At 41.4% G+C, this 143,362-nt stretch overlaps 9 protein-coding genes across 9 annotated transcripts in view; 3 read left to right on the forward strand and 6 right to left on the reverse strand.

The window, feature by feature from the left end:
• Positions 1–21,570: 21,570 nt before the first annotated feature.
• On the reverse strand, positions 21,571–41,083 carry LOC139334119 (interferon-induced transmembrane protein 3). Its single transcript, XM_070966875.1, has 3 exons — positions 40,811–41,083; positions 32,390–32,605; positions 21,571–22,558 (listed from the first exon to the last, which is right to left on the reverse strand). Exons 1-3 carry the CDS (start codon positions 40,913–40,915, stop codon positions 22,403–22,405), a joined length of 477 nt encoding a protein of 158 aa, XP_070822976.1. The 5' UTR covers positions 40,916–41,083; the 3' UTR covers positions 21,571–22,402.
• A 3,533-nt stretch (positions 41,084–44,616) lies between these two features.
• LOC139333915 (FXYD domain-containing ion transport regulator 3-like) lies at positions 44,617–60,038 on the reverse strand. The gene is made up of 8 exons (XM_070966616.1): positions 59,773–60,038; positions 50,206–50,261; positions 49,577–49,609; positions 49,205–49,228; positions 48,867–48,941; positions 48,711–48,747; positions 48,483–48,526; positions 44,617–45,373 (listed from the first exon to the last, which is right to left on the reverse strand). Exons 2-8 carry the CDS (start codon positions 50,237–50,239, stop codon positions 45,354–45,356), a joined length of 267 nt encoding a protein of 88 aa, XP_070822717.1. The 5' UTR covers positions 50,240–50,261; positions 59,773–60,038; the 3' UTR covers positions 44,617–45,353.
• Positions 60,039–70,248: 10,210 nt separating this feature from the next.
• LOC139334228 (uncharacterized) lies at positions 70,249–73,037 on the reverse strand. Its single transcript, XM_070966996.1, has 6 exons — positions 72,914–73,037; positions 72,274–72,420; positions 71,332–71,546; positions 70,728–70,875; positions 70,453–70,575; positions 70,249–70,339 (listed from the first exon to the last, which is right to left on the reverse strand). Exons 2-6 carry the CDS (start codon positions 72,371–72,373, stop codon positions 70,290–70,292), a joined length of 636 nt encoding a protein of 211 aa, XP_070823097.1. The 5' UTR covers positions 72,374–72,420; positions 72,914–73,037; the 3' UTR covers positions 70,249–70,289.
• Positions 73,038–74,469: 1,432 nt separating this feature from the next.
• Positions 74,470–79,467, forward strand: LOC139333810 (cell adhesion molecule CEACAM6-like). The gene is made up of 7 exons (XM_070966466.1): positions 74,470–75,782; positions 76,205–76,549; positions 76,643–76,864; positions 77,540–77,830; positions 78,183–78,264; positions 78,340–78,379; positions 78,460–79,467. Exons 1-7 carry the CDS (start codon positions 75,743–75,745, stop codon positions 78,523–78,525), a joined length of 1,086 nt encoding a protein of 361 aa, XP_070822567.1. The 5' UTR covers positions 74,470–75,742; the 3' UTR covers positions 78,526–79,467.
• Positions 79,468–79,967: 500 nt separating this feature from the next.
• LOC139333809 (cell adhesion molecule CEACAM6-like) lies at positions 79,968–85,626 on the reverse strand. Its single transcript, XM_070966465.1, has 8 exons — positions 85,432–85,626; positions 84,948–85,081; positions 84,670–84,746; positions 84,377–84,582; positions 82,326–82,589; positions 81,756–82,067; positions 81,206–81,308; positions 79,968–80,983 (listed from the first exon to the last, which is right to left on the reverse strand). The coding sequence occupies exons 1-8, from the start codon at positions 85,490–85,492 to the stop codon at positions 80,920–80,922; spliced, it is 1,221 nt and encodes a 406-aa protein (XP_070822566.1). The 5' UTR covers positions 85,493–85,626; the 3' UTR covers positions 79,968–80,919.
• A 1,532-nt stretch (positions 85,627–87,158) lies between these two features.
• Positions 87,159–98,127, forward strand: hpn (hepsin). The gene is made up of 12 exons (XM_070967068.1): positions 87,159–87,232; positions 93,312–93,419; positions 93,610–93,651; positions 94,294–94,423; positions 94,506–94,625; positions 94,791–94,831; positions 95,142–95,307; positions 95,450–95,640; positions 96,674–96,769; positions 96,954–97,096; positions 97,372–97,536; positions 98,077–98,127. Exons 1-12 carry the CDS (start codon positions 87,196–87,198, stop codon positions 98,119–98,121), a joined length of 1,284 nt encoding a protein of 427 aa, XP_070823169.1. The 5' UTR covers positions 87,159–87,195; the 3' UTR covers positions 98,122–98,127.
• Positions 98,128–102,043: 3,916 nt separating this feature from the next.
• On the reverse strand, positions 102,044–103,992 carry LOC139334381 (B-cell receptor CD22-like). The gene is made up of 4 exons (XM_070967218.1): positions 103,829–103,992; positions 103,189–103,467; positions 102,472–102,756; positions 102,044–102,241 (listed from the first exon to the last, which is right to left on the reverse strand). The coding sequence occupies exons 1-4, from the start codon at positions 103,863–103,865 to the stop codon at positions 102,159–102,161; spliced, it is 684 nt and encodes a 227-aa protein (XP_070823319.1). The 5' UTR covers positions 103,866–103,992; the 3' UTR covers positions 102,044–102,158.
• Positions 103,993–106,834: 2,842 nt separating this feature from the next.
• Positions 106,835–116,487, reverse strand: LOC139334078 (sialic acid-binding Ig-like lectin 10). Its single transcript, XM_070966823.1, has 19 exons — positions 116,467–116,487; positions 116,301–116,366; positions 115,447–115,545; positions 115,163–115,274; positions 114,926–115,071; positions 114,629–114,749; positions 114,370–114,506; positions 113,523–113,645; positions 113,137–113,283; positions 112,370–112,475; positions 111,870–112,033; positions 111,370–111,519; positions 111,061–111,192; positions 109,478–109,559; positions 109,156–109,204; positions 108,793–108,879; positions 108,461–108,594; positions 107,907–108,032; positions 106,835–107,523 (listed from the first exon to the last, which is right to left on the reverse strand). Exons 2-18 carry the CDS (start codon positions 116,347–116,349, stop codon positions 107,930–107,932), a joined length of 1,941 nt encoding a protein of 646 aa, XP_070822924.1. The 5' UTR covers positions 116,350–116,366; positions 116,467–116,487; the 3' UTR covers positions 106,835–107,523; positions 107,907–107,929.
• An 18,242-nt stretch (positions 116,488–134,729) lies between these two features.
• Positions 134,730–143,362, forward strand: part of LOC139334276 (basic helix-loop-helix transcription factor scleraxis-like) — a 10,926-nt gene continuing 2,293 nt past the window's right edge. The window contains exons 1-2 of the mRNA XM_070967071.1: positions 134,730–135,130; positions 135,504–135,720. Of these exons, the coding sequence (XP_070823172.1) occupies positions 134,730–135,130; positions 135,504–135,720 (618 nt within the window). The remainder of the gene's footprint in view (positions 135,131–135,503; positions 135,721–143,362) is intronic.

The raw sequence follows: 143,362 nt of genomic DNA on the forward strand, positions 1-143,362 counted from the left end.
TTCATTACACTATATTTCAAATATAGTGGTTCATATTACATTAAGTAAATAAGTGAAAAGACAATTGTCCCTTCCTAATTTTGCAAGGAAAATAATAACAAAGAATATAAACAATTTTACAGGCTGCAATTTCATAATTTAAACTGTTCCCTTATTTTTCATATTTCATATAAATTTCCAACTTAACAACAGTATAAACAATTCGATTGTAAAAATACAGAAACTCATTGAACCAAAAATTATGCTGACTGTAGGTTTCAAATATTACCAAACTCTGTACAGACACACATTCAAATGTACCCGCATGTAGGGCACAGAAACATAGAGCAGTTGAACATCTCTGATGGACAACAAGGCACAGTCGGCATCACGTTAGTGTTATCTTGCTAACTGAAGCCATTTTTCTGACAAGTAAAATACATAAAAATTTAATGCTTAACTAAACAAAAACTGTGAAATTTGTGTAATGCAATCAAAATTCAACCAGACACAACAAGCTTAACATTTATGTACATTCCACGTTTGTAACTTTTGTTTTGTCCACAGAGACTCATAGACAAGTTACCTCATCAGCCGGGCAGTTCTTGCGGCCTTGGACAGGTCTTGTTTCAAAGGAGAGACAATCTTACGGTGGCCAACAACAGCATCACTGGGGAGGGCATGCTTGAATACCACATCAACAGGCAAACCTGGAATCCTCCCAAACATGAGAAAAAAAGGTACAAAGCCTGTTGTCTTGTGTTCAGTGTAATTGTAACAAAATGTCAGCATCTGACGCATTTGTGGCGACCTGGCCTTGGATTGTGAAGGTAAGGCTCGGATCACGTTCCCAAGAGTCTTGTTGTATTGCTCGACTATTCCATTCCCATAGGATGGTATGGAGTGGTATGCAATGTCTCCATTCCAACCATCTCTAAGAGCTCTTTAATGACATGACTCAAAATTGGCTCCTTGATCTGAATGGATACGTTTGGGGAACCCATATACGCAAAAAGAAAGTCATTCCAAAGGTGGCGGGCAACTTGCTTAGCTGACTGATTTTAGCACAGAGAAGCATGTGACAGTTTGGAAAAACATCAAAACACACCAGTTCCATTGGTTCAGAAGTGTGATGCTAGCTTTATGCTAGACTTTCCAGCCATTTGTCTCATGTGTGCCAAGTATTCCTCGTCTTGTTCCTCGAAGCCTGTGTGCGTTTACTCCATTAGAAGTTGGTTTGTTTTGTTTGTATTGTTGTTTGTATAACTTGTTTTTTTAGTATTTGCTTGTTACTAGTTTTGTGTTTTCCTACCCACTTGCCACGGAGTAGTTGAGTGTTTTGTTGAAGGGCTGTTTTTTGTGTTTGAGATTGTGTTTTCATTTGTCGTTATTTAAACTATTGTGTAGATTTTTTTTTCTTGTTAAAGTCACAGTGAGTTACACTACATATTTTTCCCAAAATGGGAAAATGGGATCATAGCTACATAAATTCACGTGGTGATCATGATTGCGAAAGTGTTCCATACAGATACAGGTGATAGGAAACAGCTGATTTGGCACAGGGAGTGTCACAAGTGTTGTTTTATCTTTCTATTCCCAGAACTGTCCTTTGACTTGTGCTAATGGGGAGGGTGCCAACTATCTCCATCCTTTTTTAGCCTTGCCTTTCTGGGTTTGACTTTTACAGGTGGTCAGGATATGACAGGGGCTCAAGTTTCTTCAGTGTTTGTAAAGTGATTACTCACTTTATCAAAATTTCCAGTAAAGTTGGAGATTGCAGGGCTCTTATAGAAGAACTACACCCCTCACAACATTACAGTAACAGGGAGCAGCCACAGAGAGCAGAGACAATAACATACTGATAACATACTCATAAACAACATTGTAAACCTGATGCAGAACCTCTGGTTCAACAATATGTTTCTTCTGCCTAGTGGTCATATACGGCACATGACACAATAAACGCTGCAAGTCATTCCAACTAAAAATGCACCAGAGAAACCTCTGAAATAGCCTGAACAAAACTTAACATTTTACATACATATGCATGATTTAGTATAGGGCTCTTTGACTGCATAGCATCCATTTCCTGCCCATTAGAGGAAGACAAAGAGCTGTTTCTATGTGCACAGTCTACACTTTATTTAACATATGAAAACAAGTACAAATGGCAAAACCAGAAGAAAATTGATTAAAACTTTCTTTAAAACAGGCAAATAACTTAAGTCACCCTTTCAACATTTACATGTGACTAATGGCTTTCGCCATTGCTCCTCTGTCCTACTTGCTGACTTTTATTCCATACTGCCAAAAGAACAGGAGGATCCGTATGTGTTAGGTTTAGAGTTTTCTTTTTGAATAGGACCCAAGTGGCAGCAACAAGGCACAGAATAAAGTGAGCCGTTTAAACAAAAAGAGTTTATTAAAAACTGTAAGTCTTTTCTTTAAAAGGGTGTATTTTGCAACAATAATTTTCTTATTGAATTTACTTTCATTCCCGATCTTTCCACTTGAACTATAAAAGCAGCACTGTATTGTGTGGAGATTCTCTTCATTTAACCAAATTTCTCTTTCAAAACACGTAGTAAAGCACCCACTGAAAAGAGCAGTAAGAGGCTATAAGAAGGCTACAAGTTTCATATGGACTGTGGTAAATTTCAACTGCTCCAGGATATATGTGTCAAACTAATGCAGACATAATGCGCTGCTATGGTCAAGGTGGTGGACAGTGGTAAGTAGGAGACAAAAGTAAGGAAAAAAGTGATTATGCCAGTGTTTTTCTCCCAGTTGTTCCCAAGGAAACAAAGAAGGCCAGAGGACTTCACCAGTATGAGTGACAGTGATCATGTTTCATGTCAGGCTTTGCAAAGGGAAATTGACAGACAGAAGGGGGCATGGAGTTGTGAGTTCTCTCGAAGGCATTGCAGGACAGTTTGGACGTGATGGACGTGTTTTCAGGACCAGGAGAAGATGAGGATGTCATCCAAATAAACAAACACAAAGGAGGGCATTAATTAAAGGTTTTTTGTTTGTTTGTTTTTTATGTGGAAGCTGGTTCAAGGTTGGGGCTACACGGTGGCGCAGCAGGTAGTGCTTGTGCCTCACAGCAAGAAGGTTGCCGGTTCGATCCCCGGGTCAGGCGGGACCTTTCTGTGTGAAGTTTGCATGTTCTTCCCGTGCATGCGTGGGTTCTCTCCGGGTACTCCGGCTTCCTCCCACAGACCAAAAACATGCTCATTAGGATAATTGATGACTCTAAATTGTCCGTAGGTGTGAGTGTGAATGTTTGTTTGTCCTTACATGTGGCCCTGCAATCGGCTGGCGACCGGTTCAGGGTGTACCCCGCCTCTCGCCCATTGTCGCTGGGATAGGCTCCAGCCCCCCACAACCCCGAAAGGGATAGGCGGTATAGATAATGGATGGATGGATGGTTCAAGGTTGGCATATTGACTTCAAAGAAAGAATGACTAATTTTATTGAACAAAAACTAAGACAGAGAAAGAAAAATTTAAACTTCTTTTACTTGTACTTTTTGTATGTTGTCAATATGTATGTGGATCATAAGTTGTAAGGAATTAATTTCTGTTCCAGTTTATTGATTGGAACGAATTACAGGTGTGTGATCAGGTGAGTGGGCAGATAGGCGTGGCTGGCAGGCAGACTAGGACGCCGTTTACACTTAGTGAAAACGCATATGTTTTCATGCGGTTTGCACGTTTCGTTTACACGGAAAATGTTTTAATGGAAAACAATCATTTTTAAAAACTCCGGCCAAAGTGGAGATTTCTGAAAACGCCGGCTATTTGTCGGTGTGTAAATCGGGTTAACCGACGTTTTAGGTTCCGAAACGTCACAACATGCAACTGAATACTTAACGTCATGTGAGCAACCTATGTTTATGCTCGCGCCCATAGGTTTGGCATAGTTATGATGCACTTGACGGCATATTTATCCGGGTCCATGTAAACCACAACATTTTTGAAAACAATGTTGTGTGTACGATATTATTTTTGAAGAAGGAGGGGCCAAAATGCCCATTTTCCAACATACCCTGCTACGTGTAAACGTAGGCTGAGAGTGGAAAAGTACTGTCTGAGCAGGTGAGCAGATGGCAAGGAAATGGCAGCAGATAAGAGGCTGAATGAACTGTGACAACAGGAGTGGGATCAATAGATGTGTGGGGGAGCAGTGGGTGTAGTGACGGGGACGGAAGAGGAGAAAAGTGTGATGAAAGTGGGAGAGCAAATGAAAAGGAGTGAGGCTGGGGTTGAGAGCAGGAAAGCAAGACAAAACATTTATCATAACAGCCTTGGGATGCTTACAGTAACTCCTAATGGCTCCCAAATGCTTGATATTGCTGATGTTTCTCCACACGCGTTCTCTTTTTCAAATGTGCCACTGGCTTACATAAGACATGTCAGTTCTGTCTCGGACAAATCTGACACAATGTGGGAAAACAATTCCGTATTTGCACTAAGATCACTGAAGCAGTTAAAATGTCTGCACTTTAAATGGGCTTTAACATGAAACAAATGGGTACTAGAAATAGACAGCACAAGTGTATTTTTCTCTCAATATACTTTGACTTTATTGATAAAGAAATTTGGTATACAGTACAATCTTACTTTTTCAGCTTTGGTTTTGAAAAGAACACACAAACATTGCATGACAAACAACACACAGGCCAGTGACACACAAAACACTACAGCTTTCAAAATAAGTGTCAGATTGAGCTGCGTTTGTGTGAAGCTACAGATTCCCGTTCAGCTGGAATAAAAAAGATGACTTTGGTGTGATTCAAAAATCACAGGAAAACGAGGACTGGGTCCCCTTGAAATGTGCACTCTCATGAGATACACCTTGATGAGAAACAGGCTCACCCTTTGTTTTTTGTTCTTTTTTACCTGTTCAGCATGAGCTAAACTAATCCAAATCTCTTTCTCCTCTGAGTATTTGTGAAACATCCTTGGTTAGTAATACCATGTTAGCATACTTTGAAGTGAACACTTGAAGTCGGTGTTGTGTTGGAACAACACTGTAGTGAGCAGAACATTGACTAAAGGCCATTTTCATTCAAAAACAAAAAAATGTTTATTTTTAATGTGTGATAACATAGAAAGTACTAAAAAATTGTTCTTCAGAAAGCTGTGGTGGTTGCTCTCTACTGAGTTGGAGAGTACTGGATTACATTAATAAACTACTGTAGTTTGTTTACAATTAATGGTTGTCTACTATTTATAATAATGTCAATAATGTTTCAAAGATCTTTTAGCCAATTATGTGACTCCAGGGTTACAGATTTTCACTCAAAAACTCTTCCCAATCAGCAGTAATGATCCTGCTCTGGTCTGATTACCTGATACTGAACAAGAATGGGGACTAGATTTAGTATCAAACCGTAGTAAACACAACTACCACAGAGATAATTGCTATGACAATGATCCCGATGCCCAATCCCAGGGCCACGTGGTTCAATATCCTGGCTGATTTGCTGTTGCGCTCCGCCGCTTCCTGGTCACCATTGTTGTTGGCTTGACGGGTCTGAGGGTGAGAAAAAATATATAAAAATTAGAAATGAGTGATGTTAAAAAAATTAAAAATGCCAAAGATGTGACTCAACTAATGCTCCCTGTGAAGTAGAAAGCATTCAGTGCATTTCACAGTACTATACTGAGGTTAAAGTAAGCCCATGTAAAAAGTGAATCAAAGTGGATCGATGATATGCAATGTCCCCTATTATCCTTTCACCTGCATTTTATTTTTACATTGTTTCAATATCACAACAGTCAGTGATGATGAATTACAGTAATGGTATTACAACTATAAACAATGGCATTACTGCTACTTGAAATGTGAAACTGAAACATACTAAATGTGTTAGTTTGACTGGATTATTGGCAGTGTTCGAGTATGGATCATGACATCTAATACTGTACCGACTGTACAGAGGTCTCAGAGATCAGCCGCTGGGCAGCAGTACAGCTGGTATTCAGAGTATTGTTAAAGGTCTTTTCAACCGGGCTTCTTATAAACAGGGGCCATCAGACCATCATGTGTGTGTGTTTCACTGCAATGTGCAGTATGTGAGGTTGTAGAAATTCCCCAAATTGCCCTGACACAAGTCCATTAGCTTCACATTCCTTCACAATGGTAGGAAAGGATGTGACTTTCATTTACATCCACATCTGTCCAGACTCATATATGTAGTGAAAACTTTTAAGGAATTTCTACGATGATGATATTTTTTGTGATGTTGAAAATTTTCAAAAAAACTCGCCAAAGATGTGGTGATGCTATGCTGAGCAAATGTAGTTTGTCTGATAACAGCTGTTTAGCTCCCCCGGCAGGATTTTTTGGCTCCCTTCGTACTCAGCGAATAATTAAGATTACTGTATTGCCCTCTGTTGTTATTCCAGGCTTCTTGCACTTACACTACAAATTACTGTGGTTTGTTGTATTAATCTTATGTAACTCAACCACTTCCACAACAAAATTCAGATTCCGACATATTGCATGTTTAAGCAGGGTTGCTTTTTCATTAGTTTTGATGTATTTTGAAATATGCATCAGTCCACTATGGGACAGACTCAATTCTGTGTTCAGACTGAAATGATGTGCAGAATAAAATGACTTGGATGGGTTGGGGCAAATGTTGTTTGATGACTGTGCATCAGTCCACAAAGAATATAAATACTTGCGAGTCAAACTCACTGAGATGGAGGAGACGAGGGCAGCAATTCCAATTGGCAGGCAGCAGCACAGCAAGGTGAAGATGGAGTAGCACAAGTAGTCATTGACAGGCTTGGCCAGTGTGGCTCCAGTCATGTGCACTGTGGGTTGTACACCGACGACAGTGGCCGGCTGCTGACCCCTGGGGTACAGCTGTTGTCCTGCACCTCCATACTGTGGCAGGGTTCCATTGCCCTGCAGGCCACACATGCAATACATTTGAAATTCATTTTCAGCTCAAAAGAAACAGGTATGAAACAAAACCAAGTGGATGCCACAAGACGGAGAGGTAGTGAAGCATGTGGGGAGGCTTCAGACCAAAGCTATAGTTTGGCCTCAGGCTCAGTGACGACATGGCTGCCTCAGATTTGGCATGGACAGACCTTTGATGATGATTTGTGGTTGCGCAAATAAGAAGTCAAACTGAACTGAATGAGTCAGTGTGGGGTTTGAAAACTAAAAATTAAAACTAAACGGAAAAACTAAATTCTTTGTCTTACCAGCAAAGGGACAATCATCAGACCATTAAATCACACCCACATGAACTACTGCAGGGCTTATCCACCATGCAGGAACAATAGCCTAGAAATAAATTTTATATGTCCTTCCAAGTATTACATCAATAAATAATAATTTAACATCCAACAGAAAAGAAAAATAGTTCTTAAAAAGACCCTGTAATGACGAACTGTTATGGCAATAATTCCACAGATTAAAGAATGTAATGGGGTTTATTTATTTATTTTATTTTATTTTATTTTTGATGTTACACTGTTAAAAGCTTACCTGCTGCTGTTGTGTGTACCCCGTGTGCAGGTTGTTCCAGTAGGGCGAATAGGCTGACTGGACCGCAGAGGTCTTCTGATCTGTCCATCCAGCTGAAGGAGCTGGGTCTCTTGCAGCAGCGGCTGGCCCATAGGAAACGCTGGGGCTCCACCTCACCAGCTGTGAAGGGAAAAGATATTTTTTGCGTTTTATTTTAATCAATGTCAGTTTTACTTAGTAGTGTGTGTGTGTGTGTGTGTGTGTGTGTGTGTGTGTGTGTGTGTGTGTGTGTGTGTGTGTGTCCCTACATGCAATTTAAACCATTTAAACAACATTTCCACCAACTGACACTCATTAAACAGTGAATTTGCACTGACAGACAGTGTATCATTGTCTTATGGGGCGCCCGGCAAAGCGCCCCTGACTTGCAACTAAATAGCCAATCCGGTTATGGTTGCTAGGGAAAAATTATGAATAATTGGCCTATCAACGTCGTGAAATTTAACGCCTGTGGGTCGCTGGAAATGTCGCCCCAAGTGCAACGTAAAATACGTGAACGTTTAGGATTGCTAGAGCTACGTGAGGAGCCAGTATAGGTTTTTTTTCATAGTGCGACTCCCAGACTCTGTCCTACAGGGGAAAAAAAATTTCAATTCAATTCAATTCGATTTTATTTGTATAGCACCAAATCACAACAAAAGTTGTCTCAGGATACTTTCCATATAGAGCTGGTACAGGCCAAGCTCTTTTATCTACAGTACAGAGACCCAACAATTCCCTCATGAGCAAGCACTTGGCGACAGCAGCAAGGAAAAACTTCCTTTTAACAGGTAGAAACCTCAGGCAGAACCAGGCTCTGGGTGGGCGGCCATCTGCCTCAACCGGTTGGGTTAGAGAGGGAGAGCAAGAGAGAGAGAGTGAGACAGACAGAAATGCAGTCAGTCAGACAGACAGACAGACAGACAGACAGACAGACAGACAGACAGACAGACAGACAGACATGCAGTCACAGTAACAGTAACAGTGACAGTGACAATATGGCAACGAGGAAGAGAGATGATGGCAATGGCAATGGCGGTAAGAACTGGAGGTCAAGAGCAGCTTCCACCAAATTCGGTGAAATCATTATTAATGTACCCTTTTGTGAGACGGACGACAGAGGAAAAACTTCTCATTAAGGAGCTGGGACCCAACAAGCCTGAGACCAACATTTACCAGCAAACCAAGGAGAAAGATAAATTGTACAAACGGAGTTTTTGTCGGAGCTGGTTCAACCGTAAGTCGTGGCTGGCAGGTTGTGGTGCAGCCTGTGCACTTTTCTGTTTCCCCTGTATCCTCTTCAGAAGTGACAACTGTGATTGAACTTGGACCAAGACTGGACTATCTGACTTAAAGCACCTCTCCGAACGGATCAAGAAGCATGAGAGATCCAAAGTTCACATGGAAAACTGCGTAAAGCTAGCTGTGTTCAGAGAGATTAGCATAGCAATGCAGCTAGATGATGGGCACCGCATTGCTGTAAGAAGGCACAATGAAGAGGTAGATAAAAACCGTGTGTAATAATAATATAATTGTGGAGACTGCTTTGTTGTTTCTCTCAGGCTGTGACATGCAATGACAAATTTTGCTGCTTCTATGGCACTGATGCTGTTTTCTCCAAGTAAATGTTGCATTTTTTTTTTCTTGAATAGAGAGAGTATTAAAATCATCTGTTTATGTTTCATTTTTGAACTTGGTTCTCAATTCTTTCAATTTTTCGTTCTCAATTCTTTCTCTCAATTCATTTTGATCGGAAATGTTCTGTTTCATTCTCTCTTCATATAATAATTCAACCCACACTCACCTTAGACACTTCCCCACTCACTCACTCACTCACTCACTCACTCACTCACTCACTCACTCACTCACTCACTCACTCACTCACTCACTCACTCACACTGTTGATTTGTATAAATTCAGCTGAAATCATACCCTTGTTGTGAATTCATCCCTTAATTGTATTGTATAGTATTTGATAGCATAAAGTGTAATATAGCTGTAAATTGTTACTTTTTCTTTGAAACTGTGAAATGACATTATTATTGTGGAACTGTCGTCATTTTCCGACTATTCATTTGAATACTTCTGCTAGATTAGGCAGGGAAATCTGTTGGCACACCAGCCCCACCAAGAATTTTTTTCACCGGCCACCAGAGATCAGTGGCGGCCAGTGAAAAATTAAACCAACACACGTCACATTGTTCCTTCTGAAATGACTAATGACAAGTTATCACGTTGCTGGCATTTCTTTGTTCCTCCCTCGCAGCTATAAAATAATTGCTCAAGTGAGATTTGATCAACTTTATTACGTATTAGCAAAGTCGCAGATAGTGCTGACTGATATGAGATAAGCAAAGATGAGATAACCCTTCTGTGAACACTGGTTCACTGATTCAGCATGGCAAAAGAAATAGAATACAAATAACGTAGTTAATAGATTCATAAATCATATTATTGAAGGAAATAATAACAGCATGGATTTTGCCTCAATACAATTGCACAATTACAACAGTTATATCTCTTATTCAATGTATATTAATAAATACTCAAAATAATTTGGAAAATATATTTATTATTTACTCTTAGGTACAAAGTCAATAGATTTTCCCGTGGGATGGGAAATTGTTTTTGTGTCTTAGCTGCTTTTACAGGACTCTGGACAATGTTAGAACTCAGCTTGCATTGCTGCCTATATCCGGTGGTGGAAAAGTACTCCAATTAGTACTGCAGTGTAGAAATATTGTGCTACTGTAACCTCTGGCTGTCAAATATGTGTTCTTGCTATACTAATTCCTCAATGAGCAGAAACATAGAGCAGTTGAACATCTCTGATGGACAACAGCACACACTCGGTCTCATAGCAAATCATCCGATGCTTTTAGAATTTAGTTTCTTACATGTTTGAAAATCTACACAATACTATTTATTAAGTGACCATATAGTGGTTCATATTTCATTAAGTAAATAAGTGAAAAGACAATTGTCCCTTCCTAATTTTGCAAGGAAAATAATAACAAAGAATATAAACAATTTTACAGGCTGCAATTTCATAATTTAAACTGTTACCTTATTTTTCAGATTTTATATAAATTTCCAACTTAACGACATTATAAACAATTCAATTATAAAAATACAGAAACTCATTGAACCAAAAATTATGCTGACACTAGGTTTCAAATATTACCAAACTCTGTACAGACACACATTCAAATGTATCTGCATGGAGGACACAGAAACATAGAACATCTCTGATGGACAACAATGCACAGTCGGCATCAAAACACACCAGTTCCATTGGTTCAGAAGTGTGATTGCTTTCAAGTGGAGCTCTGGGGTCTTCCCAACCACACAGCGAAAGCAGTTCCTCACATGATCAATGATGTCACGTTCCATGCCTATCCAGAAGAACATCTGCCTGGCAAGGGAAAGCGAACATGCCTGCCCCTGATGACCAGCAGACTTTTTTGACTTTGTACAACACACCGTCTTTACACTCACACTCACACTGAGGCTTAGGCCAGACTCCAGTTCAGCTGAGAGTCTGAGAGTGTCTTGAAGAAGCTCATGCTTCAAAGCTCTGAATGCTTCTCTGCACTCATCAGTCCAGTCAGTTGGAGGGCTGTGGAGTCTCACACAGCCCTTCTTGAGTTTTGGTTTGTTGTGGAGGGGGGCTATGGCTCAGGAGGTAGAGTGGTCGACCACCAATCAGGAGGTTGGTGGTTTGACCCGTGTCCTGGGCAGTCCACATGCAGAAGTATCCTTGGGCAAGATACTGAGCCCCCAGACTACCGCGATGTTGTGCCATCAGCGTGTGAATTCATAAATAAGTCGCTTTGGATAATAGTGTCTGCCAAATGCCTAACTGTAATTGTAGCGTCTCCCCTTTTTGTGTGGTGCAATGGGCTCAGCAACCAGGCTGAACAGTGGCTTAGCTTTAGCAGAGCAGCTCTCTTTAAAATGATGGTATTAGAGAGCCATTCCTAAGAAGGTTCTGATTTTCTTAGCGCACCATGTCACTCCATCAGCCTCCATCAGGTCAGCTTCCTACACATCTGTTAAAGCCTGCACCTTGCTTGGATCTGTCCCCACACCATCTTCACAAAGAATGTGTCACAGAAACTTAACAGATGGATGAAGAAAGTGGTGAGATTTCTTTAGCGAGAGCTTCAGGTTGTTTGCCAGCAAGGTGTGAAAACACCATTTGCACCATGCATAACCTGTTCAGATGAAGCATCCAGGTATCATAGCAGGCTTGTGAAGTTCTCATCACCAAAGATCGACATCATCATTCTCGTAAAGGTGGCAGGACTGTTTGTGAGACCCTGGGGTGTCCTATTATTTTCATGGAGTCCAAATAGGGGGGAGAAAGCTGTGTGTTTTTTGTCATTCATGCAGCCTGACATTGTAATATCCTGATATGAGGTCTATTGTTGGAAAAAAACAAAACAAAACAAAACAAAACACATTGCCACTAAGTGCAGCTGAGGCATCTGTCTGATGAGGCAATGGATGTGCATCTTTAATTGTTCTTGCATTTTACTATCTGAGGTCATTACAGATGAGAAGATCACCATTTGGCTTGACAACCAGGACAAGGAGAGATGAATACCCAATGTGAGACAAATTAATCCTAATTCCTCCATCTCATTCAGAGAAGTCCGCAGTTTGTCATAGTGGCACGGTGGTACATGCTGACATGGCAATCTGAAAAGCTTTTCATCCACTAAATGGATCCTGTGGACAAAATCTGTTGCTTCACCACAGTCCATTTTGTGCAGTGAAAAGATGGACTCTTACTGCTTAATGATCTGCAGCACTTTATCTTTCCACTCACAAGAGACTTTACAGGATGCTACGTCCAGATCACACAGGCCCAGGTCACTCAAGATGTGTGATATCTCCTTATCTGATCTGGGTGCAGGTGGTGAGCTCTGTGTGTACTGCGCAGTAGACTGGATGCGATCAGGTTCAGGTAAGTTTTGCACAGAAGAACACAGAGGCAGACTGGAACCCAGGCATCGCCCCATAAGGAAGCAACAACTCTCCCAACCCTGCACGCAGATCATTCTGTTTCCCTGCTTGCCATAGAGAGGAGGATGTTTCCCCTTTGGGCAGTTGTGTTTTGAATGGCCAGGCAGGTGACACCATGAACACAGTTTATTCTCACGACAGTGTGTGAGGGTGAGAGCCGTCCCTGCGTATGGAACATGGTGTGTCAGTGAATCCCTCAGTTCTTGGAAATCTGTTGTTGTTCTGTGTCTTTTTATTGGCTTGAGCAAAACCTGGACTCTGGAGCAACACTTTCTCCAATATACCAGTCAACATTTCCAGAGCAGAGTTGTCTTGACCCACACTCACTATCTGTAGTACATGGCTGCCTCAGATTTGGCATGGACAGACCTTTGATGATGATTTGTGGATGCGCAAAGAAGAAGTTGAACTGAACTGAATGAGTCAGTGTGGGGTTTGAAAACTAAAAATGAAAACTAAACGGAAAAACTAAATTCTGTTTTGTCTTACCAGTGAAGGGACAATCATCAGGCCATTAAATCACACCCACATGAACTACTGCAGGGCTTATCCACCCGAAACAATAGCCTAGAAATAAATTTCATACGTCCTTCCAAGTCTTACATCAATAAATAATAACAATTTAACATCCGACAGAAAAGAAAAATAGTTCTTAAAAAGACCCCGTAATGACGGACTGTTATGGCAATAATTCCACAGATTAAATGAATGTGATGTGGCTTAATTTTTTTTTTTTTTTTTTTTTGACTGTTAAAAGCTTACCCGCTTCTGTTGTGTGTACCCTGGCTGCAGGTTGTTATAGGGCGAATAGGCCGACTGGACCGTAGAGATCTTCTGATCTGTCCATCCCGTTGAAGTGTTGTGGTCCATAACAGCTGGGTCTCTGGGCTTTCAGAATGCAATTAAATCAACACACAAAAAAACAAACAAACAAAGAAAACCCTTCACGTCGCATTGTTCCTTCTGAACTGACTAACGACAAGCTGTCACTGTTGCTGGCATTTTTGTTCCTCCCCTGCAGCTATAAAATAATTGCTCAAGTGAGATTTGATCAACTTTATTACGTAGTGTCAAAGTCGCAGATAGTGTTGACTGATTTAAGATGACAAAAGATGAGATAACCCTTTTGTGAACACTGGTTCACTGATTCAGCATGGCAAAAGAAACAGAATACAAACAACATAGTTAATAGATTCATAAATCATATTATTGAAGGAAATAATAACAGCATGGATTTTGCCTCAATACAATTGCACAATTACTACAGTTATATTTCTTATTCAATGTATATTACTAAATCCTCAAAATAATTTGGAAAATATATTTATTATTTACTCTTAGGTACAAAGTCAATAGATTTTCCCGTGTTTTTGTGTCTTAGCTGCTTTTACAGGACTCTGGACAATGTTAGAACTAAGCTTGCATTGCTGCCTATATCCGGTGGTGGAAAAGTACTCCAATTAGTACTGCAGTGTAGAAATATTGTGCTACTGTAACCTCTGGCTGTCAAATATGTGTTCTTGCTATACTAATTCCTCAATGAGCAGAAACATAGAGCAGTTGAACATCTCTGATGGACAACAGCACACACTCGGTCTCATAGCAAATCATCCGATGCTTTTAGAATTTAGTTTCTTACATGTTTGAAAATCTACACAATACTATTTATTAAGTGACTATATATTCAATTAAATTTTATTTGTATAGCGCCAAATCACAACAAAAGTTGTCTCAGGACACTTTCCATACAGAGCTGGTACAGGCCAAGCTCTTTTATCTACAGAGACCCAACAATTCCCTCATGAGCAAGCACTTGGCGACAGCGGTGAGGAAAAACTTCCTTTTAACAGGCAGAAACCTCAGGCAGAACCAGGCTCTGGGTGGGCGACCATCTGCCTCGACCAGTTGGGTTAGAGTGGGAGAGCAAGAGAGAGAGAGTGAGACAGGCAGAGTGAGATAGACAGAAATGCAGTCAGAGAGAGAGAGACAGAGAGACAGACAGACAGACAGACAGACAGACAGACAGACAGACAGACAGACAGACAGACAGACAGACAGACAGACAGACAGACAGACAGACACAGTAACAGTGACAGTGGATGTTATAACAGTAGTAGCAGTTGCAGTGGATGTCAGGCAGGGCCAAGGCAGGAGACGCAGCTGCAATCCACAATCCAGATTCAGCCACTGTCCATGGGAACCTGCAAGACGACAAAGCACAGAGACTCCGGGGAAGGAGCTAAGTTAGTAACACGCCGTGGTAGGACATGAGAGCGTGCAGATGGAGAGGGAGAGAAAGACAGAGGAGCTCGGTGTATCTTTGGAGGTCCCCCAACAGTCTAATCCTATAGCAGCATAACTAGGGGCTGGTCCAGGACAAGCCTGAGCCAGCCCTAACTATAAGCTTTATCAAAAAGGAAAGTTTTAAGCCTACTCTTAAATGTAGAGACAGTGTCTGCCTCCCGGACAAAGACTGGAAGATGGTTCCACAGGAGAGGAGCTTGATAGCTAAATGCTCTGACTCCTGTTCTGCTTTTTGAGACTTTAGGAACCATAAGTAGACCTGCATTCTGGGAACGCAGTGTTCGAGTAGGGCAATAAGGTACTATGAGCTCTTTAAGATAAGAAGGTGCCTGGCCATTTATGGCTTTGTAAGTAAGGAGGAGAATTTTAAACTCTATTCTAAACTTTACAGGGAGCCAGTGCAAAGTGGCGAGTATTAGAGAAATATGATCTCTCTTCCTGGTTTTTATCAGACCACGTGCTGCAGCGTTCTGGAGCAACTGGAGAATATTCAACAACGAATTTGGGCAGCCTGATAGTAAGGAATTGCAATAATCCAGCCTGGAAGTTACAAATGCATGGACTAGTTTTTCTGCATCATTTTGAGACAAAATATGCCTGATTCTTGCAATATTACGTAGGTGAAAAAAGGCAGTCCTTGAAAATATAGTAGTTCAATATAGTGGTTCATATTTCATTACACTATATTTCAAATATAGTGGTTCATATTACATTAAGTAAATAAGTGAAAAGACAATTGTCCCTTCCTAATTTTGCAAGGAAAATAATAACAAAGAATATAAACAATTTTACAGGCTGCAATTTCATAATTTAAACTGTTCCCTTATTTTTCATATTTCATATAAATTTCCAACTTAACAACAGTATAAACAATTCGATTGTAAAAATACAGAAACTCATTGAACCAAAAATTATGCTGACTGTAGGTTTCAAATATTACCAAACTCTGTACAGACACACATTCAAATGTACCTGCATGTAGGGCACAGAAACATAGAGCAGTTGAACATCTCTGATGGACAACAACGCACAGTCGGCATCACGTTAGTGTTATCTTGCTAACTGAAGCAATTTTTCTGACAAGTAAAATACATAAAAATTTAATGCTTAACTAAACAAAAACTGTGAAATTTGTGTAATGCAATCAAAATTCAACCAGACACAACAAGCTTAACATTTATGTACCTTCCACGTTTGTAACTTTTGTTTTGTCCACAGAGACTCATAGACAAGTTACCGCATCAGCCAGGCAATTTGTGCGGCCTTGGACAGGTCTTGTTTCAAAGGAGAGACAAACTCATGGTGGCCAACAACAGCATCACTGGGGAGGGCATGCTTGAATACCACATCAACAGGCAAACCTGGAATCCTCCCAAACATGAGAAAAAAAGGTACAAAGCCTGTTGTCTTGTGTTCAGTGTAATTGTAACAAAATGTCAGCATCTGACGCATTTGTGGCGACCTGGCCTTGGATTGTGAAGGTAAGGCTCGGATCACGTTCCCAAGAGTCTTTTTGTATTGCTCGACTATTCCATTCCCATAGGATGGTATGGAGTGGTATGCAATGTCTCCATTCCAACCATCTCTAAGAGCTCTTTAATGACACGACTCAAAATTGGCTCCTTGATCTGAATGGATACGTTTGGGGAACCCATATACGCAAAAAGAAAGTCATTCCAAAGGTGGCGGGCAACTTGCTTAGCTGACTGATTTTAGCACAGAGAAGCATGTGACAGTTTGGAAAAACATCAAAACACACCAGTTCCATTGGTTCAGAAGTGTGATGCTAGCTTTATGCTAGACTTTCCTGCCATTTGTCTCATGTGTGCCAAGTATTCCTCGTCTTGTTCCTCGAAGCCTGTGTGCGTTTACTCCATTAGAAGTTGGTTTGTTTTGTTTGTATTGTTGTTTGTATAACTTGTTTTTTTAGTATTTGCTTGTTACTAGTTTTGTGTTTTCCTACCCACTTGCCACGGAGTAGTTGAGTGTTTTGTTGAAGGGCTGTTTTTTGTGTTTGAGATTGTGTTTTCATTTGTCGTTATTTAAACTATTGTGTAGATTTTTTTTTCTTGTTAAAGTCACAGTGGGTTACACTACATATTTTTCCCAAAATGGGAAAATGGGATCATCGCTACATAAAATCACGTGGTGATCATGATTGCGAAAGTGTTCCATACAGATACAGGTGATAGGAAACAGCTGATTTGGCACAGGGAGTGTCACAAGTGTTGTTTTATCTTTCTTTTCCCAGAACTGTCCTTTAACTTGTGCTAATGGGGAGGGTGCCATCCTTCTCCATCCTTTTTTAGCCTTGCCTTTCTGGTTTGACTTTTACAGGTGGTCAGGATATGACAGGGGCTCAAGTTTCTTCAGTGTTTGTAAAGTGATTATTCACTTACTTTAAATTTCCAGTAAAGTTGGAGATTGCAGGGCTCTTAGAGAAGAACTACACCCCTCACAACATTACAGTAACAGGGAGCAGCCACAGAGAGCAGAGACAATAACATACTGATAATATACTCATAAACAACATTGTAAACCTGATGCAGAACCTCTGGTTCAACAATATGTTTCTTCTGCCTAGTGGTCATACACGGCACATGACACAATAAACGTTGCAAGTCATTCCAACTAAAAATGCACCAGAGAAACCTCTGAAATAGCCTGAACAAAACTTAACATTTTACATACATATGCATGATTTAGTATAGGGCTCTTTGACTGCATAGCATCCATTTCCTGCCCATTAGAGGAAGACAAAGAGCTGTTTCTATGTGCACAGTCTACACTTTATTTAACATATGAAAACAAGTACAAATGGCAAAACCAGAAGAAAATTGATTAAAACTTTCTTTAAAACAGGCAAATAACTTAAGTCACCCTTTCAACATTTACATGTGACTAATGGCTTTAGCCATTGCTCCTCTGTCCTACTTGCTGACTTTTATTCCATACTGCCAAAAGAACAGGAGGATCCGTATGTGTTAGGTTTAGAGTTTTCTTTTTGAATAGGACCCAAGTGGCAGCAACAAGGCACAGAATAAAGTGAGCCGTTTAAACAAAAAGAGTTTATTAAAAACTGTAAGTCTTTTCTTTAAAAGGGTGTATTTTGCAACAATAATTCTCTTATTGAATTTACTTTCATTCCCGATCTTTCCACTTGAACTATAAAAGCAACACTGTATTGTGTGGAGATTCTCTTCATTTAACCAAATTTCTCTTTCAAAACACGTAGTAAAGCACCCACTGAAAAGAGCAGTAAGAGGCTATAAGAAGGCTACAAGTTTCATATGGACTGTGGTAAATTTCAACTGCTCCAGGATATATGTGTCAAACTAATGCAGACACAATGCCTTGCTATGGTCAAGGTGGTGGACAGTGGTAAGTAGGAGACAAAAGTAAGGAAAAAAGTGATTATGCCAGTGTTTTTCTCCCAGTTGTTCCCAAGGAAACAAAGAAGGCCAGAGGACTTCACCAGTATGAGTGACAGTGATCATGTTTCATGTCAGGCTTTGCAAAGGGAAATCCTAAAATAGAGGCTATTATACAGAAAGTACAATACAAACACTTGTAAAGTGTTTTTTTTTTAAAAAAAAGCACGTGTAAGAGATGTTTATAACCTGGCTTCTCCTCAGTGCTCAGTGAAGCATGTCTTTAGCTATATGATATGCCGCTGCCTCCGTTATGTCTTCGTGCCTTTTAGATGATTTGTCATCAGGCACTGAAGCAGATACCTCTGCATGGTGGTCAGCTGCTTGTGCGGTGGTGCTGCGGTTGGCGGACGTTGGCGAATACGGCTGCGCTCCAAAGAGTGAGCACGGCTAAGGTGGTTAAATAAGTTTGTGGTATTACCGGTCTTGGTGGGGACGACAGTCTTGCATAAGTTTCAGACCACATTGGTCTGACTACGGTCCGACTTATAAAATCCAAAAAACTCCATACTGGCGAGCTGACTTTCCCTGTTTTATCGACAATTTCTTCGCTCGCTGCAGCGCTCACTTTCTATTTCTCATCTCACTCCTCGCGGAGCATCAAACACGAGACAACGAGATGGCGCAACCGAACTTGATAATGTTACATGATTGGCATGTTAGTGTGTCTGATTAGCGATTACTCCCTACGTTGCTCGGTTACCTGAGAGCGAGTGCCTTTGTTCATGCAACCAACCTCGCTTTGCAATTTCAGGTTTCTTCTGCCGAAGAAAAAAATTATCGAATGTTTTATCGAACGCATTTTTTATTGCTATTGATGACGTGTCTATCGCGAGACATATCGCTATCGTTTTATCGGCCAGCCCTATGTGGCAAGCAGGGACCAAGGACCTCTCCTCTGGTCCACAACCCTCCCAGCCAACCACATACTGAAGGTACAGTGTAGGCCAAGCCTCTTTCAATGAATCAAGGTGGCAGAGAGGGTGGATCTGCAAGCATGAGTGGAGTCTCCCAGACTGATTTCACCTGGGAGACGTGGAATGTGGGATGGACTCGGAGAAGCCTCAACCTCACAGCTGTGGGACTGATGACCCTCTGGATGATGATGGGGCCACTGAACCTGGGCACCACCTTTCTGGATTGGTGGTTCTGTAATTGTGGATGAAGCGTCTGTAGAAGTTTGTGAACCCAGGAACCACTGTAGCTGCTTGCGGGTGTTAGGAATGGGCCAGGGAGTGACGGCAGAAACCATGGCGGGGTCCATTGACAGACAGAAGGGGGCATGGAGTTGTGAGTTCTCTTGAAGGCATTGCAGGACAGTTTGGACGTGATGGACGTGTTTTCAGGACCAGGAGAAGATGAGGATGTCATCCAAATAAACAAACACAAAGGAGGGCATTAATTAAAGGTTTTTTGTTTGTTTGTTTTTTATGTGGAAGCTGGTTCAAGGTTGGCATGTCGACTTCAAAGAAAGAATGACTAATTTTACTGAACAAAAATTAAGACAGAGAAAGAAAAATTTAAACTTCTTTTACTTGTACTTTTTGTATGTTGTCAATATGTATGTGGATCATAAGTTGTAAGGAATTCATTTCTGTTCCAGTTTATTGATTGGAACGAATTACAGGTGTGTGATCAGGTGAGTGGGCAGATAGGCGTGGCTGGCAGGCAGACTGGGACCCCGTTTACACTTAGTGAAAACGCATATGTTTTCATGCGGTTTGGCCTCTCGTTTACACGGAAAACGTTTTAATGGAAAACGATCATTTTTAAAAACTCCGGCCAAAGTGGAGATTTCTGAAAACGCCGGCTATTTGTCGGTGTGTAAATCGGGTTAAACGACGTTTTAGGTTCCGAAACGTCACAACATGCAACTGAATACTTAACGTCATGTGAGCGACCTATGTTTATGCTCGCGCCCATAGGTTTGGCATAGTTATGATGCACTTGACGGCGTATTTATCCGGGTCCATGTAAACGACAACATTTTTGAAAATGATGTTGTGTGTACGATATTATTTTTGAAGACGGAGGGGCCAAAATGCCCGTGTTCCAACATACCCTGCTACGTGTAAACGTAGGCTGAGAGTGGAAAAGTACTGTCTGAGCAGGTGAGCAGATGGCAAGGAAATGGCAGCAGATAAGAGGCTGAATGAACTGTGACAACAGGAGTGGGATCAATAGATGTGTGGGGGAGCAGTGGGTGTAGTGACGGGGACGGAAGAGGAGAAAAGTGTGATGAAAGTGGGAGAGCAAGTGAAAAGGAGTGAGGCTGGGGTTGAGAGCAGGAAAGCAAGACAAAACATTTATCATAACAGCCCTGGGATGCTTACAGTAACTCCTAATGGCTCCCAAATGCTTGATATTGCTGATGTTTCTCCACACGCGTTCTCTTTTTCAAATGTGCCACTGGCTTACATAAGACATGTCAGTTCTGTCTCGGACAAATCTGACACAATGTGGGAAAACAATTCCGTGTTTGCACTAAGATCACTGAAGCAGTTAAAATGTCTGCACTTTAAATGGGCTTTAACATGAAACAAATGGGTACTTGCAGCTTCTGTCTGTCATGTTGACTCCCTCCACAGCAGCATTTCTGCACGGCGAGACATTTTAATGCCTCATTGGATGCAATTCAATACCTTCTCTAACAGTCACTCCAGCCAAAGTATCAAGGTATGATGGAAAACCAGTAAGGACAGTAAGCCCAGGGTTATTCATTCCTGCAACAAATTTTTTTCAATACCCAACAGCACATGGCAATAAGTCCGAATGATACTATTAATTAATTGATCACAGCCTGGGCCCAGATAAGCATCAGAAAATGCTAAATGCAGAAAACTCAACAGTAACAAACAGGTGGTCTTCCTTAGAAGTCTGTACATTATTCAATTTTAATTTCAAATGTAGCTTTCTGTGAAACCATCTTAGGATGATGGACAAATGACAGTTGAAGTAAAGGCAGGGGAAGTGGTGGGACTGCAGATCTACTTTCAACATTTAGTATATATACAGAAGCATTTTAACATGTTAATGTGCACTTGGGGCACCAATATATGAAAGCACATGAGGAAATATTTGTTTGAATAGACATTTATTGTCTGGTGCACTGCTTGAGACCAACCTTTGGTGGCCATCGCATATTTGACAGATGCAATGAAGTTGGAGTCTGTTCCACACTGCAGTTCCACTCAGCCTTTTAGCAGCAAGATAAATGTTCTGATGTACTGTGACAAACCCTGTCAGGCTCTGGCACTGGTCAGATAGAAATAGACAGCACAAGTGTATTTTTCTCTCGATATACTTTGACTTTATTGATAAAGAAATTTGGTATACAGTACAATCTTACTTTTTCAGCTTTGGTTTTGAAAAGAACACACAAACATTGCATGACAAACAACACACAGGCCAGTGACACACAAAACACTACAGCTTTCAAAATAAGTGTCAGATTGAGCTGCGTTTGTGTGAAGCTACAGATTCTCGTTCAACTGGAATAAAAAAGATGACTTTGGTGTGATTCAAAAATCACTGGAAAACGAGGACTGGGTCCCCTTGAAATGTGCACTCTCATGAGATACACCTTGATGAGAAACAGGCTCACCCTTTGTTTTTGTTTTTTTTTTCCTGTTCAGCATGAGCTAAACAAATCCAAATCTCTTTCTCCTCTGAGTATTTGTGAAACATCCTTGGTTAGTAATACCATGTTAGCATACTTTGAAGTGAACACTTGAAGTCTGTGTCACTACAACACTGCAGAGCAGAACATTGACTAAAGCATCACATTGACTAAAGACCATTTTCATTCAAAACAACAACAAAAAAAATGCTAATCTTTAATGTGTGATAACATAGAAAGTGCTAAAAAATTATTCTTCAGCAAGCTTTGGTGGTTGCTCTCTACTGAGTTGGAGAGTACTGGATTACATTAATAAACTACTGTAGTTTGTTTACAATTAATGGTTGTCTACTATTTATAATAATGTCAATAATGTTTCAAAGGTCTTTTAGCCAATTATGTGACTCCAGGGTTACAGATTTTCATTCAAAAACTCTTCCCAATCAGCAGTAATGATCCTGCTCTGGTCTGATTACCTGATATTGAACGAGAATGGGGACTAGATTTAGTTTTGAAGTCTGGAAGCCAAAACCACTATGTAGACAATTGACATGACAGTGACCCCGATGCCAACTCCCAGGGCCACGTGGTTCAATATCCTGGCTGTCTTGCTGTTGCGCTCCGCCGCTTCCTGGTCACCAATGTTGTTGGCTTCACGGGTCTGAGGGTGAGAAGAAATATTTCAAATCATAAATGAGTGATGTTAAAAAAAAATGCCAAAAATGTGACTGAACTAATGCCATCTGTGAAGTAGCAAGCATTCAGTGCATTTCACAGTACAGTCAAAGTCAGCCCATGTAACTTTTGCTGAACGGCAACCGTCATACACCAGATCAAAGCCAGTTTCCTTAAAGAATCTCATCAAAAGTTACTCCCTTTAAATCTGCAATAACTGTTTCTTTCACTGCCTGTGTGAAGTGAACCCAAGTTGTGAACCCAGTGTTGATGCATCGTCAAGTTGACATGGAAAACCTGCTTGCAAACAGTTGCTTATTACACATCGTGTAATAACGTGTTTCTGGCTCGCTGATGAATGTAAGTCATTCTCTTTTTAGTTTAGTTTTTGTCTCTACAAACTCCAGAGGGAAATATCTGGCTCTTGAGCTGCTAAAAGCTCTACCATATTCACCACCTAGTTGCTCACTCCGTCTGTCTGCTGTTTGGTGCTGGGAAGGTGGTGAGAAAACCAAAACAATGAGCTGAAAGATGCCAAAATGTTCCATAGAACTGCAAAGTCAGATGATGATTCTCTGTTGATTTGTCAATTCCAGTGACATATTTCACAAGAGCAGTCATGTGATCCGGTATTAATATAAAATTATTAATTACAGCTGCTTTACAGCCACTTTAGAATCAGACTGATGTTTCATCATCCAAACAGTAGAAAAGGGGAAACCTGCAGTATTTGCAGAAAAAACAACCAGGTTGCTGAATTTTTACAGTAAATCTTTATCCAGCAGTGATAGGATGCAGTGTGTGTTGGCACATGAAAAAGAAGTACTTTAACTGATATGATATGAAGAATCGTAGAAAATAGTAATCTAACTCCTTCAGGCACCTGGTGAGAGGATTCAGGACATTAAAGTCCAAGTGGTAAGGGAGATTATTAGTTTATTATGTTTATATATACTGAAGTCAGTCATACCTTCAAAACCTTGATTCAGCCCAAATACACACTTCTGTCTAACAACCCCTCAAAGCAGATTGATTGTATGCAATGTCCCCTATTATCCTCCACCCACAGTAGTAATGGGAATACAGCTGTAAACGATGCCATCACTGCTACTTGCAATATAAAACTGAAGCACACTAAACGTGTTACTTGTGTTACTTATTGGATTACTGGCAGTATTCGAGTATGGATCATGACATCTAATACAATTTCATGCATGAGAACATCTATGTAGAAAGTCCCAGAGAGAAATGCATCACTATGTCCCTCCCTCCACCAACTGTACAGAGGTCTCAGAGGTCAGCTGCTGCCCAGCAGTAGAGCTGGTATTCAGAGTCTTGTTAAAGGTCTTTTCAGCTGGGCTTCTTATAAACAGGGGCAATGAGACCATCATGTGTTGTGTTTCACTGCAATGTGCAGTATGTGTATATACAGTGAGGTTGTGTAAATTCCCCAAATTGCCCTGACAAAAGTCCATTAGCTTCACGTTCCTTCACAATGGCAGGGAAGGATGTGAATTTCATCGGGTAATATGTAACATGTAATATCTAACAGGAACCAGGTGCAAACATTTCAGTGAGCAAGGTTTTACTCGCACTTAACTATCGTGCAACTTGAAATAAAAAAAGTCTTACACAACAGCCTGTAGTGAGTGACCTTTGGACACTTCCCACACCTGTAATTGTTTCGCAGTTGAAGTGCAGAAACAAAGTGCAAGTGCAGACATCAGACAGATGTGATGTTCAACTTAAAAAACCCTAGTGTATTTCTACAGCAGATAGAGAGGACTATCAATTAATAGTGCTTTGCATGCAGGGCCCTTTGAGCCAAAAGAAACCACTGAAAACTTACAGAATCTGTTTTTGTAAGTTATTCATGAAAAATCTGAATTCATGCTGCAACTGTGAAAGGCATTTCTTGTGATTTATTACATCAAAAATCACAATATTTTTTTCAAATTACAACTATGCTGGAGAATAAAACTAAACATTAAAGGAACCAATGGAACAGATCCTGTCTGGGAATCGGGCAGATGATCACACCTTTTGTTTCCTAAGCTCAGCCTTACTCAAAGTCTGATTTTGGAAAGCTATAGTGAATTTTTCACTGTCAGTTAACCCAGCTGTGCAGCTCCACTGAGTGAAATCTCCATCCTGCATCCATTACCTCCACTGAGTGAGTATGAGAGGAAGTGGAGTCAAAGTATCTGATATCTGATATTACTCAGAAACGCTCTGCTCAAAGATGAAACTGAAATTACCTCCTCAAGTTTCATTTACATCTACGTCTGTCCAGACTCATATATGTAGTGAAAACTTCAAAGGAATTTATTTAAAGGTAGTGTATTTTTTGGTGCAATGGAAGTCATCATTATACACAGAGGACTGATAGAGAGCTTCATCACATGGAGCAACGATGATCACCTGGAGCTCAATATCAGCAGAACCAATGAGCTTGTGGTGGACTACCACTGGACTGATGCAAGTTACTTGGGTTCCAAATCAATAAAAACTGGACTGAACTCACAACATTGATTCTTCTGAGGAAACTCTGGATTTGAAATTCTTATTCTGCTGTATGTGTCTTAGTGTCTAAGTTCTGTGGACCAATAAGAATGTATGCCACGTTTTAGCAAGTAAATTGTGGTGTTTTGAAGAACTTCGGTTGTAATGGGCTGTGGAGAGGTCTGGAGCTTCGGTTCCTGGGCTTCCTTTTCTTGGCAGAGGCGGGGCCTGGTTCTCCAGGGGGCTGGGAGCTGACTTCAACACAGCTGGGACTCGTCACAATCAGCACAGTATGAAGACTGTGGACTGCTGAAGACTCATCGCCAGATTGTTTCTGATGCTCAGTGGTATTGTTGGCCGTTCATCAGTGTTATGAGTGTTGGTTATCATCAAGTGGTTGTTCTCCTGTGACCATCCCCTGTGTCTCATCACCTGTGTCTTTTTCCCTTTGTTTTTTGGATCAGTGAGTTCTCCTGTACAAAACGGTTAGAAAGAGTAACTTCATAATGCGTTATACTATGGGTCCACTATGGGTATTTTCTTATCATTTCCTGAGAGGAAGCATACAACTGGATTATGAAACAGACTAGCTAACTAACTTGACTAACTACAACCATGTGATATGATCATTTCCAAGAAACTTCTGGGACATTATTAGGAAGAGAAGTTCTTTGACAAAAAAAAAAAAAAAAAGGAGAGAAAGCTCAGGAGGAAATGAAAAAACAAAAAAAAGTACAGCATGCATATTATAGTACTTGTTAATGAGGCTGTTTTATATAAATAATGTAAAAGCTCTTGCTCTTGCCTCAGAAGAATGTAAAGGGCTTCTTCAGAACTACTCCTGGAATGCATCATGTCCTGCAATCCAACACTCTTATATCATATTATACAGACTGAAGTACTGCTGCTTAAATTGTATTAGCTCCCTCTCTGGAGCCTGGCTCTACTTTCCTGCTGCCGCTCGACTAGCTGTCTGTCTGTCTTCAGGTCTGCCTGTCTTATTTCCATCGCAGCACAGTCTGTGAGCTCAATCTCTGTGAGTGGGCCTCTCTGGTCGTCAGTGTGCCTGTCTGTGGTTTTCTGCCTCTGCAGGAGTCATTGTGGGCGACAATGGGGGTGAGAAAGCAGGGGGCTGACATTTGTGAGAAAGTCACAGCGAGTGGAAGTGAACAGAGCTGATGAAAGAGAGGATGTAACAGATATCCCACACGATGAGACAAAACGAAGAAGAGTCAAACCAATGTGGTGAAACATTTCGAGACACCACGACCACCTTCGCTTCTGCAGTTTGATTCAGTCCTGAGCCTTCCATCTGATTGGCTGACAATGAGGTCAACGGGGGAAATGCATTTCGCTCTGTGGCTCTGCTCTCTGTACCTCTGCTTGACACATGGCCATGACACATTTTCAGGTGTTGAACACAGAATCTCTGAGAACTTAAAGAAACAAACTACTGGTTTTGGTAACTGTCATATCACGTTTACAGAACTTAAACACCATCAGCAGCTCAGAGTTCAAGGCTTTTACTAGGAATGTCTTACAGTGAGTGTGGAGTGTGAGTTGAGCTTGTATGACTTAGATTAGAAGTCACTTTAAAGCTGCATTTGGAAATGAACCTTATCAGTTTTACCCTTGTGAAACGCTCGCTTTAAAAGCCGTGGATTGTTATTTCTACACATAATCAAGGTCAGCAATGTCAGCCTGCTAGGTCAGATGTTAGTCATCGAGGGAACAAATATTTAGATAAACTTTGGTCACAGCTGTGTTTATTCAGTATTTCACTTTGCCTTGAACTGCAACACAGAATAAATACATTTCTATTTGACATGAATATTTCAGAAATGGGTATAAGACTTGTCTTAATTGGACTGTCTTCAAGGTTAGGGGACTTTTCTTTAGCCTGCTGTGTGGTTGTTGTTGTGGTTGTTGTTGTTGTTGTTGTTGTGGTGGTGTATTTATTTCCGTTCACATCACTTACAGCACACCATGCTGCAGTTTATTCTTTGAACTCACAGCCATTTTAAGTGGCAGGCAACAGGTGTTTGCCTTTACATTGTTCTGTGCAGCTCTGCAGCGGTTTACAGTAACACACAACTGCCTCCAGAGGGGCATGAATCCCTAAAACTCTCACATGTTCATCCACTGTTTACATGCACTGCATTTGTTATGATTAGTGTTAATGTATTAAGAGGAGAAAGAGGAAATGATCTCATGTTGTAAATATGGTGAGATGAAGCAGTGAAATACAACTGCAGTGCAACAATCACGTCTTCTATCATTCATCGCTGCGTGCAGCAGTGTGGTTCTGCAGCACAGGAAGTGCAAATCATGGCTTCACCCTGCATGTTACCATCTGGATGTTCATCCACTGTCAATAAGAGATAAGCTTTGAGGACAAGCTCAAGCTTCAGTAAACAAAGGACCATTTAATCAAGCTGTCACAGGAGTGAGGAGTGGCCTGCCGACAGAGGCCGAGAGCGCTGATGTTTGATCCTGACAGAAGAATCGTTTGTCTGGACACTCCAGCGTTAAGCACTGCAACTCGTCTCATCCTGGGCTCAATAGAAAATAACTCTAGTTTTCTAGATATTATCAAAGTGCAGTTTCTCTCAGCAGCAAAGCCTTCAAAGAGAAAAACACAAGCTTGATTTTCACATGGTCAAACAGGTTAGCCTGAGCACTCTCTTTGCTCTCTTGTCCATCATGCTTGAAAATGCCACAGAAAGAATGCTAAGTGAGACGGATTCCAGCAGCCGGCTCTCGATCTCTCCACCACTCCTTCTCTCCTGGTTTGTTATTTCCATTCAATCTTGTTTCCGTCTCTTCCTTCTCGCCATAAACTGTCAAAGTGACGCAAGAACACACATAGTTTGAGACACACCCCAACCAAAACCTGTTTGTCCCTCTTTGTCTCTTTCTTCTCTCCCAATCCCAAGTCTTGGCCACTTTGTGGCACTTCATTCATTTTCCTGAATCTTTCTTCTGCATCCCTCTTGACTCCATCTCCTCCCAGTTCATCCTGCTCCCTCATTATGACACAAAAGACGATAATGGAAACTCAACGAGCCATCCATCCATCCATCCATTCTCCTCCGCTTATCCGGGGCCGGGTTGCGGGGGGAGCAGTCTGAGCAGGGACGCCCAGACTTCCCTCTCCCTGGACACTTCCCCCAGCTCTTCCAGGGGGATCCTGAGGCGTTCCCAGGCCAGCCGAGTGACATAGTCACCCCAGCGTGTCCTGGGTCTTCCCCGGGGCCTCCTCCCGGTGGGACTTGCCTGGAACACCTCCCTAGGGAGGCGTCCAGGGGGCATCCGATAGAGATGCCCGAGCCACCTCAGCTGACTCCTCTCGATGTGGAGGAGCAGCGACTCTACTCTGAGCTCCTCCCGGGTGGCAGAGCTCCTCACCCTATCTCTAAGGGAGCGCCCTGCCACCTTGCGGAGGAAACTCATTTCAGCCGCTTGTATCCGGGACCTCGTCATGAGAGCCATCCTCACCTATAAATCTAGACTACTTAACTGGACAGGAGCACACAAGCACTGTTTCCATACTCTTACATACTCCATACTCTTCATACTTCTTTTGTTGTTTTTTTACTGGGAAAATCTGTTGAAATATTTAAATCTCTGTGGTCATCATGTCAGGCAAAAATAATTCCTGAGTTAGATATGTAAAGGTTTATGTCAGGCCAAAACACAGCAGAGAAGGTGACTGTGGGACATTCATGCATGTTCTGTTTCAGGAAAGGTCTTTGTCATTTCAGAAATGTTTTGTTTCTCCATAAGATCTGAAGTAGGGATGACATATGAATGTGAATCTGTTCATGGAGAGCAAAAAAGCCAAATTCTTAGACGTATTAAAGGAGCTGTGGAAGAAATAGGTCTGTCTGTGTCGTACTGTAGTAAAAAAAAAAAAAGGCAGATTGTAAGTAAATACAGCAATAAAGGAAGTCATACTGGGATTTTCCACCAGGCTTAACTCAAACGAACTAAAGCTGAACGTTCATTTACACTTACATCATGTCGCAAGGGGTTTAACATCAGATTGTTTGATGAGAGCCGTGTACGAACACGTTTGACTACACCTGCACAGGATATAGTGGTCATGGGCCAGTGCTTTCTTTGGAGGCGTGAGATTGTTTTTCAGACAGGTAACCGTCACACTCTCAGGTTTGAACAATTCCATTTAAAACATTTTCCACATTACTTTGGCAGAATATGCTGTTTGCATAGGGGTTGTTTCTGAAAGACCATGAATCTTCAAGAGAAACAGTTTACAATGAGGTCTACATTTTTTTATTTTTGTTTTCATTTTTGTAAACCATCCCGTTAAGCACCTCATTACAATGAATTTCTTTTTTTTTTTTTGCAATCTCATCAACTAAAAACAGTTTGTTTGCAAATGACTACATTCCGTTATCATTTAAGTTTTACACAGTGTACCAAACTTTTTTGGGATCAGGTTTGTACTTTAGAAACCTTGTCACAAGATCACTGATCATAGCACAATTTTCTGACAAAGCACTTGAACTCTTATGACCCAGTTGAGGAACATTACGCACCGTTGACGTCGGCTAAATCTTCCCAGTGAGAGTGCTCTCTCCTCTCCATTGAGGATGAATGATCATAAATCTGTTTCGACATCACATAACTTAAGTCAGTGTTTCTCAACTCCGGTCCTCGGGCCCCACTTCCCTGCATGTTTTAGATGTTTCCAGATCCAACACACCTGATTCAAATGAGTGGCTCGTTATCAGGCCACTGCAGAGCTTGATGACGAGCCGATCATTTGAATCAGGTGTGGCGGAAGAGGGAAACGTCTAACACATGCAGTTTTGCAGAGTTGAGAAACACTGACTTAAGTGCTCCTGAAAAACTCCAGATCTTGCCTCATAACGACCAAATTCAGACTTTTTATCCAGTATCAACAGTACTCCCTTTATTGTTGTCTGCATATCCACAAAAAAGAGCTGCGGGCAGCTAGCCTATCTGCAAGAATGTAACCAACTTTTTCCTAACAGCATGCAGGCTGAGCTCATTTTGGCTTATCACAGATATAGCAGTTTTGCTATGTCTTCCCTCTGAAGGAAGCTGGACTGAGCAACATTAAACCGTTTCATCTGAACCGTAAAGGCTGGACCAGCTGTTCAATATGAATATACTGAGTTTGTTGACATGATCTTACACAACTTTCTATATGCTGAAGTTCATGTTTTCTGAACAGTTACTCATTGCTCCCATTTTGAGCCACAACACGTCCTCACCCAGACGCAGTTCCCAGAAAAGTGTGCTATTTTATATGACCTACATCAACTGGAGATGATGATGAGTAAATGTACCAGTAACAATAAAGATGGCTCTTTTACAGCTTTGTGCTAAAAATATACATTCAAAGGTTTAGACCCACAAGTTACACTGTTTTTCTTTTCTTCCAGAATGGCTTTTTTAAGACAAATAAAAACAGTATAATAGGTTGTTGGCAGTCATGTGACATTAAATTCAGACGGAGGGAAGTGAAAACGGAAAGTTCTCACTGGGCTAGTTTAGATGAAACTGTGAGAGAAAGGTATAAACATAAAATCAGACCATATGTTAGATGTGACTCTTACATTATGGAGAGAAGTGATTTTACAGCTGAATGAAAATTTTGCTGCTCTATCTTAAAACAATAGCTAATGTGACACCATTTCCACCATTAGCCAACCCAGCTCCTCCCAACCGCAGACAATTAACAAGCCTTTTTTTTTTTCTGCCATTTTCGATCCATTTTTTGCATTTTTCACCCTAATGAACAACAACTTTTGGTAATCAATAAAAGCCTCTCGTGGTTTGTCATTTTGGACATGTGTTATAGTGCAGAAAATCCCTTCTGGCCCTTCATCTGCAGTTCACACCACAACGAAGCAATATGACATCATCTGCAAACATCCTAATCAGACACCAAATGTACTATTTTCTTCCACTTAATGTTTCATGTTTCATGTCCTCGGGCGCCCCTGCCCTGCATGTTTTAAATGTTTCCCTCCTCCACCACACCTGATTCAAATGATCAGCTCGTCATCAAGCTCTGCAGTGGCCTGATAACGAGCCACTCATTTGAATCAGGTGTGTTGGAGCAGGAAACCTCTAAAACATGCAGGGCAGGGGGGCCCGAGGACCAGAATTGAGAAACACTGGTTCAAAGACAATAAGCAACATTAAATGACTCGGTAGGATATTTAAAAAACATGCCACACATGGTGTGGAAACAAGTCAAACCACACAGGAAACTTAACATATCAAAGACTTTTCATAGCACCATCATAAATGTTGACTATGGCTCTTATGCCACACCACTCTAATGGCACTGTAAAAATGAACTCATTAACTTTTCCAGTCACGCAACTAAAACGCATGACCACCTCCAATCAACCCTGAAATAAAGTGATACTACACTTTTTATAACTACCAATATAACTTTATGTATAGCTTTACAACAGGCCTTATCATATATAAAAGCTGGATTTGAGGTTATATGAGTGCACGGCTCATAGTTTGCTTGAACCTGGATAGGCGTTTCACAATGCAAGCAAGCAGCATTTTATTGTATTACATAATGCATTTTTCCCACTGTAAGCGCTGTAGGTGTGAAGTGAACCTAGATATAGAAATTATACCTTTTAAAGCAGATATATTAATACTACTTTTCAAAAAGACTGATTAAAACAACACAAGAAGCACAGATAAAACTATAACATCACATTAACTGATTTAAAAGAGCAAAAATGTTGCTTCCTTTATCTTGTCAGGTAAGTCAAAGTGTCCCTCACCATCAGGTCTGAGTCTCGTTCTTTGGACAACAAGGAGACAAATGTCTGAGGAGGTCCAGGAGCAAAAGGGAACATAAGGCAATGCAAGTATCTCAGGCCAGAGTACCTCTCAGCTCATACAACATTCAGCGCTAAAAAATGTTTGGCTCCCCTCGTACTCAGCGAGTGACATAAGATTACTGATTGCCCTCTATTGTTGCTTCAGTCTCATTGCACATCTTACAAATTCCTTTGGTTTGTTGTACTGATCTATACAACTGATGTAACTCAACCACCTCCACACCAAAATTCCAATTCCTACATATTGCATGTTTAAGTGGGATTGCTTTTTCATTAGTTTTGATGTATTTCCAAATACGCATCAGTCTGCTATGGGACAGACTCGATACTGTGTTCAGAATGAAATGATGTGCAGAATAAAATGACTTGGATGGGTTGGGGCAAATGTTTCTCAATGGCTGTGCATCAGTCCATAAAGAACATAAATACTTGCGAGTCAAACTCACTGAGATGGAGTAGACGAGGGCAGCAATTCCAATAGGCAGGCAGCAGCACAGCAAGGTGAAGATGGAGTAGCACAAGTAGTCATTGACAGGGTTGGCCAGCGGGACTCGAGTCACGTACACTGTTGTGGGCTGGACAGCGACGACGGCGGCCGGCTGGTGACCCGCGGGGTACAGCTGTTGTGGTACACCTCCATACTGTAGCGGGACTCCATCGTCCTGCAGGCCACACAAGCAATACATTTGAAATTCATTTTCAGTCCCAAGGAAACAGGTATGAAACAAAACCACGAGGGCGCCACAAGACGGAGAGGTGGTGAAGAACACGGTGAGGTTTCACACCAAAGCTACAATTTGGCCTCAGGCTCGGGGATGAAATGGTTGCATCATGGACAGACCTTATGATGATTTGCAGTTGCAGTTGCAGTTTGCAGTTGCGCAAAGAGGAAGCTGAACTGAATTGAAGAAGTCAGTGTGGGGTTAACAAAATTTCAAACTGTGGTTTGTCTTGTCAGAGTGATATTAATCATTAAAAAAACAACTTTATGGTAATTCAACTTCGAAAGATTTAGATCTTCAGCCAAGTATGTGGGTGATTCTCTGAATTCGGTGCACATTGGTATCTCTGGTTACTGAAAAATATACCACAAAAAACTGTGTTTCTGAGCATTGCATCTGATGAAGGACTCTTTGAACCTCTGAGAAAATATGTTTTCCCACCTTAGGCATGAAATCTAAAACATTATTAGGAATTTCTTTGTCACTTAATTTGATTCCTGTATAAGTATAATTCCAAAACATATTCAAACTTATTCTTCCAGTGTCTTGGTAATCGCCTGTCCCTTTTGTAAAATAACTTATTGTAAGTATATTTTATTTGATTCTAAATAAAAATAATTTGATTGTCAAGGAAGATATTGCAACTTAATGTACAAGCGGTCTTCATAAATCATGAAAATATACTTAAAAATGAACATTAGATTAGGCTTTCGTATAATTTCTACTTGTCCTCTAAACTTTGCATACAGTTCAATAAACATTTATCTAATATTTGTTATTATTATCAAAAAATGTATGACATTGTATCAAGTAACAGGGTTGAACACACTATAACAGGGTTGAACACACTGAAACAGGGCTGAATGAATGAGAACATTTAATCAAATTGAAATTGATTTTAATTCATTTAAACAAACAAGAAGAAAGAAACATATCATTAGGTAAGTAATATTTAACATTGTTTAAAAATAACATCATATTTAGAATGGGTCTGTCCTATGAGAAGAAAAAATGAAGAACGACAGCATAGGCTGAATAGGCTGGAATCTGTTTAACAATACAACAATTAACATGACAACACAGCTCTAAAATCTGGAAATTGAGCATTCACTAAACTCTGAACTAATAAGTTTGATGAATGAATATGAATGTTGATGGTCTCGTTTTATCTGATCTGTTGTTCCTGCTATTTATGGTTCTTTCATCCTTTAGTCAAACAGTCTTGCCCAGATCTCTTTCTGAATTTGCATGTGACGTGAATCACGTCCTGTCACAGGCTGAGGAGGCGGAATGAGCTCAAGCACATCATCAAATGGATACCACAGTACATCCTCTTGTAGGGGCCAAAAGAACCTGTTTTTGGTTATTCCGGCATGGTGCATGCATTTCACTTGAACGTCAGTTTCATCTGTGGCAAGGATTATTCCTGGATACAATGCTTTATCATAGGTGAGCACACACCACTCCCCTATTACCTCTGGGTCATCCCAGTTGATTTGTTTCTGCCCTTGTGACACAGTAGCTGGCGACACAGTGGCCGGGACTTTCCTGACAAAGCTGAAATGCTTTGTATTCCAGCATTCACATTCAAGCTTTCCATAGGTGGAGCACATGCAGCTGACATCTCGCAATGTTATCTCCCCTCGAGCAAGAGTGATGACCTGATGGATGCGCATGGTTCCTGGGACTGGTGGAATGGTGAATGGCATCCTTTTCAGTGCCTGCTCAACAGCTTCATCTTCGATGAAATACAATTTGATCGAAGTGTCTGTCTCGGAAAGGGCCTTGTAGAGCTCATAAGCATTGTTGATGTCCCGGCCATGGCTGATGAGGTAACTAACGTATTTTATCCTAAGGACAAAAATGTGCCACCTTCCCAAAAACTGCTGTAAAAACATTATATATTCATATTTTTTTCAACTTTAAACGATTCAGTCTTTTAGAACTACTTCAGCCTGAAATATACATATCAAACATTAATTATATTTTGGGGATTTTAACCCTTTAAATGCCAGTATGTTTACATATTTCCACTAGGTTTTTTTTCGAAAAAAACAACAAAACTAAAATAATTTCCATAAAATACATTTCAACGAGTATTTGATTATTGTTATTACTAGGCCCTGAGATGGGTCAATGATTGGCAGCAACATTGATTTTGATGCATTGTTATTTTTTTTGCAGTGTCAGATTTAGAGAAAAACTAACGCATTTTATCCTAAGGACAAAAACGTGCCACCTTCCCAAAAACTGCTGTAAAAATATTATATATTCATATTTTTTTCTACTTTAAATGATTCAATCTTTTAAACTACTTCAGCCTGAAATATACATATCAAATATTAATTATATTTTGGGGATTTTAACCCTTTAAATGCCAGTATGTTTACATATTTCCATTGTTTTTTAATAAAAAAAAACAACAAAACTAAAATAATTTCCATAAAATACATTTCAAGGAGTATTTGATTATCATTATTATTAGGCCCTGAGATGGGTCAATGATTGGCAGCAACATTGATTTTGATGCATTGTTATTTTTTTTGCAGTGTCAGATTTAGAGAAAAACTAACGCATTTTATCCTAGGGACAAAAACGTGCCACCTTCCCAAAAACTGCTGTAAAAATATATATTCATATTTTTTTCTAATTTAAATGATTCAGTCTTTTAAAACTACTTCAGCCTGAAATATACATTTCAAATATTAATTATATTTTGGGGATTTTAACCCTTTAAATGCCAATATGTTTACATATTTCCAGTTTCTTTATCGAAAAAAAAACAACAATACTGAGTGTGTACAAGATCAGTTTGAACCAGAAAAAAAATTATTTGAGAAAGATGATCGTTGAATGGGGCTGCACGGTGGCGCAGCAGGTAGTGCGCGTGGGTTCTCTCCGCATGCACGGGTACTCCGGCTTCCTCCCACAGACCAAAAAACATGCTCATTTAGGTTGATTGGTGACTCTAAATTGCCCCTAGGTGTGAGTGTGAGTGTGAATGGTGTGTGTATGTGCCCTGCGATCGGCTGGCGACCGGTCCAGGGTGTACCCCGCCTCTCGCCCGTTGACAGCCGAGATAGGCTCCGGCCCCCCCACTTAAGGGATAAGTGGCATAGAAAATGGATGGATGGAGGGATGGATGGATGGATCATTGAATGATGAACACTGAAAGACGAACATTGAATGATAAATACTGAAAGACAAACATTGACTGATAAACACTGTAAGATGAACATTGAAAGATGAACACCGAATGATAAACACAGAAAGATGAACATTGAATGATGAACATTGAAAGAGAAATGTGGAACATTTATGTATGTGGTTGGGGATGGGGAGAGGCTGAGATGGGGAGATGGCAAAAGAGAGAGAGGGCAAGTGAGAGAGAGGGTGAGAGAGAGACAGAGAAAGAGAGAGCATATTTGTCAGGGTATGAGAGTCCAGCTCAGGTGGAGCAGAGGCTGCAGATGGACAGACTGTGGTCCTTGCACATGAACTTGCCACATTTGCAGCAGGTGCTGCAAACTCTCCTCCTCCTTTTTCTGTCTGTGCAAAAGCCACACTGCCTCCTGCTCTTAGACTTGCTCATGGGAGAGGGGCCTGCAGCAGCACTCTGCAGATCTGCAACGATTCCTGCAGCGGCTGATGAGCAGGGATAAACGCATGTTTCGGCGTTTGTGGGAGACCAAATAATTTTGCCGTTCTTTGAAGTCCATCCCGCTGCTGCTTCATCCATCTCTCCTCCGCTCTCATCTTCAGCTGAGTCTTCAGATGAGTTGGACTCCAGCTGATCAGTTTCAACCTCTGAGGCCTCCTCCATGTCAGCCTTGGAATCCTCAGAGGTGGATGAGGAGCCATCCTCGCACTCAGAGTGCATGATTACAAGTCTTTCCATCGCCAAAATGACCACACCCGTACTACTACTCATATTTATAGCCATGGCTGCATTGCACCTGCATAAACAGCCCGAGCGAAAACCAAAACAAGCTACTCATCATTTTTATTGTAGAATAAGTTTCTAACGCCAGGTGTGGCCTTCTAAGAGAAAAGACTTGTTGCACACACAGACACACACGCACAGACACGCACACAGACACACACACACACACAGACACACACACACACACACACACAACCTTGAATGTCCATGCACCTATAATGCACATGCCAGTATGTCTGTTGTACAAATACAACGAAGAACTAACAGATGCATTCAAACACGAATACACACACACACACACACACACACACACACACACACACACACACACACACACACACACACACACACTTTTTTTACACACACACACACCATTATCCAACATCAAAGCAACACACACTTATCATTTCAGTGGCAAAGCACCCTCACAGAAAACAGTAAAAAGTGTGAAATTTTGCTGCATGCTTTGAAGGGGTTAAAAGTAGTGCCACCTAGTGGACAAATGTAAAAATTTTAAATTTAAAGATAGTAGACCAAAATGAAATCCTAACATATAGGAATGCATTAGTTTATGTTAAGATAAATGTGGGATCAAAAAAAGGCATTTTCAATGGTTTTCAATGGGGCATTTTTTTTGTCCCTAGGATAAAATGTGTCGGTTTTTGTGTAGCTTAGCCATTTTAGGCTAATTTAAGAAACTGAGATGAAAATCCTAAAATGTTTTAAAAATGAATATCCTTTGGCATATTCATGGCTATATTCATTCAACACAGCCAAAATGGCTTTAAAGTAAAAAACCAAATGGCCACAAAATGGCCCCAGTATCTCTTAAGGGTTAAGGCAGCACCAACACCTTCTGGTGCTCCTTTGCCATGACTGGACTCGAAAAAATTCCAGGTCCCTCTCAGTCCTCTCTTGTCAAGCTCTGTGCTGAAGAGAAAAAAGTTTCCTTTCTGCCTGTACTGTGTACAAGGCCCATCACTAAAAAAGTGCACAACACACACCTCTGGGTGTGTGGTCTGCACATAGTCCAGTGCAGGTTTCAAATGCTCCCATATAGCAGCTGGACTCTTGTGCTTGGATGGTGAGATGGAGGTAAAGCAGGTTGGCTCTTGGTTTCCACCAACATAGATGACCCCTGTATGAAGTGTGGCCTGTTGGTGGGATGATCCAAAGTGTACTGACTGAATTTCAGTGCTGTACTTACAAGAAAAGTTTTCAGAGAAGTCAATGTGGATCAGGCATTCATCATTGGCCATGCAGCTACGCAGTCCACGGTAGTAGGCATACTGTTGTCTGATGTTGAAGAGATGCCTCTTAAACTTAGTGATGTGTGTGTGGAACCTCTCTGCAAGCTCCTCTTGACTGCTCTCAATGGTTTGTTTTACTGTTATTTTTGTGACTGAGCTCTCTTCATTATTTGATTTTGCTTTGTCTTCTGTGGCCCACTGCATATAGGTCACCTTCTGTGCACCATTATATGAGCTTGAGAGGGGAACGATTCTGTTCATACAATCCTCACATTCTCCATACATGCAGGCCTTGCTGCCAGTGTCACAGCAGACAAGTTCTGTGAGGCTCTCTAAATTTGAAGTGCCAATAAGCTTAAGCTGACAAAGCTTGTCAGCCAGAAAGCCCAGGTTTTCATGTAACCTGCATTGGCATGTGTCGTGGTCTGAAAGGGAGGGGTGCACAACCCAGAAGGGTCGCAGCCGGCAAAATGAGGCATAGGAAATGTGACTGGTGTTGTTTTCTGCCAGAAACTTCCTGTGAAGGCTTTTCATCGTGTCTACGAGGAATCGTTTTTGCATTTAAATTTTCTTCTTTGTTATTATTTGCTTTTTCCCCGTCGTCATCCGACTCACATCATCTCTTGTTAATAATGTCTTCACCTTGCTCACAAGGGATCTATCAGTGTACCTGTTGTAAGCTTGTCTGGTGGAGTTGTTACTCAGGGTTTCATTCTTACACAAGGTCCTGCGTTTCTTTGAAAAGCCTAGTGCTTTCTCAGACCACCTCTGCAGCCTGTATTTCTTGACTATCTTCCCGACAACAACCTCAGCAACATTTTTTTTTCCTTTTTCATTTCTGGCATTCTTGTACTTCCTCCTAATGTCATGAATTAGGGCTTCATGGTGCAGTAACGTTTTCCTCACCTTGCTGTTCACAGTACAATTCTTCAGCAACTGACGAACTTTGGACCTGGGAAAGTCTTTGTTCTTGGTTGCTCTTTTTTTGTCTTTTCTTGTATTTTTCTTTCAGATTCTTCTGATGTTTGAGTTTCCTTTTTAGTTCTTCTATTTCTTTGCGCAATTTGTCTCTTGCTTTTCTGGATGCTTTCTTGCCCGCTGAATGACTAAGATGAAACCATACAATACATGGAAAGGGGATTGTTAGTTTTACAGATTAGTTGTTACATTAGTAGTGACATAGAATTTACATATACACTAGGACACTAGGGTGCAATAACTGACCACCATGGCTTTGTATGTGCATGGGTGTGTGGGTGTGTGGGTGTGCATGTGTGCGTGTCTGTGTGTGTGTGGATGGGTGGTCTGAATTCACTATTAAAAAGAGTAACCATGGCTCCCTTCCTACAAATGTGCATTTCTTAGGAGCTACTAGAAAAATCAGATTGATCATGTATAAAGCTGTGTATATAGCAGTGTTTTTTAAACAAGCTAGCATAATTAAAACCAAGCACTATTTCTAACCACATATTTCCCTCACCGTGAGGACCCTGATCTGGCTTGTTCTGCATCTTGAATATCACTGTCAGGAGTATGTGGGGGGGTTAGAGAGGTAGGCCGGCTGTTTCCAATCTCAGCTTTCCTTTTCTGTCTTTCTTTAGCCTTCCGCCACTCCTTCCACTTACGTCTTTGAGCTCTCTTACTTAGGTCATTGATTGATTTCTTTTTCCCTGCTTCTGAATCTCTTTTCCATCGCTCACGCTCTTTCCTGAGGTATTCTTCCCTTTTCTGTGAATCTGCATTTCTTCTCGCTCTATACTCTCTTTGCCTCTCTGCATTTGATTTAGCCATCTGATATCTGAAAATAATGAACATTAAATAACATTAAGGGAAAAGGGGCTGGCTGGTTTAAGAACAGTCCAACCTTCAACCCCGTAACAATGATTCAACCCGTAACAGTGTTTTTTGTTACGGGGTTGAATGTTACGGGGTTGAAGATTTTAGCTAAAAGTAGCCATAAGTCCACATAAGCTAGGGTATGGAGCAACACATGGCATGAGGAAAACAAGAAATTAATATATTTTTCCAAGACAATTGTTTGCTTTTTCCAAAACAATAGTAAATATCATTTATGCATGTAACAGTGTTGAAAGGTTGAGCTTGACGATGGCAATCTGAAGATAGAAATAATGAAATATAGGTGAGAAAATATGAGTGGGAAAAGACTTGAGTGATGTCACTTACTGGGTGCTGAGGAAGTTGGACTGAACCATTATTTAAAAAAGGGGGGGGGATTGGTATGCTGTTACGGGGTTGAACAAAACTGGGGGACATGCTTAAATAGTGCTATTTTATAAATAATTCATGTATTTTTCCTAGATTTCTTTGATTTAGGTTAAAGTAGACAGGCAAATGATTATATTAGCAGAAAAAATTTGCGATTGTAAATTTGGCTATTTTTATTTGTTTTATATTCAGTGAAACAATAACTTTGGTCAGTGGGGACATGCTCATTTGGCTGACCTCTACGCCTCAGCAACCCATAACATTTTTCAAAACATAATTTTTAAAATATGTGAATGTGTTATAATGCAAAGACATGAATCTTTTTATGTCTTGTTTTAAAATGCATTTTGTGGCTTACTGTATATGAAAATCTTTGAGGTAAACCTGTGGGACACAAAGTGCACCGAATTCAGAGAATCACCCATGTGGTGCAAGTAAATTATCTTGATGCTAAAATTAATAATTAACGAACATTAGGAGTCTACTCAGGGCAGGGCCTATCCACCCGGAACTATAGCCTAGAAATAAATTTCACATGTCCTTCCAAGTCTTACATGATGAATATAATAAAAATTCAACATCTGACAAAAAAGAAAAATATTGTTTTAAAAAGGCTCCGTAATGACGGACTGTTATGGCAATAATTCCACAGATAAATGAATGTGATGCAGTTTATTTGTTTATTTATTTTTTCTTCTTCTCGATGTTACACTTTTAAAAGCTTACCTGTTGTGTGTACCCCGGTTGCGGCCTGTCGTGGTAGGGCGGAGGGACCTGGCCCATGGAGGTCTTCTCATCTGTCCATCCCGCTGAAGTAGAGTTGAAGTCCATAACAGCTGGGTCTCTGGGCTCTCAGAATACAATTAAAGCTAAAACAAAACAAAAAAAATCCTTCACGTCGCGTTGTTCCTTCTGAACTGATAAGCTGTCGCCACCGTTTTATTTGTTCCTCCCCCGCAGCTGTACAACTCAATAGAGATTTGATAAAATTCTTCTGTCAAGCGACACAGAATAAGAAAAGAGCTTCTGGTTATTCTTTTCAAAATAAAAGCATCACTGCACATAACACCGAGTTGTCAAATTTGCCAAATAGAGCGAAATACGCTACAATATGTCGCAGTATGAGATGAACTAAGATGAAATAACCATTCAAAAGAAAATAATACAAGCAATGTAGTTAATAAATTCAGAAATGAAATAACTGAACTATTGGGGAATAACAGAGCATGGCTTTTGCCTAAATACAATTGCACAATTACTACAGTTGTATTGCTTCTTAAATATATATTACTGAATACATAAAATAATTCAGAAAAAGTATTTATTTACTCTTGGGTACAAAGGCAATAGATTTTTTTTTATGGTATGTGACAAAAATTGTGTCTTAGCTTTTCCAGGGCTCTGGCAATGTCCAGTGGTGGGGAAAGTACTCCGATTAGTACTACAGTGTAGAAATATTGTGCTACAGGTAAAAGCTCTGCTTTAAAACTGTACTTAAGCAAAGGTACTGTAGTGGCAATCTAGCTACAAAAAAAGGCCACTTGAGGGAATCTGAAGTTATTTCCAACTCATGGTGGTGTGTAAAAATGAGGTCCTTCTGGATATGAGTTTTACACTTTATTCACTTTCAATTCTTTACAACCAACAAACAAGACTCTTACAAAAAAGCCAGGTGCTAAAGACTTAAAACTGAGCTCCTACAAAAGACAAAAACACTAAAATGTGATACAAAACCCATTCAGCCCTCACACACACAGACACGGTTGAAAAACTGTGTGGCTTCCCTGATCCTGATTCCCTCTGCTGATTGTGTGTCCCTCCTCTCACCTTAGTGTGCCTAATTAATCACCCATACCCACAGGTGTGCAGGTAACCCCTAGCAACCATAGTGCCTCACCAAAGACACACACCCACATTCAGTCACCCACACAAACTCAAATTGGCTACAACAGGTACAAAAGCATTAGCATCAAAATATACGGAAAGGACTTGTAGCATAAGTGCTTATTGTGCAGAATGGGCCATTTCAGAATATATATTATTTATGCATTAATGCATTGATCACTTTAGGGAGAAGTCGTTAGGAGTGGGAGAAGTCGTCCGCAGCCCACGCTGCAGCAACATGCTGGTCCAGACAGGACGAATCGTCTACATCCCATGCTTCAGCAACCTGCTGTACCACAGACGGGATGAGGAGGACGCCACTACTGCAGTGAGGTGGTAACTGTCATCATTGTTTCTGGCTCCCACGCACACAAGCATCGCTCCAGGCCTGCATCACTAACACCCTGGGTACCCATTTTATTTTCAGTTAGTTAAGACTTCCGGCTTTAGGTGTAGTATTTCATTATTTGGTGTTTTGATATTGAGTGCACTTTGAAAAAAAAAAGGTATTTGAGTACTGAGAAACTGATGATTTGAGTTAACTGAATGATCTATTGAAAGGTACAGAGAAGTCCTTTGAACTTGAATATTACTGTTTCTTTATTTTTTATTTTCCATTATTGAAAGAACATATTTGTGTGTTGATATTTACACCAGTAAATCTTTAAAACTTACCTTTTCAAGTCATTTGTGTAGACTGAGAAACAGTGCTGTCGATGTTTATGCAGACATTTTAGAGAGTACTTTTATTTGAAATGCAAGTGCCTTAGAAAGAGATTAAAAGCTTAAAGGGTACTTACAGATAAGACAAATAATTTAATTCTTATTTCATTTATGTACAGTTCAAAAAGGAGGGAAAAAAAACAAACCTTAAAACAGTTTAAAAACACTCAGTGGGTAAATAAAAGTGTCTTCCATCACAATAAGTACATATTAGTTCACTTCATCGTGTGTTACATTATACTTATCGTTCAGTAAGAGATTTCTAGAATATAAAGAACTTGGGGAGCGTACCTCATTAAAATAGACCGGACGTCTAGAGGGCGCTACATTACCGTGCCTTCAGTGCCTGCTCAGGGAAAAGGGGCCTTTCTGTGTGGAGTTTGTTCTCCCCGTGCTCACCTGGGGCATCCTCCATAAAATATACCCCCACAAAAAACATGCAAGAAGATCACCACCTGACCATCCATCCATCCATCCATTTTCTATACCGCCTATCCCTTTTGTGGTTGCGGGGGGGCTGGAGCCCATCCCAGCTGTCAACGGGCGAGAGGCGGGGTACACCCTGGACCGGTGACGAATGAGAGCTGGGTCCCTGGGCGGCGCTGTCGGCTGGCAGCCCACCGCTCCTGGTCTGCCGCGGAGGAAGGACGGCTCAAGGATGGATTAAACGCAGAGAAGATAATTTCACGGAAGCAACACACTCACTGTGTGTTGTGACAATAAAAGTACGTTTCTACTAGGACAAGTCTGGCCAAGATCCTCTCATCACTCTTTATGGAGCTCACTGCTGTCATTCCTGTCTTTGTGAATCTACTTGTATTTCTGTGGAGAAGCAGAAATATGGTTGGAGGGTTAATGGGGGCGGCACGGTGGCGCAGCAGGTAATGCGCGTGCCTCATAGCAAGAAGGTCGCCGGACACTCCGGCTTCCTCCCACAGACCAAAAACATGCTCATTAGGTTAACTGGTGACTCTAATTGATGTGAAAATAGAATAGAAACTATGACAGATACATATGATGGCGTCCACTAGATGGCGTTAGACTCTTTCTAAGGCACAGTTAGGCAGCTGCAGAACCATTACTGTGCTTCATACCTGTGTGTGTAATCATACCTGTGCTTTTCCTGCTATGACAGCTGGACTGCATGTAGTTTATATGCCATATTTATATATCTTCTTTTACCTTCTTACTATTTTTCATTGCGCTCAGGCTCTCAAAAACTTGAACTTTAAATAAATAGCCTATTAAACTGCAAGCTGCATAAGCATCCACGGTATCCTCACACAGGAGTTTTCACTCACAGAGCCTGGTTGGACTTAGTGCTGTCAAAAGATGCAAGTTTTCAGGCTGCATACACTCCTCCCTGGAGACAGTACTTTAATGTTTCTAATTCTCCCCTTCTTTATGTTTGCAGTTCTCCAGTCTATCACAGTTTGGTCATATCATATAATTTTCAGCCTCTATCAGCAACCTGAGCAGAGGTTTGTTCAGCTAACGACTGGAAACACCTGCACGTTCACATCTGCATCATTCAGTTTTTAATGAAGTTCAATAAATTAATGATGTACTTTCTAATTTTTGCAAGTTCATTTAAAAGATGTCTTGAATCAGTTCAGTTGATAGAACATGATTTGAACAATCTTTTCATCCACATGATGCACTGTCAAAGCTTATATAAAAAGCACTTAAACTGAGTATTTTCAAGACTCAAAGTTTCTATTTGTCACGTTTTAACATTTGCAGTGAAATGCTGAAACGGCAAACTCTGTAATAATAATCATGATCAGAATTAAACATGAAGATTAGAAAAAAATCCAAATAATGAAATTCTGAAAACAAGAAATTTTAAATCCTGTATATGTAAGTACTAAAAGCATTTGCATGTACGCACACACAGACACACAATTAAAACCCATAGCTCACAGTTCGTTTCAGTAATTCTTTTATAGAAACATGACAGAGTCTTCCTGCATCTCTGAACAGTGCAATCCTCTACTTTCAACCCTAACGCTAAACATGGGAATCAACAGATTATCATGAATTATAAACACCACTCTAAACACTGCTGACTATGTGCATTTCACATACTTGACATGAAAGTATGGACAGTGGGTTAGGTTGGTGACAATAAGCGACTAATATCTACATCAATGTTTACCTCACACGTACAGTACAGACATCAGAAGCAGAAGCACAACCTACAGTATGCAGACACCTTTTGGAACTTTTTGGTAATAGGCTTGTGTTACCGTCGTATGAAGCCACTTTCAGCTCAATCAACCAAAACTGTCAGCAATGAATGACAAAGCATTCGACTCATTTACAGAAGGGATTCTCAAAAGGGTGGATATGTCAGTTTCTTCACGTTAAAGCCTTTTTTTTTTACATCTAAATACCTAAAAAAAAAAAAGTTGAAGTGGCTGAAATGAAAGTGACAGAAGTTGTGTTTAAAAGTGTGTGTGTAGGTCCGAGTGTGTGTGATGGTGCAGGCTGCAGATCAGTAGCTCAGTTATCAGGCAGAAAGCATCACACCTCACACACAGACTACTCTCTGCTGCTCGCTAACAATTAAACAAAAGCTTCCGGTTGGATGTCGCCACTCCTCCTCCGTGTTATCTGCTGGCCGCAGGGTCGGGAAGTCAGCGCGTGTTCCGCTCGACATCTAGCAGTCGCAGGAACGAGCTGCAGACAAACAGGAAGGAGAGCTTACAAATTCAGATGGTTCATCTGGACATAACTGAAGTGGCTCCTTACGCGTTGGTTCACATTTCTGCATTTGGCTTTGACAGCCATTAAAATCTTAGCAGCTGAAATTCGTCAGGAGAAGTGACTGTGATCATTCTCAGCATGAGGAGAACGAGACCAAGACTGAACACACGTACACTCATTCTCAGGTAATAAGCAGGAGAAAGAGTGTGTGTGTGTGTGTGTGTGTGTGTGTGTGTGTGTGTGTGTGTGTGTGTGTGTGTGTGTGCGCGTGCGTGCGCGCGCGTGCGTGCGTGCAAGTGGAAATTACCTGGGCACATAGTACAGTATGTCCCTGAGGGCTCCTACAGAGTTGCTTGCTAACATATTGCACACGCACACACACACGCGCGCAGTGTTTTTCTATATGGGCCACCTGTGTATTCCATGTGAATACACAGACTAGCCTGGTTTTCCAGTCCCATCTGACATCATGAGCTCTGAGTTTGCTTGTGTTTTAACCTCAATCTTCCCTTCAGTTCTCTGACAGTAGGCATATTTGCATATTTGCTCTTCATCTGCTCATTCATGTTTTACAGAAATGTTTGATTTGTGTGGAATTTTCAGACACAAGAAAGCACTTTTATGGCTGTACCAGTACATACAACAAGCTGTAAAACCAGCCTTCATCTCCCTCGTTCTCGCCTGCCAGACACCCAGAGTCCCACCACCTGTTGAACAGTGAGGTTCATGGCATCGGAATCCAGCACTATGGGAGCTTTCCATTCTGTCTCGGTGTGTGTGTGTGTGTGTGTGTGTGTGTGTGTGTGTGTGTGTGTGTGTGTGTGTGTGTGTGTGTGTGTGTGTGAGACATGAGGCAGTTTACACTAAAACAGATGGACAGAGTAAATATAACTTTCGACCTTGGCAGGACGTCAAGCCATGGTTCTTGCCACATAGCAGTCTACATACATATGTGTACTAAATGTGTAGTATTGTGCTCGTTTTTTAGGCAAAAAAGCCAAACAGGTAGTTTGTTAGAATAACTTGCGTGTGCTAATCTGAAAAGGAAAAGCTCTGCTCAGTTTAGCTCTTGTCGTTGCTGCTCTTGTCTTTTCTGTTGACATTTACAGGAGACCATAACTACAAACCCAGCTTCCTCTGTGTTAAAGGTCCAGAGTGCAGGATTTAGTGGCATCTAGTGGTGAGACTGCACATTGCAATTAACTGAATACACTTCACCTCATCTTCCCTTGCAAAGTAGGGATGCACGGATCCACTTTTTTCACTTCAGATACCGATACCGATATCTAAGGTTTAGTAATCAGCCGATACTGATCCGATACCGATCCAGAAAAACAGCGCTGAATTACCTAACAAATGGTATGTTTCATTGTGTGGAAAAGACTGGGATCATTCCTTTGTGCATCAGAAAATAAACATTTCCTTCCAGTTTTTTTTTTTTTTTTAAAAAGCAAACAGATAAAAATGTACTGAGTTATTTATTTAATAACTATGTACCAGTACAACAATCTTAAACCAATAGCTTCTCTAGCTTGGTCAAACAACATGTAAAAAAATATAACAAGTGTAACTGGTTCAGTTAGTGCAATTAGGAATATAAAAGGAATATAAAGTGTGCAACAATCTGTCTCCCACTTGCAATGGCATCACTCACAGCGCTGTGATAGAAGTCCCTCGTTGACAACTAGCTGCATTGTATGTGCAACGCAGCCTAAACTACGCACTCTCATGCTGTCCATCGCCTTTCGCATGTTGCTGGCGTTGTCCCTCAGAATCACGTGGACTTTACTCAACGTACATCAAACATTTCCTTCAGGGTAGCTGCGATCGCGTCGCTGCTGTGTGACCCACGGAAGTTTGTAGCATTGAGCATTGCACTGTGGCACATAACTCTCATCCAGCCAGCGTGCAGTTAAACTTAAAAGTGACACGGGACGTCCTCTCCGCGGTTTTTGTTGCCTGCACACTGTTAGGTTTAAAATTTTCACCTCTTTCCTTCATCTCCTAAAGTTAACTGCGTCATACTGCCTACTTTTTGTTTATTCAGTGCAATGAAGTCAGCGTGCTCCCTGGCGTGAAATCTCTGTAGGTGCTTGATTAAGTTGGTCGCGTTATAACTTGATGTTTTACCACCGCCCCTCAGAACATCTACTGCGCAGGTATTGCAAGTAGTCGTCGAGTCTGTAGTGTGAAAAAGTTCCAGACAGTCGATCCTTTCGCTTGCTCTATTTTGAAAACAATGCGGTCCACATGTTGCTTGCGCATGACGCCACTCACAGTGCCTATAACATAGCGTTAGACTGAATAGATCGGCCCCTATGTATCAGGTCCATTGTCACCCATACCTGATCTAGAATTTTCTTCAATATCGGGACATATACCAATACCAATAGCGGATCGGCGCATCCCTATTGCAAAGTGTGCAAGAGAAGCTACGGTGGCTGTGAAAAATGTTGCACAATTCTTATTTTCAGGTGATCATACACTAATGAAAACATCCACCCATCCATCCATCCATTTTCTATGCCACTTATCCCTTTCGGGGTCGCGGGGGGGCCGGAGCCTATCTCGGCTGTCAACGGGCGAGAGGCGGGGTACACCCTGGACCGGTCGCCAGTCGGTCGCAGGGCACATACACACACCATTCACACTCACGCTCACACCTAGGGGCAATTTAGAGTCACCAATTAACCTAATGAGCATGTTTTTGGTCTGTGGGAGGAAGCCGGAGTACCCGGAGAGAACCCACGCATGCACGGGAAGAACATGCAAACTTCACACAGAAAGGCCCGACCCGGGAATCGAACCTGCAACCTTCTTGCTGTGCCGTGCAGCCCCTAATGAAAACATAACTATGAATATTATGGTCTCTGATATGATCTCTGCCACAGATCCCCTACAGGCTACACACTGGTCCTTTACTAGATGTTTTAGTGGAACAAGTTACAGTAAACTCAAGTGAAACCGGTTTTCTTCGTTCAGCTGTTCCTGGTTTCACCTCTTGAAGATGTCATCAGAATAGTCTCACAGACGACAGGTGATTAGGTAAAGAAGGGTTTGTAGGTGGGTGAGCTGACGTTACCTTGGTCGTTGAGCATCTGCTGAGCATTGCTTCCTGTCCTCCGTCTGCAAAGAGAACCAAACGGGGAGTAAGAGAAGAGAAAAACACACGACCTACCACTACTCCCTTAACTAACTTGGTCATGCATACTGTTTTTACAGTATAATATGAAATGTGTTCGTTGTTTGAAGTTTCCAGTAAAATTACACAAATGTTTTCATGTGCTGTGTGAAGTGTGTGAAGGATCACCTCTTGTCCTGGTTGAACTTGCACCTGCAGTGGCCACCTGGAACAAGATAAAAGAAGCGTTAGCGTTCTACCTGATATCTGTCAAGCGCTGACTGAGTCTGTTTATGACTATCTATGTGTGCATAAGGGTGTGTGTGTGTGTAATTTCCATCTTACTGAGCAGGATGGTGATGCCAATGAGACAGAGGACAGCAGCTAGAATCAGGCCTCCAACACGCAGTCTGTGGTAGTCTGCACAAAGAGGCCATGGTTACAAGTGAAAACAAATAAATAAATCGAACTGATAAAAAAAAAGAAATGCATCCAAGTGAAAAACACACAAGCCAATTACATTTTGAAAGTAATTTCAGCAAGTAGAAAAAGATGACTATACAAAGTCCTTTTGTACAACAGTGAGTTTTAAAGCTGCTCTGTATGGCAATGCTGTAGCTCATCTCCCTCGCTCCATTAACTTCTACATGAGAGTGAAAATAAGTTAGAAAACAATGAATTACCGAAGGTAAATGGGTCATCTTCCACTGTGGGGACGGACATAAAGAGGGTCAGTTAAAAGCTGGTTTGAACAGCAGATACATGAGCATTTACAGACACATCCACATATCAAACAGTGACATAATAAAGTCAACAGTACAAAGTGAGAGGAGCAAACACAGTGGCCTAATTTGATTCTCTCGCTAATGATTGACATACCTGACCATCCAATCAATACCTTCCAAACATTACACCCAATTTTAGGCCAAAATGTAAAAAAGATGACTCTTGTGGTTCTATGGTTCTCTTATCGTGTTACTGTCACATATAAAAATAGACATTTTTGATGAAAGCTTTCAACCACAATCCTCAAATATTTACTGTGGTGTACTTACTGTTCTGCTCCTCTGCAAACACCAGCGACACAACTGCAGGAGTGCAGAAAAAGAGACACAATGAACAAAAGTGCAGCACAGCTTGAGGCATCTCATTGTGTTTATGAGGGTGGAAACGAAAAGAAAAATAGTTAATGGCTGCTGGCTTATTTGGAAGTATATATTCATGTGGTCTAAGCTGTTAAAATACCCCAAATAGTTTCATGAACATTAGTTTTGTTCACTTAAAACTGTAGAAGCATTTTTTACTTTGCTGGCACTTTTGAGGAAAGTCTGTTATTCTGAATCATTGACTAATTAAACTATTGATGAATTCAACGCTATCTTGAATTCCTTCTAAAATTCTAAAATTCCTCAAATTTCTCACCTCTAACATGTTACTTAGTGTCACACAAATAGAAATACTTGAGCAATGTGCTGATGGAAGATGGACTTCATGCAGAATTTCCTCTGTAAAGAGGAAGTGCAGCTAATGGGTCACATGTCCTTACTGATGTTATGTCTCGTTGACTGAAGCAAACTGACAGCAGCCAATAAAAATGAACTCATTTTGAAGTTCCTAATCGAGCTCCAGGACTTTTTCAGAAAATCTCTGATGAAAAGAAAAGACTTTAAAGAGTTTTACTCACGTGTCATCAACACCAGAGCACAGATCTTTGACATCTTCAAGCTTGAGCCGGTTTACCTGCAGAGATAGATACAAGTCAGTTACCAGGCAAAAACCCTCAGAAATAAAGACATTAAAATCATTAACCACAAATAAACTAAAAAAAAAAAAATCTTTTCTTTCCACTTATGTTCGAATGTCAGCTGCCATTTGTGCAAGGCTCTGCCTGTATTAACAAAGGGCAAATAACATTATCTCCAGTCCCAATGGCGCAAAATAATCTAATTTTAAAATGGGTGTGTGCATGTTAGAAAGCTGATTACTGCACTCCAAAGTGGCTCGTAGCAGCCAACAGAGTCAACAGAGACCTGACGCAGCGTTTGGCCTTTCAGTGTTTCATGAGCGGCAGCGAAAGGACGTAAACACGGAGAAACGAACCCATCGCTCACACGCCACATGCGTCCACACACACAAAGAAATCTGATCGAATTTAGACAGGCATGAAGTGGTCTCTGTCCCTCTCTTTCACACTCAGACGCACACAGAAACTTGATCTGATGTTGATGGGCGCAAAGTGCTCTAATGGAGCCTTAACTTAGGTGAGCGAGGTCTCTCGGGGTAATATATCACACTGCTGCCATGTCACAGCTTCAGCCTTTTATGTTTTTAATGTTACCCTTTATTTCCCTATAGGCTTATTCCATCGTGTGTTCATGCACATGTCATCACCCGCTGCGACTGTCCAGATTTTTTTTAAATTAGATTTTGCATGTGGGGAAAAAAAATCCATGAGAATTTTATAAAAGTGCACTCAGTCCTCCAAAAGCTATTCCTGTCTCTCACGTCATTTCAGTCTTATTTCTAGCGCACATTAATGTGTGGCTTGTTGTTGTCGATCAATGGAGATATTTTGATTTTCCATTCCCTTAAAAAGTGACACAAAGATGAGTCCTAAATACTTCCAGTCAGACAGAGTCAGACTTTACAGTCATCTCATGTGTGAGCTCCTGCTCTGCGTCCACGCTGTGTTAGCTGCCGTGTCGAGGCAGCAGCAGAGGTAATGTGCACAAGGAGACACACCTTAAATAACACAGCAGTGATTTTCCACAGTGAAGAGCAAACACACCCGTGCTTGTTTCAAACTGGTATTTACACACAGTGAGTGAAAACGTGCATGCAGAAAAATGCATAATTTGGATGATATTCAGTTCACATTGGGTTGACTTCCTGACTGTTAAACTGTATCTAAGAGGTGATCTGACTGCACCGGCAGTACGGGAGTATCAACTCACATTAATTTGTCTGTTGGCAAGTGGTAACTGAAAAGAAGACACAAGATCAAACAGTGATGTAGCTTAAAGGTTGAGGTTTGGACAAGGGGTGTCGGTTATTTTTGCTTTCAATAGCCCTGCATACATTTACTGGTAACCAATGGTTTATTTTTAATAAAAAATTGTCAGTTTTTTTGCTATTCTTGTGGACGCAGGCCATCACATGGCAGTTGAGGCCCCGTGTCTCCACTGCACTCGTCAGCTACTCTGCAAATTTGTCTGATGTGTGTTTGGATGGAGAGCTCTGAGGGAGGAGCGCATCTCCAATGAAGTGACCAGTAGTTGTGGTGTAGCTTTCATTCGTGAGAGATGTCCAGCAGCCGTCCTGGCTAGCTTGACTTTTAGCCCGTCTTTGGTCTCCTGAAGTGTTTTTCAAAGCGTATAGCTCTCGATGGCATAAAGTACACTGGCTCTAGGTACTGAACTAGCCCCCCGCCCTCTAACACACTGATTCGCAGCATGTTAGTTTCAATCATCTGGCACACCAGCTGGGTGATCACCTCTGAGCTGTTAGCCAGGCTAAGCAAAGTGTGTGTGTGTATGCAAATTACCCTATAAACCGCCATGCCATTGTTTAGCTGCTGACATCCTACTTTTGACCTCTAGTAGCAGACCTCTAGAGTGGGTCCCTGTTTTGCTTGTCTGATGAACAAACACAAAGACGTGCACATGTGGGTGGGTTGTGTTAATCCACCATGATACATTAGCCGCGTGCTAATTGTTAGCAAGTACACATGGATGTTTTTATGAGGAAGCAAATGCATGCAGGATGTGTGTTTCAAGGACACACTAATGCTTTGTGGTGAACAACACTGACTGGAAACATAACTTTTGTTTGCGTACATGGAAACAGGACATCTTTAAGCTCTTAGATTCAGACAGTCAGGACAAACGATGTCAGACTCAGCTCCCAGATTTAAGTAGTTTTTGGTGGTTTACTTGGTAGATATCTGTAAGGACACGCAAACAGCAGTGACCTTTGAGACTGAGAGATCCCAGTAAAAGAAGATATATGTGAAACAATGTGTCTCCCTCCTCCTGCTGATATATCAGCTGAGATATCTGGAGTTTGGCAGAAAAGGAGAAAGAGAGGAGCAGGGCGAGAGCTTCTCTCCTGGTGCCTCTCCACAGCAACCCAAGGCGAGGCGGGGGGAATGTAGAGGATGGGAAACAGGCCAACAACCACTAGAGAATGGTTTACCTCAGGAGAAAGACACACTCAGAGGAGAGAGAGGAGGGAGAGACGGAGGGCAAAGACAGAAAGAGGAGAGAGGAGGACAGGGACAGAGGAGAAGACACAGAGGGCAGGCTGACGGTGAGAAGGGACAGAGAGGAGAGACAGAGAAGAACGATGGGAGTAAAGACATGGTGAGGAACTGAAAGCAGGAGCGTATAAGAGAGGTGGCACCTCCCTCTTCCTATCTGAAGATCATATTTTAAAGCAAATGTTGGTGTAAGGTGGAGCTGGGAGGTGAGTGCTGGAGGTGTGTCAAAGTCACAGCACCCAGGTGGATGACTAAAGTACAGTGTGTACGATATGCTTGCAGAGCTGACAACGTTCAATATCAAATATCAGTGCTTCTTTTGTCGGCCTGTAACTACAGATTCTTTCCACTGTTGATCATTATTTTTGTGTGAGAAGGTTGTGAAAATGCTGATCATGATTTCCCAGAGCTGTTCAGTACGCAAACATGTAAGACATAGAAAAGCAACACGTTCTCACACTGGAGAGACTGGAACCGGCAAATGTTTGGCATTTTTGCTTTAAAAGCCACTTTGACAATTAACAGATTATCAAAAGAGTGGAGGATTCATTTTCTACTGAAAGCTTTATTACGAATATAGCCAAGAATTTGTGACCGCTCATATCACATAAAGAGAAGTTTATTTTCCCCTGAGGACAGATTTCCTGTGGAGCCTCTTCTCCAGCACCGCCTGGTTCAGGGATAAAGACTTTTCTGTTCTGGCTCTGTCACGCTACCCTGCCTGTCTCCAACTGTCCCTGTTTTTTTTGTTTTTTTCAGCTCATGCTGCATCTCTTTCTCTTCTTGTCTTTAGGACTGTTTTTCCACTTTTCTGTCTCTTCCTGTGTCTCTCCACCCTCAGCTTCTTTCATTCTGTGTTCTCTGTGTCGGTCTGATTCTTCGTCCCACTTGTGTTTAAAGCTTTCAGAATGGCCGTTTGTTTAAAACCACTGTTTCACACCGCTCTTCTGCTTTGTTGAGCTGCTGTCTCCTCTCAAACCCTCTTTAAACTACTCCTCCACCACTTCCCTTTTCTGACACACTTCTGCACGTCCTTGCTCCTCAGCCCGTCCCCTGTCCTCCCCTTTTGTTAAATCTTTTCTACTCATTTATCCCTTCCCTTACAAACCCCCTCGACCACAGGCTTTCTCGGCTCTATGCCTGTCTCACGCTCACACACTATCATCTTCTCTTTTCCATCCCACTCTTCTTCTCCTCTCCTTTCCACCAGTAAGGTTAAACTGCTTTGTTTTGAAAAGTTTTCACAGAGACTATTTCCTCTCTAGTAAGTACTTCCCATACAGAAATCAGGAATGAGACGAATTTCCAAGAATTTAAGTCTGTAATTCTGACGGTGAAACTGCTTCCCTCCAATACATCAGTGCACACACAGAGAGAAAGGGCACCAATTGGCTTTGAATGTGAGTGTTTTCCATTCTTCTAGGTTAGGTGACAACACACAGACACCCCTATGTGCACATACCCACACAAACACACAGTCAAAGCCTTTGAATAAGTAACACTTAGAAGCAAAATGTTTTACTATATTGTACAACAGCCAAGTGTTCGCCATCCATTCTGAAAAGTGCTTTTCCTGTTCAGGTGAGCACATGTCATGTGAATCTATGATACAGTCATGGAAAAAATTATTAGACCACCCTTGTTTTCTTCAATTTCTTGTTCATCTTAATGCCTGATACCACTAAAGGTATATTACCTGAAGAATACAATGAACACGATAAAAAATGCAGCTGATTCCATAACACTTTATGTCCTATTTGACACGCTTAAGCTTAACTGTATTCCCAGGGTATATAAGAGGCCATTTCATGTCATAAGCAGCACTGCACATGCAAAGGCCTAGAGCGGTTTCCTGCTTACATGCAAGCCGTAGCACAACTCAGAAGTTGTCAGCTCTCACATGAATTTTGTGAAGCCACAAAGGCAGCCATCTTGGCACTGCTGGAAATTGGCATGAGTGAGAGACAGGTAGCCAAAAAACTGAAGATCTCCAAGACAGCCGTTCATTACACCAAGAAAAAGCAAGCCGAACATGGTACAAACAAACGCCTTTCTACCCCACGAGAGGGCCGTGCACTCATCCGTTCCTGTCAGGAATCGTCGTCAGACCTCCAGGGACGTTAAAAATGAGTGGGCACTGTCGAGAAATGTGACTTGTTCAGCAAGGACAGTTCGAAACCGACTTCTTGAAGCTGGTCTGAAGTAACACAGGGCACAGAAGAAGCCCTTCATCAACGAAAGGTAGAGGAAGGCCCCGTTACTCTTTGCTAGGGATCACAAGGATTGGACTGTTGATGACTGGGCTAAGGATCTCTTCACTGATGAATCAAGCCTGGAGAAGCCTACAAACCACACTGTCTTGCCCCTACAGTAAAACATGGGGGTGGATCGGTGATGCTCTGGGGTTGTTTCAGTATGGGTGGAACAGGGAAAATGTAATTGTGTGAAGGGTAAATGAACCCAGTCACGTACAGGGCTACTCTTGAAAACAGTCTTCTTCCATCAGCTGATAAACTCTTTTCTGCCTCAAATGACTGGATTTTCCAACAAGACAATGCCCCTCGCTACACGGCAAGGTCAGTTAAAGCCTGGATGGAGAACCAGAACATTCAAACCATGCCTTGGCCTGCTCAACCACCAGATCTAAATCCAACTGAAAACCTGTGGAACATCATCAAACTCAAAATGGAGAACCACAAGCCCAAAAACAAAGCAAACTTGTTTGAATTTCTGCAACAGGAATGGGCTGCTGTGACAGCAGAACAATGTCAGGAGCTGGTGGAGAGCATGCCAGGACGCATGGCTGCAGTCATCAAAAACAATGGTTAATCAAGTACTAACTCCTGTGTGTATCATGTGACTAACAGACAGAAAAGAAAACATGGAATGCCTAAAAGCACTGTTTCTGACAGTACAATGCCATAGCTATTGATGTAAGAACTCAAGTGATTTTGGTTATTATCAAGAAAACCATGGAAAATGGCTAGATATCAGCTCTTAAATTAAACTCTTATGAGCTAGTTTTGTTGTTATCATTATATTTGTCCAAACAAATGTATCTTTAGTTGTACCAGGCATTAAAATGAACAAGAAATTGAAGAAAACAAGGGTGGTCTAATAGTTTTTTCCATGACTGTATATGTGTATGTTTGTATGAACAATATGCACTGCTGCTCATCAAAGAGAGTTTGTAGTAAGTGCATAGTTATGTCAACTTAATGCTGCTTTGTTAGATTACCATAGATTCAATCTGTGTCTCCTCTATTTTGTGTGAACATGACTACTTGTATGTGTGTGTGACTTAGTCCCTGTTTCTATTTTACTACCCCCCAATAGCACACACACCCACCCCTTTGAATGCTGGACCCCTGTGTGTGTGTGTGTGTGTGTGTGTGTGTGTGTGTGTGTGTGTGTGTGTGTGTGTGTGTGTGTGTGTGTGTGTGTGTGTTTGTGTGTTTGTGTGTGTGTTCCTGTACTGCACTACAAAGACAGCTGCCTATTCTCAGTGGCATTTTTATTCCTAAATTAGCAGCACTGGATTCCAGTGTGCAGCACATCCTTTACGACACACACACACACACACACACACACACACACACACACACACACACACACACACACACACACACACACACACACACACACACACACACACACAGGAAAGTCTCGTTATGGACCATCGCAGCTGGGACACAGCTGAACTTTTTCCTCCCTTAACTTACTGCTGCACGGAGGACTTTAATGAAATTCATGAATCTTACCTAATTTCATCACTGCAGTGGTAAAACATGTACATTATGTTTCTGTGGAAATGTGATTGATAAAGCACACGACCTCAGATCTCAGGGTTCTTGAATTATTAAAAAGTTAGACTACAAAGCAGACTTCTTTGTCTCTGTGGCTGCTGTGATAACAGCTAACAGCTTCTGGCCAAAGATGAGTTTCACCAAATAGTACCACAGTGCTGACGCCATTAAGGTGTTATAGGAAGAATAAGCAAGAGATATAAAACGGAAGAGTGTGGGAAATCAGTGTCGGCACTTCACTCATGACAAAAGGGAAAGTGGGACGGAGAAGGAGGAGAAAAGGGAAAAGCATAAACAAGATATCAAGTTTGGAAATAAGTGAGCAAGAGAGGCAGAGAAGACGAATTAAAGCCTGTGGGAATGAGAGAGGGAGGCAGGAAGACGGGAGAGACTGCGGTTGGGAAAGAGAGGGAGTGAGAGGGGACACAAACAGACAGACGGAGGGTAAGAGGGAGTGGAGCATGCTAGAGCCATGAGTCACACATGGTAACCACAAGGCTAGCAGCGAGCAGCTAGCAACAGACTGCACGCTCCTCGCTCTGCACAGCGGATAAAAGGATGGAGCACAAGACCCTCCTTTCAACTCCCCTTCCGTCCATTAAACTTTTAATCATGCACATATTGATCAGTGACTGCTCCAATAAACTGTGTGAAAGACCCGATGTTCTCATTTTACTAACACTTGGAGATGACCTCAGCTTTATTCACTGCTGTCACACGTTAATACAAACACATCAACACTGGTTAACAAATCAGGAATGATGAACTGTGTCTCTGCTAAGCTGTAAATTAAAGCTTTGTGGTTGTGTGGGGAACACTCTGAAGGTCACGGTCACATGTCCGTTATAAAATCAATGTCTTCTCATTGAGGGTTCTAAATTTGTGTTTGTGAGCCATGGAAGTGATGTGAAGAAAGGTGAGGAGAAAGCGTGTCTGTCTCTTCCTCCCCTCCACCTCGCTCTACTGTCCTCCTCTCACTTTCCTTTTAAAGAGCTGAGGTTATGTGAGGAGGGGTGAGGACAGCGAGCTAAGTCTGTTTCACCTGAGAGACCTTTGTTGCCACCTTTGTTCACCCTCTCTCCATTTCTGTCTATTATGTTACGCACATAGAGTTTTCTTACTGCCACAGCATCTGGCCCTAGATTTTGGAGTTATTTTGTCATTTAAAAATCATCTGTTTTTGTCACTGAGTACAATTTACAGGGCAAGAACTTTTTCTTATTTGTTAGTCTGGGCTGAAACCATTTTCACAGTGTGTCAGAGTACTAAAATATCCAAAAATACATTTGGGACTATACATTGAATATAAACTCTTGAGGAAAATCAAATCTTTGTTGCTAAGCAAGCATATTCATGTGTTGCAGGGCATAGTATTGATGTGTCTGACAGAAATGTTAGTGATCCACATGGGGACATGCTGACAAATGACCTGTTATTTATATAAAGTACATATAAAATATGAAAAAACCTTCTATTGCACTGCTAAATGTCATCCATGTCTGATATACAGTGTATTAATATGCAGTTCCATTATGATGTGAGGTTTTGCAGGTGTAATTGACCTTTTTGAAGCCCCCCCACCCCCCCCCCCTTTCCCTCAAGATGCCCTAGTACAGTAGTACAGTCACTGGTGTCCCACATGTTAACCTCACAAACACACAGAAGGGACCTCAACTTGTTGCAAAACAGACAGAGCTGCAGACAGCTTGCCAAAGAGTATGTTAGTAAGCTTTGCACATATTTAAAGTCATGGCAACAACCCTGAAAACACAACATATTTTAAAAATGCAGCGTGTCTTGTTTAGTCTCCATGTCCATGATTCACATTTTGGTGTGAAATGAGCATTTTGCTCATACAATAAAACCTGTTTATGTAAAGTGTCCTGTTGAACCATGCATACTCTGTATCTATAAGCATGGGTGACAGAAACACACTGACAAAGTGAATAAACATGCATCTCTGTCTTTTTACAATCAGTGAACTGCTGAAGGCATTTTGCCAACCACCTTAATGTTCTCCATTAACAGTGAAAAAATCATTTAGAAGCCTCACTTCAATTTGTGGTAAAGAATTAGTCACTAATGAATCAATAGAAAACTGATGGAACACAATGTCAGTACCAATTAATTGTTGACATTATTTAACAGGTGAGAACACAAATTATTGATTTTTTAAAACTATAACTAACCTAAACGATGGATTATTGCAACAAACGATCAATATTTTCCAGTCCTTTCATCCCAACAGTCCTACATTTTACAGCAGAACTGGACAGGTCCTGTATCTGTCCTTGTCCCAGTCTGTCCTTGTGCCACATAGTAGCAAACTGTTATCAACATTGCTCTTATCAGCTGGCCTTTTCACACACACACACACACACACACACACACACACACACACACACACACACACACAGAAGCTTACACTATGTGTTCAATAAAGCATGTAACAGCATGACAATATTGGAAAATTCCACAAGGGGAGGTCTTCAGGGTAAAACACCTCCAGGTGTGCATTTGTGGGTTTGAATAGTTTGGTTAAATGCTATCTAATGCTATTTATTTAATGCTATTAACGAGGCATTGCATCAAATATAAACACAGCGCCAGCGATGTCATCTGGATTAATTTAGTCTAGTTACAAACAGATACACTATCGGCGTTTTTATGGAAATCTGTGCACTTAAATCCCTTTAAGCCCTTTCAGTGGACATCAGCGGTGCGATCAAAGCGCGTGAAGGAGCCGTTACGCACGGTGGGCCGTGGGCGCGTGCCGCTCCATTGTCCTGGCACCGGTCGGCTCGAGGAGAAATGTCACCCGGACATTATGACATATGTTACTTCAGACTTTCACATTTCAGGAGGTCATAGACTCTTTTCTGTAAAAATGAATGTTTGTATATTTCATTCGAGCCTGTTGGAGTTTTTCTGTGACCGAATGAGTCAGTTAATACGAACTACAGAGATTTAACCGTTCTCCATCACAAGTAAACGTGTTAAGAAGCTAGCGTTCAACGCTTCCTTAAAGTTAGCCTAACTTTAGCTGAGCCGTGCCTCAGTTGCCTTCAAAGATGCTCACAGACATATTTGGAAAACTTGGACTCCATAAACAAATTTCATCAACTGAAGAAAAGAGTTGAGGAGTCAACTTTCTGTGAAATATTAGCTTCTTTTGTCCAACACTTACCTCTGACCCGTTGTTTTTAGCAGCGACAAAAACGAGGAAATTTCTCTCAAGCAGGCGGATGTCTGACTCAGAACAGCGACTTTTCTCCACACAGAGCGCCAACACCCTACCGTCAGCTCTGGGACACTCAACAGGTTGGCTTGGTTTTAGAAAAGGGGGCTGAGTTTAAAAATGGTCGAGTTTTGTCAGTGAATCCCGATCCCGAGTCGGTTTCTGCACGGCTGGCAGCGGAAGAGTGAAGACGAGCGGGGCGTGGAAGCTGATCCAGAGTCAGGGCAGGGAGCCCGGAGGAGGAGTGCAGCTTTAATGTTTGCTTGACGAGTACGAAGATGTCGAAGTTTGCCGAGTGAGGTGGAATTACTTTACCACACTTTCATGTAAGTTATGGACTATTAGAAGAAACAGAACGACCCCAAGGCCCCATTAATGATTCACTGTAATTATAATGAAGTATAATAATGTAATATAACAATTACAGTTATAGTACCTCAATGGAAACTCCAGCATTTTCTTTTTCAGTCGAAGTTGAGGTCATTAAAGGTCATAAAGAAATTCCAGTTGATCTACATTATATGCATTACGTAATTTGTGTGAAAAACAGCACTCACATGTTACAATTTGGTTAAGCATAATGATATCTATTTAAATTGTGGATGTGCTCACCAAAGGTTTCCAATCATTTTTATTTCTGATCTTGTCAATATTGAAACGTTTGATCACATGGATAATCTAACTCTACAGTTTATCATACAGCAAAACATGCAGGTGTTAATGGCAAAACATCAAATTATGTTCCTAATGATGCACTACTTCATAAACTATATGCGACATGATGGTAATGACTAAAATAAGCAGCGTATGTGAGTCTGTCTAAATATGTTGTGAAGGTCCATGTGTGTTTACAGGGAGAAACATCTTCATGAATATAAATGACTCTGATTTCTGTGTCAGTACAGAGCTGGATACATATTGAAAACAGAAACACATGAGGGGAGCTTCATTTCATCCATTTTAGTCATGACATGTCAATCTATGTGACTGCTTTCACATCTTGCATAATTTCAGCAGCACTATTTTTAATACAAATTGTATTTCTCTCCACAGGTTTGTCAAGGTATAATCACCTAAATAGGTGTGTTTCCTCCAAACCCCCCACCATGCGCCCAGTCTCTCCACCCCCAGCCTGTCAGCTCTTCTTCCTGGCCGAAACCGGTTTGTCAGGCACGATATCAGATTTCACTGTTGTCATCTTCCACTTTTCTACAAGGTAAGAGAGGAGGGCGGGGCGGCAGTTAGCACGGCAGTTTGGGAAGAAAGACAGAGAGGCGTAAGAGGTCAGACACAGACACAAACATGCACAGACATTTGTTAGGGAGTCATAAGACAGAAACATACTTGTCCTTCCTGGAGCACCTGTTATCTGTGAAGGCAAAGTAGGATGTGTTACTGAGGTTACACACACTGTTCTGTCCTTATCACTGATATTGACATTGCTCTGAGATTTTTGACTCAGGAGTTAAAGAGAAATTATGCACACTGGACTTTTTACTTATTTTTGTGGTCCCCATGACTCACAGTATGGATGGCTAATGTCTTTAATTTCAATGTTGATTAAATTACAGTAGAGTTTTCCACAGGTTTAACCAAACAGGCTTAATGATCTGTGTGGTTTCAGGACTTACAAAGTATCACGCCGACTCCTCCAGCCACCAGCAAGCAGGCACAGATCAGGCCTCCAATTCGTAGCCTTTCATAGTCTGTTAGACAAAAACGTTAAAAGTTAAGAGGCTTCTGGTGCAGCTTGCAGAGCAAAAATGCACTTGAGGAGAATTTTTGTAAGAATATTTGACTCATGGCCCATCTAAAATTGCACAAGACATGTTTTTAATGTTATTTTTAAAAAGTCAAATTTGCAATTGTGGTTTTTTGTTTGTCAAGCATTTCAAATATCTAATAATGCAAATGAATACTGCGCTGATCTTTTTATAATCCATACACACAAGTGAGAGGATAGCTTGTGCATAGTAGATTAAAAAAATGAGTGGATCAGAGTGTCTGTACTTACTGTAAACAAATGGATCTGCAGACCCAACATGAAGGGAGGAGAAATAAGAGAGGAAAAGAAAAATGAGTGATAACCTTCAAACAATTACACAATATGACAGCTCTGTCAAGATATTCAGAGGTTTACTGCCCCAGCAATGCAGAAGACCAATTTTGGGTTGTTAAGGCCATTGTTATGGCGACAAAAGAAAATAATGTATTTGATTTCTCCCTAAACCAGTTTCTCAACAAACCAGTCTCAGAACAGGATATGGTGAAAGTCGAGTTTTGATCTTACTTGCTTCAGTTTCCATGAAAAGGGTGAAGAGCACTGCAGGAAAGTCAGACAAAGAAAATGTTAATTTGTGTCTGTATATGCATATATATCTTGTATATGAGAAAGAAATGCACAGACTTGCATTCTTAGAGCTCTGGTATGATTTTAAAATGCTTTGCTTGAGCAGTGATCGGTACAGTTTTTGTTTTGTCAAAATATCTTTAACATAATCTTCCAGAGAAAAGAGAATAACCCATGACCTTGTGACCATATGTCCTTGTTGTGACATGAGATGTGGACATAAGTGTTAGGTATGTGTTTTCATTTTATTTACCTGCCACAACAGCCACAACAGAGAAATGTCCCATCTTCAACACAACTAAGAGTCAGATAGAAAGAGAGATGGGTAAAGACGGGGAGAGAGCATGAACAAAAGCAAAGTGTTTCCCATCATTTTTCCTTTGTTTCTCACACACGTAGCAAAGCTCACACGTCTCCCTCTCCCCAGGCACAATGTCCTTGTTGTGTGAGAGGTCAGTGTCTTGTCAGCAGGGATACATTCTGGTTGTTTGGAGAGTAAACAACGGATCATTTTTTGCTTGGGGCAAAACCCAGCAGGCTTCCAGACAATTTTCCTTCAACCTCAAGTCAGACTCCAGAAAGAGCTCATCGAATCGAGCCAAACACTGTCATGTGCTTTACAGTATCCAAGGATAGTTTCTCAACCTCTGGCTTTCTTTCTGTCTTTCAGCATCATATGAGCAGTTGAATCTATTACAGACTTTATGAAATTCAAGTACAACTTTTCAGGGATATTATTGAGTTTTTTAATATGCATTGCAAAACTGATACATAAGTATTATTGATAAATTGGCAAACTTAAGGTCATTGCAGATCAACAAAAGCCAAACTCTTTTCTAAAAAGCATGAAAAGCACTTAGCTCTGTATAATGTTTAGTTGACTCCCTGTAATGTTCTCCTTAGTTGCTATTTTCAAGAATGAACTAATGTTTTTACAAAATAAATCCAAAGTGTATTAGAAAACTAGGCATGCAAAGTGGCTTTTCATTGACCTCAGTGTAACCTCTAACTGGCCTTGGACACTCTTTGGCCCCCATGGTGTTTAGATTCACTGCATTTTGGGAATTCAGTGACCTTCCTCTCCGTTGCTCTGCTTCCTTCTGGCTCAGGTGAGTTTTACATTGACAGGTAGTTTTATTTTTGAAACATCCCTGCCTGCAATCCTGACGAAAGCATAGTGCACCTACATGTAGTAATAAATAAAACATGTTTCATGTTAGTAAGTCCTTCAAGAAGACTGAATACTTTACAAAATACTTTTTTTTCTTCTACATGGAACTTCTTGGAACTTCTTGCAGAGATACATACTTTGCAGCAGCTTTTCAAGGAATGGCCATCAAATGAAAACAAAGATAATACAGAGACTTCTTATCATGCAGTTTTTGTTCACTTATCTTTGATCATGGCCCCAGCCCTTTGTCAAAAAATGTCATTGCAGCTATCAGTTAGCATGACATCAGTGAAGGTCAAACTATGGACAGGCCTCTGTCATTAGAGTCTCGTGTCTTAAGGCAGAAGAGAGAGGAGTCGACTTTCTACTTGGACTTAAAGTGATTCAAAAATAATAATTACTGTAGGTTTTGCCCACTCTAATGTGGACATTACAGTTGAGTGTCCTTCACATTTTACAGATGTTCTGTCAGCATCTACTGCATCCTTTACTCTTTTGCTAACTGAATTAATGCTGGGCTTCTTAACTGTTTTTAAATGCTAATTCAATTTCCCTTGGCTAAGAGAAAAGGTTTAATTAAAAGAGAGCACAATGCTGCATTTGTTAAGTCAAGACTAATCACAAATGAGCCCATATATTATGGGGGCCCTCATATATGGACAGGGACATAATTTCATAGATTATAAACAGATGCCCCACATGCACTACACAAATGAAAATAAAAAACATGAAATTCACTTTTCAGCACAAACATATTCAGTCCTTGTCCCAATTTTCTATTCAGTTTGTTTTAATTTTTCTTGAAATATCTAATTCAAAAGCTTGTCTTTCAGTAAATTCCTCAAATGGCCTCGACCTACCACATGTGTTTCAATCTGTCTTTGGTAATGCAAAACATTCATGAAGCATAAATGAAAAACACAGAAGAATCCATCCCTTTCATTCAGCTTTTTCACAGAGAGGTGACCTTCATCCCTAACCCTCACTCATCCTGCCTTGCTCCTCCATACAGTACCTGTGCTTACCTGCGCTGATGGTTCCAGAGCAGAGGAGTGTGTGTGAATGTTCCAAGACACTGCCCGGTCAAAAGTGTGTATTTTCTATTTTACCTGAAGAACTAGCTCCTGCTCCTCCTCTTTGTTTGGGATATAAACTTAAGTGTGTGCACGTGTCCACTGTAAGTGAGTGATGGTTGAGGGGGTGTCGCGTTCATGTGCATGCGTATATGAGACCAGTGACAGTATTATTCTATAAACATCAGTGTGTCTGCCTGTTCACGATGGAGGGAAAGACAATACATATAATTAACACAGTGTACATTTATTACACTCTTAGTGACATGGATTCAAATGTTCATATTAATATCTTCATGGTAAATCTGCTTTACATTCTGATTCACCAGTGAGACTACTTTCACACACCAGTAACAGTCAATGACAACCAGCTCTACAGATATCTCAGAGCTTATAGCAGAATATCTCAAGTGTATTCTTAAATTTCAAATGAGACAATGACAGGATGAAGCAGCGAGTGTGTGTGTTGTGTGTGTTGTCACCGTTGTCTCTCTGCTCTCTGTGGCTCTGTCAGGTATCCCAGGTATCTCCCCAGTGCTCCTCTCTCTGTGGAGCAGCTTGTACTGTGTTGGTCTCATGGTTGACAGGCATTTTCCTTTTTTTTTTTACTAAAGCTGTGCAGGAGGGATAGATTTTACTTAACCATCATGACTGATTCAAACCACTCGCATGAAAGGGTCCATTTTTTAGTTGATGCTTATTGTTGCATAAAAGTCACTTCAACGACCACAGGTAAGCAGGTGGAATTCGCTTCTGGTACAGCATACAACAGCAGTTTCAGACATCCTGTAATGCACGTTGGTGGGCATCTGTGTAGACTTGTTGGTGTTAACAGAATGTATTTGTATCCAATACATGTGTGCAGAAATATGTGAGTGCATGCATGTCACAGTGGTGACCTGTAACTATTTATACTGTTTCCTGTCACTCAGTGACAAAGCTGAGGCATGCATCAGCCTCTTAACAAATGATAATACTGTGAGGAGATAGAGAATGACAGAGACGCACACACAAGGGGACATACTTCAGTTGATGGTGTGTGTTTGTGTGTGTGTGTGTGTAGGCGAATGTATGTGTAGGTGATAATACAATAATTTGACTGCAGATAGAGTGTAAACTGGTGATGACAAGACAAAGAGAGAGCGATAGGAGAGGACGTTTATACTGACTTACTCCCATTTAGTGATTCACATTAACTTGCATGGACTTATTTTCCTGGATTACTTCAGTTTTAGAAAATTATTCTTCTTCACTGTAACCAATTATGATGACCAAAATCTAAATGCAAAATGGCCTCAAGCTGATTTTTAAGGGCTCTATTGCCACACTGTGCATGGGTGTTGTTTCTGGTTTCTATCTGCTCAAAGCACCAGTTGCCTGTAACATCACTTGACACTGAAAAGTTCCTTTGTTCCATGTCAACGAAACGTCACTGATAGAATTAGACGAGCTACGGAGTAGTTTTCCTCAGAAACACATAATCTCATCCCACATCCCGCTGCTGAGCATTTTTGTGACAACCTCATGAAGCAGAGCACAACATTAGTGTTTAAATGCATTTGCAAATACCCAGGGTAACCTATTGCTATCCTTGACTGTATGAGTAATCCAAGATATACATGAATCAAATTAAATTTGAAGCTTTTAAAGATGTGAAGATATAGCTGTAGAAGAAAGATCATTTTTTAACAAAGATCAGATCGATCGATGTGTAGACAGAAGAGACTCTATATGGCTCTACCTGTTCAGGCAGCTATGCAGAATCAGATCGACGCTGCAGAGCATAAAACCACATCTTTTGATGTCCATCCAGTTTTTGTTTCATTGGTCCGCCATGAATGTCGTAAAAAGTAGAGGTTAGGTGAAGGTCAGTGAAAACGATTCTAAAAGTTGTACAGTCTGTCATCGTCTCGACTCAGGACGATCGGCTTGTTACTATTTAACTTTAATTGTAATAGTTTAACCTGCCTTTCATCATGTATTGATAGGTGAACCAAGATAAACTCATTCATTGTCAGTTAAAGGTCATCTTGAGAACACACACAGAACAATGTAGGTTATCAGTGGACACACACACACACACACACACACACACACACACACACACACACACACACACACACACACACACACACACATATGGCAACACATGTGTTTCTGTTATGGTGGTATTCAGGGTGTTTGCCCATAAACAGTAAAACTAAAGGTCTAAGAACAGTTTAGCTTACACAGCAGTGAGCGAGATCCAGTCAATTAGCAAATGAGAGAGCTTCACATAGACCTTTATCCTACGGAAGTAATTCTTAATCTTGCAAAGTCGCTTTTTTTCTCAACCAGAGGTAAGAAATGACGAATCAGACGAAAGCAAATGTGACCTGACATGACTCCTGCTGTAAATACACCACGCTCATTCCACTTTATGTCACGCAAACATCAAATGTATCTAATCATACTTTGATTGTAAGACTTGTGGAGAACATGAAGAAATCAGAGACCAGAATTTGACAGAAACCTATCGTTGGTGAACCGAGGTGTAGCTGAGCAGCTGAGTCAACACGTTGCTCCATACTGCCTCTGTTGTATCAACTAAAAGACCAGGCAGAGTTCTCTCCTGCTGGTTGTCCTGTGTGTGTGTGTGTGTGTGTGTGTGTGTGTGTGTGTGTGTGTGCGCGTGTGTGCGTGTGTGTGCGTGTGTGCGTGCGTGTGTGTGTGTGTGTGTGTGTGTGCATGCATGTGTCTTGCTGGCTGTCCATGCTGCTCTATCAGGTGTCACAACACCGATAATTAAGACCACAGTCAAAAGCAGTCAAATACTTGTTGTATATTGTCGTTTTTGGCGTATTAGTGCTCAATTAACTGAATTCTAATATAAAGCAGAGATTGTATGTTTCTTTACTTGTGTTTGAGTACTTGTGTTTGTGTGGTAAAGTAGCATTATATCAGTGGGGAAGGTGTGGGAGACCATGACACAGATTTCAAATCATCAGACTATTGTGAATGTATGGTGGCCCTGAGGGCTCAATTCTCAAACTTAAAAAAACACATGCAAATAGACTGTTGAGCAACTATCCAAAGGATCAAAAAATATAGTCGCAGAGAGGCTAAGAAAGGGAAAAAACTTTTACCTGACGGACGTGCTGGTTGATGATAAGTCATGGCTGTGAAGAATGTGTTACGTTTCTATATTTATTGCAGATCAAACACAAACAATGGGACGTTTTCATGATCTTAGACATTTCCATGCATCTTGTGTGAGTATCAAAAGCAAAGCGTAGCAAAGCGGTCAGCAAAGTAACACGTTCCCCTCTCACCCTCTCAGTTCATTCAAAAAACCCGCCAGGTGAAGAACAGCTGATATTACTACTGCTGACACACCACCCACACCACGTCACGCATATGCCTGTATGTGACTAATAGTAAATTCATAAAAACGTACACCCACAAAAACTACAAATGGCATTAGCCGGCACCTACATAGACAAAACACAAGCAATTTAATTTTTGTGCATGTCTTGTCAAATTAAAATGTCAATTTGACAAGACATGCACAGCATTCAGAAAGAAAAAATGCTCCAAAGTGAGAAAACACAATTGAATACAGAAACGCAATAAATAACACATTTGATAATGGAAGAGGGGACACTATAAAGTTAATTTTGGTTTTGTTGATGTCATCATGCAACATTCCAGTACCTATACTACCATAATATATAGTATGCTACAGAAAAGATTTAGCATGTCCCAATAAATACTATGTCAAATGCAGCATGCCAAAAATATCAGGATGTCTGACCTACAAGGCAAAGATACGTCACATTGACTGAGCAGCCGAGAGCAGCGTTTGTACAAAGTCTTGGCACCTGTTCCAAATTGCAGATTTTTCCTCTTTACTTCAAATTTAGCACTACAGACTGTGACAGATGTATTGAGCAAGAATGCATGCAACAGTGTGTACTTGTCAAGGGCAGCCGCAGTATGCACTAAAAGTAAAAAGAAAAAGTATAGTTTCTGTTGCCGTCAGTGCCACTCGCAGTGTTTCTGCTGTATATTTGGTTGTGTTTTCTGTATTTGCAGTGTCTTTTTTCTTGGCTTGGATTCTTAATTTGCTTCTATTTTGTCCCTCCCATTGACATTTTAATTACATGTTGAAATACCTACAGTTAATAAAAACTCCTGTTGTTTCTGTTACTTTGTGCCACATACCACCAATACAACTGAATAAAAACTGAGGGATGAAGGACAGGAGCACCAAAAGCCTGTAGAGCTTGTGTTCTGACACAAACAGAAATGTGAGGAGTTCACCATTAGGGGGAAGCACAAGAGCGGTGCACTGCTGTCCCACATCTCTCTCAGACACTCTTTCACATGGCGTTGCACCTTACAGTAATTGCAGCAAGTCTACCAAGTTATCACAACATGTAGTCCTGTGCAGTAGCGGCACCACTGCAAAATAATTATGCAAAAGCACAATGATGGTGATATTGCAGAGGACACCAAGGCTCTAAAGAAGAGGCGATACAGAAATAAACATCCAACAGCTGCATTGAAGCACAACTTACCAGTCCATGTTTGAAATGCTGAGGGGCAGACAACAAGCTGTCAGACACAGTTGTATGAGTCTGGCTAAAAAGGAAGGGCAGCTGGTGCAGAGTGATAACTCTAACATTTGCAGTAATTAAAAGAATCTGTCAAGAGCATTGCAATTTAATAAATCTCTGCATGGGTTAATGAGTGCAGAAAATAGACACATGAGTTTTTGTTTTGACATCATGTAACTTTAATTCGGGCCACATACTAACAGCAGTACAGAACAGGCAGTAAACAAGAGCATATAGTAATCATAAACATGTCTAAATTAAAAGACAGAATACAGTGCACAACAACAAACATCAGCAACAGCATAAGAAGAAATACATTCCCGAGCTTACCTTTGGTAACTGTACAACTAAGAGCTCCTGTACCTTGCCTTCATGCAAAGACAGTGACTGAGCGCAAACATATAAAAACACTTAGCATGACAACATCAAACTCGTTTCACTAAATCTGATGGAGACAGAAATTGTTGTTTTAAGGTTTGGTTTTTACAACCAGTTCTTTTGAAGTGAATATTTCTCTCTGTTGTTGTATTGACTTGGTATCTGTGCAGTAAGTGCTTCCCTCAAGTGGACAAACTGTGAAAGTGCAGCTGTCCAGCCCTGTTTAACTGGGACCCCTGTCAGTGAGTATCTTACCTCAAAATTTGTTGTTATACAGCTGTAAAACATACAGCACGTATCAAACAAATAAACAACAAAAAACCCCAATATATTAAACATTGTTAGGTTGTGAGTAACATTCACAGGGTCTAATGTTCCTCATTTAACTGTCTGCAGGCAATCTTTTTGTGACATTTGTGACACTTACTGCTGCAGTCACTAGCTCAACCTGAAGTAACACATACCATGCATTGTTAATTTTTATGTGTGCCAAAAGCTGAGTCTGACTACTGCTTTCTACACACATGCTTAATTGTTTTGGCCACATAGGAGGGCACAACAGCAAATGTTACATATGATTTATAAGCTATGTACAATAAAAGTGGTGCACATTGACGTATGACCCTGTTCGAATGGGTTGAAGTGTTTGTTTGAAGTGTTCAACGCTATCAGGCAATTATTGAGGGCAGAACAAGGAAGTAATGGTATCACGGGTCAGACTGGATCCGGCCTCACACAATTCAGACTTCTTCATCTTCAGACTTGGGCCCAGTGTCACTTTCACTTCACTTAGATTGGTCAAAGGGTTGAAAATAGAAACAGTTCCTTTTTGTCTTTTTTCTTCGCGTGTGAAGCAAAAAAAAACAAAACAGTCTTCCTTTGCTTTCTGGCTCCTTTTAGTCCTTTGTTACGATTGTGGACATATCATCATCTGTTTCCTTTCCCCCTGAGAGCACAAAGACAATAAACATTACTTCATCATCAATTCAATTTCAATCAATTGTCAGTTTGTGGTCAGTGGGTTACATTTTATACCAGTGATTGAAGCAGTGTACTTACTGAAGCACTTCTGGAGGGTCTCAGATCTCTGCAGCATGGTATACAACAAACCAGCCACCAACAGGACGCCAAAGAAGCCCCCAATGGTACAACCAATGAGAGTGGCGTAACTGGTGCCGTTATCTAGGAGCAAAGATAGCAGTGAGGCAGGAGAAAGGAAAACATTAGGTTTGAAATGAATGTGAGTGAATGTAGAGTTCATTAACACATCCCAAAGGGAGTAGGTATTATCACTGTACGTACATGTACAATGATTAAAACAGAAGAGTCTTTACCATAAACATGTAGGACGGCAGCAGGTGCATCAGGACTATTTGACTGCTGACATACAACTCTTGTGCCGTTGTCGGAGAAGGATGTTCCCTTGAGGGTCCACACAGCCTGGGACTCATCTTTCTTCATGTGACAACTTCCATAGAGAGCCTGAGGAGACAGACAGGGAAGAGAGTGAAGAACGATTCAGAAGAGAGGACAATGAAGAAAGAAGAAGAGATGAAAAAAAGAATATACACGATTGCTCCTCTAGACCCAACCTGCACAGGTTAAGCCAGTACAGATAATGGACATATGGATGGTCAACATGCCACTGAAGGTTTTGCATTCAGATGAACAAGTTCACACTGTTCACAAATTTATGTCTTAATGCTACCAAACAAAACTTAAATGAAGTAGTCCTGGTTGTTTCGGCAACACCTGTGGTAATAATGATAATTTATCAATTATGCACAAGCTGCAATTACTTTTCTCATTCAATTTACTAGCTGATCTGAGAGATGTTGCTAACCTCCTCAGCTTTGTGTTCATGTGTGTGTGACGACAAGGGAGTGTTACTGAGGGGAAGAGGAGAAGAGAGTGAGGATAAGGAGGCAACCACCTGACCTGGGGGATATCTTCCACGTGGCCGTTTGGGCAGGTGAGGCTGTAGTTGCCGTGATTCCCGTAGTAAGTGAACATAAGGTCAGGAGACTCTTTTGGCACTCCACAGCGAAACACTGCAGGTTCTCCCACAGCCACTGAGACGTCAGCTGGGCGTGTCCGGTAAATGAGAGCTGCAGGCTTTGGTGCGCTGGTGGTGAGACTCAAAGTGTTTTCAGCTGGAATAGTGATAAAGTGTTGACAATGTGTGTGTGTTTGTGTGTGAGGGAAAAGACAAAGAGGAAACAGCAAAAAGTGGAAAAAAAATTAATGAGATCACTGATGAGTCTAACATAATTACAGATAATTAAAAACATATTTATCACCTTGTGTAAAATCTAGTCCTAAATCTTTCCATTTGTTGAGACTGGATTTGAATTCACTCATTATGTATGAATGAATGACTAAAGTTTTGCTGAAAGTCTCATAAACACTGTCAAAGCAGGGTGTGCAGTGCAGCTGCAGTGGTCAGTTTGATCCTGATCCTTTTATGACTTCTTCTATTTATGGCAATGTATGGGTGCTGATTTTATTTTGGGTTTTCTTTTGTCCCTTTTTAGAACTTGAAACTCCCATTGTCTTTTCCAGCTAATAGGGCCCAGATATAGTCATCTGCAAACATCTATTTGCAAAAATATATTCAGGCGGGAAAAAAAAAATTTCTACTTCAGTGTGCTCAAGCCTCTATTGCTCAATGCCAGTAGCACTTACCTTAGTGTTAGCTTTCAGAAGGGACTGAAACCATGCATTTTCTCTAAGTGGTTCGAGAACAGCTATCAAACTTTGGGTACGTCTTTCATCGTTTTTTTATGCTCATTTCTGCTGGAATGGTAAGAGGATGAAAAGACTGGAAACTCACAATTTAAATAAATCTTTTATATTGAAATCAATGACGTGGTTCGTTACCTGAGGAGGATGTGGTGATTTGGAGCACAGCCAGCAGCAGCACGCAGATATGAGAAACATTCCTCTTCCTCCTCATCTCTCCTGCCCTCCTCTTCTTCATTGTTTCCTCCACTCAGTCTCTCTTATTCCATAGGTTACTCTGCTAAACTGTGAACAGTAACTCAACTTTACTACAACTGTGAAGGAAGGCAATGCATGTCATAGCACAAGACTGCTTGTGTCTCCGGTTTCATTCAAATGAAAATATAGGCATTATTAACACTTGAATGACTTTTACAGATACAATGTGTCAACGCTTCATCAAAGAGTTACCAGGATTTTGTGAGATGAAAGTGAGTTGAGAAAGAACTGGTAACATCTGAATGTGAAATAACAAAAAAAAAAAACAACCTTTTTGTTTCTTTGGATATTTTCTGTACAATAATCATTAAGTTTACGATAATGCCAAGCTTTAATTGGACAGCTGACATGCTGAGAAAAATACAAGCAAACACAACCATTTTATATATTTTATCATCTTTCAAATGCAGTTTCTAATAACTGTATTGTAATCCCGTTACCCATAATTTTGACTCTTCTGTCACCAAATCAGTCTAGGTTTTTGTACAGAAGAGAAATAAAATGAAATGGAAAAAACTACCTTGAAATATGCAGGAAGCCAAAACTTGCAGATTAGTAACATTAACCGCAGAGTTAAGAGGAAATTCGCCAGCAGCTCCGCAGTTAACTTCCTTATTTGAGGATGATGATGGCTCTTCTTTCAAAATAAACCCTGTTTACGGTCAGAAGCCTTGACACCTTCTCTAAACTGTCATTCTGATATTTATATCTGCTGCCAGTGTCTAAATAAAGAGTGAAGAAGTCGTCACTGTCTCCACATAATGCTGACTCTCTGTCTCACTCCATACTCCCACTCTGAGGTTGGATATTAAAAACGCACCTGAAGGCATGTGGACATCTTCCTGGTTTACAAGATGGATTTCTGAGAATGGCAAACAGGTTGAGCAGGCCTGGCCTGAGCCTGTAAAAGCTGTGTGGGGAGAAACGTCAGCAAATCGAGCAAGGCTTTTCTTGCTGTGCCATTTACTCTCACTCTTGTAACACACATACACACACACTGATCTGTAACCCCCCCGTGTCTCTACTTTGCCTACCGTCTCTCAGTCTTAGAGAATGAGCTTTAAATACTTGGATAACAAAATTTTACTTTCAAATAAGTTGCTTCTTGCTGAAGGACAAACAGCCTGACCTGCTGCCATCACAGCAGAAATGGCACCACATTGCTCTTGCACTTGTTTGAATGTCCAGTGTAAATTAATTATATTGCTTTGTTTATTGTTAGATAAAATGATAAGTTCAAAGAGAGAGTTTAAATTTAGGCTCTGCTGCTCTACACCCATGCCAGCATCTCTGTGAGGTTGTGGTCAGGTGCCATGAAGCCTGAAGCTAAACGCTACCATCATCATGATAACGTGCTCACATTGTAAATGCTCAGGCTCGCTGTGTTAACATGTTTGTTAACATGCTAACTTTTGCTAATAGGTTGTTGGCAGTCACGTGACATTAAATTCAGACTGAGGGCCAGAAGTGAGAACTACAATATATGAGATGAAGGAAAGTTCTTACTGGGTTAGTTTGTATGAAATTACGAGAGAAGGGTTTAAACATAAATCAGACCATATGTTAGATGTGACTCTTACGTTACGAAAAGAAGTGATTTTTCAGCTGAATCAAAGTTTTGCTGCTAATGAGACAGTGGGTATAAGCAAGACGTCGCTCTACTCTCGAAAACAAACGAAAGCAGACTAAATTATGGAGGTATAAAATGCATTATCAACGGTTGGTTCCACGACCTCGGTACCAAAGTGCTCCGGGATGACTGTCGTTTTGTTTTTTTCAAGGCTGCGCAGCTTTTATTTTCCAGTGGATTAACCGGGCAGCAAACTTTCTGCACCGCGGTGCTGAATGTTGATGTTTACAATACGGTTGCCTGCTCAGTTAACCCCTCCCAAAGGTCCGCTGAAACAGCACTAAATAACAAGACAGGATACGTTCATCTGTTTTATGTCAAAGTGTCAATGCTGATTTAATGTGGATTAACAGAACAGCGAACTTTCGGAGCTGCTGTGCTGAGTGACGCTGATGTTTACGTTCGGGTAGTTTGGTCGGTTGACCACTCCCAGAGGTTTTAGTGAAACGCCACTGAAGACGTGGATCATCTGAAAACAGGACAGGGTATGTTATTTTGGCATTTCTGCATTTTTTACCTTTATGAACAACAGCATTTGGTACTCAACCAAAGCTCCTCCTGGTTTCTTGGTTTTATCGATCTGAGCAACCGTAAACGACGCAAAACGACGGCATTTTGAGTGTGTTATCGTGCTTCCCACGCACAAAATCACTTCTGGCCCTCCATCTGCAGTTCGCGCCACAACAATAGAGTGACGTGACGTCATCTGTAAACAACCTATTGCTTAAGTTTAGACACATAACACAACTGATGTTAAGTAGTTTTGCAGGTGTTTTACAGGAAAGTCAGGTGTTCTCCAAAGTTCATCCAATGGTCACATGAAATATAAGTTGTAAATTTCTAACAGTTGCCAAACTACAAATCAGGAATCTTGTGTGTAAACACAAGTCCACCTTACTGGAGATCTCTTTCACTGGGTATCTGGCAACTTTGACCTGTTGCTAGAGGAAAGTCAGTGCTCTCTGGTGGTCATGACTGCCCAAACTGTTCAAATATTCAAGTACGTTAAAAAGCTTGTCAAAACATTGTCCAATACTAAATAACTGTGCAGGAAACCATCAAACTGAGACATCAAATGGTGATAAACACGTCAGTGATGATTTTGACACTATTTGAATGCCATACACCCTCAACAGATGTAACACTCAGACTGAGAGACAACCACAAGTTCCCCATTTACAGAAGACTATGTTCCGTTCTGCTGTTTATTTTCTGCTTTTGTCTAAGTTCTTATTTTCTCTACATTAACTGCTTTCTTCTCATATGTAATTTTTCAATTTTTGTACCAAATTAAACACACACATATCTATCTATCTATCTATCTATCTATCTATCTATCTATCTATCTATCTATCTATCTATCTATCTATCTATCTATCTATCTATCTATCTTACATACATATGTTTAACTTTCTTGTAAAACATTGCACCATTTACTGTGTCACTGTGGTCACTGTGGCATGCAAATGATTTGGAGGCACCAGCTGACCCCTCCCAGCATCTCATAGAGAATCACATGTGTCAGAGCTTTGCTTGGATATCATTTGTCCAAAACTATCTTACATTTTCAGAACTGCACAGCTCTAATTTATTTATTTTGCTTCCTCCTTCCTTCTGATCCATGCTGCTTGCCATCACGCCTACTTATGAAAGATAAAATCAATTCCCCAAATTTCAAATCTGTCTGGAAAGTTTGGATTTTCCATTGATGTGGAGAAGATGATCATCACAATTCTGGTACTTTTGATCCTGAAGCCAGGTAAGGAGAGATATTTTTTCAATTAAGGCTACACTTCAAGGTCTGTAAAAGCATATTGCACTGTTCTGTGTCTACATCACAAATTAGGCAGAGGATAGACACATCCAGTCATATGAATTCTGATCTGTTAAAACCTGAACGAGATACACCCAGCAGGGACATAGTTTCATTTTCACAGGAGATGGGGTTCAAGAGACAACAGCAGATTTCCGTTTGATATGCAATCTAAAATCTCATGCAGCCATCTGAAAAACAGACAAAAAAAACCAAACAAAAAATCTTCTCATCCTGAATTGATAGCATATTTATTGTTGCAGAACAGTATGTTTCCGTTTATTCTCGTGCGTCTTCTTTTAATCCTGCATTTACAGGAAATCAGTAAAACTGATAAAGCACATCATGACATCATGATCTCTCTGCAGGAACTGTGAATGCTGCATCCCCAGTGACCTTTGAAAACCTAAATCCTTGTGCTTTAAAAGGATCATCGGTGGAGTTCAGGTGCTCATACAACTACAGTGATAAGGAAATTGTTAGTAAGACTGCATGGTTCAAAGGGGAATTAAAAGATGGCCTCTGGAAACGTGTTGCGCTCTCAAGCCTTCTTTCATATCAAAATCGTACTGAATATGTTGGTGACCTGCAGCATGACTGTAGCCTGGCAATTCATGACCTGCAAGACAATGACACTGGACATTACTACTTCAGGTTTGATACGGATGCGTATGGATGGCGTAGTAAAGGTTCTGTGTATCTGACTGTCACAGGTAAAATGAATTTACATTGAGTGTTATTCTTCAAGTTTAACAATTCCAGCTTTTCTTAACACCATGGTCTCCGTTTCTTTAACTGATGTCCAGAGCTGAGTGCCACGGTGTACCCTGACAGTGTCAGAGCAGGAGACAACGTTACTCTTGAATGTAAAACATCCTGCCAACTTCCCAGCATGGTTTGGTTCAAAGATGGACGTCAAATAGCCAAACCAGAGTTCCAGGCTCAGGGAGAGGATTCAGGGAATTATGTATGTGCTATTGAAGGACAGGAGTCAGCGACATCGGAGCCCGTGCTTCTGGATGTTCAGTGTAAGTATCTTTATTATGACGTTATTGGTTGAGAAAGGTAATATAAAGCAAACAAAATCTGAATACCTTTATGTTATTTCACTGTGTGATGTATGTACATTAGTTATGTACTGTAATTCCAGATTCTACAGGCAGACCCCTGTTGGAGCTGGCACTAATGGGTTTATCTCCACATGTATGCACACTATCCGGACCTCAGCTTTGCTCCCAAAATCTGATATTTTCTTCAGTTAATGATGATGGAGCAGGGGGCCCTAAGTCTTAGAGGTCTACACCTATAGTCACAGAATCTGGAGTTACATTATGTAACTATTTTTCCATTTTGCATAAGTTTAACCCTGTAAGAGCTGTCACTATTAGGATAAGAGTGAAGCTGATGTAGCTAACATCTACTGTGACACCAATGTCCACAAGCAGGCAACATACACCAGGCCACAACCCTGCAAACATAATTTTAAGACAGGGAGGTACTGATTGGTCCCCATGCAGCCCGTTAATAAGAGATGATGGGATCAGAGGCATACGGTTTTTTAAATCGCCTATTCTTTGTGAATTTACGCTTTGTCTATAAATAATCGTGATCATGCATGAATATTTCATTTTAAACCCACTTAGGTGCAAAAAAGACTATAAGTGAATGTATACAACAGCACGTTGGTTGCATTTTTAATACAGATCCTCCTTTGAACGTGTCGGTTGAGGTGAATTATTCTGGCCACCTGACAGTGGACAGCAGTGTGAATCTGACCTGCAGCAGTGCTGCTAACCCTCCAGCAGACAACTACACCTGGTACAGAGGTACTGTTTCCAGTTTCAGTTCCATGGTCCAGGTGGGCTCAGGACAAGTGCTGCCTATTCCCTCTTTGGGGGCATCCCCCACATTCTACATCTGCCAGGCCTGGAACCCCCTGGGGGAAGACAAGTCAAGTGAGGTGCCGCTGATAGTGGATGGAACAGACAGTGACGGTGAGTGTACGGCGGAGATAAGAAGATTAATACACTGAGCAGTTATGAGCTGTGTTGATTGTGACCATTAACTCATCCAGAGGGGAATGATAGTCCGAAAAGTGCAAACTAGCCTGATTGGAAGAACGTTTAAGTGGGTTTAAATTAACATTTTATTCATTACATATGTAACCCTAAATATGGAGTTAAATTAAAAACTATGTTTAAATGGGCTAATTTCAGTTCACACAAGCATCAACTATATTTTTACAAGATATTTGTGAAACATTTATATTTGTATATAATAAAGGAAAATCTCATATCCTGTTAGTGTAATTACTCATGCAGCTTTCTTCTACCTCTCCCTTTACAGCTAATCATTTGATCCTCCTTGTTGGTGTTGGAGTCAAGGTTGTTATCGTGCTGTTGCTCACGCTGGTTATTATCTGGGCTTGGTAAGTTAAGTAAGTTTTATTATGACTGTTATGAAATGTTGAAGAGTTCAGTGTGTAAACTTTTGTTATTCATAGTTTAAGGAGGTGGAGACGTAAATCTGCTGTGGACAAAGAGGTGAGGAGGACCGGCTCTGTTTAAATAATTAACATGACAGTGTCTCACAAAATGTCTAATGTTGCCCCATTGTGTTTCAGGAGAACAGCTGTGATTATGAAAATGTCAGCTCTGTGCAAATGAGTAAAAGAAACAACAACAAATAAACAACAAAAAACCCCACAGGGTTCAGCGGAAGGAAATGTCCCTTTACAGAAACTAGTGAAGCATGATGACATTTTATCGTGCTTGATGAGGCACTTGGCACAAAGATCTCTGTGGTTTGTGCGCTGCCTGTCGCTGAGCTGAGCTCAATCAAAGGACTGCTGCAGTTATCAGAGTTGAGGAGAAGTTTGACAGCATGAAAGATGCAGCATTAATTCCTGACTGTCCTTCCTATGTCTCTGTAACACTGGAGGCAGAAGGGTTACACATGGTAGGAAAACAAGAAAACATGTTTATTTCATCAATGAAATACCTACAACCTTAAAAATGGTCTGAATGCAGCCTCTCTTGCTGTATTTGCAGCGGTGACAAAAGCAGTAAGGATAGCAGGAATGTTAAACCAGGACATGCTGCCCCCTAGAGTTTAAAATGCTCACACACATTCTTTTCTGGTATACTTGTAAGTACTTTGATACCTTAAGTCTACCAACTTGCTAGTATTACTTACATTATCATCAACCTTCTGCTTTTGAACCACATGGTTAAAGTTTAATAGTAATATTCAGTGTTTTTAATTGCAACAGAAATGACATACAACAGCAAAACATTTTATTGGTCAATGGATGTCAACGTTTTTTCTTTTTGTTTGTGTGTTTCTCAATGTAAACTGATCTGCCTCACTCAGATAGACATGGCAGAACTTTGTCAGTATGACAGTAATCAATGATTGCTTTTCAATAATCTCTTTATTGAAAACTACTGACACCTGTAAACACATTTCACACCAGCTGTTTTTATAAGACATACTGCCAAACCCTCTCATTTTCAACATTATGATTATTATTATTGTACTTGTAAACAGTATGGTAATAACATATTTTGCTATGCAATAAACTCACTGTCTGGTAAAGTGTTGGAAAATGGAAATAAAAAAAGCTGTTTGTAAAATCTAAGATATCAAGCATTTTGTAAATCTCGGTATCACTCTTCAATATGCTAAATACATCACACTAGCTTACAGCAGTGGTATGTGCGCCACTAATTATCTCTATTTCCCATTAAAACATCATATAAATGTTAAAAACGAACAGAAAATGCAACCACGTGATGTGCACATATGTGAAACCATCTCTTTAACTGTTCAGGAGATGAAACAGCTTACTTTGTAATAATTAGCATTTAAAAATAGAAGATGTGTGCACAACTTTACTCAGCTCTTCTCACTTAATGATGAGAAATCAGACTAAAGCTAAATTCTAAAAATAGACTAATGGCATGAAGAGTTGTGATCCAAGTACATTTTGTAAATGGATGTCCTGGTGTCAGAGTCACTGTCCTGCTGGTTTTCATCCTCCTCCACTTCTCCTCAGGCTCTGGTCAGTATCTGTTTGAGACTTATCGCACTGAACAGTTTACTCAAAACCACACTTTGTGACCCAGACCCAACTGCTAACTGCTTTTAATTGGATCATTATAACTGTATTCTCCCTCGTCATTTTCACGCACAAACATGTTTTCAGCAATAGCTGCTTCAGTGCCTTCTGTGCCATTGCCTATACAGCACAGTCAAAGTATCAGTGCTGACAACTGTCATCTGTGGTCTTCATCCGTGATGAACCGTGGAGGGTGTGTTCAAATTCTGTTCCTGCAACAGTTAGAGCACTAAGTCAAAGGCTGATCCCTGACAGCAACATGTAGCTTATCTCACAGAACTGCACTGACGCAAATGGAACAGAGGATCAGAAAAACACCAGTGAACAGAATCAAGACAGTCTGACAGGTTTTCCTTTGCTTCAGTTCTGCTGATGTTCAAATTAAGCAGCGACTCTCTTAAAGCCCAGGTCGGCCGAGCTCCTCCTCATTCAGCTCAGTGTATTGAAATCCAGGAATGAAGGCTCTCAGTGCTGTGTCCTGCTTGCTTGGATGCATAGGGATGCCTACTGTATGATCTCCAGGTTCAGTCTGTGTGAACTGGCACCACTGTCAGCAATCTTAGAAGAAGTTCTTCTTCTGTGTGTAGGAGTTCAGCCATGGGCTCAAGCAGGCTGAAATGTACATCCTGTGCATTCCTGTGGCCCGCATCTACCCAATCAGCTGCTTGATTTCTGAATGTTTCTAAACATTTTTTATTGTATCTGAAGTAAATTAAAATAATCAAAAATAGTCTGGCTGCAGCCTAAGCCAGTTTGTGCATTGAAGATGAGGATGAAATATTAGTTTTAAGGGGTTTGCTTGGGAACATGAGAAGTGAAGGTAAACCCTCTATCTGAGGGTATTTAGAATAAAAATCTACCTATCTTGAGTCACTTGAATATAGTAAAAAGGTGCTTTTTGGTGGTTGTAGGGTCTTTGCACTTCGTTTTGTGCTTTGTGCATAATCAAGTCCAGCTGAGTCCTTAAGGTGCTGTTGCAGTCGTCGCAGTGAGGACATATGACTGGTGTCTGGATGACTTCCGTCTCCTAAGGACACAGAAAAACAACTCATTAAAAAATGGTCACATTTACATTATTAAGTGAAGTTTTCTCTAGTCTCATTTTCATTTGTTTTTTTATATAGTAAATAATTTATTCATCATTGTAACATTGTATGTGACCCAAACCTAGACACTGTCCTATCGCGCTGCTGAAGATCCTTGATGCTGAAGTGCTGATAAATAAATATAAGAGAAGCAAAGAACTCACCTTGTGATCACAAAAGCCACTACGGCTATAACAGCCAGCAGAACACCGATGGCCACCCCGATATAGACCAGCTTGCTTCCTGAAGAGTCCGACGGAGTCGTTGCTGTGGTGGACAAAAAGGGATGAGAGCTTACTGCTGGTCAAACTGTCTCAGGCATCATTTTTAAATGCAATGTGCATGTAAATGGCTAGACCTTGGACCAGGAACACCCAAGTGCATAGTATGTGTAATGTAAAGGCATTTCACAATGTTGGGCTTCATGGCAGCAGAGCCTGCAGGTGTTTATCTGCTTCATTTGTTCACCATTTTGGGATAATACTGTTGGGATAGTAAGAATTCAGCCTTTTGATAGTACCCTACCCTTTTGTAGTATTCTAACAACCAAACAAGTTCAATCACATTTTTAGGTGATAGAAAAAAGTCATTGTCAAAGATAAGATGAATTGTACAAAAAAAACCTCTTCAAACATCTGACCAGCTGTTACTCTGGGACTATTTTCTGCAGGATGAAGGTTGCTACTGAAAACCTCAGATTCTGTGGTCACCTACCTCTGGAGCTTCTGAGTGTTACGCTGTCAGTCTGTGATCCATGTCTGTTGCTCGCCACACAGCAGTGTTGCCCATGTTCCTCAGTGGTGATGCTGGCACTGCTGAGTGTCAGGCCTCTCCCTGTGGGTGTAGCCAGGGATTGTCTTGCTGGATGAAAGCTTTTGTCTGCTGTAGGGAGACATGCTGCACCCTGGTACCAAGCGTATGTGTGGACAGGTGGGTTAGCATCACTGCTGCAGGTCAGAGTCACAGGAAGCTCATCCTGTAGCTCCCCAGCAGGAGAGACTGAGACAGTTGTGTTTCGAGGAGAGTCTAGACAGGGAGGGGATGAAAGGTCAGTCACAACTCGCTGTGAGTCAAGGGATTCTGAACTTTGTTAAACTAAGTTTCATCATTTCTCAAAAACTTGTGCTGAGATCCTCTTTCTTTCCTTGCTTCTTTCTTTCTTTCCTCCTGCTTTAAGTTTACATGTATAGCAGAAAAAAATGAATGAATGAGCAAATGACTTTGTAGATGTCTGCTTCTCCTGTCCTGAAGACTGAATTTAAATCAGGATTAAACTTCACTTACACTCTACATCAATGTGCAGCATTGTGGAGTTCTGCACTTTATCTCCAGTCTGTATCTGACAGTAGTAGCTGCCGGAGTCATCTGATGTAACCCTGCTGATGTTCCACACCTGTGCAATGTGTCTTGGGCTGGTGCTTGTGCTCTTGTACCATCTGAAGCGGGCCTGTGGACCAGCTGCAGGGCTGCAGCAGGCCATCTGCAAGGGCCCGCCCTCAGTGATGCCACTGGAGGGATTTGCTGACGCTGTGACTACACTGGACGAGTCTGGAGAAAACAAAGGTTAGGGAAGACGGACAGTACGTATGTAATTAGATTACTTACTGTAGACATTCAAGTAGACAAAATTCATCATTTGACTGGTTAGTCAATCTAATGTTTTAGCAGGACAAAATCATCTCAATTAGCAAGTAGTTGCTGAATGAGAAGTATTGACTTCCAATGCTTTTCCCTCTCGATGTTTCTGCAGCTTTGTGGTCTGGTGCTCTCTTTCCAGGGATTTTAGAAATATGAGGTAGTCCAACCACCCGCCAGATAATATAAAAAGATTAATGTAATACTTTCATATTTTTTCCCTTTTTCATTCAGGCAACTTTTCTATTACATTTTTTAAAAAACAGCTGTGTTGCAAAATTTTTCTTTCTGGTGTGAAATAATGTTTCTCATTTCTGTATTATTCTTGGCATAAAGAAGATCAAATGTAAGGAAAAAACATTTTAGCACCCAAGTTTTAAAAACCGCTGTATGTAATGTCTAATTATGATTTTAAAAAAGGCAGTGGTTTTAACATATTTTTCGTCAGTAATGGTTTAAAATTGCTTTTTGAATTGCAAAGCCACGCTCTGACCTCTGACCTACCTAACCAGACTTCCAGTTATTCATTTCTATTGCACTGTATTCCACCTTTTTTTTTTTTTTTTTTCAGCCCACAGGTTGCTAGTACTTAATGAGCTTTTGTGAATAACAAAGAATGACGCAACATGGCAACCAAGAAGAACAAGAAAACAACCACTTCATATGGATGTTTCTCAATAATTACTTAAGACTATCATTGTGGTGGAACAGCACCAACCACCCTCCACACACAAAATGAGATGGCTCATCAGCAGGTTCTAACACCTTAAATTGACTTAAATGCCCTTTTTTAACACTTGTCAGCAAAGAAGTTAGTCCCTACATGTTTGACTGTGAGTGATGTTGCTACGAACATCAATGTAGGACCTGCTTAGAAAAATGGCACCGGTCTTAGACATTGAGTTTATACAGTGCTTAAATGCAGTCAACGTTCAGTTTCAGTTCTACTTCTCATAAATAGCACAAAGGATTGCATATAGGAAGTGGTTACTACTTACTGCATAAACATGGACACTTGTAATAGTAAGTCATGCAAGTGAACAAAGTGCAGATATTCTTAGTTTCATGTTTGTTTCTTGAACAGTTCGCACTGAACAGCTACCACTCAGTACTGTTACTTTAAAAGGGTCACTCCCAGGCAGACAGCCATGGAGCAACAGACAGACAGACAGACAGACAGACAGACAGACAGACAGACAGACAGACAGACGGACGGACAGACGGACAGACAGACAAGTTGTAAGTAAGACAGTGATTGAGACACAAAGGTGGACAAAGCCACAACATAGAGGAAGGAGAAATAAAAGGACTTTGAGGTTTATCTGCTGTGATCGGTCAGTGCACAATGACTTGAGACTTCTTTAAGACTGTGAGACGATTGTGAACTGTGGGTGAAACTCAAGCCCCAACTGATGAAATTCACCTGCCTTCCTTGTAGTTAAGATAACAACTTGAAGTAAGAGCAGTTATATGAGGCAGAAACATAGATTCTGTCACATTTAACTAGTTTTACCTGCTGTTGGCATTTCTAATTTCAGCTTTACGCTTGTATTTTCTGTAATATTTTGCAGCTCTACATATTATGAATTAGTGATTGATTTTTGTGATGGTAGTGCTTTGATAATGAAGATTGTAGTGATGAAGATGATTATGCTGTGTAAGCTCTGTTGTAACATTAGTTGTAAATGAAATATTCCCACCTGCGACCAGCAGCTGTAAACCACTCTGCTCTGGCAGCTTCTGTGTAGGGTGGCTGGTGATGAGGTAAAACACGTATGTGCCGCTGTCTGACTGTCTCAAATCAGAAATCCTCAGGGAACAGTTTCTTGTTCCTGGCTGTCCCAGGTACTCCACCCTGTTCTGGTAGGATGGCTCTGGTAAGATACCGGCACTGTGGAAGACATATCTGAGAAGGACAGACACACAGACTTAGGAACCTAAAATGAATCGCAGGTCTGGTCTCGTGTCTGTCTCTGTGTCTCTTAAGCAATACCTTGGTGTGATACAACGGCTGTCACTGAGACACCACATCTCAGACAAAACTTTGTACTGTTCTTCTTCTCCTTCATCCTAAAAATAGAAAACAATGAGCTTTTGAACAAGGTGTTCAAACCCCCTCCAAAACTTTAATTGCAGTCTTAAAATAGCTTAACTCAGTTACTCGTTACTAAACCTCTTAGAGTTGCATGTTTCTGTTGGTTCTTTTTAGTCCTGGCAGAGGACGTCTTCTAGTTAAAGACACTGCTAACAAAGCCTTCTTTATTGAATCACCTGAGCAGAGAGCTGTCCCTCCTCCTTAGAACTTTGGGGGTAGTCATAGGAACAAGGGAGAACCACTGAGGAGCCAATCACAGCACAGATAGGACTGGCGGGGAGACGAACTGACCAATCACCAGCAAGAATGCCTGAAGGGCAGAGGAAAATGTATGATAATAAGCGTATAATAAGTATTAGGAGCCACGCAAAAAAGTAAGCAAAGTAAATCAAAGGGACAACTATTAAAATATATTACTGCCAGCAAGAAGATAAATAGAATATGCACGTAGCTGCTGGATGCTGCTGCAGAAATGTCCAAGACAGGTAACATGACACTTAGTGAAGATGTTATACATCTGCCACTGAAACAGCCCTCTAAGCAGTCCTGACCACACATCTGCTTTATGATTTTAATCGTATCGTCCCATGAGTTAATTGTCAAGGTCCAGCGCTGGATGTGGATGCCACCATGAGCTGGTGTATTTATACAAGCTCTTACCTTTCAGAGAGAGTGTGAGCAGCAGCCAGCAGCTCCGTGCAGCTCGTCCACCCATCCTCATCCCTCCCTGCTGTGGCTGTTCCTTGTTTGTCGCCTGCTCACCTCTCTGTGGTTTCACCTCCCGACCCCTCTCTGTGGCTCTCTGATCCTCGTCTACCAATCTACCCTGCTGCACTGCTCGGTTAAGCCGGGGATCTGTGTGCTTCTCTTCTTCCAGAAAGGGCACTTATAGTCCAGATTGTTCAACTTCCCTTTTATTTTCTCTGCTAACTAGGAACTGGGTGGTGACTGGGCCTTCAAACCAGCAGAAGGAACATACATCAATGTGTGCACAGTATGTGTGTGTGTGTGCCTGCATGGGACACTGTATGTGTTTGCTGACTCAACTAGACCAATAGGGACAGGAGGCATCACCCATGCTGAGAGTGATATACCAAAACAACAGCTGATATCCTCGGCCTCCAAGTCACTATTAAACTTGCAGGATAATGTGTTCACCTGCAGCAGGTATGCGCGCTCAAGACAGCGTGTACGTGTGCTCTCGCGCCCCGTTTGTCCACTCAGAGACGTGCTGTTGACGTCACTCGTGCCCCTCTCGTGTGCGCAGCATAGCGCTCACAGGACGACCACTCAAACCGAGAAACTTCGCAGAAACTTCCACAACTTTGTCCCACACTGTCCAGTCCTCCAAATGTGTCTCTCTTTCCTATTAGAGGCGGGCGCCGGTGGTTTTGGTTGATAGAAACGGTCTTTGCTGCCTTCATCTCCAGTTCTTCTTTCTTTGGGGTCAGTAACCTGTGAAGAGAGGGGGAAAAAAAGGATTTTCTGAAAACTGGGATTTATCTGTGGTGGCGTTTTAACAGTGTGCTCGTCCGTCTTCGAGGCAGTTTTGTGCTTTTTCTGTTTTCAAACTTACGGACGAAAAAGAAGGTAATATTTGTCATCAGAGGACAAGGCCGGGGCTCCACCTGCTGCAAGGCAAGCCAGGTGAGCCACTTTCTGGAAGGCGACTCGAAGTCCGTTTCAGCTATTTGTGGTTTTATGCTAACTCTTAGCTAGCCAGCAGCCTGACTTTGGTGCCATTAAATTATTATAACCTTGCTTAAGGCTGTACTGCTAAAAACTAGTCAGCAGCTATTTGAAATTGAACATTTTTAATGAGAAGAAAGTCGACTGTTTGTATATATGATCTGCTTCTGCATTACAGCCTGTTGGTAAAATGTCTGTGCCAAGATCTCTGCAGCCTAACAGGGCTTACTATACCAAAGTGATAGAAATAGTAAAGCCGTTTCTTTTTATTTTAGAGGATTTTTAAATACTGTGGCCTGTACTGTGTAGTTGTACAATATTAGATAAAACCTGCATCTAAAATAACTCACTATAAGCTGAAGATACACTTTAACTCCCGATAATAATGCCTTTGTGCTTCCACCAGGCTTGATGTCCTCCTGTTTGCAGGGCAGTTATTACTGTAACTGGTTTAACCCTTGGTAATGGTTAGTACTGCCTAATATGTGTTGTGGTGCAAGAGGTGTGAAGTATCATGAGTCAGGATTCTAGTTCTGATGAGTTGAGCAAAATGTTAAGAAAAAATGTGTTACCTACATTTGTTTGTCAATTAAAACCCCCAATATTATGTTAAAGGTAAAGGTGACTGCCAAGGGCTTAGACCACCTGCCCTGAGGAGTCCAGGAGAGAAGGAAGGAAGGAAGGAAGGAGACAGATCATTGTCTGTTGTTGCCCTCAGCTTCCTACTGTGTACAGATGTATGCTGAGAAAGTTGTGACAGAGGGGAAGATGGGTGAGTGCACATATTACATACATACACTTCTGTTCTTGCTGTCGTTCTCCCCACCCATGCCTCCTCCTTCACACACACACACACACACACACACACACACACACACACGCTCACGCAAACAGATTAAAATGCTGTGCTGGTCATGCTGCAGCTCACGCTGCCTGTTTTTTTGTATTTGGGACCAGACATCAGTCCACTTGACAGTTAACCATTAACTGGTTTGTTCAAAGCTGGCTGTCTCTCTCATGTCTACTGGATTTATGTTTGATGTTCAGCTTTCATCTTGGAAAACATAGCTGTTGTGATCTTTTTTCTTCAAGGAATATTAACTCCACACTCAAATAGAAATGTGATAGCGATGTTGATTACTGGGGCGAGAAATAACCACCGGCCTTTACACCAAGTTTCACTTAAGCGCAACACATTATATTTACGGCAATAACAACACACTCTCCTGGTGGTCATAAACAAAGTGCCCGCTGTACCCTCATACCTGTCAGTATGAAGCTATCGTGCCTTGGAAACCAGAGAATCCACATTTGCTGTCCTGCTGCTTGGCATGAGCTGTAAGGCAGGTTTGTGGTGTTGAAACTTTATGGCTCCTAATGAGTTTACTGCCAGTCATATGATGCTAGATAGAAGTGAAGATAAGATAACTTGCTATGTTATACTGTACTGTTGCTAGGACAGTGAAACTGTTCACCATACGTTTTCCTGTGGTGTCTTGAAAGCCTGTGTCTACTTTTTGGATTGCAAACTTTTTACAACAATTCAAATCTTGAAACTATATAGAGACAATAAATTCAGCCTTTATGTGTTTACCCCATGAGCCGGTGAGACAACAGTTTAAGTACCTACCTGACATTGCAGGGACACATTGAGTAGTAGTAGTCTCCAGTTAAGTGAAGGATTTAGTTGAAAACTGACAACATCTCCACATCTTCTGCTGCTCTCACCAGCAGGTCTTCTTGGTCCTTGTGTCCGTGCTGTGCTGTAACTTGCTCTTTGTGTCTGACCATGATCAGCCAGATGTTTGGTTCTGTAGTTTCTGTTTCCAGAATGAAGGGAGTCCACCCAGATACAGTGAACCAGGCTGTGTCTTTGGTGTGTGTAATTACAAGAGAAACGTAGTCTAGCCAAGGAGTGGCACATATGGTGTGGCTTATTTTGTGTATGACTGTGCTTACATTAGGTGGGACAGTATCTATTTTCAGAGACAAGCAGTGTTTACCTTAAACATAACATGCTTATACACTATACATGTGTGGACATGTGGAGCAACACAAGTGTGATTCACACAAGTGTGCAGATTCACACGCAAGCACTACTGTCACACAACTCGGAGTATATTTGTAATCAGGCTAATATTTACTGCACAGTATGATTATGTTTATTTTTACTTTTCCACCATGACAACCACAATAAGTATGAGTCACAGTTTCTCGTGTGTCTTCATCTCTCTGTGTGTGTGAGGTCTCCTGCTTCTGTGCTGTTATCTTTGCTTCATCCCACACTTACACACCTACAATATTCTACGGTACTCAAAACCCTTTAAACCCATTTTCCTGTTTAATGTGGCGTGGATGCATGTTGAATTAAGCTCAGCCCTGTTTTTGATGGACCAGATACATAACAATCTGATCTTCCTGTTTTGACAGTCGTTTCGGAATCTGTTCCCCAAAGTCCAAATGTCAGTGTCTCGAAGAGGACAAAGGATAATACACTAGATGCTGACTATGCAGTCAGGTAGTAAGATAGTACATATACCTTGTAGTTTGGATTTTCAAAGTCACCAATGAACTTTTATACCTAACTTGAAGCCAAAAGAGATGGGAAGTGATAAAAGACATTTATGAAATCATACCAGACACTGATGTGAGATCAGTCTCCATGAAACAGAGCATCACCTGATGAAGACTGTGAGATACGGTTGGAGGCTCTGGGAAAAAAAGTAAATAGAACCCAATTTGGGATTGTTTATTTGTTAAACCTGTGTGACTAACACGCTCATAAAGAAGAGTTCCAGACTTCTGCCTTGTACATAGCCATGATCCCTCAGAAACCATTTTCTGTTTGTAAGTCTTTAAAAAGGTGCAGTTACAGTACATCAGTAACACTTTCAGACACTTTTTGGGGAGTTCTTTAGTTTAGTAGATAGCTGCTTGTCTAGAAAGATCCTCATGTTGTGCTATCTGTTACATTCCTTTAATTTCAGATTAACTGTCATTTAGTTGAAAGCTCGGCATAGAAAATGGATGGCTGGATGGATAGTTGAAAGCTTGGCTGATGTGGATGGCAAAATAAAAGCTTTTCTTCATCTAGAATGGGTTGTTTTCATGTTTTTCTCTCAATTTTGGTGTGGTGAGGGTGTGGACAGCGTCTCATGTGGTGTGCAGTTTACCCAGCAGTGAGGTGTTACAGTGGGAGGGCGTAATGTGTGCAGATTTAAGGGTATCCCTCCCAGCATCCCAGAGAATGAGTAACGACACAGCGAACCTTTTCCGTCGTTCGGCTTCTGGTTGGTCATGTGACACATGATAAGGAGGACAGAAATAACTCACAATAAAGTGGATGTAAGTTCAGTGTGTTTGCGTGGATGGATCATAGGCAGTAAGTGACTCATTCTTACCTCTCGTGCCAGCCTTATTTACCACAGTGGCCACATACTATCCAGTCACGCTTTGGGGAAGCCATGAATGTTGACTACACTGGGGAACAGTCACACACAACAGCAGTGATTCATTACATCAGTTTAGCTGTTGAAAACACATCTTTTGGTTGAGCATAAATTAAGCTTAAATAAGTTTAAATTAGAAAGCCTGAGATATATTTTACAGTATTGAGACATTGTCATAGAGAAACTTTTATTAGAAGCTCAAATGTTTTCAAAATTAACTGCACTGTAAACTTAATTCAACTTCACAACTCCATCTCGCTGTGGAGAATCTTTGAACATAGAAAAGTTCAACAGTATTCAAATTATTATAATATAAGATATCCAGCATATGGCCTGCACTCATAATTATCTACCAACCTTTTCCGTTGAAGCACACTCATCAGCATATAATACAACAGTGACTTCAGAAGAACCCTGCCTCATAACACACACATGCGCGCACACACACACACACACACACACACACACACACACACACACACACACACACACAAGAAGGTGGTCTCAGGTACGTAGAAGTGGAAACAATAGAGTGCTTGTTCTGTCCTGCAGTGTGATTGTGAAGGGCGCAGAGCTGGGGGGGAGAGCAGGAAAGAAAGAAGAAGAAAGGAGTTGAGGTGTGTGGGGGAAACATTGTGGTATTTCCTGGAAAACACACTCTGAAAGAATGAACATATTATCCCTCTGATAAAATGTCCAGTGACACTGATCAGATATTCATTATGTTCTTGCCATTTTGTTTGTCACTTAAATTTTTATCCTCTCTCTTTGAACTTTTTACACCATTTTTACAACGCAGGGAACAATAACATCATTATCATGTTGACTGGATGTTTGGAGGGAAAGTGTGAGGAAAGGAGGGGGAAGAATGAACAGGTACGGAAGGGAAGGAGGAACAGACATGAGGCATAAAGAGGGGAAGACAGGAAGGAGAGAGATGGGTACAGAGGGAGGCAAGGAAAGAGTTGGTCAGGGAGAAGTTGTAGTTTAGAGGGAGGCAGCAGATGTGAGGAGATAGCTGGGAAGGAAGTTAAGGTCACTGGATTAACAGGTCTACACAGCTATCACCTTTCATGATAACAACGTAGAAATCCAGCAACTGTGGGACCAAGTAGGGTAACTGGTTCTGTACTACACTGGTCCCTTGTCATTCCTTGTTTACTTCCACAGATCAAGACACAAGACTCAGGAGTCTGCACATAAGCTAAGGAACTGACTTTAAGGTGGTAACTGTGCAGGATTGTTCTGGTTCTGCATCCAGATGCTGAATGTCAAAGAAAAAAATGAAAAAAACACTACTAACTGATGTGTGTACGACTCTGAGATGTCGTCCAGCAGGGCCTCTTGGTAGTTCACTTGGCATGTGCCCCATGTGCAGAGAGGCTGAGTGCTCAGTGGCAGCTTTTCTTGTCTATCTCGTGCTGTTGTATCTAAAGTCTGGAAAAGCCCCCAAAATGATTTAAAAATTAAATTGTCTAGCAGCACAGAACACCTTCCTCATGAACATTTGCTTTTGGTTGACCAAATGTCACATCACAACATTTTGATGGAGTTGTTTTAAATTGTGGTTACTTTGTGAGAAAGCTCAAGATGTGAGGGAAAAGGCAAGTGTTGCAGTGAGACAGTGGCAGGAAGGAAACTAGGCATGTAGAATGTTTTCTCTGATTTGATAGGAAGCACCCATACACTTAGAGTATCTCCAGTTGTTTCCTTGCACATTGATGGAAAGTATTACTATTACACTCCGCTCTGTCTCATGCATTGTAATGAACAGAAAATCCACTTAACAATGGCTCACTTTTCTAACAAATAACCGCAGACACAGGCTCTAAATCGCCAATGTTTTTGTACTCCGGTTACATTTTCCTTTTCAGCATGGACACCTTATGTTTCCCTTCAGCTATTACTATTGATAAAGACACCAAATCACAAAATGATAATTAATGGTATTAGTAACACCTGCTTTTCCTGCCAAGTCAACTGTGCTGTGAAATATGCCTTAAGAACAACATCAATGATTTAGCTGCTTCAGTTTCAGGGTCCTGGTATTGTGCATGCTGGTTCACTGTCATGGCTCACTGGGACACTTGAATATGTAAGAGAGCCATGGGAATGAAATATTCGCCAATATAATCAGCCGGACTGGGGGCTTTTTTCATTCATGTTTTTAGTAGAGTCATAAAAAAGTTAAAGCAATAGATTTACAGCTTTGTGGACTGATTTAATGTGTCTGTGCCAAGAGGTGCAGCCCTAGCTTCCAGCTTTTGTCTGCACTGTTGATCTAACTTTGAAATGATGATAATGATGATGATGACCGTGGGTTTGTGTCAGTGGATGATGGTGGGAAGTGGAATGAGCTGAGCTGTATTTAATGATTCTGGACATCCATGGGAGTCTGAGAGTTCACATAACAGTAATATTTGCACTTTGCACAAGTAAGAAAAGAGACAGAACAAATATCAGCAGACCTTTTTACAACAGACTTGTCAAAGCAGGACAGGTGGAGCTCAAATCCATACCAAGTGTCCCAGTAGGCCATGATAGTGAGTCAGCATGCACAGTGCCAGGACCCTGGAACTGGCTCCCCTGAATAGATATAATAATGTTAATAATTACACCTGTGTTTTTCATTCTCTTACATGTCTGCAGTGAAAAATGTGGATTAACTAGGGTCAAGTTGACAAAACTCTGCTCAGAGCCGAGGATAGCAAGAGCAGGTGCACATACACATACTGTATGAGCACAGGGACATGACATGGCACCATATCCTAGCTTAAGAGTTTGTTCTTGCTTTGTGTAGAAATGCTAGACTTTAGACTATTGATCTAATCAGTGTCATTTGTTCTTTTCAGTCTGTGCCAGGAAATGTGCTGCATGCCCCTTCACATTGGGACAGTGAGCTGAAACCGGTCAATTTGCTGATGTTTGTTGTAGGGTGGCTTAAGAGTCCAAAAAAGAGCCCAAATTCAATACTAGCAGTCTGAACTTGTGCCATATATTATTTTGTGAAATATCGCTCTTTGTGTGTGTGTGTGTGTGTGTGTGTGTGTGTGTGTGTGTGTGTGTGTGTGTGTGTGTGTGTGTGTGTGTGTGTGTGTGTGTGTGAGTGAGTGTGTGTGTGTGTGTGTGTGTGTGTGTGTGTCTGTGTGTGTATAGGAGGCATTTTATATATATACATTTTTTTTATACATCACAATACAGTTAACTTCACCTCATTGTTGTAATATTTTCTCTTGTTTATGGGAATGTTATGTAACATTAAAGGCTTGCGTGCTGCTGTAGATGCATTCATGTGTGTGTCTCTGTGTATATATTCTGTCAAAGAGTGTACTGTATGCAAACTCATGTGTGTGTGTGTGTGTGTGTGTGTGTGTGTGTGTGTGTGTGTGTGTGGATCTGCAGGGAGCAGGGGAATCTCCCTGACCTGTGTGTTGACCCCCTGCCGTGTGATCGGAGTGTGTGTGATGCTGATGACTTTGGGAGCAATCGGAGCAGCTGTCTGGGCCGTAGGTCAGACCACATGCTTTCACACATAAACACATTTTTGCCAGATATGTGACATAACCGTAATGTTAATCTTTTTTATTATTATTTCAGGGTGTTGACGTTTGATAGTTCTCACTATTCAAAATCTGATTATCAGTAGTCTTTGCTCTCTTACATTGATTTAACAGATGTTTTTTTAATTACCCTTCTGTAGTTACGTATTGCACAATGGAGGAAGACACAGGACTGTATGATGGTGAGTAGAGTCTTATACCAGACTTTAAGTGCAGGTGTAATAGAAATAGACCACACTGGGACAAGAGCTACATGTTCTGATTATTAAAATAAGAAAAATTAGCTTGAATTAAGTTGTTTTTTTTTTCTGCGGTCAAGGAGGATACTGCATGTGTTTGTTTGTTAGTGGAAACAAAACAAACACTTGGGCATGAGTCATTAATTTTGGTGCAGATCCAGGATTTTCTGTCTTTTTTTTTTTTCTTTTTCAGCATTGCCGGGGTAAAGCTGTAGTTACTTGAGTGAAAAAACAAATATATCTGATAATTGTCTGTCACTACATTCGATGTAGATTAAAGTCTAGTTGTTTTTATTAAAAATGTGTGTTATTGGAATAAAATAAAAAAAATTCAGAGAAGCAAAGACTGAAGTTGCTGCACCGTCAATAAGAACAGGCTCAACTCAGAGCAACAGGATGTTACATCTGTGGTCACATGTTGCTCAATAGAAGCAGGATGCAATCACACAAACAAACAAAAAAATATGTCACTAATACTCATCACAATCACAATGAGAAAAGAAAAATGAATTATGTGTTATAGGTAGGTAGGGGTGTGTGCCATTGTAGCTTGTTCTAACAGAAAGCCTGTATCTTTCCCTGCAGTCCAGGTGAATTCTGCTGACCAACATCTCAGAGTCTTTGACTCCGCCCAGAGGAGGTGGCGTCAGGTGTGTTCTTCCTCAGCCAATGAGCTGCTCGCTAGCATCAGCTGTGAAGAAGTGGGCTTTGTCAGGTGAGATGTCTTTACAGATTAATTTCCGTGCTTTCATGCAGCGCAGCATGACACGGGGCTGAAGTGTGTGTGTTTGTTTCAGCGTGGTGAATTACTCAGTCGCATCAGTGCCAGAGGCCAGTGGAGACGTTGGAGAGTTCTTCTGTGTCAGACAGGAAGAGCTCAGCTACGGCAAGAAAATCAAAGACTCATTGTTCCCATGGTAACAAACACCTGTCTGTCTGACGGTGCAGCAGTCTTACCTGCTACCACACTGTCCTCTCTGTTGCTCCTCCTGCCTTTTCTTTCACTCGTGTATTGAGTGACTTAGTTGGGATGTTTTTTTTCTCTGTCAGGATGTTACTAACTCTGTCTTTATTTGTTGTAGTGACTGTGAGAGCAGGGAGGTCCTCACGCTGTTGTGTCAAGGTAAGACGTGAGCTCAAATCTGCACTTGTTCTGTATGACACCCTTGGACACTTTATACTCTGATACATCACTCCCAGATCTTGTCATCCTCCCGTACACCTTGTTATTCATGCTTCTAACTCTGTCTGATGTACAGCCTGTCTGTCTGCTTACCTCACCTTCACTTAGCTTTTCATTGCTCTGATTTTCTACTCATTCACTCACTCATTCTCATTCTTGTCTGTCTATGCTGTGTTTCTCCTCTCTATGCTTAATTCTTTCACCCACAGTTTACTGTCTTCCTCTGAGTCATTCTTTCTCTCTTTGGCAGACTGTGGCAGGCGCAGTTTTGCAGCAGACCGTATAGTTGGTGGCGTAGATGCTAGACAGGGCAGTTGGCCTTGGCAGGTCAGCTTGCAGTACGATGGAGTTCATCAGTGTGGAGGATCCATTATCTCAGACCGCTGGATTGTCTCAGCAGCTCACTGCTTTCCCGAGTAAGAAGTCAAGCTTGAATTTATACAGAAATCATACCTTATTTTAATCACATGCTGGACAAATGTGATTGCGCTTTAGATTCTCTTAGTAGAGAAAAATGTAACATGCTTGCACAAAAACTAAAGAAGCTTTCCGTGCTAGGCGGTATCGCTTCGTTAGTCGCTGGCGTGTGCTGCTGGGCTCCATCTACAACAAACCTGTCAATGCCAACGTGGCGGAGGTGAAGACCATCGTTTACCACAGCAGCTACCTGCCCTTTGTAGATGCTAACATTGATGACAACAGCAGGGACATCGCCGTTCTGGCCCTCACCCAGCCCCTCACTTTTAACGGTAGAGCACACACACACACACACACACACACACACACACACACACACACACACACACACACACTTTCATCAAAGAAGAAACACACTTGTCTACACACACATGAGTATTTGATTGCATGAGGACAGTGATTAGAGATGAGGAAGAATGGCAAAGAAATTGAGAGAGCCTGTGAGACACAGAGAGTCAGTCATTATGGTAATTTGCCTGCTTTAGGGATCCTGTTTGCCAGATTTGAGGCAAAAAGGACAAAAGTTCTTTGATTTAACATAATCATATCAGCACTGAACAGGATATAGCTTCCTGTGTCTGATGTGCTCTTTCTGTCCTGAAATCCCATGACTTCTTTAGAAAAATATCCACACTTTCATAATGACAAAGAGTCATCTGTGTTCTGCTTTAATGTTACTGCAATCTGTTGAGCCACGAAAAAGGATGAGCAGAAATACAAGTCTGCTGGCATTGTAGGTTTGGGAACGACAGAGGTTTAGCTTTCTGTTATAGTGTATGTCACAGCTGTGCAACTAAATAACGCTATTTCAAAGTACTTGATGGGTTGTAGGCAAATGTTTTGAGAACTGCACACATACTGTATTAACATTACTTGTATTGACCAGTAAGAGGAAACAAAATGATGAAGACCTGTGCTGAGAGGAGCATGGCAGTAGTCAAGTACACAGTCAAAGAAACTTGTAGTAGAAACTCTCAAAGCAGTGTTTCAGTAAGTCATGCCTGACATCTAGTGTTAAGCGTTTATAATTGCAACCACAGCATGAAGTCCGCTGGAGTGAAAATAACACACGTAAAGGCCAATTTTAGCTGAAATATCTCTCTGTACAGTGTTCTGCCGACACTACATAAGATTTGGTTTCACTGATCAGACATAAGGTATTTCACCACCTTGTCTGCCTGTCCTGACACATGTTGCAGTGGTTTCTTGTGCATTTTATTATGAGTAAACTTTGGATGATAGTGTGTGTTGGATGGTGAAGTATTGTTATGTACACGTGTTTACTTATATCTTGTTTGTATGTAGAATACATCCAGCCCATTTGCCTGCCAGCGTACGGTCAAAGACTGATAGACGGGCAGATGGGAACAGTAACAGGCTGGGGAAATGTAGGATACTATGGTGAGTCTGCATTTCATTACAGCTGTACTATAATACACTGCAGACAGCCCATCTTCGTTTTCTTTCATGTAGTTGTTTTTTTATTTAAACGCATCAATGTGCTTAATGTGCTGTTAAACCAAACCAGTGTACACTACATCTACAAACAAGCTTCTTTTAAGTTTTTGATATTTCTCACTTGCAGGTCATCTAGCAGATGTTCTTCAGGAAGCCAACGTCCCCATCATCAGTGACACTGTCTGTAACGCTCCTGATTACTATGACAATCAGATCACCACCAGTATGTTCTGTGCTGGTTATGAGAAAGGAGGCACTGATGCCTGCCAGGTCAGGGTGTGCCTGTGTTGATGCATGCGGGTGTGTTTATGTGTGTGGGTTTCTAATGAGGGACCTCTGTCCCTCTGATAAGTCCTCATGTGTGCATACTTTGTTTTTGTCTGATGTTTGTTTACCTGCCTGTGATCTGAATGCGTATGTGTGCACAATGTGTGTAGCTGTTTGTTTGATATGTTGTTGCATTCCTCTTGAATTTCTGTTTATGCCTGGATAAAATGGGTGGTTATAATGTGTGTGTGAACTGCTGCAATCCTCTGTGGTTTCAGGGAGACAGTGGCGGCCCCTTTGTGGCAGATGACTGCCTGTCTAAGACCAGTCGGTATCGTCTGCTTGGGGTGGTGAGCTGGGGAACGGGCTGTGCCATGGCCAAGAAACCTGGCGTCTACACCAGAGTGTCTCGATTTCTGCCCTGGATATCTACGGCCATGAGGGTGAGAGACTGGGCATGTTTTATTTGACTGTATTACTCTATTTCTTGGATTTTGTTGTGTTGTTGTAATGCTATAATTCCTACCAAGTAAAAATAAAATGACTGCCAGTAACTGCAGAAACAGAACAGGAACTCATCTGTAACTCATCTATAAACCTCTGCCAATATACAGACTCACTGTACAAATAAAAGCACATTATGAACATTTTCTTCTTTGGCAGAAGAACAGTCCACTTTCCTACTGTTATGATTAACACAATATTTTCTCATGTATTAAGCTGTAGCGTTTGAAAAATCAAAGTGTTTGCATTGCCTTTCTTCACCCACAGACACACACAACACACATAATTGCCAAATTAAGGAAATGAAATGTCTTCGTAGAACATTGTCCCACCACCCAGTGTGCAGAGAGAGTTATGAAATGAATGATACGTACATGCTTCAAGATGGGAGTGGAGGTTTTAGTCATCTACATGTATAATTTCTTTTTGGGACATGACAGGCGTGTTTAACAATTTCTGCTCTCATGTGTCTCCTCTAGAATTATCACAACTCACCGGGGGTTCACAAAATGGCCCGGACATGAAAGCCCTCCTGCCATGTTTCTACTTTCTCTACTCTTGGATGAAAATATTAAAGACCTCGTAGATGTCAGCAGGGACTGTTTGATGTGGGTTAAAGGCTGTGGGGTTTCCCTCATGTCTCAATTCCAGATTCCTTTTTAGTGAGGATTTAACTACTTCCTGAACCTTCCCACATTAAATGTCTACCAATACCAAACTTACTAATAGATATCCTGTATTTTTGTAGAGATTCACAGGCAGAGCTCTGTAAGAGACGTGACATTTGAACTCATCAGCAGAGTTATTGAGGTTGAATAACTTGGTTATGAAGTTAAATATTGAGAAAAAGGCAAATGTGAAATAATACTAGAATCACAAACTGGATTTAAGAAGCCAGTTTTGTAAAATATAATGAGATCCTTTTACTGTGGTGTCTTTATTTTTTTTTTTCTTCTTGTTTTTTTAGCTGCCATCACCAAAAATGAAATTAAAAATAACTACTGTAACTTATGCGCTAAACAGGAATGAAGTGAAGTTGAATTGAAAGGCTCAGGTTCATCTTAAGCATTGTAGATGCAAGGATTCATACAATTCATACAATACCGGATAATACAACAACAGCAATAATAATAATAATACAATACAAAGTGCTGGATTTCCTGCAGCCAGTGTGCACAGCGAGCCATGAGTGCAGACTGCATCGTTGAGTTGTAATAAAGATCAGTAAAGATCTTGTGCAAGCTCAACTCCTTAAGTACTTTTATATCAACAACTAAGACAGACACAGAGATGATTAGAGATTTGAAATCCCACCAGTTTATGAGTGATGCTAATTAATAAATGAAACATTCCATGGTGGGCTTTAGTTTAAAAAATTGTAGCACACATCAAACCTTTTTCAAACTTTTAGAATTAAACTCTTACTTGTGTGATACATGTCTTGACTTTTTATATACAGTAGCCTGTTTGTATGAAAAATAATTATTCATACAAGATCTGTCTGATGAAGATGATGCTTATATTCAGATCAATACTTTGCCTTGTAAATATTAGTCAGTGTCTTGTTTATGTAGATGCTTATTTGAGACATGTTGCAGATGTCTTCATGATCCACATATCTTAAAACCATGAGTGCAATAACAACCTAAATCATCTTCATCTTCTTCTGCAACGCATATTGATTACTGATTTCAAATGTGAATGATGTCTCATCACTTTAACTGGCGTGTATGTAGTATTATAAAGTAAAATTATCCATCTCCTCCTGCAATCATATTTACCATAAACCATAAAAAACAATTTCAGCGACAAGTTTTCGATTGTTAATTACTTGTGTTTATTTTACATGACAACTACACATTAAAGGAGGAGGGTTTTTTTATTACATTCATATACAAAAAATAAATATTTTAAGGACAAATGGAGAACAACCTAGATTCAAATTCTCAAGACAATATAAAGGAATTGTTTCAGCTGAATCTGGTCTTCAGGCAAATGACCATCATGACTAATGATAAGCAAATACAAAATATATATGTATAGAATACAACCATCAAGATAACACAACTAACTTTGTGCAAACTACCTTTGAGCCCTTTCTGGCACTGATTTTTAAATCTTAACTGAACAAAATGTAATGTGCATTCATATTGTCCAGTACTACTCACCACCCTCTGAAACAAAATGAATGTATGGACATTTATACAGTTATGATGTGTACAAGAGAAATAAATATTGCAAAACATAAATCGTTGCATTGAGTCTTGCATTGAAATAAATGGCCACAGTCATTGTGTAATAATATCCTATTTGTTTTTCTAAATCTGTAAAGAATAATAATACTATATCTTCCTAGACACAACAGAAATAAATACAGAAGATCTGGTGTTTCCAGAATATTTTTCCAGCATCAAAAATATTCAAGGTAAAATAAAATACCTACATTGGTATTTGGTAAGTATTACTGCACAGAACTATAGAAAACAAAAAGCCTTGCAAAAACACAGTAGTTTACATAAATATAATAAATACAAAGGATAGCAAAATAGACATTTTGATCACTTGTGAAAGCAAGGTGCTTTTAAAACTACTGCCCGTGCTCTGAGAGACTGAGCTGTAAACTCTGAACAGGAAGACGCCACATGACTTTCAGCATACGGAGGTTTCTTGATGATGATGAAACTGCACTCAAGTGACTGAAAGGTTCCTGTCAGACTCAGCTGGATTTAGTCACTGTAGCATAAATCACCCAGTCATCATTTGCTACTGCTTTGGACCTGAAGAGGAAAGAACATTATTTGTAAATTTGATTCAAACTGCAGCCAAAGCAGTGTTGCTGTCCTCTGTCTGTGACCACCCTTATGGTGACATGGTGATGGATAATGATGATAACAATAATAATAAAGTTTATTTATATGGCACAAATTGCTTAATAGCAGCAATAATAACTTACACCACATACAGATGCTTCACCCATTTTATTCATAAACTCTTTATTACTTGTTAAGTTGATAAGATCAGTTTTGCTATCATAGGGTTGTAGCTATTGTTGGGAAATTGCACACTTGAAGGTCAGAGGCCATGACGTGTTTTTTTTTTTTTTTTACATAATCTTCAGGCATTATTTTGTAACTTGATTATTTCAGAGTGTACAGGAACAATGACAAAAGGCCACACATATGAAGCCCTGTGATCAGGTCAGCGTTTGGACAGTGAACCTACCGGGAGTCCTGGTGGGCTCTGCTGTTGTTTATGCGGTGTGAAGGTCTGGGGTTTCTGGTGTTGATGGTCACTGTTGAATAGGTCATCTCGTCTTCATGAGATGTGGAGGCCTGAGGGGAGAGGAGTCCGTTTCATCCAAATCTGCAGACGTTTGATTGAGTGTTACATTTAACATAAGTGTGTGTGAACCATATTTACCTCATGTTCATGGTGTGAGCCCCTCTGTGAAAGAGGAGTGGTGTCTGTAGCAGGTGGAGGAGAGGATGGCAGCGTGTGGATGTTGACATAAACATTGTCAGACTGATCTTCAGTGGCTGAAGAGCTTGAGCCTCTCCCACTGGGCCTGAAGTCTGACACAGTCTGCTGGATCGACACACCAAAGGTCAGATTAGATTTTTATTTATTTATTTTACTGTATGTTCATGGGCTTTGGCTACACTTAAGTTTCTGTATTGCAAAATAATATGAAGTTCAGGTTAGAAAGAAATATTCATGAGAGGAAAGCACCGAAGGAAGATATGAGATATTTCCCTTCTTTAAATAGTTTTTTTGGACTTTTTATGGGAACTTCAAATTTCCCCAAATCCTTCATTACTGACATTGGATAATTAGAATTTAATCAAATTCATGAGTTCTTTTATGACTTACATTAGATGTACTCACCTTTTTCTCTGCATGGCTCCTATGATTCCTCCTACCAAGACAGCAAAAAATAAATAAAATTAACCAATAAATAAATAAACCTGAAAAAAAAAACACTGTTGCTCAATCTTTCTCAGTCTCACATTTTTGAGAAGTTATTTTGAAATCATGGGAAACAGCAGCTTGACACTTCTGTAATCTGCTGTTCAGTACACAGCACAATGTTAGAAGTAAGCTTTTAGTTGAGTTTAATTTAGTTTTAGTTTTAGTTTGGCTTGATTGTCTTAGTCCATCATAACTCAGAAATAGTGCAGAATGTATGAAATTCTTTATATCCAGAATATTGGTCTTTTGAATAGGTGCTAATGACAGTAACGTTAAAATCTATGTATCGTCATTCCATATGTGTAAAAAAAAAAAAGAGAGAGAAAAAAAGACACAACTACAATTTTAAAAAGTACATATTCAATAATACATATACTTCAGCCAATGGCACGTATAAAAGCTGAGTTAGTGGTTGGAAATGCCCACAGGATGGAAATGAAGATGACACATGCACACTATGACAACATGGGGTGAAACACATGTAGAAAAAGAAGCAAATGCACTTCAGAGATGCACGTGTCAGTCAGTGGCAACAGTAAAAATGATGCTATGAGTCATTTAGTCACACTTACTCTCTCTATCACTCATTGACTCACCAGAGCAACAGGAGGGCTAACACAAGTGTCACCAAAAGAGCAGCTCCGATCCCAGCTATGATGGGGAGGGACTGGCTGCCTGAGGACAAACATGTTGTATGGTTAGATTACTGTTGGTAGATTGGAAAATGAGTGACCTGTGCCCTCTGCTTCTTTAATACAAAATGATGAAGAAATATTCAATTTTCTACATGAACAAATCAGAAAATTGGTCACTTATCCCTTCTCTGATGAGCATAATGATTAATCTAGGATTTTTAGCAGTGCATCACTTTAAATGATTCGTTTTGACAGTGAAGCCACACAAACCATGCTCCTCTTCCATCATGGCCAGCAGCACCTCAGTTGAGTTGCTTTCCCCCAGCTGGCTCCTGGCCTGGCAGACGTAGAGTCCAGTGTGGGACGTGTCCACAGAGGGAATGGACAGCTCCTGTCCTGAGCCCACCTGGAGCATTAAGTGTGGAGAAGCTGCCCTCTTGTACCAGGTGTAGTTGTCTGCTGCAGGGTAAGCAGCACTGCTGCAGCTCAGAGTCACACTGCTGCCCCGAGAGACATGCAGTGGGTTCATTGAAACAGAAATGTTGACTGGACGGTCTGAAAAATGTAGAAACATGGCACATGTTAACAGAAGATAAGGGAATTAAAAAAGATAATTAAAGGGTGAAAAGTGTGCATTTCTGTTACACAAATTTTCCTTTGTTTTTTCTGACTTTTTTCTTATGAAATACCGGACACGTTGACCTCTTCAGGCTTTCAAATCCTTCAAGCATAACAAACTACATGGAAAAATCCTTCTTTAGTTGATATGCTCTCAATTATGGCCATAATCTGTGATGAGGGCTCATGATTTCTTCATTTTCTGGGGTCACAAACTGAAAAGGTTGGGAACAAATGAACTGAAGGACATTGTACTGGAATAACTCCTGTGTCTAAATAGTGTGTTTGTGTCCACAACAGCATGGTTTCTGTAACAAAAGACAGACATTTGAAAGCAGACCTGTCAGTGTGACGTGTCAGCATACTCACACTGGACATCGAGTTGAACCTCGGTGGAGTTAATGAAGTCGATGCCCCTCCGGCTGATGTTATTCCAGGCCTGGCAGTAGTACAGTCCGCTGTGGCTGTGCTGGATATCAGAGATGGTGTGGCTCTGTCCTGAACTGATTAAGTGTCCGTCTTTATACAGGCCGTATCCACTTTGTGCCACAGGTGGTCTGGCATCACTGCTGCAGGTGAACGTCACCGAGTCTCCTTTGACGACGTCTCCTGATGGACTCATTGACAACGTGACTTTCTCTGGAGCATCTGATTGAGAGGAGAGCTGGATGTTTAGCCTCACAGTCAGTCAGTGAACCACAAGTGCAGTTTGGTACTTGAAAAGACAGAAAACCAGATCAGGGCATTAGTCTATGTCGATGAGAGATATTTCTAGAAATTTTCTTCACTCTGAGTTGAGGACAAGTTGTTAATTTGTGTCTTAATTTTACTTCACTTTAGGTCTTTTTTTATTGTTCCACAAGAGGAATGATATTTACAACCCAGCAGCATAAAAATACTAAAAATAATAATAATAAGTGAAAAAAATGTCGACATACTATAAGAATTATTGGCAAGGCATATTGAGCTGAGCTTTGAGGTGTTTTGGAGGTGTTACTCCTGTACTTACACTGAACATCCAGAGCCACAACGGCAGATCTGATCATCTCTTGACCCAGGATGGCACAGTAGTACCTCCCAGCATCCTCTTTCCTTGCCTGAAAGACTGGATTTAGAACGCGTTGTCCATCTCTGAACCAGACTACGTCTACAGGTGTAAGACACCCTGACACACAGGCCAGACTGACAATCCCTCCCTCCGTCACAGTGCTCGGCTGGACGTCAGCAGTCAACTCTGATTTAGAAACAGAAGCAGAAGTTGATTACTTTTACTAAAACATATTTAATTCATGACAAATTCTCCTTTTTCCAGTATCTTGTCATTACCTTTTACAGACAAATGAGCATTTGTTTTGCTCGTCCATCTGTTCAATGTTGTCACAAAACTAAAGAAGTATAGTCCTTCGTCGGCGTGCTGTACATCTTTGACCTGCAGGCTACAGTCACTCCACTTGTTGCCCACATATTTAAAGTGGTCTCGGGGTGATGGGAGGTCTGACAGGGCGACCAGCCTCCAATTGCCAGATACATACTGGGCTTTAGACCAGCCAACTGAGGTGACAATATGACCAAAAGGATAGTCGTACTTGCACTTTATAACTACTGTTGCCCCTTTTAAAGCACACTGACTCTCAAAGGTCACCCTCCAGTCTGCACTCCTCACACCTTTGGAAAAAGTAAAAAAGATCCAGTTATTTAAATGTAGTCGTAACTCTTTCTCCCACAGGATTTGGCAAATAAATCACTCAAATTAGACTGTATGAAACCTCTCAATTGCTACGGAGAAGCTGCACAGTGATTTGACTACAGTCACCACATTTACCATACATTAATTCAAAGAATGTGTTTTCTTACCTGGCATTATCATCAAAATAATCAAAATCAAGCTCTCCATGATTTGAATGAACCTGCAGCATCATGACACAGGACACAGATGAACATACAGTGTGTGCGGAACAGAGCACTGAGAACAGCATCCAAAAAGAAACACACGGTGTATCAAAGATAGTAGAACTCACCAGCCAAACGAAGACTTCTTGCTTTGACAATCCTGGAGATGATTTTGTGGAGTGAAAAGCAGAAGTGGGTGTTGTTACTGTCACACAGTTAGAAGGCCTCACATAATATGATCACTGCCCAACAGGAAGTATGCTCGTTATCAGCAATGCACTGCTTATCTTATCCAAAGTAACACTTGCACAAGCTCAGAGTGGAGCTGCACTGAGACTTTACTGACAATTTGATCTCTTCGCTCTCTCTGCGGCCATGAGTGTCTGTGGGAAATGTGGAAACTTTGCATCAAACACTCTGTACTGCTGTGTGTCACTTCCACTCAGGTAGGGCGATGGTGCAATGAAACATTCAATGTAATGAGCTCAGCTGTTCTCACTTTGTCACTGCCAGCATGATCTATCCTTGTCCACAGGGTGGTGTTACTGGACCATGCAACCGATTGAGGCAATGCAAGTAAGGGGTGGGTTAAAATGTGAAACTAGTGACTGAACACAGTTGAGGCTGAAACCCCCAAACTTCTAACTGTAGCTACCACCAGTGACGTCTATGTTGCGTGTATGACCCACGAAATCAGCAGCGGGGGCTGCTTTTGATGAGAGCAGATAAACTGTCACATCGCCTTCTTCTCTCCTCTGCTCCATCCATGTCCTGGTCACTACCTGATATGAGGTGGCTGATTAAGAGAGATAGAGTGACCGTGGAATAAAAAGAGTCCCAGTGGATTATTGTAACACCATGAATCGTTTTAATTACGCATGTCTTTCTTGGTGTCTTATCACAACTTTAAGCACATGACCCCACCAAATATTTCCACTGCAGCTGCACATCCACAACGGAGGAAATGTCACAAGAAGTACATGATAGCGATGCATTTATTGCACCAACCATTTCCTCTGCGTCACATGGGTTAGACAGGAAAATTTCAGAAAAAAGAGTTAATGCTTTAGTGACTGATCGTGATGTTGAGTAGCATGTAATGCAGGATGTAATGTGGCAAATATGAGTCAAACCTGTGGAGTCAACATGTGGTTGTTTTTATGTTCAGGTTTTAAACAACAGGTTTGTGGCCGTGATGCCAGTCATTATTACAAAAATGCCCAAATGGTTCATTTCCCCACATCTTGTAAGATCATGTTTGCGGTTCCAGATGTCGTAAGTGAAAGGACAAATGAACACGGCAGCAATGTAACAACAGCCCCATGAGCTAATGTCACTGTGAAAAATCTCCAATGTGTTCATTAAATAGTTCAGGCGCTGTCCTTACGTTTGTAATCACAAGGGACGAAGAGTAGATTACACGTATTTCTGTGAGAGTAACTGACTTCTTTTCATTACAAACTGGTCAAATAATAATCCATTACCAGCAGCATGTCAGAAAATCAGAGAAGAAAAACACAGTCAATAGGAGAAAGAGAGCATTTAGACATTCAATAGTCAGGTTAGTGTGTTGAGAAAAAGAAGTGCACGTTGATGTTTTTTATAATTTTTTTTATTGCCACCATTTTGTTTGCTCACTGTCAAGACCCTCCCTGTTCGTCGGCGTGGGTGTGCTCTGCAGGCAGCACTTCTGCTCCGCCCACTCACTCCACCCGCTCATCTCCTGACCTCGCCTGACTTCAATCATCAATCAAGACCCTTCCGCAGTATTTAAGCACCACCTCTCCTGCCAGCAGTTGTTGAATTGTCTGTTATGCAGTGTGGTCACCTGGCCTGTCAGTTTAAGAGTTCACTCTGTTTGCTGTGTCTGAGTGCTGCTTTTGGGTCGTAGTTCTTGAAAGACATGACAGTATGATTAATTGCACTGACTGTTTAATGCTTTTCAAAATCGCATTCTTATTTCTGCTTTAATTCATCCCAAAACAAATGACTGAATCCCTCTCATGCCACTGCTGATACACATGTTCCTCACTCTCAATTTGTCCATGCTGTCAGATGTTTGTGAGCTGGAAAAAAAAATACAACGTACAATCAAACTACGATTAGTTCCATCATAATTGTTTAATTTTTCTTTAGTGTAGCAAACCACGAGATGTAATTCAGCATTATTTCTGGCTTTGCTAAAGACTGATTTAATGGAAGCAAGCTGTATCAACTGAATAAATGTTGCAGCATTTTCAATCAGAATAAGCCTGCTAACAATTTAGAATATAAGAGTGGAAATTCACGTGTGGCAAATATTGATTATTCTTTATAGACGGCAACAAATTATCCACAGCTTTCCACTTATACGTGGAGACAGTTATGTTGGAATACAAATGATTATCACTTGTCACTGGTCAGGATACAAATGATGCTGCAGCAACCCATCATACGATGTCACCTACATTGACTTGATTGGGAATTTCAGTGGCAGCTATCAACTAAAAAGCAGCAGTAGATAAAGCCTGTGCTGCAGATATAAATGCAGGCAAAATGATCTTTCTTCTCTTACTGCTTCACCAGGCAGCACACAGCAGGGAGATGCTTAGAAAACAAAGGGAAAGACATGCAACACAGTTTAAGAGCTGGACTCGCAGTCAGGACCAGGACCACATGTTGTCCTCATGGTCTGGTGAACTGTGGAGAATCCATAACAACCTGTCTGACCCAGAACAGCGTAGGGCAGAGCCAGAGTCCACAAGGAGCCGTGATCCTAGTCCACAACCCTCTCTGGGTGAACAGGTGTAAAGTGATTGGTTCAAATGAGGATGGCTGATCAGGTGAGGAAGAGCAGAGAAGAAAAGCAGAAACATGAGTAAACTTTGAATCAAACAGAAAACAACTGAGTGCAAATTATGGGATTATTAAAGAGGAAATCACACAATTTGATCAGAATTTAGTCATTTCATTCAACTGCTGTTGCACCTCTAAAACCCTTCATATTTGGTACATTATTAAAACAAACTCTGAACTTCAAACTGCTTATTTGGCTTTTTTTTTCTGTCAGGGGCTTGATTATTGTAAAGGCTCACCTATTTTGAACATCCTACTGTATGTGGGGGATCATAGCACTGACACATTCCCATGTTATATAATATATAAAACTATGTAGGGACTTTGTAAATGACAGTACTGAGAGTTGTAAGGTGTCATACCTGGTTTGCCTTTTTCCTCGCGGTCAGTGGCGCGGCTGGTGCAGTAAAGTGTAAACAACTTTGGAGGAATCTTTCGGCTTTTTATCCCCACCCAGTGGCAGGTTGTGGACCTGCACCTGGTCTGCACTGAACCAACATCAACAACAAACAGAAACCATATGAGTTCATCTGGACATCTGACTCAGATCAAAGAATAAAAAAACAGGTCTTCATTTTGCTCCAGGACCATTGAAATGTTTTTGACATCCAAAACCGGGACGAGAAATTTATTGTCCTCTCGTAAACAGGAGAAGGTGTTGGATATCACAGAAGAAAGAGAGAAAAGTCAGAGGAAAAGACAAGGAGTGGAAAGTGTAGATGACAGGAAGATAAAGAAGAAAGCACAAGGGCCAGTGCACTTGTAAAATAAAATCTGCAGCATACAAGATATGAAACAGTAGATTGCTGCTGTGGTCAGCAGCTCTGCAGGGAGACAGATGGTGAAGGTGGGAGACAGAAAGAGAAAGAGATGGGGGGGGGGGGGGGGGTGACAGGTGGAGGAGGATGGAGTGTACCTGGATAACTTGGAGTAGTGGACAGTGATGTAGTTGGGGGCCGGGCTGCGACTCTCTACTTCTGTGATTGGTGGAGCATCCTTCAGAGGAACAATGGCCGGGTGGGAGCTGTCACTCAAGTCCTCTGGCTCCTCCTGCATGTGTGCGCATGTCCACCCACCCACCCACACACACACGCACACGCACACACACACACACACACACACACACACACACACACACACACACACACACACACACACACACACACACACACACACACACACACACCAGAAATTCAGGTCATTTGTACATTTTTCATTCACCCTCAGATTGTGTACTGAGTTGTTTACCGGGATGTCGGACATCTTGCCCTTCCTCACTGGAAAGGTCTGTTGGGCTGACTCATAGAACATGGTGTCAGCTGTCACTGACGGACGCTAGGGTCACACACACACACACACACACACACACACACACACACACACACACACACACACACACACACACACAAAACAAGGGAAAGAGCAAGACTGAGGGTGAGGGTCATTTTTAATCAACAGTTTTAAATAGATAACATTACAACTGCACGTCGTCACAACTATCCTGACTTCACAGTGGGATGTTTTATCATTTAAAAGCAAATTTTTAACTGGTCACAGGTTAAACAACAACTGCAGATGAGAAGATGTTTAAAATAACACGGCAAACTGTACCTTGTTTGCTTCTTCTCCTGACTCCATGTCTACTCTGTGCATGTTCTTACTACGAAGACACAAATACAATATTATTAAGCCATAACAAAGTGATGACTCCTACAACAAAAATAAAGAAAATAAAATAAAGCAGGAAACTAGGTGCGTGAAGATCAACCTCCTGTAAAAATCAGTAAAATATTATAGAAAGTAATGTTGAACTCTTAAAGGAGCTGCAATGCACACAGAATGATTGTATAATCCTCCTAGATTTCCTCTGTTTCATGATGCAGAACAGTACAGAAATAGTCAAACTGGCAGTGAGTAAATAGCAGTGTGTCACCTGATCATAATGGCCACCGTGAGAGTGATGAGCCCAGCAGACACGCCCACTGCTGATGCCAAGGCGATGACCTTAAGACGACCTGCCGGAGGGAGGATAAGAACTATCATCAGCACAACTAGAAACAAGGGGAAATGAGAGGGAACAAGGGTTAACATGAGATGAATAAAAATAGATGTGCCGCAAACTAAAAAAGAACAACAGACAAAAATAGAAAGAGAGAAAGTTAGGACCGGGGAAAGAGCCGTGCATCATCTTTCTGGCGTCTAGACTTGAGACTTTTGTTTCCAGTTCTGATTTCCAAACCTTACTCCACTTCTTCAGCTGTCTAGACTCAAATAGTAGTTTTCCACAACACCTCATCACCCCTTCCTCTCCCCTCATAGCAAGAGGGCTTTACATGACTCACCATGACTCATAGAAAAACAGTCAGAAACCATGAGGACATACAGAAAGAAGACGAGGGCCCGGACCTCATGCCGCGATGGTGACAGGAGAGGTTTCATCACTCATCAAATGCACAGAGACTTTTCCAATCATCCCTCAGGCTGCAATCTCAGAGAAACACTTTTTTTGGTCATTGTATGAGATAATCAGAAACATAGATGTAACAGCGGGGCAGGGGTGTTTCACTAACCTTATCGGTGACACCTCATCTCTTCCATTACACCTTTAAAAGTGACAAAAGCATGCACAATGACTACAGCCCCCCACAGTAAACTCAGGGGAGTGTCAGGGAACAGTAGTCAGCAGACATTGTCCACTAAAGGCTTTCAGACTGAGTGTGAATGTAACTCTGACACCTTCACCGTTCAGGAAAGTCACTGTATAAAAAATTCCATCGTGGCATTTTCGTCTCACAGGTTGCTATAATGTTAAGGAGTTTTTAAGGCCCCTCATAAAACCATTTCATTAATATCTTTTAAATGTATGCTACCTTTGCTGGTCTATCTAATATATGGAAGCTATTTCCATGAAAAAAATCTTCTAGTGTTCAGTCAGTATTTATTTTACAAGAGTCTGCAGCCTTGCCAGTGGCTCTGTGAAGCTGTATTTATGATGTATTTAGGCACAGTTTGAGCTGAAGGCTAACGTCAGCATGCTCACAGTGACAATTCTGATGTTTAGAAAGTTTAATGTATACGCTGTTCTACATCTTAATTAAGTGTGTTATTGTGCTAATTTGCTAATTAGCATTTAATGTAAAGTACCGATGAGGCTGATGCGCATATCATTGGTTTGCAGGTATTTGGTCATAAACAAATGGAAAAAATGTAAATTTGATCTTATGATGACACTGAATGAAAAGTTATGGACTCATCAAAATTATTATAGTTCATTCTGGAGTCTGTTTGTAATAAATGTCATAGCAATCCATCCAATAGTTGATGGGACATTTCGCTACAGGAAAGGTCAGAGGATCACCAAAGTCAGGGGGATTCATCATCTGGAGAAAATTTCACGGCAGTCCATCAGACAGTAGTTGATATTTCACTCTAGAACTGTACTAACAAACCTAAAATACTTTCTTTCTGTTGTGTTTGACACCAGTAACACCAGTGTGAAAGACAATCATTACATACCTCTGACTCGTACGGTGAGGACAGGAGAGCTGTGGACTCCTATTCGATTCCTGGCCTCACAGTAGTACTGGCCGCTCTCTCCGGGGCCGACCTCTGAGAAGGTGAAGACAGGACCGGACTTGGTGCCCCACGCTGCGCAGAAAGAGAGAACTTCGACTTACTGTTTCAGAGAAACAAAGCAACAGACTGTCCAGGCACACAGAGCATGACACCTTACTGACCACAAGCATTTACCACAGGTTATAGAGTTAGGTATTAATGATTTTGTAATGTTAACCTTGAGTGGAACCACATTTTTACGATGCTAACATTGTACAGAGCCCCCATCCAGAGCTAAGCGGTGCCATGTGAAGTTATCCACTGCAGGGTTGGCCTGACTGCTGCAGGTTAAGGTCAAAGGTCGGCCAGCGTCAACAACACTGGAGGGACGAGCCAGAACTGAGGTATTCTTTGGAGGGTCTGGAGAGAGAGAGGAAGAAAAAGATAGATGCAAAGGGTTAAGGAAGGTTTTGTCGTGTAAATGATGGCCTGCAAATAATTTGAAACAGAGGTATGACAAAGGTCGGGGGAAGGAGGAGAGAAACTTTAGAGGTATTGATGTGGAGAGGAGAGGAGAGGAGAGGAGAGGAGAGGAGAGGAGAGGAGAGGAGAGGAGAGGAGAGGAGAGGAGAGGAGAGGAGCATCGGACACATCCTTTCTAACTCTGTCATTGTAATATTTAGAACAGGCAAACCCAAGCGTGATAATGAAGATCACAAACCAGAAGACTCCCAAACATGTCACAAACAAACAACACAGCCACTACTTACACAGTATAGTGAGAGTGGCAACAGGGGAGGTTTGGTATCCTAACCGGCTCCACGCTGTGCAGTAGTACTGACCCGCATGGTGCGCACGCGCTAAAGGGAACGTCAGGTTCTGGAAGGGTCCTTTAGCCAACACCTGGTCACCTAGGATACGATACCAAGCATACCTGCAGGAGAGAGGATTGTGAAAATGATGATGAAAATGATTACAGGACTGGGAAATTTGCAATAATATAACCTTTAGTCCTTGATATTTAGACTATGTAACACTGGATTTTATATATATTTAGGTGAATATTTATCATTATTTAAATGTTTTTTTTCCAGATTGTCCAGTCTGTAATTATGACATCTTGAAGGAGAGTAAAAGTCTGAATTAAAAAAGGTGATTGCGAATGCATGAATGATAATAATGACCACAAAAACAATGAAAAGGACAAAGGATCCTCTCAGGTAGAAAGCCTCCACTGTTGATAAGCCTGGAGCAGATGTAGCTCTCATACCTGCTGGCAGGAGGGTTGGCGTGGCTGACACAGCTCAGGTTTACATACGAGCCCTCTCTGATGTCACCTGGAGGGCTCACCAGCACACGCGTGTTCTTTGGAGAGTCTGACCATGCAAGCAGACAGTGATAAAAACAGGAGCATCATTACTATGTTCGTGTTTTTATTTTGTAGCTGTGTGGCTGATAAAGTCAAGTAATCTCAAGCAAAAAAAGGAGCGATGAGATATGCATCTGTAGATTCAGCCTGCAGAGCTTTTAGTTTTACGTGTGGAAGGAAGTAGCCATGCAAGCAGGACCAGAGTGAGGAAAATCCAACAGTCAGATACGGAAAAATATTCAGTTATTTATGACCAGCAGCAAATCCTCACATCTGAGGAACCAGAGAATGTTTGATTACTCTCACTTCAGTTTTACTACATTTTGATGTATATTCTTAGAAACAGCAGTGAAGTAAAAGTATGAAAGATCAGCAGTTTCTATGAATCCTCCACATGACTGAGTACTCACATTATGACTCAAGTTTCAAATAGAGTTGTTGCCTAATCAGTTTAACCTGGAGTAACCTTTGACAGATTTACACAACAGGACCTAAGATAGAAACCTACATCCAGACCTAGTGTGGGGTTACAAAGTTTTTTTGCTGTCAAAATCTAATTCTGATCTATGCATGTCGTTTTGATGCTGAACCATGCAAAGTGTTTGAAGTTGGGAAAAGACACCCTGTCTGTAATAGAGAAGAACGATGCAAACATCCAACAAACTTACAAGTGACGTTGAGCAGAAGCGGTTTGGAGCGGTCTGTTCCCAGTGAGTTACGCGCTACACAGAAGTACTCTCCTCTGTCTGTGTATTTGAGGTGCGATAGGTGGAGCTGAGGCCTGAAACTGTCTGGGATGCTGCCGCTGTCCATGTCTGGAGAGCAGACAAAGACACGCATGCAGATTAGTGCGCACATGAATTTACATCACGAGCCCAAAAAAAGATTTACACACTGTGATTGAAAAATAACTTCTGTCTCTTCGACAAATCATTAAATCCAATTGCAGGAGGGAATTCACATGAACGTATCATCAGCCCGTAAGCTCATATCCACGACCCAGCCAGTGAACGTGCACACTGAACAGTAAGTGTCATCATATGCTCTCCTGTACCTTTGAACCACGCAAAGCTCTCCACAGGTGGAGCTGCGTCACTAGTGCAGGTCAGCATGACTGACCCCCCCTCTGACACCTCCCCTGCTGGGAAGACTGCTATGGAGGTGGAACGAGGACCGTCTGCAGGGGAGGAGAGTGAACACGGGGAGGGGAGGGGAGGGGAGGGGAGGGGAGGGGAGGGGAGGGGAGGGGAGATCAGAAAAAAGGGAAGTTGAGATTAAGCAATTGAAAGAGTAAATAAAGTTTACACTGTATCAAAACTTATTTCAATAATTTAACATTTATGATTTCCAGAGGCGGGCGGCACGGTGGTGCAAGCAGGTAGTGCGCGTGCCTCACAGCAAGAAGGTTCCTGGTTCGATCCCCGGGCGGGGCCTTTCTGTGTGAAGTTTGCATGTTCTTCCTGTGCATGTGTGGGTTCTCTCCGGGTACTCCGGCTTCCTCCCACAGACCAAAAACATGCTCATTAGTTGATTGGTGACTCTAAATTGCCTCTAGGTGTGAGTGTGAATGGTTGTTTGTCTTTACATGTTGCCCTGCAATTGGCTGGCGACCGGTTCAGGGTGTACCCTGCCTCTCGCCTGTTGAAGCTGGGATAGGCTCCAGGCCCCCCGCAACCCCGAAAGGGATAGGCGGCATAGAAAATGGATGGATGGAGGCAATATACATATTTAAGAAAGTCTCACTTCAAAGTTCATTCGAAGCTTCAGCTACTCGTGTTTCTGCTTTTTGTCCCGACAATAAAAGACATCAGACTAATAGTTGTATCCAATCAGTTCCAGACGCTCTGAAAGCGTGTGAAAACGTTCTGTTCTGGTCATTTTAAATGGTGATTTGTACTCACGTCCCAGAGCCAGGGAGAGGGATGGTGACTGGACGTTCTGTGGTGGGATTGGTCGACAGGTGTACGCTCCAGCGTGCTGCTGGTCAAAGCGGTTGACAATCATCCACTTTTCATAGGATCCAAGATTTAGTCCGTTCCTGTGTGCAGAGCATCGTATCATATCCACAGTGTAGCAGACAGTGTACTTTAGCTTACTTTGCTCCAAAAAGGAACCACAATCTCTTCGCTCTGAACCACTTTTTGGGTGACGTAAACACACCTGTAGAGTGCCAGGCTCCTTCCTGGAGCAGCACATCCTTGGGCCTGGCAACCCACAAACACAGTCTCTGCAAAGCCAAACATGTTGGCAGGCCTCGCTGGATGCACCTGGACCTGGAGGTCTGAAATACACACACACACACACACACACACACACACACACACACACACACACACACACACACACACACACACACACACACACACAGACATTCACACGCTGGCTGCATGAGTCCACTGCAGGACTGATATGAGCAAAGCAGGGACGTTGCAGCGGTTTAAGTTTGCGTGGACCCACCTGTGACGTCGAGGGTGATGGTGTTAGGGGACGTCCATCTCCCCAGCGTTTGGTCTGTCTCAAACCTGAAGTGGTACTCGCCTGCGTCACTCAGTTTCACAACCCGAATCTGGACTGAACAGCTGGAATAGCTGCCTCCGATGTAGCTGGAAGCCATGATTCATTTGTCATACATTCCTGGATCATTTCACATTGGCCATTCGTCAGCTTTCAAAAGTCACTGTGTGTCCCTCTTACCGAGTTCGTCCTCGGTACGACAGGCTGATCTGGTTCGGGTCAGTGTGGTGAGCAAACTCCCTGCGACCTTCTGCAGACACACGGAACCACATGACCCGCTTCACAGTGTGACCTGCCAAAACCACAGCAAAACTCTGCATCCAAACTCATCCAGAATTATAGCAACAAATGCAAAGAACACTGTGCTGATGATGATGATGGAGAAGAAAAATTATGCCTTATATGCTTGACCTTGTTGAGCTTGACTGAATAGAATAAAGTGGGTTTATACACTGGTTTGGTACCTGACGGGTAGTCATAACGACAGGGCAGAGTGACGGTTGTTCCTGCCCACACACAGATCTCTCTCCTAGAAAATGTCACACTCCACCTGCTCTGGATACCTGCAGGGCAATTTAAAAGCATGAACATGCAAAATCATTATCAGCAAGCAACAAAAAAGCAGAGCAGGCTGATTCACAGGCTTCAGGCTTTTCACATCATTTGTTCTCATGTTTACATCAAGAATGGCTCGAGGTTCTAACCACATAAACATCCATAACTCCTGCCTGTCACATCCACAGACTGCTTCTCCTATTAAATCAGCTACTAAAGTTTAGGGAATACATACTTCAAGACTAAAAAAAAGTGCAAATCTCAGCTGCCCACAAGTCAAAGTTTTCCTTCAGTGTGGCTCCTCAGAGAACAACTTGTCAAACCACAGCTCTGATCAGCTCAGAGAGTGACACTTAAAACTGAAGCAGTGAGAATGAGCCCTGATGTGCAGCCGTGGTGTCGTCCTGTGCTGCTAACTGCCTGCCTGGCTGACTACCTTGCACAAAAGGCAATCAATACTTATAAATAACTTGAGCGTAAAGGCAAGGGCACCTGGCTGCAGGACCTTATGTGCATAATGGATCCAATGAGTCAGGCATTCATTTTCTAACTGCTGTTTTACAGTATGTGTGATACATTTATGATCTATCCAGAATACAAAACCAATATCTGACAATTAAGGAGGCTGCCAATTCATCTCAACCCCTTTAAGTAATAAGAATATGCTCATTAAAGCCTTGTTCACTTATGCTTTACATCTCATGATGAAAAAAGTTATAATTAAAGTTACAATTTGTGTTGTAGTTTTACGTTTCTCTCTTACCTGGCAAAGCTGTAAGGATGGCACCCAGAACTAACACACCTGCCAACATCTCCGCTGACACGAGCTCTGTAATGTCACCAGAGGAGGAGAAAATCACAGGGAGACAGAGAGGTGAACAAAACATAAGGATAAACAGCATCCAGCTGAATGAATGTGAAGCACTCACCCTTTAAAGTATCTTCATTCAGCTCAGTCAGTCAGGCAGAAGACAGTTTGAGGGATGTGTGCAACCCGAACAGTGATGGAGGTGATGCTTTTAGAGTGGCGGGAGTTGCACGATGATCGGGTAGTCGGAGATGGGAGGAGGAGTGGAAGTGACTGAAGGAGGAGGATGAGGAAGAGGAAATATGTGTGAAGCTTCTGCTACCTTCCGACATTCTACTTTTCAAAGTTTAATCGTTTCTATTTTCCCTTTTTCCACTTCTCCCTCTGAAACTGTTTTGAAGGTCATTGATGTGATGTTTCTGGTTTCCTACTTTCAGTTGTGAAAATGTGACATCCTTGTGATCCTGTCACTTTCACAATTGTCTCTTCTAACTGAACGTCAGTAACCTGCCATATCTTATCAAGTATTTTCACATGACAGCGAAAGATTAAGTGCTGCTTTGTTTCAAAGTGGCTTGAAGAGGCATTGAGTGTTGCCCTGAAGGCTTCTGAGTTAAGGTGGCAACCATAATTATTTTCTCTTTAGTGTCCACCATGTAACAAAGGCTTGTAGTAACAGTTTGACATTGCCAAATACTAACTACTACTACTCCTACTACTTCTACTACTAATAAAAATAATTATCAGCTGTTGGGTTTTGATTGTTTTATAAGCAGCAGCACTATTAAAAGAGTAGTTTGAAATCCTTAGGTTGCCTTGCAACACCATGGCGGCAACAAAAATCCAGGAGGTCACTGCACCCTCTCATCTCATTCCCAGCAAATGTATGTCCCAAAATAAGTATTCCTTAAAAACAATGCTCAAAAGCAAAAAAATGCCATATATACAACAGTAACAAATAGCATTCAAACATAATAACAGTAAATAATAGCTATATTTGTGCCCAACATCTCTGAGAAAAAATGTCTGTGTCTTTAAATGCTTAATGCTCCATCAGCTAGTTGCTAAATGTGTCCGTTTTCTGTTTGGTGTTTCTGGACAGGGGAGTATACAGTTGGTTTATTTTGCTGAAAATGTGCCTGCTGTGCTTGGAAGATGAGAGCGATGGGAGTAAATCAAAACGGCAAGGTTACAGGATGTAAAACCAAAACAATGAGCTAAAAGACGCTAAAATGCTTCAAAGAGCTGGGGAAGTGCAGAGACAGGTGGTAATTCTCTACGAGTTCATCTCTCCGAGCAACACCTGTCACATTACACAGTCATTTCATCCATTGTTCATGCAGAGTGCAGCTTTAACTCAATATCCATCCTGATCAGCAGACATACAGAGCATTCGGCGATCATGTCGTTTTCACTGTGAAACCCACTCTTCACTCTTGCATGAAATTGTCACAGTATTGTTGCAAACTTTGACCATCATGATTGACTGATTGTTCAAAAGATGTCTGGTTCATTTGTAAAATGAATTCAGGCCTGTTGGCGTACATTAATATACATAAGTCAAGTAGACATAGACTCGGCAGCCCAGATGTCCTCTCATCCACTACTCTAATTGAGAACTGTTGGCACAGAAAACTACCCACAACCAGACGTGGAGAGGTTCGAGACCTCTCAGTCAACTGTGTCCACTTAGCCTGATGAGTCTAAATGACTTTAACATCCCACCCTGCCACAACTTGGCCAATAGATGTCAGTTTAGCGTCATGATTTGGCCAATTGGCTACTTACCCCAGCTTTGACCCAGGAGTAATGATGATGTACAGTTTAACATTTCAGTCAATCTCTATTCAAAGGCATCCAAGTCAGGGTATGAAGGGGGAATTAACTTTCAGAGAAGATATCTTGATCTACATCTGGAAATAAACGCTGACATTTTACTTATTAGCTGTCAAATATGACAGAGGGGGGGCAACATAAGGAATCAGTGCTGATGTTAGGAAATACGGATGTATATCTGATTCATATCCTGCTGGATCTTAGGATCTGCAGGCCTCTTTTTTTTGGTCTTCACCTAAAAACTTCAAGACTCTCAGTGCTTTTAATTAGTATTTAGTTAATAGGTAAGACTCTGTTGGTCATGGGGATCTTAAACAAACATTATTTTTCAAAGACAATTTTTTGGGTATTTTCACTTATATTAGATAGGACAGTGTAGACAAGGAACAAGGGAGGAGAGGCGTATGACAGGCAACACAGATCCTCAGCTTGAGATGAAACCATGGACTTTGCGGTTTTGTGGTATAAAAACGCAATTTTGTTCAAGAGGTCTGCGTTGTGTTTAGAGCTGAATCTGAGCTCGACCTTAAACAGCAACACTAATACGGAACAGAAATTCTCTGGGAGGGAAAGTTACCTTCAAAATATAATCAAAATCCTCAGGATATGAGGTTAAATGAACAATATATTCCAGTTCACAGATTGCTTGGTTGGATTATGGGTTGAGACCCAAAATGGGTCACAGGCCCTCCTCTAGCGGGTCTCCACATGACAAGAACGCTCGTATGATTTAATGATCCTGGATCCCTGGGAAAAAAAAAAAAAAAAGTCATTTTGGTCCCTGGCTGAAAAGTTTTAAGAACCTTCCCCCTCCAAATACTGTCTGTATTATGTTGAGTAAGAAGAGTGGTGGGCTTTGAGCTTAACCTGTAACCACAGAATGACTTCAAAAGGATCACGGCACACTAATAGGTCAAAGCCTGATGTAATCTTAATCGAAAACAGAGCAGACTAAACGAATGAAGAGAAACAGATGGATGGAGCTAGATTAAGTGTGACTGACCACAAACAGAGAGAGAAAGAGGGTGAGAGAGGGAAGAATGAGAAAGTTTGAAGGGAAGGTAGGAGGTGGGGGGGCGGGAAGACAAAAACACGATGAGGTCAGTTTGCTAAGGAGGACAGAAAGAAAAGACGAGAGGTGAAGCAAAAGAAGCAAGAGAGGAAGTGGAGGGGAAAAGGAGGAAGAAAGAAAAAAGAGGGGGAAGGTTTACAAGAAGACAAGTGTTGGGTTAGACAGAGGAGAGAGAAAGAGGAAGAGGAATGGAAAAGAAGTGTGAGAGGGAGCAACAGACAAATGCATGACAGTGTATCCAACCCTTACGGTAGGAAAGGTATCCATCCACTGACCGCAGCCTCCAGGCCAGATGAAGTGTGACCGTCTGGTGGTCAGACTGGACCTGAAGATTTTCCGCTGTTGCAAAACACTTCCTGCCTGCTGTTTTCATGTAATGTGACCGCTCACAGTTTGCTCCCCTGCCATACTTTAAGTTGTACAATATGTTATTTCTATGTTACTCCTTATGCCCACAGATTAGACTCTTGGCTCTACAGGCCCTCCAGCCTTGGACGGACTCCACATAAGCAAATAATGATTCGACTGTCCAACATGTGTTAGTCTTCAGTTTGAGTGGTGCTCTCCACGGGGGAAGTCTGGGCAAGAATGACGATGATCAGAGCTACAATCATATCTGACAAGGTGATGTGTTGTTCCTGTGCTGTCTTTTAGGAGCTCTGCTTGATGACTTGATGAGCGGGATTTTGGCCAATACAATCACTGAACCAACGGGGAATTAAACAAGAGAAGTAAAAAGAAAGGGCGAGAGAGAAAGGAGGAGTTCCTTCTTTCTCGAACTGATACACATTATCAATAAAACACACAGTATTTAGCCATTTAGGCACTTGACTTTCATAAATAAGCCAAACCAAACACTTGATGAGTTTTTAAAACTCCTAAATCTTTGAAACCTATTGGAGCTGTATTAGATTTAGCCTGGTTTTGCTCATTCCTGTCCCATTCACAAACTCTGCTGCAGGGTCGGATTTCTGCTCCCTGTCTGCCAGAGACCTGTCTGTGGCTGCTGTGGTATTCCACGCTGAATGAGTCATGTCTGGTGGTTATTATGGGCAGGCATTTGGCTCCCCCCGTCTCTCACCCCGTCTAGTGGCAGCAGACAAAATTACATCCTTTTTTGAGCCTCGTCCAATGGAGCTGACTAAGATGAGGGTTCTCAGTTAACCAGGCTAGATGAGTTAAGGACACATTTTTGGTTAGTGGTGTAAGACTGCATTGCTGTTTCGACTTCAAGGTTTTTTAATGGTTATACTGAGCCGCAAACAAAAGAAAGCTGTAGACTTTTAACTCATCAATCAAGAGAATCCACGGTCTGCTATTCAAACTTTAAGCTGTAAATCAAGAATAATTGAGGTGTTTGGTGGTCAAACTCCAGCAGGTGCATGTCTACATTGTGTATTGTAACAATCATCTGCCAGTTACCCCGAGGATGGAGTTTAAAGGTGTAGGAGGTGTGTTATTCATTGTGTTGATTTGGCTTTTGAAGATCGGTCTCTCTTTTACCGAGCTGCATTTAATTCAGCCAGAAACACAAAACTGTCTCCAGACCGTCTTACCAAAACTCATTCTAATTCAACCATGATGGGTTGATGATGGATTAACAATTTTTCTCTTCAGGTCAGTGCCAGTGCACAAAGTAGCATAACACTCACACAGCACGGGAAAAAGGAAGGGCTTTAAGGACACGTTGATAGATGGTTGCAAAACATCTTTAACACTGGAGGTCTGGCTTAATGTTATATTTATTATCAGTGAGCAGTGTCTCCATCCGTTTAAAGGGATAGTTTGACGTTTTAGGAAATATGCACATTTACTTTCTTGTTGAGGGATAGATGAGAAGATCAAATCTGTTTGGTAAGTGTGAAGCTACTGTTAGCAGCCGGTTAGCGTTCCTTTGCATAAAGACTGAAACAGGGAAACAGCGAGCTTGACTCCACTGCAGATTTCTGCATTCTTGCACCTCTAAAGCTCAGTAATTAACACTTCATATTTCCTTATATCTCACAGTAACTTCCTGGAGTTCGTCCATCTCCGTGGTTGCCAGGCAACCAGTGCCCCGCCAATAAATAGTCTGGCACATGACCCCGGTAAAACCGCAATGTGTCGTTTTGAACTGTCTGAAGATCAGACAAATAAGAGATGAAAAGTGCAAAGAAGTGAGCTTAAGAAGTGCTGGTAGATGGATTTTCTTACTTTTAGACAGAAAAAAGTGAACTGTTTCCCTGTTTTCAGTCTTTATGCTAAGCTAAGAACACAGCTGCTGGTTTTAGCTTCACATTTACCACTCAAACATGAGCATCTCATCAACGTCTCTGAAAGAAAGTGAGTAAGAATTTCCTAAAACCTATTCCTTTAATATTTAATGATGATGGCAATATTCCCCTCTTTTTAACAAAGTGTCTTATTTGCCTAACCGCAACCACACACTGTAAGATTGACTTGATTAAATGTTGAAGTGTTCTAGAAGAGACCAGGTGATTCTCGCTCTCAACCTTCAGTGGCACAAAGAATTAAAAAAAACACAGTCTGTCTGTCTGTCTGTCTGTCTGTCTGTCTGTCTGTCTGTCTGTCTGTCTGTCTGTCTGTCTTTCTTATGTTTTCAAATATGAGTAAAAGCCATTTCCTGGTTGAGACCAAGAGAGAACATGTGTGTCCTCTGCATGTATGAGAGAGTGAGGAGTGTATGGGAGTCTCTGTGTGTGTTCGTGTGTGTGTTTTGTGTGCCTGTGATGGTTTTACCATGTGCTGAGTCCCTGTATGGGACTGAATGAAGTCGGATATGAAGGAAACTGTCAGGTCTGGGCTACTGTCGGAAAACCTCCTTCTATTACCTCCTCCTCCTCTTCCTCTTCCTCTTTATCATACTTTCTTGCATGTGAGGTTAGTACAAGACATCCTGGTTATTTATCTTGTGCTAAGTTTGTATGTTACATATCATTTTAAAGTTACACTGTATCATTTGACAAATGTTAAAAACAAATGTGAACAAAGCAGTTTTTTCCTACAACTGATTCAAAATTTTCAGATTGCTTTTTTTAAGTAAATAAATCTCTCCAAAGACAATGGATGGTCAAGTGTGGAACGGTAAGACGACAAACCTCAATGAAAACTATAACTGAACTAATTTTGCATATGCAGTTGAAAGATAAAATGGCCTAAAGGTTGAATGCAATGCTGTGATTCCACAAAGGGGAACAAAACAAACCAGTGTTGAACTCATTTACTAGTGTTGGACAGATTAAAAGGAAAAAAAAGCTGTTAAAAGAATCAGTTTTCCAGTCATGAAGGCACACTTGCCTAAACAGTAGCACCTCAACAATGGAGCTAGTGAGCAAAATGTTATAATAACTGTGGTTGAAAAACAGCATTTTTATTTAATTACCAAATAATGTTTTAGCTGCTCACATTCTTAATTTGAACCAAAAACACTCACTAACAGCCACCCGCCTCACTAACTCTTCTTCTGGTTTTATTTGGTGCCACGTTTATTTTCTGGGGAATGCTGAATCTGTGAGGCTTTTAAGAACAACACACAATTATCACAGCCGCAAGATGAATTCTCAAGACAAATAGTTTATAAGCTTTCTCCCACTGATTATCACTGTTTGTATAGTTGCTTTGGGGACAAATGAATATATAATACAAGTAGTGTTTGAATGATGTAACGAGCTTTTGATGAATATAGTGTGAAGTCTGTTAGAAGTCACCTCATTTGAAGCTTCTTGTTCCATTATTTTGTTGAGTTTTTGAAGAGTAGACTCAACTCTGGTTACTTTTTAGGCCACAAATGATGCCACAGTTGACTGGAAAAATATTTTTAATTTACTTACTGTCAGTGAATTTATTTTAGGACTTCAAAACAATGCAATCTTTAGATTGGAAAACCCAAAATACCGAAAGATCTATTTCAAACCTTCGGCTGGTGTAGAGGGGGAGTGATCAAATTTGGATGGTGTCCAGTCCCACCCTGGCAGTCCCCTGGCTACGCCCCTGGTTTCATGTCGTCCACATGGAACAAGCTCAGTCCAGGACTTTCCTGCAATCCCAACCCCAATCCTAACCTTAACCCAAAGCCTGTAATTAGTTTTTTTGGAAAGAAAATGGTCGACACAAGTCATTTTCTGGTAATTGACTGCAAGTAGAATTTAAATGGTCACAGACCGTACACACACATATACAAACACACACGTGCAGCCTCCATGCACACACACACACACACACACACACACACACACACACACACACACACACACACACACACACACACACACACACACAAGCACAGCTACTCATATACACAGTGGTCGTGCAGCTGTGGCATGTGTGATAATGAGACAATCCTTGGAGGGACTCATCTGGACTGTGTTATATCATCCCCCTGGAAACGATCCACAGCTCTAAAATAGGAGTGTTTGCTCCCAGTCAGCTGCAGCATGATGTCATCCAATATAATTCCTACAATCGAGGAAAAAAAAAAAAAGATATTTGATGACATATGAATGTGCAAAGAACAGTGGTTTCCTTAAATACGGAGATTCTTGTGGTGCAGACTAATTGGGAGCTCTGTCTACAGCTAATGTTTGTCTACTCAGAAACTTGCCATAAACAGAGAAACTTGTTGCCTGAGCCCTTACACCTGTCTCTTATTTTCACACAGCTTTAAAAAAAGGAGAACAATTTTTCTTTTTGATGTGCAGAACACCTTATCAGTCCGTTTACCTGTTCCTTTATCAACACTGACGCACAGATGGAGCCAAAAACATACTAAATACTTAATATACATGAAGAAATGTGTCCTTGTCTGATATTTCACAGGCTCTTCCAGGTGTTCCACTTTTCTAATGAGTTTCACTGAGCTACTGACTTCATAGCACTCACTAGGTGTTCCCCCCTGCTGTGGCTTGTATTACTAACTCCACATCTGGACAGGGCAGTTCTACAGTACATTTACAGTTTTACAGTAGAACCATATGCAGACAAAATACTTTTAATTGCACACATCAGTAAAGAGACGTTCACAATAGACCCTCATTTCAACATATCCACCACTCGTCTGTCATATTTTTGCCATTGTCTAGGAATCTGCTATTTTGTAGGTTTGAAAGTCAGAATAATGAGGCTCTTCTGTCATTTTTTCTGGCTGAGAGGATGTGAATCTATATGACTGTGAGCATGACCGTGTCACTCTCGCCTTAAAAGAGCCTCAGATTGGCCCGGGTCTGGTCTGTTTCCCGAGCAATAGCTTTATTAAAGACTCCATCTGTGTGTGTGTGTGTGTGTGTGTGTGTGTGTGTGTGTGTGTGTGTGTGTGTGTGTGTGTGTGTGTGTGTGTGTGTGTGTGTGTGTGTGTGGTTTACTAGCCGGCTGCGGTGGTTCTCAGGGGACAGCCCTCTCCAGCTGCTGCTTTACAAGACTGTAACATCAAACACACACATACGCACACACTTAACACAAAGGTTAACTTCACACATCTTTCACTTCAACCCTCAGCCTCCCTTAACAAGTTCATCAAATGAGCTCTTCTCCTCACTTCTTCCAGTCTCGACACAGCGCTGATCATCGCCCTCACGCCGCCTGTGACGTCTCGCCTTTCTTTTGAAATACAAAAAGATGTATACACAGTACAACAATTTACACTTAAAAGTCTGTTCCTGTTAAATATAGTGTAAGACAAAGCAAGCAAGCAAGACAAAAAATCATTATCAGCTCAACAGGTGTAACTCTGTATGTGACCCTGACCTTTGACCTACTGGAGGACAAGCAAAAAACATCTCTTCACCCCCCCGGTGCCCAATGATTGAAGTGATACTTTTAAAGAAGGACTGTTTTTCACTCTTCAAGGTCTGGTCTGTGAAAGTCGCTTCACTGCTGCACCACAGTAGTACGGTCATAAAATGCTGAATGAAGTATGAAATGTTTGGACTTGACCTGACAATAAAACTGCTTTTGCACTTTAATATTTATTTGTATTACACCTCCACTTCAGCTGTCTGAAAACCAGTGCGCTGGAAATCTGTCAGTGTTGACTGACAGATTTAGATTAAGTGTTCAGTACATTTACTTGGTCAGCAAATAATGATGCTAGTGCATATCCATACCCGTTACTTATCTCTTAAGAATTTGTCAGTAGGAGGTGTTACGTACAAACCTCAGCCATAGGTCAAACACACACAGGTTGAAGGCAGTAGATGGGTTTTTGTCTGTTTTCTGTTTTAATTGATGCTAAATTTTTCTGACACTCGCAGTGTTTTCTATCTAGGCTTGGTGGCTAGTTTCTGCCAGTGGGCTCTTTACCACCTCCTACCCCTGCCTGTCTGTCTCTGTCACACTCTCTGCTCTCCCTTTTGTCCCCCCCCTCTCTCTTAGTGATGTGAGCTCCCTGGCATCTGAGGCAGCCAGTCATTACACCATGGAACGTAGCAGAGCCAACCAGAGCCTTAAGGGTTTGGAAAACCATAGTGTGAACCATTTTATTTATTGTTACCTTTCAGTTGATGTCCATTTGTCATGACCGATCCTGTTAACATAAGTTATTTCTCTCTCAAAGGGACCAGATCGTTGAGCAAAGGTTTAGACTCTGTAAGATGCATTCAAGGGGCTTTTGCTTTGTGTTTTGTGCTCGTCTTAGTACTGTTTAACTGCTGCATCCAAGAGTGGCTCTGGAAATGATTGTAGCCAGGGCACAATGGAGCGGGACTGCCTGACTAAGCTCATATATAACCAGTCAGGGAAAACACATCCCAGCAAAAAAACACAGTGGTAGACAGAGATGGTGGCAGATGGAGGGAAGAAGAAAAAGAGGGTGAGAAAGCGATTGGGAGAGTTTAAGAGAAAGTTAAAAATATATAGAAAGAGGTGAGCCGGTGAGCGAGTCAGGTGGTCAAACTTATTCCTGCCACCTCATTAGTCGCGATGACATCATATCTGATTTCTCTTTTGGTCCGCTACTACTGCTCCACCACTCGTCTGTTACAGGAGAGGTAGAGCTGCTACCGGCCAAAGTCTTTAACGGCAGAGTCTGGGGAGCTGCTTTTATGTCGTCAATAACTCAGAGCGAGTAAAAAGCAGGCTGGATCTGATTGGAGAAGCCATTTTTGAGCCGAGTAATCACAATTCAGATTTTTTAATATCAGTTACTCCACATCATGAATGGAGTGCAGGCAAGCTGCAGCTGTCTGTATTGAACTGATTTAGTTGCGTAACAAAGCCTTTAACAGTTTCCCTAGACAATACGGCTCATGTTAATGTCTGTAGAGAGCTTTCAAAGTTGTTTATACTGCAACAAAGCAAATATCTCACAGGTGACCAGCAGTTCCTCCAAACTGGCACTCAGTCAACTCCCTATACCTTTGTTAAGAGCCTCTCCATTCATCTTCTGAGTCCAACAGTCATTCAACAGGAAACACAGGCCTAATAGTCGTAAGAGGAGAGTTTTAAGTGCAGCTCAGGGTCTGATTGGCTGCAGAAAACTGAATGGTTTCTTGATTTTTTTTATTTTTTTTTTAATGTCTACTGACATGAACCAGACCTTTCACCTACACTGGAATAAAATGCTGAGGGTAACAGAGTGTGGAGAGCGGTTTGGCTATGTAATGCACTTGGCACATAATTAACTTAACATAATTTACTGCGAGATACACAGGAGAAAAAGCACTAAACATTAAGGTGTATTAAGGTGTTACGGTGTAGCTACCGAGCCTACGTACTTAGGCAATATGCTACACCAGAGCTAATGTTCACTTCCTGGGGTTATGTTGGCTGAGGGGACACCACGTGGAGGCTGTGATTGGTCAGTTTTGGCTGTTTATTCAATGTCTAATAACCAGTGATGACAGCTGCATTTCATTGTATCATTCATGATAACATTTGTACACTTCAAAAAAACCTAACTTTTGTCTCGCATCCAGACTGTTGTAGACTACAGTTACATTGAACAAAGAGAGAAAACGTTTAGCAGTCATTGTTCCAGCTCAAGAGAAACAGACTGCTGATCAACCACATTAGATTTGTATGTGCTGTAGGTGTGCTCCCCTGACAAACAGCTCCTGACTAACACCTTCCTGATTCCCGATATGTACCGGAGGTGAGATGGCCTTGAGCAACGCACGTCACCCTCAGTTGGCCCCGTGGAGCTGATCAGTGGCCAGTAGCTGTTTGTGGAAATACTCAGTGTAGGTGTGAATGTGTGTGATTACGTTATTTGAAAGCAGAGAGCATCTGTGACAAAAAAAAAAAAAAAACCCTCAAGGTAAAACGACAGCTCAGACAAGCTGCAGTAGAAAAGAAGCAAATTAAAAATGAACACCAGATAATGGATTGGAAACAGACTTCCAGCCCTCAGAGTTTCTTTTATTGCCCCAGTGTGTTCACAAATACTGCAAGATTCAAACAAATGAGAAGAGACACCCTCATGAAGCGGGGCTCAGATGTATGACGACAGCCTTCAGACGCACTCAGACAAACGAGATAAAAGTCGCAGTCTTTAATTTCCCAGCATTTGTTTCATTGTTTTACAGCGTTCTGAGGGATGTCGAATCAAACAATAGCTTTTTACTATGTGTTTGAACCCAGTGCACCGCGAGCGTGTTTGTGAGAAACTCTATCATAAAACGGGATATGAACGGAAAAAACTGCCTGAAAAAAGCGAGCGAGCACGGTTTCAACTGATGTCTTCCAGTTGTGTGACCTCTCTTTCCTTCTCCGTCTTTTTTCTGTCTCCCTGCCTCTCTCGGTTTAATAAGGCCAGCTGTAGAGTCTGGCTCTCCTGGGAAACACAGTAGAGTGTGGCTGGAGCTGAGGCTGAATGAGGCTGAAATTGGGGCTGGTGGTGGTGGGGCTGCAAGTTGGGGGGCGAGCACTTCCGACCGTTTTCCCCATGCAATACACCATGCAGTCTGGAGCGTTGGCAGGCCGCCGCCAGCTCTCCCCTTCGTCTTCTTTCCCTCCCTCCTTCATTTCCTTCCTTTCCATCCTACTTTTCTTCCCCTGTCTCTTCGCCCGTCTCCTTCTCCCTCCTGCTTTCCACCATCCCACCTTCTTTTCTTCCTTTTCCTACTCTTCTTCCTGTTGTCCTTTCTGTGCTCGCTGCCATGGAAAGCAGACAATTACTTTAGGTAATGACTCTCTCCAGACATCTGCTCAGTAGCACCATAACAAGTCTACAAACTCTTCCTTCTATCACTTTCAGCACAGGGTAGAAACGACCATCCAAGGACTACGATAAATAGCTCAGTCCCTTGGAGTCTCACTCCCCCTCTAGACGCCTGCTCTGTGGTACCATATCGGGTCCAGACCTGCTTCCGAGTTTTGACAGGTCCCTGACCCACGCCAGAGCGGTTCAGCTGGGTTGGGACTGTGTGCATGTATATATATGTGTCTATGTGTGTGTGTATGCGAGGTTGGCCTCGGCTAAGTTGGTGGGTGTTTTTCATCAGACTAATGAATAATACGTCTGAGCTCAGAGAAGAGTATCAAGCAGGAGGAGGAGAGGAGGAGAAAGCAGGGGGGAGGAGAGGGGAGGGGTAATGACTATCAGATGGTGTTCTACTACTGTGCTGCCGTCGCCGCTGCTGCTGCTGCTGCCGCCGCCACTGCTGCTGCTGCTGCTGCTGAGTCCTTAAAGGAGAACACCATTAAAAACTGTGTGATTATTATCCTCTGGAACTGTGCAACCATCGTCCTGAAAAGAAACAACTCTAAAGTAGAAAAAGAGACTTCTGGACCAACACACTGAACATCTGCATCCCAATGGACTGATTCAATCTCTGCTCTAACCGTGTCTGAAAACTTACTAAGGTCACACTCTTACGATGGAGCATTTGTGTTATTTATTTTGTTAGGGTTAGTTACATATTCATCATTCCTGTTGGTTCATGCAGTTCAGTGAGCTCACGTAATTCCCAGCGAAGCTCCACCCAGCTTCAACCTGAGCAGGAATCTAATCAGCCCAAATGGCCAAATAAATGGGAACACCTGCGTGGGTGTGGTCATAGCTTTTTTCAGTGTCTGTGTGAGACTCCTGGCAGAAAGCCTTTTGGTTGCAGTTTGGTCATTTTCAGGCACCAAAACTACTTGGTTAGGTTTAGAAAAAGATTATGGTTTGGGTTAAAATGAGTAAAGTCTTTACACTTTTTTATCTTTTAATCAGATTCTAAACTTAAAGCCGGACATTTTACCAGCAGCCCATCAGCCTGTGTCTCTGTGCTTCCCAGCTGCTGCTCTGCCAGGACTTACTGTAAATGATAAAATGATGCATGACATTCACACACAAGCTAATCCGCTGGACAAGCTGTGGCAGGTGTACCTCATATATGTCCATAAAACAGCAGTATACACAATAATAACTCGGGGGCACTTGAGAAAAAGGGAGGATTGGGGATGACCTCAGTTCCATAAATGTTAATCCTTCATTTTTACTAATGTCAAAATGATAAATGCTGTACATCAAAATAGCCCACTTCATACCAACAACGCTGTCTGCAGTGATAAGACTGTCTGAGATCAATAGGAATATTGGTAGGGACAATTCAGCAGGGAATTGTAAACTCATGTGTAATGGAAAATCTGTTTTCTAACCTCTGAATAAAATTCACAGCTGGAGCAGACATTGAGTTCAACCAGGGCTGACTGAAAATTCAACAGTATCCTCATCACCAACACATACATATTCTCTCCCATTGCAAGAATAATTAGAGCCTGTGTCTGTGTACTTTCTGAATTTCACGTTGTAGAACAAGTCTATATCAAATGTAATTTTAAGCTTCAAATGCTGTTTCTCACCTGCAGCTGACAGCCAGTGCTCTCTATTTGACACACATTCAAAATGATTATGTAAAATCCAGAGTCTGTGTTGTGGACTTAGGTCAATACTGTATGCAGTTTTATGTAAATGTCACCATTACTGCGCTGTAATATAGCTATTTCCTTTTCATATAACATTCCTCTGGTAAATGCAGCCACGTGTGATTATGAAAAGACTTTAAGTCTATGTTATACCCAGTGAAATGTTTTCTGGCCTGCGGGCAACAATTCTGAGAGAAATGGATACTGTGTTAGACCAGCCACACACTCCGGGGAGATGCAAATCAGAGGAAGATCATGCTAATGCATGTAATGACGGGCCACAGTGAGTGTAGCATGTTTGGAAATATAGTGGAGTGTAGACACAAAAATACATGCAGCCACAGTCTGACAAAGTATACAAAACAAAGTATATCTAAATATATATGATAAGATACTGAACATTGTATGTTTTATTATCTTTTGCCTTTCTTAGATCTGAAAAGCAAAAAAAAAAAAAAAAAAAAAAAAAAACCACCAATCTGTTTAGCCATGATTTGATGTTTTAACTTCACTTCAAAGCTGAACATCATCAGTGGATTTTTACTTACTTTAGTCTGAATAATTTCAAGAACTGCTCTGATTTTCTAAATAACACATTAATGGCATTCTCATGACTTTCAAGTATTCTGACTATTATGCTTAGAAGCAGACCCAAAAGGGAATCAGATCCAACCCCCATTGTTTACCACATGTTGTCATGATTTTCTCTCTTGAAAGAGCAATAAGATGTCAGATTAGATTTCAGTGTTGGCTCCTCCAAGAAAAAGTTTGCTTTTGTTGGGTGATTTTGCTCTTTTTTTTCAGTCCAGTTTCATTAAGACTTTTGTTATTTCCAAAACTAACACAACTATAACTGCTGCAATATCAGCTGATGAACGTGGGGCATCAACTCAGGTGAATCCCAGATGTGGGAATCTGATCCACAGTAAAGATCACTTCAGAGGACCTGGGGCACTGGTTGCATGAAGGCAGGGTGCTTTCATGAGTGACTTGATGTAATGTTGATCCAGTCTGAGTCTCAGATGTTCAGAGCTGACAGCCAGGAAAGTGTTTTCAAACACATTTGATATCCAATGACCGGATGTGTCCAAGGAGAACTGGAGGAGAGTGGAAAAAGCACAAACTATTAAACCGGACTTTTTTTTTCTTTGTTTCCATCCCATTGCGTTCTTGGCCGATACAAGATTTGTTGCCAGTGACGGAACTTTAAGGAAATTTATTGTGAATTTCATGTCCAGCATGAGCGACTGCAGGGCCTTAACCCACACAGACTTTTAATGTGCAAGCAGCGGTGCAGCATCAGCTAATGTTGCCCAGTTTGATTGCACCTTTAGGGGAGTCCAGGTATTTGTTACTTTATGAAAGAAATTCTAATTTTGCTGAGCTGTTTTTTTTTTCCAGTGGTTTTATCCCCACCTATAGCCAACCCCTCTGTCTGCTTCCTCCACCCTGAATGCTCCAAGCACTTCCTTTATGTATTGTAATCCACTGCTGCAACCAGCACTGGCTTCAGTTCATGTAGTCAATACCGTAGCATAAACATTACGGCTGTGATCGAAGGGTAGAGGTGGATACGCAGAGAGAGAGAGAAACATGGACAGAAGAGGAGAAACAACGGAGAAGAGAGAGTGATGAATGCTGTCTGTAACATTGTGTAACTCTGACAGATTATTCATTGTGCTATTAGTTTTCAGCAGCAGCTTACGGTTGCCAATCTACACAAAGGAGGCATACCAGTAATGGCGGTTGGGTTTAGAGTTTTCAGTAATGTACTACTGAGGATTGTAGACTTCATAGTTGAGTTTTACATAGGTTGTCAACCTTTAACCACTGCACAGTTGAAGCAGGAAACTAAATTTAAAGTTCAGTCGGTTCCTTGGAAAGTTGAGAAAGTTAAGTTGCACAATCACGGCTAATAAAATCCCCAAGACTTTAAGTAGGATAAACAGATTAGAATTTGGTGAAGGCTGTATAAAAGTTTTAGTGAATTCAGAGGGAGACCTGCTCGAACACCTCTACGCCTTAACACGCGTGGTTTGATAGATTTCATTCTGTCTTTCATTAGTTTTCTCCCACTCTTGTCTTTATTCCCTCCCATGTATTTGCTCCCTATGCTGTCTCCTCTCATTTTTACTTCACTTTCAGAGGAAGACAGATTATTAAAGGGAGTGTAAGTGCGTAAAGCAGCAGTTCCCCTACTACACACCCCTGAGCCTCCAACTCATCACCAAAACACTCCACCCAAAAATCTGAATCCCTTGAGAGCAAACTGCTTGCAGGTCCCTCAGCGTCACAGCTTGTGCAGATAAAAGGCTTCGGCCATGGCTGAATAAACCCAGTTCCCGGCTTCACCCACGAGCCCAGGCTGAGCTCTCCGGCACTGCAGCTACCAGCCTGCCAGCCTGCTGTCCAGGGACGAACATGGCACAGATGGGGAGGCCGAAGGAAGAAAAGAAGACACGGGGAGAAAGGCAAACTCTTACTTCACCACTCAAGCATCTCAGCTTCTTGCTGTCAAGAGTGTGTTTGAACAAAACATCCATTAAGTTCCAGTTGCAGTAAGTCTCAGACTTACCTCTTCTGAAAGCCTGCTCTGTTATTAACGTATATTGACGACAAAAGATTTGAGAGAGCACAAAGCAAATTGGAGAGTTACTCAGTCTGCAAGTCACAGATATGTGAGAGCAAAATTAAATTTGTGGGCAGGGGGACAGAGAGCATAACATGATCTGAGCATGCAAGAGGAATTGTGTCAAATGGGATTCTCACACTCGTAATGATCAAAGCTGCTCGCACTCACTTTTGGCGGTCTAAGCGCGAGCTCAAACTCAGAGCAGAGCATCACTTGTTCAATTTGACTGGGAAGTGAAGGATCATCCTGTTACTCCCTTCCTTCTACATTAAAGACAAAAGATGGGATGGTTAACCACCAGATGGAGACATAGAGCAGTATTTGCTTATTATCTAAAAAATGTAAATGCATTTACACTAAATGACTAAAATCCCTTTCAGTTTGTTGGCAAATTGTCTCGTTTTTAAGTCATTAAGACAGAGTCATTGTGAGCGTGAAATTAATTAAAAGTAATTATGAGCTATCTATCATTGTGGCTGTGTTAATGTGGTCTTAACTGCTATTTCTTGCATGGTTTTCTTATTTGCTCTTTTCCAGGTTTTGTGAATAATTTAGGAGGATAACATGACTCTGACATCCAGATGGGGGCATGTCCTGCTGCAGATTGCTGGTCAAAAATGGCTGGCAAGCAACCTTTTGTGTTCTCAAGTTCTCTGAAGACTAAACAGCTGGAGAAAATTGAGCGAGCAGACTCGGACCAGAGTGCCCATATGATCAGGACTGCACGTTCAAATCATGCAGAACTTCCATACTCTGTCAGATAAGCCTGGAAAAAGTAGAAGTCACTGGATTATAAAATTCTGAAATAATTTGATCAAGTTCTTTGTCATGTGGACATTTTGCCTCCAACAAAGTTAATAACTTTGAGTTCACAGTTTGTCTTTGAAGCGATGGTATATATTAAAAAAACAACACTTGACATTTGATATTTCATGGCACTGTCTAAAATCATGGCTTTATTACTCTTGTCAGATAACAACACTTTTATCTCTGCTTCATTTCCATTTTAAGCCACCCATCCAAGAAACTCAGCATCTATGCAGTATTCATATTGACAGGAATGTGTGTTTCAGAGGCCTCTGTGGTCACCAAGGTCACCAAACTCACCAAGCAAATGAGGGAGATGCAGGTTCTGTTTTAGGGTGGATTTCCCTTGAAACACACCAACGTGCAGCCAAAACAAACTCCCGCTGATGGTTTGCCTCCTGCCTCCGGTCTCTCTGGCCTGCTTCTAGACTGCAGTCGAGGGACCCTCAACGCTCAGAGGGAGGAGCGGAGTAGTCCTCCGGCCCTCCCACCGGCTATAAGACCAGAGGCAGACGGAAACACTCAGACAGCAGGCACACGTGGAGCAAAGAGTCAGAGAGGGAGAGAGAGAGAGAGAGAGAGAGGACATCAAGAGAGGCTGAGAGAGAGAGAGACCAACAGAGAGCAAGAAAGAGTCAATCTGCTGCCACAGACTGGGAGTAGTTTGTTCTATTGGGACTGAAACAGACAAATATAGAAACAAAGGACAAAGGCAGAGGTGGAGAAGAAAAAGAGGACAAATCAACAGCAACATCTGACATCAACATGCCATTTTGAATTTGGCGGTCGTCCAAAGGATTAACTGAAAGCAGAGCTGACCTTTGGGATGTGAAGTGTTTTTGTACGGGCCAAGAGAGAAAAGCCAGAGGGACCTGGAACCTGCGGCCACATGTGACACAGCAGCTCTGAGGTCAAGTTGCTCTTGACCACTGACGATCAACTTGCTGATCTTTTAAATCAAGCCTAACAGCATCAGAGGGGCTACATCTGACTCACCTGGCCTAACAGATTTTACAGAGAAGAGAGGCTAGAGGAGAAGTGACAGTATAAGAAGTGGACGCCTTTCGTCAGCAACATCAACGGTCAACATTTGCTAAATCACTTCTGGTAAGAAACTTCCAAACGAGTTGAACCTCAGCAAGTGGAAGCGTCACACAGATTGACCAGGAGCTGTCAGAACCTTGTTGCAGTGAAGATGACATTTGCCATGCTGCGGACAGCGCCTCCTGCAGGTCGCTTCCTATATGGCGACATCGCCCTCCTCTCTGAAGACGACGATGAGAACGGGAGCGAGGGGTCAGGCTCCGAGGAGCGTAACACCAACTCCTCCAACTCTGCTGCCTTCCGCCTGTCCTCCTCATCGCCATCTGCCTTTCACATCAAGGTGAACAGGAAGAGGAAGCTGTGCGGGGGAGTAGGGGGCGGAGGGGTAGATTCAGGGGCCATGATGGGGAGGCTTGTCCCCCAGGTTCCTTCTGTCACTGGAGAGGTTCGTCAGAGGACCGCCGCCAACGCGCGGGAGAGGGATCGCACCAATTCTGTCAACACAGCATTCACAGCGCTGCGCACTCTCATCCCCACCGAGCCTGCAGACAGGTACAGAGCAATGAGTCAAAAGGGCTCATGGCATTTTGTCTGATGCAAAAATATGTTCTGAAAATACAGTTTTTCCATCTGGGAACAAAAATAAGTCAACCTTGATGTAGCTCTGGCACCTTTCATCACAATTAAATGATTTTTGAGACAGGGCTATGATCTAATGAGCCAACACTGCATTTAACCATGAATGGATAGTTCTTATCAGGAAGTGGCATGAGATGTTCAACATCAAGCATCACTATTTACAGTGTATATCCTATATAGTACTCCAATGTTGTGACAATGCACAATACATTTTTTCAAATTGTTGTACATTTTAATTTTGTGTTTTAATCCATAACGATGAATGTTCTTCTGATTTGATGACCAGGAAGCTGTCGAAGATCGAGACGTTACGCTTGGCCAGCAGCTACATCAGTCATCTGGGGAATGTCTTGCTCCTGGGCGAGGGCCTTCATGACGGGCAGCCGTGCCACGCTCCCTCACCGCCGTTCTTCCACGTTAACTCCTCCCCCACCCGAGGATCTGACCAATCAGCCCAGCCAAAGCACATCTGTACTTTCTGCCTCAGCAACCAGAGGAAAATGGTGAGCAGACGACAATTATAAATCAACAAGCAAGTAAAATAAAGGCCAAAACAACAGAAAAAAAAAAAAAATGCTGTATATAGTAAGATCTCCAGCAAAGCAGTGTAATCAACTTTAAAATGGTACTAAATACAGCTTTCGAATGTGTCTGTGACCTAAAAAACTATAATAAAAACTTAAAAATAACTATAATAAATGTCTTTAGTTACTTTTCAAATACTATAAACAGAGCACTTGAAGTTCTTCATGCATAATTAAAAGAAATAGACAAAAGCCCAGATTTAGCCGAAGGGAAAGTTGATCATGCAGAGTGAAGCTTCTTTTGGGGAAACTGCAGTTCTTTAAGGTCAATTTGGTGTTTAAAGCTGACCTGAGATCAGTGACTGTGCCTATAAACCTGATTGGCCCTGAGGGACATTAAAAGCAGAACCTCTTTAAAGTCCTCTTCTGGGGTGAAGGACTGTGTATTATTGTTCCACTGGGGCTTCGTTTTACTCGAGCAGGTGGCTCAAAAGTTCAAGGTGCTTGCTGAAGCTCACCGGACAGTACCGTGAATGGGTGTAAGTGTCTTTATGTCAGAGGAGCTAAGAGAGGGCTGAGCAGAGCGGATCGAACAACACACAGCCTTTTTCACCAACAAGATATGCATTACATTATGTAAAAAAAAAAAAAAAAAAGTCTAACCCCGACTGTGGTGTTTTTTCCTTTCTGTTTTCAAAAATATGAATTTGAAGTTTACAAGGGTATTTATGCAGCGAGTGAGATTTATGACCGGGAACCCATGAAATCCATCCAAAACCATGTGTATAATTTGAAGAATGTATTGACGTCAGCCTGAATAAGAGAAGGTTTTAATCATAAGTGCTGAAGAGCTAACCTGAGATACAAAGATTGGCAAATGGCAATAACTTTGTTCCACTGAAACTGGATGTTTCAAGACACCAAACTGTCATATGTACTTTTTATATATTCAACTCACATGCTGTGTGTTAAGAACATTTTCCAAAAGCACTTCCAGGATGTTATTGTCCCGCAAAACAAAGCTAACAAAACATCAACAATGATTTTCCCAACGTTCAGTGTCAGCGACAGCATTTCAGATTAGAGTTGTGTAGCCATTCTGGCACTTTTCCCACACTCCTCGCTGTGCTTACACCTTCACAGAGATGCAGAAAAGGAGAACTGCATCCAGTGCGAAGTTCAACTCGCATTTGATTGATTCAACACAGGAAGTAGACATAATCAAGAACACTCCCGCCATGAGAAAGTTGTCAGTCTGATGAGAAATAGCAGGCAGTGAAGAATTCCTATCAGCTGGCTGAAATCAAATTTATGTGACTCCCGCTCCGACTTCAGCAAACACCACCGGCCTGTACAGGAGATGATAGAGAGGTGACGTCCACTCAACTTTCCCCCTCTAACCTAGCTGCTGCCCATTTAGCAGGATTTATGGGTAAGGAGCTGACATCTGGCAGACTCCCCCGTTGCCCCAGCAGTGTGTGAAAGCTAATACCCTCCTCAGTGTCTAAACCCAGAGACCCTTTAGCTGGGGGATAACCTAAGTCTCAGCAGTGTGTGTCTCCCCCTCCCTCCTGCCTCGCCTCTGAACCGTTGTGAGTGAAAGCCTAGACGTGCTCAGCGCCTGAAACCCAGACACCCTCGGCTGGGAGATAGCTAGCCTGAAAGTTGTCTCTCTCCTCTGACTCCTTTTCTTTCAGCTTCAGTCTGCCCTCCATGAGCTCTTCACCTCTATTCTCTTCCTCCTTTGCCCTCACACTCTCCACATTCCATTTCACTTTTTCCGTCTCAACGCTTTCCCCGAGCGTCTCTCGTTCCCCCACCTCTCCCTCAGCTGCCTGCGTATCGATCAGCCTGGTGGAGGTCAGAGCTGTCAGTAGGAGCTGTGTAATACTATCTGCTGCTGTCAGCTCACCGCTGCAGACGCATGACTGACCTGTAAATGCATGCTGGGTAGAAAACAATTTAGAAACTTTCTCATGTCAAAGCCTTCAAATGTAGACAGTTTCAGTCTTTCTTACTTGACGTCAGTCACGTTATGCTGTTTCCCATTAGCTCAGTAACAGTTCACACTATTCTCTGCTGTGTATGCTGCATTCAGAACGCATTTAGCAGTTTTATCTTAGATGTGGTTTGTGCAAAATGACCGAAAAGTCATTAGAAATAAGTCATTCCACATGTACTTTTAGTGTAACTTTAATCCATCACATAAAATAATCCTCCCCTCTTCAGTCCAGTTAAAGTGAACTAAGTTTTCCCTGAAAATGATCCTCTAACAAGATTATTTTCACATTTTTTTCTTATCATCAACAGATTCCACAAAAAGACACAAATCTTTAAAAACCGCTTACAAATATACAGTTTAGTTTTAGAAAATGTCTCAGTAAATTCCTAAAATAGCTGGGTGGTTGGGGTTATCAGCAGTGGATTAATACACATTTGGTGCGTTTACATGTATGTGGCTTTGGTCTTTCCATGGGATCTGCTGACAGCAGACTCTTTGAGGAGAAGCAGAAGGGATCCCAGGCTCACCTGGAAGATGAACGGTTAACTCTGATTGGCAGAACCTGAGAGAATTTCATTTTCCCTGGAAAAGTGGCTATACGGTGCGTTTAAGTGGGCTAAAGGGCAGAGGCAGTGCTGGTGATTACAGAGAGGAAACGATTGTGAAGGTAAAATGAGACTTTGTGTCCTGACTGCTCTCTTTGTATGTTTTTATGGTCATTGAGGTTCATCGCAGCTGTCAGCTCTGCTTAGACCAGCTGCTTCACTTGCACTTATTTCCAATGTGGGGGAGGTTGAAAGTGAGAAAAGTACACATTCATTTCCTCTTATTATGTGTGTATACAGTAAAACTGTTTCAAAACAAACAGTCTTGGTCATAATGACTACTGCACAGAGAGGGCTAATCCATTGCATATTACACATTCAGTGCAATATGACTGTGATCTCATTATGTGTGTGACTTAATGCACATGACACAGAAAGATTTCAAATGGATTTTATACAGGAGAAGGACGTATGATTTTTTCTGTGCATCTTCTCGTCATGGTAGGGTGGTTTTTCCAGGAAGTAAGAGTGAGATTGAAAATTATCAAAAGCTTCCTGTGGAAAACATGTATCTGCTGACAGCTCCAAAGGCTTTTTAATGGTTTATTTGGTTCAAGAAGAAGATCTTTTTCTACCCATGAATGAACTCTTCATCCTTCAGTTTATCGGAAAAAGTGTTTAGAGGCAATAGAAGAACAGTGAAACTCTCCTCAGCGTGAGCTTAAAGCACGAGAAGTTGTTGTTTTTCTTTTCTGGTGAGATTTGCTGACTCGTGTTGTTGCTCAGACTCAGTGTGGTGATCAGAGTGTAAATCTACTCCCCCTGCTCTACCGTTAGATATTCTTTTCTCCATTAAGTTGTCAGCTGCAGGTCCACATGCTGTGGGGCATTTCTAGTCAGTTTCTTCTAGTCAGAAGCCAAGCATCCACAATTATTTTGACAAATTTTGACTTTTCAAGAAACAGTTCTGGGGTGCAGCAGCAGCAGTTTGGCATGGACAAGCTGGAGCCCTACTGATGCCTTTGATACATGCAGTAAGAAAACGGGATGCTCCTGATGGCTACATCTGTAAATGAGATGTACTGGGCTGTGGATAGAGGATTGAGGTGAGCAAAGGGCTGCTCAAATCCCTGCGCTGTCTGGTTGATTGATGCAGATATCCTGTTTTAGGCCTCTCTGCTTCTGCTGATCAGCACAACTGTCAGGTGCCTGGACTCAACCTGCAGCAGGAAACCTGCACAATTACAGCTTTTTTAAATCATTGTGGCATTATTATCTCCTGTGCACCTCTGCTAGAAGTCCCCCTTTGTGGCGTTGAAATGTGTTGTACCTGCAGAGCATCTGCAGTGACACTTAAATAAATATTTATTTGTGTTGTAGGTGAAGGCAGGACATCAGTATCAGTGTAATCAACTGAATGACAATAAGATTATGTTTATTAAGCAGTACAAAGCAAAAAACACAAAGCTTTTCTAAACGTGCTAATCTGTCTACTTTGTTGTTTTTAGGCTATGGCGCTTGAAGCATTTTTACAGCTTCCTCCTCAACTGTGGCTTATTTCTTTTGGCCCAAAAACGGGAGAGGGTCAATTCAATTCAATAGCGAACGTAAACAGAAATGGCGATTCATCTGCCAGTAAGAGCAATCGTGCTGAACTTTTTCCTTTCAAGCTGGAGATGACATGTCCAAACATTTTCCATCATTTAAAATTTAAAGACAGCCATTTGGTGAATTAAACGAGAATTTATATGTTTAGAGACAAAATAAAAATCTGGCAAAAATATAACTACTATGATACTTATAGTGCGGTTGCTGTAAATAGACTGCTGCTCCTTTGAGATGGTTAGATTTAGTTGAGTTTACAAGCATTTTAAGGCACAACCCTGATTTAATTCCAACTCCAAGGAATCTTATTTATTTGGAATTTCTCAAAATTAAAATGTGTGAACTTAGCGAAACAGCAAACCTAACAAATGATGTATACAGCTCCTAATATCACGAACTGCTCTAATTTACATCTGGGCTGCAGTAAAACTTTTATGTGTGATGATTTTTGTGGGTGGCTGGAAAGCAGGGCGTATGGAAAGACAGTGGCACCAAAACTGCACCGTGCAACTGGAAACGGACTTATCTGTACTTGTGTGTTTACACGTGTGTGTGTGTGGGGGGGGGGGGGTAATGTGAACGTGTGTGTGCGAGAGAGAGTGGATGAGACAGAGAAAGAGTGAGTCTGTATATGTCTGTGTGTGTTTGTTGCTCTGAGATGGATGTGAGTGGCAAAGAGTGACATTACGTCCATGTAGATATACAGTATGCACTCACACACTCCCACACACATGCACACACACACGCACTGGCCTGCTCTCCATGTCTGGAAGTCATTGGCAGTGCAGAGCAGAGCAACAAATGAGCTAATTGTTCTGTAAATGATTTATCCTCTGCTGAGGCCTGTACAGCCAGTGTTTAATTCAGCTGCTACTATTAGAAACACATTGACGTTGAGCTTTGATGGTGATGTTAAAGAAGCCTGGAAACCACGCTCTGTGAAACGCCCTCGCTCCTTACACACACACACACTCACTCACACCCACACATATGACACATAGACACACACATGCAGACACGACCGTAGAAACACTGACACACGCACAGCGCACCACACTCAGAGACTTTTATCAAAAGCATTTCTTCCTCTCTCATATTTTTTCTAGTCTTTTCAGCCAGACGGCAGTTCATTGCGTCTTTCTAGACACCCAAAAAAAACCTCATATATGATTACTCACTTAAGGAGCCCTGGATCACGACTGTGCTTTCAACACCTTCTAAACTAATGGTTTGCAGGAAGTTGTGGAAACAGAGATGGAGAAGGAGAGAAAGAGAGGCAGAGAAATAGCCAGCGACTCAGCAGGATAATCAACTTAGCTATTTATCCTCCAGCTTGGACAGTTGGTTTTTGACTGTGCCGAAACTACACTTTGCTTCTTTATGGAGATCAAATGAAGCATGCACCTTAAGAGGGCTTAAATGCATGGATGGGACATGTGCAGGAGCACTCTAATGACTGCGGTTTTTACAGTCATTTGGTTATTAGTCTGTTTTCGCTGGAAAAAAGCATTACGTCACTTGCATGAAGTAGACTTTTCAAGGTCATAGATGAAAACTAAATTACTCTCATTTGCAGATAATGCCGGTGTTGACTTGGAGTTAATGTTTTGTGCCTCATAAGCCTGTTTGCTTCTCAGTTCAAGCTATGCTGATGAGGTGCATCGAAGGTAGCGAATACACTGCAGGCAGTTTTTAAATATATTCTTGCCCACGTTCAATATGCGTCTGTGTGCGTCTGTGTGTGTGTGTGTGTGCGGGCCTGGCTCTGTGTATGACGTGTGCCTTCATGCATGAACCTGTCTGTATATTTTCAGCACAGATGGAAGCAGTTAAACCCTAATTTAACGGCAACAGAAGAAGTCGGGTCAGATAACTAACAAAATCTATTAGCAAAACTATCATTCTGTTGTCATTTGGTCTTCAGGGGAAGGGTTGCTCATGAAGCAAATTAAAACAAAACTACAGGAAACCGAACCAGGCAAAGAGCAAATCTAAAAGAAATCTATAACATAGAGAAAAGCAGAAATTGCCAGTTTAAATTGTCCAGCTTCTTAAAACAATATCTACTTAAACTAATGACATATTGGCTTTGCAGGGTGCACATTGCAGCACTGATGATCAAGTGCTGGTTGGTGTGTAGTGCAGCAGAATGAAGTCATCAAAACTGAGTTAGGCTTGTTCTGGAGTCATTATAACCAATTATTAAAATGTGGGAATAATTAAACGCATGTGTGGCCGGCTGGTGCGAATTACATCTGATTAGGCTGATCTAAGATAAATCGTGTTTTTCAGAAGCCATCAGGATGCTTATTAGCAAACCACAGTGAACATGAAGTACATGTCTGATGTTTCCAAGCCACATGGTGGCAGACTGTGGCTTATTTGGTGCATTCGTTAGCTTAATTCAAAAGTCTGATGTGTTATTTATTGCACTATTTTAATGTATGCCTGTAATCCTCTAATCGATGATCATTTATGAGGGTAATTACAGCTTCTATTAGACACTTGAGGGAACTGACGCATATTCACATATTTTCACTGGATAAACTAAAGGGACATTACCAGTTTTCATTTCATGGTTGAATACCAATCTCCTTATACGATTGTTGGGCCAGTACCCAAGTGGAATTATTTTTTCCAACCAGTCATTCCTCTCTTCATGCAGCCAGAAACTAAATTAGATGTTCATATTTGACAGAACAGCTTAACGCAGGAAAAAAGAGAGAGAGAAAGAGAGAGCATGGAAAATCCACATTTATAGGTAAAGGAAAAGCCCGGATTGAGTTTCGGAAAAACAATATTAAAGTTTGAATTTGCATAAGATGCCGTGAAGAGACTGTTTACTCTCTTCTCACTGAGGTTAAACAGGCTCCTTTCACCTTGGTAAAACAATAATATTGTTCCAGCGTGGTAATATCATCATATAGTATCTAAAGTAAACATCATCGGGTAATCATATTAGTGTTGGACAAATCACCCCCCTGGGAGGTCATGGTATGTGTGTGTGTGTGTGTGTGTGTGGGTGGGTGTTTCGAGAAAGAAAGAGAGAGAGCAGAGATGTCATCCGACCATGCCCTATTAGTCTTCAGGAGATTGTTTTGACTACCAGGCCGGCCTTTAAGCCCCCCTCCTCCTGTTTTGACTGAACCAGTTACACTCCAGCTGAACCAGCTACAGCTGTGCTTCCCAAACTCACAGCGAGACGCTGGCTAATTACTGGTGATTTCATAGTAATTTGATGTAATTTGGTAAATCATCCAGTTGTCATGTACCCACTCTCTCGAACCTGCTTCAAGCTTTTTTATTTCCATTGATAAATACGTAATTTTCCACGCTGCCTTCCAGCAAACGCCAGAGAGCATGGCTGCACTTGTCTCTGTTTTATAGTTTGTGTGAGGAGAAAGCACAATAACAGCAATGTCATTAAGGCGAAAAGTTTTCCAGGTTCTCTGTGAACAGCAGTCACAAT

The sequence above is a fragment of the Chaetodon trifascialis genome, chromosome 7 (assembly GCF_039877785.1).
Source record: "Chaetodon trifascialis isolate fChaTrf1 chromosome 7, fChaTrf1.hap1, whole genome shotgun sequence".
In the NCBI taxonomy this organism is placed as follows: domain Eukaryota; kingdom Metazoa; phylum Chordata; class Actinopteri; order Chaetodontiformes; family Chaetodontidae; genus Chaetodon; species Chaetodon trifascialis.

Excerpts from the sequence above, each read along its gene's own strand:
- LOC139334119 (XM_070966875.1), bottom strand. The coding sequence starts at position 40,915 with ATGGACTTCAACTCTACTTCAGCGGGATGGACAGATGAGAAGACCTCC. Across the intron at positions 32,606-40,810 it reads AACCGGGGTACACACAACAG|GACGATGGAGTCCCGCTACA; the intron begins GTAAGCTTTTAA and ends TGTGGCCTGCAG. Across the intron at positions 22,559-32,389 it reads CCCTCGTCTACTCCATCTCA|ACCCGTGAAGCCAACAACAT; the intron begins GTGAGTTTGACT and ends TCTCACCCTCAG.
- LOC139333915 (XM_070966616.1), bottom strand. The coding sequence starts at position 50,239 with ATGTCAAAGATCTGTGCTCTGGTGTTGATGACAC. Across the intron at positions 49,229-49,576 it reads GTTTGCAGAGGAGCAGAACA|TGGAAGATGACCCATTTACC; the intron begins GTAAGTACACCA and ends CCGTCCCCACAG. Across the intron at positions 45,374-48,482 it reads GCAGATGCTCAACGACCAAG|CTCGTTCCTGCGACTGCTAG; the intron begins GTAACGTCAGCT and ends GTTTGTCTGCAG.
- LOC139334228 (XM_070966996.1), bottom strand. The coding sequence starts at position 72,373 with ATGAAGAAGAGGAGGGCAGGAGAGATGAGGAGGAAGAGGAATGTTTCT. Across the intron at positions 71,547-72,273 it reads AATCACCACATCCTCCTCAG|CTGAAAACACTTTGAGTCTC; the intron begins GTAACGAACCAC and ends TCACTATTCCAG. Across the intron at positions 70,876-71,331 it reads ACGTGGAAGATATCCCCCAG|GCTCTCTATGGAAGTTGTCA; the intron begins GTCAGGTGGTTG and ends CTGTCTCCTCAG.
- LOC139333810 (XM_070966466.1), top strand. The coding sequence starts at position 75,743 with ATGATCATCACAATTCTGGTACTTTTGATCCTGAAGCCAG. Across the intron at positions 75,783-76,204 it reads ACTTTTGATCCTGAAGCCAG|GAACTGTGAATGCTGCATCC; the intron begins GTAAGGAGAGAT and ends ATCTCTCTGCAG. Across the intron at positions 76,865-77,539 it reads CGTGCTTCTGGATGTTCAGT|ATCCTCCTTTGAACGTGTCG; the intron begins GTAAGTATCTTT and ends TTTTTAATACAG.
- LOC139333809 (XM_070966465.1), bottom strand. The coding sequence starts at position 85,492 with ATGAGGATGGGTGGACGAGCTGCACGGAGCTGCTGGCTGCTGCTCACA. Across the intron at positions 82,068-82,325 it reads GCTGCACATTGATGTAGAGT|ACTCTCCTCGAAACACAACT; the intron begins GTAAGTGAAGTT and ends CTCCCTGTCTAG. Across the intron at positions 81,309-81,755 it reads AACACTCAGAAGCTCCAGAG|CAACGACTCCGTCGGACTCT; the intron begins GTAGGTGACCAC and ends TGTCCACCACAG.
- hpn (XM_070967068.1), top strand. The coding sequence starts at position 87,196 with ATGTATGCTGAGAAAGTTGTGACAGAGGGGAAGATGG. Across the intron at positions 94,626-94,790 it reads AAAGACTCATTGTTCCCATG|TGACTGTGAGAGCAGGGAGG; the intron begins GTAACAAACACC and ends TATTTGTTGTAG. Across the intron at positions 97,097-97,371 it reads GAGGCACTGATGCCTGCCAG|GGAGACAGTGGCGGCCCCTT; the intron begins GTCAGGGTGTGC and ends CTGTGGTTTCAG.
- LOC139334381 (XM_070967218.1), bottom strand. The coding sequence starts at position 103,865 with ATGATCAGATCTGCCGTTGTGGCTCTGGATGTTCAGT. Across the intron at positions 103,468-103,828 it reads TGTGGCTCTGGATGTTCAGT|ATGCTCCAGAGAAAGTCACG; the intron begins GTAAGTACAGGA and ends CCTCTCAATCAG. Across the intron at positions 102,242-102,471 it reads CATGATGGAAGAGGAGCATG|GCAGCCAGTCCCTCCCCATC; the intron begins GTTTGTGTGGCT and ends GTTTGTCCTCAG.
- LOC139334078 (XM_070966823.1), bottom strand. The coding sequence starts at position 116,349 with ATGTTGGCAGGTGTGTTAGTTCTGGGTGCCATCCTTACAGCTTTGCCA. Across the intron at positions 109,205-109,477 it reads ACGGTGGCCATTATGATCAG|TAAGAACATGCACAGAGTAG; the intron begins GTGACACACTGC and ends GTGTCTTCGTAG. Across the intron at positions 108,595-108,792 it reads GCAAGATGTCCGACATCCCG|GAGGAGCCAGAGGACTTGAG; the intron begins GTAAACAACTCA and ends GCACACATGCAG.